The sequence below is a fragment of the Oncorhynchus keta genome, chromosome 5 (assembly GCF_023373465.1).
Source record: "Oncorhynchus keta strain PuntledgeMale-10-30-2019 chromosome 5, Oket_V2, whole genome shotgun sequence".
In the NCBI taxonomy this organism is placed as follows: domain Eukaryota; kingdom Metazoa; phylum Chordata; class Actinopteri; order Salmoniformes; family Salmonidae; genus Oncorhynchus; species Oncorhynchus keta.
The window spans coordinates 8,549,969-8,694,147 of record NC_068425.1 but is presented as its reverse complement, the minus strand read 5'-3'; the positions used below and the strand labels follow the sequence as shown (position 1 = coordinate 8,694,147).

The following is a 144,179-nucleotide window of genomic DNA, read 5'->3' as shown; positions in this document are numbered from 1 at the left end:
ACACACACACACACACACACACACACACACACACACACACACACACACACACACACACACACACACACACACACACACACACACACACACACACACACACACACACACACACACACGGGGGTTAGGGGAATGCGTCGTGGTGACATCACCAGCCTTGGTGGCAGGGTGCTTTGTTTGGCCTGTAACTGCTACAATGGGGCGGGAGGACGGGCCCCGCCTCCGCGACGCGCACCGCGATGCCGAACAACAACAAGGACGGGGGACCCTGCGTTGAATATACAGGACTGTCAAAGATGGGCCATTAATAATACATGTATGTGCTACTGCATGTTAGTGGAGTTGGCAGGTATCGAGGGGGACACAGAATAGACTCACTCTCTGGTGGTGCATATGAAGGCCAAACGGGCCGACAACAATACAACCAAAACAGAGCCTTTCACTTCAACTCTGCCCACACAAGTAGACAGGGCCGGACACAAAAGAGGGAGGGGAATCCATATGCAACACATTCATCAGGCACAGGAGAGGAAGAACGGGGGCTTGGGGTAGATAGTGAGGGTATAAGGGAAAGTATGGGGTGAGGGGGAAGTGGTTTGTGGGTTAGGGGAAAGAGAGTTGTGAGGGGTAAGAGGTTTGAGGGGAATAGGGAAGAGAGGGGGTGAAAAATGGGTCTTAGGGAAGAAAACATGATTGACAGTTAGGGAGAGAATAGAATTACAGCATGATACCTTCGTAACAACCAGCAGTAGAAGAAGGTCTGCATGAAATAGAGAGAAAATAACGTGGAAATGGGTTTGTGAGAAAATGTTGGCCAGCTTCGTTGATTGTGTGGGAGGTGTCGTGGAGCCATTTCGTAAAGCCGTGGAAAATGCACAAAACATCAATGGCAAAAAGAATTATTTTCTTTTTCAAATGAGCCCCGGTTACATAAGAAACATGGCTGAGATACCCCCTGGGCCAGAACACAAGCAGCAGTTTAGAACTGTCAATCCAAAACCTCACATGGCAGTTGCCTCCATGAACAACATGCGATAAAATGAGTCGCTCGTCAACTGCATTAAAAAGCATGAGACAGAGCCTGTTATTGGACAGCATAGGTGTGGAAAGAGACAGCATTGTAATGTAAATGCTGAGCGCCTTCATTCCAAATGTACTGAATACATTACGCCACTTATAACGTGGTTATTAAAGCAGGGGATGAGCAGTACAAACTATAGGCTTACATCCTTAATGAATGAATACCCGAAACGGAGTCCAGTATCTGCAATACAAGATTCTGTGTGACTCATAATATGGCTGGGTGTTAGAGAAAGAATCTCTTTGATTCTACCAGCGGCCGACTTGTCTATTTCTGACTGTATGCACATAAATATTCACAAGGAGGATGATTGGTGGTCTGTGTTGGGGAAGCAACTCTGAAAATATAGTTTACCAAGCTACTAATGACTTCACACTGGAAGAAGTTAAGTTACACTAAAACTTCCCTTAATTAAGAAAAATATGCTTTTAGTATTTAGGATTTATCAGGAGCCTATTAAAAACAAAAACTGTTTCAAGTAAAACTGTGTCAGGTCTGATGCCCGAAAATGAAAGGAAATTCTTGCCTACTTCACACATATTTTATTATATGTTTGCAAAATAAGTAGTGTGTAGTTCCAGTAGTTAGCTACACTGGTACATGCTAAAAAAAGTAATTAACTACTGAAAACACTAACAAGGTTAGAATTTAGTTCAACTACCACCAAGCCTCTGGAAAATGTAGTTAAATTACTAGTTGAGCTACATGTAGTTTACCACTCCCCAACACTGATGATGGTGAAAATATAGTGTGGAGAGTAATGAGAGTCTGGAACGATGAGATGAGTCTGAAACAATAAACATTCAATATCTTTCTCTTCTCTCTAATTTACCTCCTGTATATTTGTGCCCAAAGGGATGAGTGTGTCGAAAGCAAAGTTCACTAAACAAAAGAAGCAAACCACCACTTTTTTTGGAGGAAAACACATCCTATTAGCTTTGCTTGTCCTCCAACACCTGAAATCTGATGGAATGTGGCCCAAATAGACCTATTAGTTATGGTAAACTAACCAATAAAAATTATTTTGGACATAATTTCTCTACAAACCCGAACTAACCTTCAAAGAAAGAATGGTTGAATTTTTAACTGTAGGCTTAACGCTGAAACTCTCAGCTAAAATATACATATTATGCCATGGATCAGGATCAAAGTAAACCTCCACAGCGGTCTAGGGAGTTTGAATTAGTTAAGCTTTTAGCCCCCTGGCTGTGCAATATTCCATTTTTTTTTACCTCATTCAAACACAATTATTGATGTACAAACTTGAGTACCCCTAGGCTTCCCTCAGCTCCTCTCTCCCCGCACTCCTCTTACACCAGATCAGTATGCCTCCCAACTCTCAGCTTTCATTTGAAAATCCTTCATAGGGTCTGGTTCCTCTCAATGTTTCTTCCACAAGTGTTTCATTCCAATGCCAAATGTCACCTTCAGTATGTTTACGCCTGGTTTTTGTAATAGATGGCTGTCAAATGACCGTGGAAAGCGCTACAAAAACATTTAAATGGATGCATTATTCTCATCCATGCTTGTATGAAGAGTCATCCCGCATTGGTAAGAGAGTAGATGATAATGCCACTGTGGCTATTTCCAATGTGTACTCTGCATGTCTAAATTCCATAGATGTCATGACAGAAACGTTGCAAATTGCTACGACATGGCAGAAAGTGAGATTCTCTATTGGAAATGTCTGCAAAAGATTGGCATAGAGACGGACAGAGGTGCCCTGGTAAAGAGATGTCCTGGTGTCCTATACAACGTAGCTAACCAAACCAGGGATAGTTAAATATACAAACACAGCATGCCTTGTCCTCTTATTCAGGTGTGAATCAATTGTGTTCACCTCTTCCTTGAAATGCAAACCATATTTTCCACTCGGAAGAATCAAAATCGACCACTGTTAATGTCTCTTGCCCTCAAGCTGTCACTCATCTCTGTAGCTCTACAGCAAGAAGTCTTTCAGTCTCAGTGCTGGCCCCAGCCATTATAAATGGGCCATTTTTAACATCCATTAATGGCCCCATTATAATTCAACAGTGAAATGCAACTAATTAAATTGTCATGTGATGGCTGGACTCAAAAAGTCATTTTAACTAGTCAACTGAAAAGAAAAAATTGTGTCATTGAGTATTAGTTTGTAGATGGGTAGTCCCGTGTGGCTCAGTTGGTAGAGCATGATGCTCTACCACCCAAGGTTGTGGGTTTGATCCCCATGGGGGACAAGTATGACAACGTAGGCACTCAATATTGTAAGTTGCTCTGGATCAGTGTCTGCTAAATGACTAAAATCATTTGTGAATGATTCAAATGTTTAATCAAATTTATTTATAAAAGCCCTTCTTATATCAGCTGATATCTCAAAGTGCTGTACAGAAACCCAGCCTAAAACCCCAAACAGCAAGCAATGTCTCACATAATAGGCCTATGTGAGAGATGCAGTTAGTTAGAAGGCTTGGCACAATGTTGCCATCCAGTGGTAGCTGTTCAATAACTTTAATCAACCACATGACAATCATCTTTTTCCTAGATTCTGTTTAATGTTCCTCAGTCTAAACAAAACTTGCTCCACAATCAAGAAAATGTGTATATATATATTCAAACATCTATGAAACAAACAGGCCCACAGTGTTGGCAGGTCTAGTCAAATGAAACATGTCAAACCAATTTATCCTTAAGGCAAAGAAAATAAAACATTTAAAACGTTCTTATCAGCCATTTCTAAATAAAAAAACTTTGAATTACAACTCAATTCAGTTTATACTGATACAGGAGGGTAAAAAAAAAAAAAAGCTCATTTAAAGTTGCATCAATAACTTGCCCTTTTTGGGCAGACTCACTATAACAGTGTGCAGCCACCAGCACCAACTGAATTACTTTCACAATCATATCTATGTATGTATAACATGCATGTATGTTAGGTTTATTTGGCTGCTTTTAGACAGACAGCCCATTCTGACCCCCCACACTAACTGGTCTTTTGACCAATCAGATCTGAAAAATATCAGATTGTGGAAAACATTCAGAATTTGACTGCCTGGCGAAAGCCTAAGTTAACAGAATTTTCTTGAGGGAAAATCATTTGGGATCAGCAGTACGTTCTGCAAACAGACAAATCATATCCATTTTAGTGGTAGAGTGGCCTCACCAGTCTCTCCACTTTCACAAAAGGACTCAAGAGGGGGAAAAAATGGAAACGGAAAACTTCCAAACAACCATTTCATTTCAAAAGCAAGAGTTACGCCTCGTTTAAAAAAAAAAAAAATTTGTATCCATTCATAACCATGTATTTGATAACAAGGTGGTAGTATTTCTGCTTATTTAAACCACAGGCTTTAATATACATTTATCTATATACACACATACATTAGAAAGCAGTAGCACTGTCAAGTACATCAGTTTCAGGCCAGGTTAAATGGTTCTCTGGTAATACAGTATTACGTAAATAACTAAAAGAAACTGGGCAATGTGGAAGGTATAAAGAGAACTCGAAAATAAGTTGTTGAAATTGTAGGGTACTAGCTATAAGTAAGCACCATCTGTATATAGCTTTTCATCTTTATCTAAAGAGTGTGCGTTCACAAGACTCGAAACCATAAAATAAAAACTAAGACCTACGATGCTGTTGCGAGATGAAAATGGGACACTACGTATTTATTTGGACAGTGAAGCAACATCCCCCCCCCATTCGGCTCTATACTGCAGCATCTTTATTTGAGATTTAAATGTTTTATACGGTGACGAAAGAATGTCACCATTAATTGGAAAGTACTTCCATACAAATCTGTTATGTGTCAAAATTAAAGCACTTTATGCATCTGGACAAATTCACTTTGTATTAAAGTAGTCAAGTGTAGTACTTGGTCCCATATTCATTGCACGTAATGACATCAAGCTTGTTAAACTACAAACTTGGATGCATTCGCAGATTGTTTTGGTTGTGTTTCAGATTATGTTGTGCCCAATAGAAATTAATGGTAAATAAAGTATTGTCATTTTGGGAGTCGCGCATTGTAAATAAAAGTAGAATGTTTTAGAACATTAATAAGGATGTCTCCATGACTACGGATAATCACAAATAAATCGTAAATAATTACGAGCAAGAAAGTTAAGAGGCATACATATAACCACCCAAAAAAATACTAACCACTTATCGGCAATGGTGAGAGGTTAGCGAGATCTTTGTGGCTCAAACTCTCACCCATCATTATTCAAGATTCATTCATGAGTATCTGTAATCAAGGTAGTATCCACATTAATGTAGAGGTGTTCAGAAACTTGACTACTTTAACACACAAGTGAATTTATCCAAATATTTATGACATCTTCAAAATGTTTGGCGTTCATTTCTAAAAAAAATAAATAAAAAAAAGAAGCTCAAATTAAAATAAAAATAAAAAAAGACATTCTGTACCGTCGCCTCGTATGAAACGTTTGACCTCAAATCCAAAATGCTGGAGTAGAGGGACATTCAAAGTTTTGCTCCACTGTTCAAATAAATACGTAGGGGAGTGTAAATGTTAGCTAGAAAATGAGCAGGATTGTGGTGGGTGGGACAAACAGCTCTAGCTAACCCATATAAAAATGACCAACTATCCCAGTTAGATTCTCTCCATAATACTCACATGACACATTTAAGCCAGTCCTAAACATTTGTTCGAGCTTAAAAACACATTTTTTGCATGAATATTCCTACAGTTGAACGACAGATTGTTAGAAAGGAACAAATATCTACGAATGTCATTGGTGTCGGGTGTCACGTAATGTTTACAGAGGAGTTGAGGGCTTTCATTAACAGTTTTATATGGTTACGTTTTATAGGGTTTTTAAGACCTCACTCCCCTTAGAGGCAAAACACTGGTAGGTGAACCAAAACAACAACCCTTCAGTATTGTGGGCAACCAACCAATGTGGCACCTGAACACAAGGCGGATAACATCCCAGATAACATAAAAATACTAATAAACTAATCCGCTCCACATGTGGTGCTGGTCCTCGATTGCAGACTCCGTCTCCATGTCTATCGCTCTCTTCCAACTGGCGTAGCAATTTGGAACGCCGTGCTAGGATCTGACCTCCTGACTGGCCTTCCCACTCCGGTCCTGGAGAAAAGGGAAAAATCGCAGAAATGGGACAAATCAGCACAACTGTTCTGTCGCGCGAGCTTTGGCTTAGGCTGGAAGGAGGAGAAAAGAATGCATGGTTCAGCAATACAATTGAGCTCACTTCAGGAAACAGCAGAGGGAGCAGCCCCCCGATCCACATCGATGGGACCGCAGAGGAGAAGGTGGAAAGCTTCAAGTTCATCAAGGAGGCTAAATAAATTTAGCTTTACACCTAAAACTTTTACAGATGCACAATTGAGAGCATCTGTCAGGCTGTATCACCGCCTGGTACAGCAACTGCACTGCCCATTACCGCAAAGCGCTCCAGAGGGTGGTGCAGTCTGCCCAATGCATTACCGGGGGCAAACTTCCCACCCTCCTAGACATCTACAGCACCCGATGCCACAGGAAGACCAAAAAGATCATCAAGGACATCAACCACCCGAGCCACTGCCTGTTCACTCAGCTATCATCCAGAAGGCGAGGTCAGTACAGGTGCATCAACGCTGGGACCGAGAAACTGAAAAATAGCTTATTTCACTAGGCCATCAGAGGCGGCTGCCTACAGACAGATTAGGAATCACTGGCCACTTTAATAATGTTTCCATACCTAGCATTACTAATCACCCATCTCATACGTATATAATGTATTCTATACCACTATCTTAGTCCAATGTAGGTGTATATGTTGTGAAACTTAAATATTACTTGTTGAATGTCACTGCACTGTCGGAGCTAGAAGCACAAGCCTTTCACCTTTAGTAACATCTGCTAAACACATATGTGACCAATACATTTGATTTGAAATGTCTTGAGACAGTCATGCAGCTAGGTGTTGGGCATTCATTTGTTTGAAGGTTACCTGCACCAAAGCATTTCTCTGGTGGGATTTTGAATCGCGTCTTTTTAGAGAGAGTGTGTGTGTGTGTGTGTGTGTGTGTGTGTGTGTGTGTGTGTGTGTGTGTGTGTGTGTGCCCACTCACATCTCAAAAAGAGACATCAGTTTGAAGACAGTATTATTGCCTGGGGGCTTTTAGGAGGAGCTCTAGGGGATAAGAGGAGCTCGTCTGTCAGAACGAACTGGAGAGCAGAGATCTGAAACACACATTCAGCTGCTTTACTCCGACTCAGAGCCACTGGTCTTACTTCACATGTGTCCAAGGCAAAAAAAAAAACACTGTTTGATTTAGACACGGTGCCTACTTTTGAACGAGAGCTCAAAAAACAAAATGAGGGAAGCAAGCACTTTTATGGCAACGTTATGACTTGACCTACAGCAACAGTCTCTGGGATAGGCCTATTCTGTCATCCTCCCCCATCCAACTCTTCAAAACACATTTTCAACATGATCAAAATATTTTAAAAACATAACCTTCTCTTTCGTCCTACTCTCACATCGACTCATTCAGTCAGGACTGAGGCAGGTCGATGTCTTGGCGTTTTGATTGGGTGAGTGGGTGAGAGAGGGAAGACCTACCGGTTGTTGGGTCGCTGGGGGTTTGGGGCTCACTCCGGGCCGTACCCTACCTCTGGTGGGGGAGGTTTGACGGTGACGGGCTGGGAGGAGCGCCGGGGAGGCGAGGGTTTGGGCTGGGCTTGCTGCTGCATTGGATCGTAGTACGTCACCCCACCGTACACCTGCGACTGGGCCTGAGGGGAGAGGAGGTTACACGGTTTATGCATGTGTGTAAAAACACATTCCTAAATGTTAAGGGTGGAGTCGAATAACTTTGAAATACGTATTGAATTGCAGAGCTGTCAGCATATTGCAACAGTAATGTGTTGCATTGGGTACAATATATAGCAACATTTGACATGCTGATGTGGTAGCTATGGTGTCTTGAGGGCAGAGGTCTCACCGGCGGGTTGTACATGGGGGGCAGGGTGGCTCCTGCCGGGTAGGGGTAGTTGGTGTTCCCAAAGGTCATGACACCTGGCGGAGGGTAGAAGGGCGGGGCCAGCAGCTGCTGTGGAGGGGGCTGCCCAGGGGACATGGAGACGGGGGGAGGAGCGTAGAGAGCTGGGTTGGGCATGGGGCCACTCGACTGGTGGGGGTGTAGACCTGAGGGGGAGACGGGAGGGGTTCGTGGGTGTGACCAGACAGACTGAGGCCCATAAAGTAGCCAACACCATACCAGCATTTCTGGTCAGGAGTGGGGCCGTTTAAAAGGAGAAAAAACAACAACCCTAAACCGAAAAACTTGTGTTACCCCACACACACAATTAAAATCACAGTGCAGTTAGTTATCACAAAATGAAGGTCCCGATCATCATCAAACGGAAAAATAAACATACCTAAAATAAACATACCTAACGCAACAATGCTGTAACGTTAGGAGACATTATTTTCAAAGAATATAAAGCACTTTGCACGTCTTCCTTGTTAACAGTTGGAAAAATGGCAGAGAGAGACAGGGAAGCGACAGTCCTGTATGGCAATACTTCAAGAGGTTAAATTAGGTAATGAAATGCAAACTTTGCAAAGTGGAATTGAGCTACAGTGGCAGTACAGGTGCAATGCTAAAAGGGAGGCACCGTGAGACCCGAAACATTGCTGGCAGCAGCTCAGGACCCTAAACAAGAGACACGGGATCTTCACAAGAAAGAAGTGCGATAAGGGATGGATAAAATAACAGCCCCGATTACAGAAACTGCAGTTAATATGCAGCCATTGCAATGGTAGAGGATATCAGCTTCAATGCCCTGATGCTACATCTAGAACCAAACTACAAGAAAAAAGAACCGTGATGGCCCGGAAGGAGAAATTATACAATGACTGCTCTGCAAGTACAAAGTGTGAGCTTTATCTGCATTGTGAATTCACATGTCATTTTATGATTTCTTTTCTTGTCGTTTAAAAAAAGACAAATTGCAGTTGAGGCACTTGAGAAAACTTTTAATGATGTGAAACACTCATTGAAAAGCACAAAGTTATTAACTAAAGGGGTAAGAATAACAATTCATTTGAGTTCAATAAGAGAGCATTTAAGCAATACTATTCCTGAGTTGATTGAACATGTCTTCATGTGCATGGTGATTATACAGAGGTAAGTGAGGTTCAAGAAAGCTTGTCATTGACTTTCCTTTTTGTTGCCAGAGAAGACACAGGCAGAGTTCATATCTATCATCTTAGTTGAGGGTAACTGCTGCCCTCACCACGTTTTCCCTGGGTCCCCTGGCAGCAAGGTGACACTAACCTGGGTGTCCTGGATGGCCTGGGTGGGGGAGGTGCATCTCAGGCTGGACCAGCATACCCTGGGGTGGGAGGGGGGCGGGGCTGTCGCCATGGGCATAGATTGGTCCTTGGTAAGACACTGCAGGAGGAGACAATATAGCATTTAGACTCATGTAAGCGCTCCACAGTCAGATATATCATTCTACAACTAAACCAAACACACTACATGGCTTGCTCGTCAAACATTTCTAAAGTTGCCGCCCCCCCTTGCTGCTATGCCTCCACTCTCCTGGGTAGGCTTTTCACTAGAGGTTGGAACACCGGGGACTTGGTTCCATTCATCCACAAGAGCATTAGTGAGGTCAGGCACAGATGTTGGGCGATTAGGCCTGGCTTGCAGTCGGGGTTGAGGTCAGGGCTTTGTGCAGGCAAGTCAAGTTCTTCCACCATGGTCTCGACAAACCATTTCTGTACAGACCTCGCTTTGTGCACAGGGGCACTGTCATGCTGAAACAGGAAAGGGCCTTCCCCTAACTGTTGCCGCAAAGTTGGAAACACAGAATTGTCTAGATAGCGTTAAGATTCCCCTTCACCCGAACCATGAAAAACAGCCCCAGACCATTATTCCTCCTCCACCAAACTTCACAGTCGGCACTATGCATTGGGGCAGCTAACGTTGTCCTGGCATCCGCCAAACCAAGATTTGTCCATCAGACAGCACTTCAGGAAATACGATTCCACTTCTCCAGAGTCCAATGGCGGCGAGCTTTACGCCACTCCAGGTGACGCTTGGCACGACGCATTATGTTAGATCTTTTATGAAGCTCCCGGCAACAGTTATTGTGCTGACGTTGCTTCCAGAGGCAGTTTGGAACTCAGTAGTGAGTGATGCAACTGAGGACCGACGATTTATTACACACTTTCAGCACTCGGCGGTCCCGTTCTTGTGTGGCCTACCGCTCACGGCTGAGCCATTGTTGCTCCTAGACGCTTTCACGTCACAATAACAACACTTACTGTTGACTGGGGAAGCTCTAGCAGGGCAGGAATTTGACAAACTGACTTGTTGGAAAGGTGGCATCCTATGACGGTGCCACGTTGAAAGTCCCTGAGCTCCTCATTACGGGACATTCTACTGTCAATGTTTGTCTATGGAGATCGCAAAGCTGTGTGCTCAATTTCATACACCTGTCAGCAACGGGAGTGGCTGAAAAAGCCAAATCCACCAATTTTAAGGAGTGTCCACATACGTTTGTATATATAGTGTATCTGATGTGGCAATCATGTGTTAAACTATAACAAAATAAGCTACATGGTTTATCACAGATACCCGTGTACCCTAACATTTTTAAGACAGCATTCTAACGCAGCTACAACATGTTGTAGTTTAGTACAGATTCTACCAGAGCCTGGCTCTGAGCCTATGGACAAAGAGATACCAGCTAGTGTTGCGTTTTCAGTTGTGCCCTGCCTTCTGGTGGTAGTGTGTGGCACGGACTCACTGGGCTCGTAGTAGTGGCCCTCCATGACCCCTATGTGCATAGGAGGAGCGGGCTCCGGGCTTGGCCTCTGGCGCTGGGACGAGTACCGCTTTGCCCGGTTACCAGCTCCCTGAGATGGAGAGAAAGAGGGTGAGAGCTGACCGAACCACTCAAAATGTCAGGTAAAAAACGCCACACTTCTCCTTGAAGGCAACATAAAACGACAGAAACCCATCTGTTCATAAGTCACCACAAGTTGGCCTACTCACCAGCTCTTCTATGTTACTGTATTGTGGAGGTGCTCCACCCATGTGCATAGAGTTAGGGATGCCTGCAAAGAGACAAAAAAAGGGTTGACAATACGCAAGAAAAACATATCCAACTACCTGATCCACTGCTGCGGTTTAGATACATCTTATAAGCTTCATGTCAAACCAGCTACCAACGTGTATTTCTGACTCAGGTTTCTGTCCTGACAAAATGTGTACTTGAGGCACTTTAAACCTTGGGTGCAAAAAGGACATTTTATTTCCAATGTATTGCATGATAAAAACCTCCCAGGCTCCAGACAGCATGCAAGGACGCACCACCACCTGCACTGAGTGGATTAGCTGGCTTAAAAGAGCTACTTGCATTCGCACACTGCCACCCCCCCCATTGCTCCACACTGACTAATGGCCTCATTATGTCAATCAGCCTCACTGAATGGTCACTGACCTACTGACTGACTCAGTGCTGTACCAGGGAGCTGCTGCTTAGCTTCACCAGGGCTGCTGGTGCAGTGGTGACTGAGCTGCTTGTAACAGTGCTGCTGGAACTATGAGAGGATGTGTGTCACTCCATATTACTCAAATAATAATAATAATAATAATAATAATAATAACAAATAAAAAAAGAGGGGTAGAGCAAGAGAGGTAGAATGGGGTAGAGAGAGGGCGAAAGAGAGAAGGCTCACCCCTCATCTCAGCGCGTAGAAACGAAGTTGGGTTCTGGGCCCAGTTCTGTCCAGCCAGGCTTAGTCTGGCCAGGTCCTGGTCCAGCCCTGTGAGTACCGTCGCCTGGCTACTGTCTCCAGCATCCCCCTGGCTCTGACTGGGGCCCTGCCACGGCTCACTCGCCAGTGCCGAGGAAGACACGGTGGGGGCAGGCTCCTCAAGAGAGGCCTGCTTGTCCAGCTCAGTGGCCCGGGTGCGAGTCCTCCTGGCTAGGGAGTACGACTTCTTCTCCACGGGCCGCTCCGGAGCCGGGGAGGCATCGCGGGTAACCGGGTTGTCTGCCGGAGGAGCAGATCCCCCTCGCTGCTGCTCCTGTCGCCGTGGCGCAGAGTCCCTTTCTCGATCTCCCTTGCCACTGTAGTGGCGATTGTGGTAGACGGACTGAGACGGAGACGTTGTCACTGTCGTGTTGCGCTCGTTATCCTCCTCGCTGCAGATCTCTTCCACCACTACCGAAGAGCTGCGCTCCGTATGGGCCCCTCTGTTCCCCCGGCCCCTGGGGCTTCGTTCCCCGTCCATGGGCGGTAGGCTCCCGGGTCTGGGGGGGCTCGGCCTTGGGGCCTGGCCGTTGAGACTCCTGGTTTCTGTCATTCCTGTACTGGGCCTGGGGGGGGCGGTTGCCCTGGAAGCCCCGGGGTGGGGGGTGGGAGGAGGGCCTGGGGGGGTTGTTGTTGCGCTGGGTGTTGGGGGCTGCTGAGGGGGGAGGACCAGACTGCTGCAGGGCCACGGCTAGGGGAGTGCTACGGCTGTTGGGGTTCCCTCCCTGCTGCCAGGAGGTATGGATGGGCCTCTCCCCGTCTCCGTCCCGCCAGCGCTTGTCCCGGACTGGAGAGGTGCTGTGTCTGCAGGGGGAGGAGAGGAGGCTAGTGTGAGAACAAGCTGCTAGTCGACCAGCGGTTGGTAAATGATGGTACACGGGCCAGATTATGTTTTGATTCTTTTATCTTTATAAACACTCCAGGCGACTTTTGAACATCTAAAACGAGGTAGAAAGTATACAGAAACTAGTGGACCTATATATTTTCAAATTATTTATCCTTTTCAGACACGCAAATAGCTTTTGACTAACAAATCGGCCCAGGAAAACCTGCACGACTTTATTTATCTCAAAGTGACCATCAAGCCAAAAATGATTCCCCACTCCTGTAGTCGACTATTGCTGTTATTTGTGAGATGACATTGTAAGGGGATAAATTGTGTCTGTTAATATAAATTGGCACGATAGACGATAATGGTGGTTAGTGTTACAGGCTTTCAGAGACATGGGAATTTCAACATTGGGTTAGTAGAGTTGAGGGACAGCAGAGTTGAGGGACAATAGAGTTGAGGGACAGCAGAGTTGAGGGACAGCAGAGTTGAGGGACAGCAGAGTTGAGGGACAGCAGAGTTGAGGGACAGCAGAGTTGAGGGACAGTAGTACCTGGGCTTGCGCTGTCTATAGGACCGCTCATTGGAGACACCTCCGTTACGGATGTCATAGCCGTAGATTGCAACCAGCTCCTCACGTGACTTGGGCGCCTGCTCCTCCTCCCTGAACCTATCGTGTTCCCAGCGACCCTCATCCTTCCACAGCTTCCTGTTACGACCCTTCGGCCTGGAGGACAGGAAAGAAGCAGCAAATATACCAATAAACAGGTTTACCAATGAAACGCCATCCGTCTATTACTAGGAGTCATCCATCCTTTGTGTGGTTGTTGGTCACGTTTAGATTAGTTTCAGGTGAACGACAAACATTCAATGAATAAAAATGATAAACTTTACGTCCCCCCTTACCGTTCCTCCTCCTGTGCGTTTCCTCTGACGTCATGCTCAAAGAACATTCCCTTACGGGGGATATAGGCTGGGTTATTACGATCCTGGTCATCATCCAGCTTCTGGCCTGGTTTAGCACCTTTATTCTCAGAGTCTTCTGTGCTTTCCTGGTTACACGGAGTAGAATTACTCAAAATGATTGACCAAGAGGCCCATATTTGTATGCACTTGTGTGTGTGTATGTATGTATGTATGTATGTATGTATGTATGTATGTATGTATGTATGTATGTATGTATGTATGTATGTATGTATGTATGCATTTTCTTGTCAATTAACCATTTTACCTGTCCATCCCCGCTTTGCCTCTCCCCTGCCAGGTTGCCTTTATCTTCACACTTCACTTCTTTACTCAAACCTTTCTCACCCTCCTCTACCTTCCCCCCTCCTTCCTGCAGCTCCCCCTCTGCAGCAGGGGTGTCGGCAGTAGGACTGGGTTTGGGCCCAGCAGCCGTTGGAGGGACCTCCTCCTCCTCCTCTTCCTCCTCACCTCCCTGAGAGAGACAATACAAGACTTGAGTTAGTTTGCTTCGTGTGTATCATTATCAAGATGCTGTCAGAGAGATCAATGCAAATATCCTTAGAGTCCTACTTATTCCAGTCAAAAACGGCTGTGCATATTGGACAAATTAAACTTCTCATCAGAACCACAGTTGAGACCTCATTAAGAGGATTCCAGTACCATCATGGACATTGCAATGCATGAGTACATCAATTGAAAATGTTTTATTTGTTTGTATCTTGCATCTAGGGGTTGCTACAGTGCAGAAGGTCTGTGTTCTGAAATACCGGTACCTGTATCAATGGTTGAAACCTGCTCATCTCTTCAGTCCATCCAGGATTTCAATGCAGCAATTCCGACATTTCACATGGCAACATGTGAGGATTTTGTCCAATTTGTTACATAAATTCACCGACGAGGGAAAGGTCTGTTGATGTGTGCTTAACTGGACCATATTATGCAGTACATTTGCAGTGATTGGTTGAAATTGTAAGCTCTCTTTTTTTTTGTGGTGATCGGTATGCAATAATTTGACTGTTTTATGAGGTAATAGTGCAGGATTGGTCAAATTTGCAAGACCTTACACAATATACTGGGAATTGTTGATTTAGCAACAAAAACAAAATGGGTTGCAGAACAGCTACATCCTGGAGGGACTCTTGTTTCATGGTTGATTTAATTTTTTTGTCTCAAATACTTTGGAAGTTAGATACATCATGATCTTTCCAAACCACTAGTTGGGCTATTCTGTTGGGAGGAGGAGGAACCTTGGGGTAGCCTCATGAAGCCTGCATTACTGAAATTCTCAAATAAAATCTGGTTCATCAAATACTATGTTGCCCAAGTGTCCATGCAAATAAAACACATAAAATGACATTAACATTTTACCCTACAGCATAACTCTGTTCAGCAGTGGCAACTCACCTCTGAATGTGAGGCATTATCCTCAGGATCTGCACTTTCATAGTCAGAAAGGACAGCTGCAAAAACAAACATTCAAATGTGTCTGAAACAAGTACATCAACTGTTTAACAGTGGTGTGATCCAAATGGGAAATGCTTCAGATATGTGCGTCATTCTAGATAGGCCATTGGATTGCGTCACCAAACACTGACTCACCTTCTCCTACGCCATCTTCACTTTCCTGTTAAGAAAGGATAACACTAGTCAAACAATGTGAATGAATTGACAACAAATAGCAACAGTATGTAGCCTACACACCGTCACGCAAACACGATACCAACCCGTACGTCAAGTATTTTGTAACGGGGGGGAATGTATCCTCAATTCATTAGCATACTGGTATTCGGATGACTGACATGCCCAGAGTAAACTGCCTGTTACTCAGGCCCAGAAGCTAGGATATGCATATACTTGGTAGCATTAGATATAAAAGTTCATAGATATAACAATTTGTAAGTCGCTCTGGATAAGAGCGTCTGCTAAATGACTTAAATATAAATGTAAATGTTAAAATGTCAGTGAGTATAACAGAAGGAAAATCCATCCTGAATTTTATTTTTTTTACAGGACAGGCCATTTCAGTGCTTGCCTATGGGAAATACAAATAGATAGGACCCAGATTGCAGTTCCTTTGGCTTCCAATAGATGTCAGTCTTTAGAAAGGGTTTCAGGCTTGTTTTTTGAAAAATGAATAAGTAGTTGGAAGAATTGTTGTTATCATTAGAAAAGTTTTGTTGATACGTGAATTAAATATAGTTTATTTAGATATTAGAGTCCCTGAGGATTAATTAGAAACATCCTTTGACTTGTTTGGACGGACTTTAGCGGTAACATTTTGGATTCGTTTGTATGCCTGTTGAAAGAGTGGATTACTGAGATCATTGGCTCCAACTAAACTGACCTTTTTGGATATAAAAGGACTTTATCGAACAAAACGACCATTCATTGTGTAGCTGGGACCCTTGGGATTGCAAACAGAGGAAAATCTTCAAAAAAGGTAAGCGATTTATTTAATCGATATGTGAGATTGTGACGCCTGTGCTGGTTGAAAAAGTATTTTGGTGTGTGGCCCTGTCCTCAGATAATCACATGGTATGCTTTCCCCGTAAAGCCTTTTTGAAATCTGACCATGCAGTTGGATTAACAATAAATTAAGCTTTTAAATTATGCATGAAAATACAAGTGTCATACATGTTTTTAAATGACCAAGCCATTCAGAGTGAATTAAATCAGTGAGGGAATTAACTGGAATTATCTTGTCCAATACAGATGTGAAAGCTGACAGTCAAGTTTTTCTATTCACAATCCAGACAACAATAAATGACTTCCTAAACAAAAATCAAATCCAAACCTGGGAAAAAGAGCTCTCTTCCTTAGCTAAATGGAGAAATCTAGAAACTGATGAAAGAACGAGATCATGCTCTAAAAACAGCCCCGAAGTCCAAATTAGCCCTCACCCTCCAATCCAACAGGTCCCAGACGTGCTCAATGGGATTGAGATCCGGGCTCTTCACTGGCCATGGCAGAACACTGACATTCCTGTCTTGCAGGAAATCACAGAACGAGCAGTATAGCTGGTGGCATTGTCATGCTGGAGAGTGGCCTAAGTTTATAACTCTGACCCTAATTGCCTACCGTCTAAGCTGTTAGTGTCTTAACGACCATTCCACCGGTGCATGTTCACTAATAGTTTATGATTCATTGAACAAGCATGGGAAACAGTGTTTATATCCTTTACAATGAAGATCTGTTAAGTTATTTGGATTTTTACAAATTATCTTTGAAAGACGGGGTCCTGAAAAGGGGACGTTTCTCTTTTAGCTGAGTTTAGGTTAACCCCGTTGAGAAATAAAGTGATGAAAGAAATCACAGGCCAAGGCAAACTTTTTTATAAAAATAACTGGAGAAACAAAGGGAAATTCTAAATTCATCTGGGCGAATCTAAAAAAAAAATTGCAGGGAAAAACCATAGCAACGCTGCAAAAAGACTAGAAATCAATGTGAATGAGTCTAACACGGGATGGAGTAGAAATAGCAACAGCCTTCAATTCCTACTTTGTTGACTATGTCAAGGTACTGACACAGAGCCCCTCCACCGGTTTCTTAAGGGGTCAGCGCTAATGAATGACACTGAACCGGTCTTCAGAGGTGTCAGAGGCGAACAAGGTGATTAGCTCACTAAAGAACTAAAGCAAAATATGTGTTTGGGCTGGACTCTACCTTTCTTAAACTACACAGTCACTCATTAGTCCCATTACTAAGGTCACAAACATCTATTGGTCAGGGGGTGTTTCCAAGGGCCTGAAAGTTGGCTATGATAACAGCCATCTAAATCAGGTGACCATGTTGACATGAGTAACTACAGGCCTATTCGTATACTACCTGTGGTGTTTATGGTTGCTGAAAAGTGTGTAGCAGAGAAACTGATTGCCCACAACAACAGTCCCATCACATTACACTCCATGCAGTTTGGCTTCAGAGCAAAACACTCCACAAAAACAGCCAACTGCTTTCTTCTGGAAAATGTGAAGTCCAAGATGGACAAAGGGGTGTTGTTGGGGGCTGTATTTCTTGACCTAAGGAAAGCTTTTGATATGGTTAACCATGAGGTTCTCACCACAAAACTGTCCAAGTTCAACTTTCCCCCCCGATGACTCGAGATGGATGAAATCATACCGTGAAGGCAGAACTCAGCGTGTCAGAGTGAACAATGGGCTGTCGCCCACTCTCAGCTATGATGTGGGGGTGCCCCAAGGGTCAATACTGGGGCCCCTCCTGTTCAACCTGTACATGAATGATCTGCCTGTACTGGGTCATAAATTCAAATGTATGCAGATGATACAGTGATATATGTGCATGCAACGAGCAAACAAGCTGCACAAGAACTCACTAGTGTAATGGTCCAGGTTACAAAGCGTCTCAGCGACTCATGTTTGCATTTCAATTCTAAGAAGAAAAAAAAGTCTGCATGTTCTTCACAATGAGGGCAACAGATGTTACTGTGTCAGGGGAGAAGCTCCAGGTGGTATCTGATTTTAAGTACTTTGGGCTTCATACTTGATTCTGAAGCAGGTGAAAAGGTAACTCAAATAACCAAATTCAACCTAGCTAATATCCATTCATACAAAATTGTTTGACTGCAGAGGTAGCAAAACGGTACCTTCAAATCTCTGATACTCACACACTTAATATACTGCTTGACTAGTTGGGCCCAAGCTTGCTGTATTAAAACCAATTCAGACTGTCTACAAACAGGCTCTCAAAGTGCTTGATAGAAAGCCCAATAGCCATCATCACTGTTACATCCTCAGAAAGCATGAGCTCCTGAGTTGGAAAAAATATTGTGTAATACACTGACATATGTCTTCTATTCAAGATCCTAAATGGCCTTGCCCCCCCCCCACACTTAGTACTTTTGTTAGACAGAAAACCCAAACCCATGGCAGCAGATCCACAAGGTCTAACATGAGGTGACTGTATGGTTCCCTTAAGGAAAACCAGCTTTAGTCAATTGGCTTTCTCCATGAGAGCATCCCATGTCTGGAGCACACTGCTATCAAAACACACAACTGCCTCATCTAATCACACCTTTAACAAACAAAAAAACATGAAGACATGGCTAAAGGCCAATCAGACTTGTGAACATAATCCCAAACTGTGTATTGCCACTTTCCATGTTGTCTGTTGCTTGTGAGGTGTGGAAACACTGTTGCTTTAATGCATTTGGTTCTGTTGCTTTTTGTGCTATTGCTCTGTCTGCGTGCTATGTGTTGCCTTTCCTATGTTGCTCTGCATGTGCTCACTGCTCATTGATTGTATTGTTATTGTAATTGTTCTTAATAACCTGCCCAGGACTTGCTGTTGAAAATTAGCCGGCTGGCTACAACCGGCACGGTTACCTAAAAGTTGATTAATGTACACAGTCCCTGTAACAAATTAACTAAAACCACCATCTATTGTGCCAAACATGGATTCCTCACATCACTATGGATTTAGATAAATATCAACAAGCTTTGTGGTAGTGGCCATTCAAAACCAGAGGGTGAAGTCAAGATTATTACTGGTCAAGAAAAATTACTAGATGAGGCGTGACTGGAGGCACATATTGTAACGTTATGTAGCTAACGACGTCAATTTGCACATTTTAACGGTCAGATGAAATAGCCCAACAACATCGAAGCTCCCTGTGGCTTTAGTTAACATTAGCAAGTTACTGACATAACGTTAGCTAGCTTATACATTTAACTGAAACACTGATAGTACAGTAACTAGCTAAATTAAAATAGTTTCCTCTTGCTAACCATTAGCCAACGCGTTACCATCGCGGTAAACGTGCTAGCTAGCGTTACCAAACAAAGTAAGCTAGCGCAAACGAGCTGGCTTGTCTAGTTAGTTCACGGTTTGGCCCTTCACACGTTTTCCGGCCAAACATGAGAGAGTTGGTTGATTTATGAGCAACATTAGCTGAACGCAGCAAACGCCAAACATGGGGTTGCGGTTTGGCCTAACCACTGGACAACAATCCGCGCGGTACTGTTCCATTACCATAGCCGGCTAACTTGTTGACCCAGCCATTAATTATAGTAGTGAGCAGGCTAACGTTAGCTAGCCAACTAATCAAGTACTATTACATTGATCGGCTTTGCGTCTCGAGAACAAGACACTCACACACTCGGATTCAGCATCGTTTTTCGGCACCACACGAACAGCTGGTGCCTCAACTGGCTCAGGATCCCGTACTCGGAGCTTTGTCGTTGGCGAAAGGGACTTTCCACTTTCCGATCCCGAACCAGATTCATCGTCCTCCTCGCTATCCTGGGACGCGCGCCGCCGTCGCCGGTCCGCCATCTTAGAAATCATATAAAGGAAACCGGAAGAATGCCAGGAATTATGGGTGAATGTTAGTTACGCAATTCCGCCTTAGCCTCCTCGAGCTTTTTTTAATCAAGGCATTTCAATCTCTCTGGCAAGTTATCGTTTAAATTAGAAAGTGTCGTTAATTGGTTGTTGAAGCATTTTTGAACGATTAAGTCAGTATGACGACACCTATGAACAAAATTATAAATCCCCTAAAATCTGCTCAGAGTTGAATTAATATTAATTATTATCCAGAGACATATTGATATTCACGTTCACTCATACCTAATTCCCATTATGGTCCAGTGCTTTTAAATGAATTGTATCTCCTACATTTATAAAATCAGGCACAGACACCATCCAAAAGAAACAGTCATGTTCATGGGCATAAAACATTTTTTTAATTACATCTTGTTTGAAACACAAACCATAAGTGCTGCTGAGGTGCTTTCAACACATCTCACTCCTTATGACCAATGTTTTTTTCCTTTTATCTCCAACAGGTCTCCTTTCTATAGGATGCAACAGCAATCACATACAGATGGGAGACAGAGTCATTCTGCTCTGTTCAAATATGAGGCATATCAATGTGAATGACAACGTCAAGTTTGTAGAACTTTAGCTTCTTTTCTTGGGAAATGTTGTGGGTGAAGTTGCAGAGGAAAACTGTCCTCAAATGAACCCAGTGGGACTCTAGAGGAGACAAAATCTCTGCTCTTCCTGGATAGTTCACACCAGCCTCAGTCTTCTTCCAAACCAGTCCTACTATGAACAAACAATAGGATCCGCTCTGCCATCCAGCAACCATGACCAAACTGTGGCACAGTGCATCTTTTGATTTTAGGGGATTGTGGCATGCAATTCCCCCACCCCGTCTGTAGTACTCTCCCAAATAACAAGGCAGACGTTCTCTTAGAGGGGTGCTGCCTGGCACCAATCCAGCCGGTGTCTCCTCTCTTGAACTCAGCTGGAAAGGACAGATTTATTTATTTATTTTCGGCAGGTCCGGTGGGGGGTCTGCTTTTTGGGCACCTCTACTCGACAGCGGCTTCGCTCATCCAGCCAGGGCAGGTCAAAGATCCTTCAAGGGTGAATAGAGATACACAGGGGTTTAGTTTAGGAAGCAAGCACTCAGATTGTATTCAAGTGATGTTTGGCTCTGTGTTATTTAAGAACCAGTGCGTATGACTCAACTCACCGTCTTGACAGCTTTGGCAGAGGTCGGCCAAACACCACCACTGGAAGGTGGGGAGTGATCATGAGGGACTCCACTGAGGAGAGAGAAAGAACACCTTCATAAGTGATGAGTCCAAGACCCTGCTCAGTATTTCAACTGACTACATTTAATCTCAACAGACATTACTAATGGGATAGTTGCTTGTTGGCCAGATCTAAAAAATACAATGTTATTGGTCACATACACATATTTAGCAGATGTTATTGCGGGTGTAACGAAATGCTTGTGTTCCTAGCTCCAACAGTGCAGTTGTATCTAAAAATTCAGTGTATAGGTGGGCTTACCATCCTCGGCTTCTGGGTAGAAGGAGAACACTTCTGGCTCACTCTCTTGGATACCCTTCCTCTTGTTCATGCGCTGCTGCAGTCGCTGGAACATCCGCTGCTCACGGATCCGCTGGATGTCCCATCTACGGGAGGTGAATGAAGGAGAGTGAAGAACACGGCAACAGAAGTTCAAAATAAGGGACACAAAAATAAGAAGAAAGGCAGAAGAGGTATGCCAGAGAAACAGACTCAGAGCAAGAGTTGGTCATACAAGTAAACAGAGCATAGTGAAAACTCTAGCCCTCCCTTACCTCTTCCTTCTCTTCTCATCCAGTTCATGCTTCGAGTGGCGCTTCAGGAAGACATTGTCATCCAGATTCTGTAAGAGAAAACATTTGGTCTTTAGACCTCCTGACCAGGGGTCTAATCTGGACTTCCACCAGCATAGGGTTTCAAACAGAGCAAGACAAGTACCCACCTCAGGGATATCAGATGCCTCCTCCTCCTCTCCCAGGGGCTCCATAAGGTTTTCCTTCCACAAGGGAACTGTGTACAAGAGGGAGAAGGTCATTCCACCACATATGCAATTTTACAAATCCTGTTTTGCACACATTTTACAAAAGATAAAGCAACAAAAAGCAATAATGTGGCCTATTCCCAAAATACTTAGGCCCAAGTCTCAGCCTTCTTATGTGCTGTTCATACTTATTTTGCCCGTTTCCCTATTTTTTGGGGATCCAATACAACCACTTCATGAACGTTTGTAACACTCACTGGCCACAGGCTCCTCCTTCTTGGGTGAGGGCTCCCGCGAAGTTGGTGACAGGGGAGGCACATGCCAGCGACACAGGTACATGTCTGTGGTGGACAGGTAGTCTAGTTCCTCAGTGGCGGCCGAGCAGGTCCCAGGAGACCCATCCGAAAACTCTTCCCCGTCCAGAGGCTCCTCTTTGGGAAGAAGCGCCTCGTTGTGTGGGGACTGGGAGGCCTTGGCTTGGGCACGTCGTTTGGCTGCCCTGGGGTCCTGGAAGAGGAAACGCCTATTGGCAAGAACAAAACAAACTTTAGTGGAATTGCATGAGGGACAATAAGGGGCTTTGCATGAATCTACAGTACATAGATATATCTATCCATGTATGGATCTAGGACAAGCCTGGGCCCGCGACCTGATTCAACCTGATTCAATACAGCCCGCGGAATCATGCTCAGATCAAAGAATTTGCGATAGTAAAGTTTTGAAAAACGTATTTGTTATTCAAATTAAAAGCCCAATGAATATTTATTTTGAAGGCACGTATAAATAACTGCACAAGGACTTACATTGACTGACAGGCTGACACACACACCACAGTCACAAAGAGTAGCTAGCTAGAAATTGCGCAAAAATTAGTACGATTTAAAAGAAAGGTAGACAATGAATGTAGGATGTTCTAGCAAGAGTGGACATCAAAATATAGTCATGGCCAAATATACATTTTCACAAAGTCTGCATATACTCCAGAATGTTATGAAGAGTGATCAGATGAACTGCAATTAATAGCAAAGTCCCTCTTGGCCATGCAAATGAACTGAATCTCCCCCCCAAAATTCCACTGCATTTCAGCCCTGCCACAAAAGGACCAGCTGACATGTCAGTGATTCTCTCATTAACACAGGTGTGAGTGTTGACGAGGACAAGGCTGGAGATCACTCTGTCATGCTGAATGAGTTCGAATAACAGACTGGAAGCTTCAAAAAGAGGGTGGTGCTTGAAATCATTGTTCTTCCTCTGTCAAGCATGGTTACCGGCAAGGAAACACATGCAGTCATCATTGATTTGCACAAAAAGGGCTTCACAGGCAAGGATATTGCTGCCAGTAAGATTGCACCTAAATCAACCAATTATCGGATCATCAAGAACTTCAAGGAGAGCGGTTCAATTGTCGTGAAGAAGGCTTCAGGGCACCCAAGAAAGTCAAGCAAGGACCGTCTAAAGTTAATTCAGCTGCGGGATCACCAGTACAGAGCTTGCTCAGGAATGGCAGCAGGCAGGTGTGAGTGCATCTACACACACAGTGAGGCAAAGACTTTTGTAGGATGGCCTGGTGTCATGAAGGGCAGCAAAGAAGACACTTCTCTCCAGGAAAAACATCAGAGAGACTGATATTCTGCAAAAGGTACAGGGATGGAACTGCTGAGGACTGGGGTAAAGTAATTTTCTCTGATGAATCCCCTTTCCGATTGTTTGGGTCATCCAGAAAAAAATATTGTTCGGAGAAGGTGAGCGCTACCATCAGTCCTGTGTCATGCCAACAGTAAAGCATCCTGAGACCATTCATGTGTGGGGTTGCTTCTCAGCCAAGGGAGTGGGCTCACTCATAATTATGCTTAAGAACACAGCCATGAATAAAGAATGGTACCAACACATCCTCCAAGAGCAACTTCTCCCAACCATCCAGGAACAGTTTGGTGATGAACAATGCCCTTTCCAGCATGATGGAGCACCTTGCCATAAGGCAAAAGTGATAACTAAGTGGCTCGGGGAAGAAAACATTGATATTTTGGGTCCATGGCCAGGAAACTCCCCAGACCTTAATCCCATTGAGAACTTGTGGTCAATCCTCAAGAGGCGGGTGGACAAACAAAACCCCACAAATTCTGACAAACTCCAAGCATTGATTATGCAAGAATGGGCTGCCATCAGTCAGGATGTGGCCTAGAAGTTAATTGACAGCATGCCAGGGTCAGATTGCAGAGGTCTTGAAAAAGAAGGGTCAACACTGCAAATATTGACTCTTTGCATCAACTTCATGTAATTGTCAAAAACCTGACACTTGTGAACTGCTTGTAATTATACTTCAGTATTCCATAGTAACATCTGACAAAAATATCTAGACACTGAAGCAGCAAACTTTGTGGACATTAATGTGTCATTCTCAACTTTTGACCATGACTGCACTTCTTTGAGGTAAAGGGAAAGCTGTGTGCTTAGTGTGCAAAGAGAGCATCGCTGTCTTGAAAGACTACAATTTGTCCCAACACTTCCAGACAAAGCATGCAGAGAAATATACCAATGTCTTCTGAGCAGAGGGCAGGTGCATCAAAAGAGTTGCTTTCTCAGTTGCAAAAGCAGTAAGGACTTTTCACAAAACTGCATTCAGCAAACGCTGGAATTGCAAGAGCTAGCTATGCACTGTCCCACAAAATTGCTAAACATACCAAGTCATTCACCGAGGGCGAATTCATTAAAGAATGTTTAAATCGACAAGAAAGAGCTGTTTGAAAATGTTTCCCCGTCAAGACGTCCTCAACACGCAGTGTCACTGTTCATCGCAGAGAATATGGAACAACAGTTGAAAGACAAGGATTTCAACCAATTTTTCCTTGGCCCTGGATGAGAGCAGTGATTCTCGTGACACGGCGCAGTTGTTGATATTCTAACCAGTCATAACCCCAGACTTTGAAATTACAGAGGAGCTTCAGTGCAGTCAACGAAGAGCACCACCACATGGAAAGATTTATTGGAGGAGGTTAATAAGTGTGTGGCAAAGCTGGGACTGAGTTTTGAAAAGTTATCCAGTGTGACCACTGATGCTTGCTCAAACTTGACAGGAACAAATGTTGGCCTTTTCAAAAGGATACAAGATCAAGTAGCTAAGTTGAACCCAGATCAGAATGTTTTTTCCTGCATTGCATTATCCATCAGGAGGTGCTCTGTAAATGTATTCTGAAAATGAGCAATGTTGTGGATAGTCATTAAAGTGGTAAACTTCATATGCGCAAAATCTTTAAACCACAGGCAGTTTGCCTCACTGTTGGAAGACAGAGTCAGGTCATGCAAATCTCTCCTACCACACAAATGTGAGACGGCCAAGTTTGTGGAAGGAGCTTGTAATATGATTCTGGCCCGCAATGGCAGAAATATATTCTAATGTGGCCGGCCATCCATGGAAAATAATTGCCCAGGCCTGATCTAGGAAGTATATAATATCATGAAGTAAAAAATATATATATATTTTTTTAAACTGAATGTGGAGCCCTACCGTTTGTGGCCCTTGCCTCCTCTGCCAAAATTCAGCATTCGGGGTGTATGGCTGCTGTGGCACTCAGACAGCCCCTGCCCCTCTGGTGTCCCTGGCATTGCCGCCTGGTCTTCCTGCAGGCTAGGGATGTGGTTGGGGCACTGGTCACACCCATCTTTCTTACCTAGCTGCAGACGGCGAGCCATGCGCTCGATCCGCCCCATGAGCTGCAGTAGTGAAAAAACGTGTCACATCAGTGGGGCTAAATTGAGGTTTATACCCCCGTACGATTTGCCATTTAAATAGTTTGTCTTGAAGGGTAGCCTATTCTCTTCAACACTTGAGATTTACAGTCCATAAGAGTACATCAAAAATATATTGAGGTCAATTTAGTTGACTTCAATAACCTTACACTTCATAGAAACAATGATGTCATAATAGTGCTGCACTGCTATTACATCACAATACCACTGGTGGCATTGTGGAGCTGGCCTTGGTTGGAGGTGAAATACCTACTGCTGGTTATTTTGGAAAATTCAATTTTTCACAAAATATGCTGACCAGGATCGACAATTGAAATGTTATGCATTGTGTTTGCTAGCATACCATTTCCTTCTCAGCTTTGAGGTCATCTATCTCCTTGCTCTTGGACTGGAGCTGCTGTTGCTGTTGTTCAATGAGTTCCAGTTGGAGGAGGAGGATCTGGCGTATGCAGCTGGTCTGTGTAGGGGAGTGACCAGGTCCTTTCCTAATATTCCCTCTTTTGCCATCTGGGCTGTGTTCTGATGACTGTGCCCCCATGATTGATGCAGTAGTTGCCCCTCTGACCTCCCTGCCACACACTGCATCGTCCCAGGGCTGTTTGATAGTGTTGAGCACTGCGAGGTCTGTCTTGCCCATATTGCTGTTTGTCTGTCCTAGTAGTGTCTTGCTCTTGACTGGTGTGGTGCCATCACCCCCCATTGGTTTGCCCTGGGGAGTTTGGGCTCCAAAGATCACCCAGTTCTCCTCTTGCCCTGACCCAATCCCAGGGTTCTGTCCAGATCCAGGCCTGCAGGTAATCGGTGCCTGTCCTGGCACCACCTTAGTTTTCCCGTGGAGCTGCTGGCCGCTGCTGTTGTGGATACTGCCCAGCACGTTTGGGACGCCGATGACGTATTCACTTGGCTCCCTCCTCAGGCCAATGAAGGAATCTGGTGTTCCTCCAGCTGGAGCTTTGACCAAATCAATCTTCCCTACTGTGTCTAGCTTATATCCTCCACTTGTGAACACAGTGGATGTCATTGTCGTGGCAACCCCACCACCAGAACCCTTGCCAACCAACGCCCACCTGACAGGGGCGTTGGTGGCACAAAGAGCTTGATCTCACACCGTGGATGCTGTTTCTCCTCAGCAGTGGGCTGTCTAGATGTCCATGCAAGCCTGAAATACAAGGGAGGGATGTCAGATGGGCACACAGTTAATTCAACATAGACAAGGTTATCAGGCATAAACTAACTAAAAATCAAATGTTGAAACAGACAGGAATCAGCCACAATGCCCTCTCTTACATCAGATATAGCCCAACTAAGGAAGCCACTTTGCTAATAACGTTAGCGTTCTCAATCTCTGGTTGCTACTAACTACAATTTCCCTCCTCGCGCATTTATATACGCCCATGAATAATCTGTACGATATTGACACATGAACCAACAAACTGACACAATAACAACAATCGAGCAACCCGGAGATAAACTGACTTGCATCGCAACAATACAGGCATGCCTAGCAGACGAGGTAGTTAACGTTAGCAAGCTTATACAATCATTAAAGAGTTGAGTTTCGTCGGCTACCCAATGATGTGTATAATTGACCTAGCTGGTGTTTGAAGAAAACATTATGCAGGGACTGGCAATTGCATGGTTACAAGGGAAACAGTTCTAGAATAACAAACGTTACAGCAGAGCTGCAGTCGCTTAGTTGGCCAGCTAACTGGTTAGCAAAGTCCTCCATTTTAGGTCCGCAGCAAAGAGCAAAACAATGACAGCCACTTTGCCTTCAACCAACCCGGTCTCATTTGACGCCATTTTAACTTTAAACGCTTTACAAAGTTAAGTTTTTCTCTTGAACGTTATAACACATTGTGCTTTACACTTCTCACTAAAGGCCACCTACCTATTTGATATTCTCTGTACTCATTCGAACTCACCTATCGCCTTGATGCCCCTCTTCTCAGGTCGTTTTAAAATAATGATAATGCGCATGCGTTCCTTGTATGCTCGCCTCTGATTGGTCAATTAGCGACCGGTTGCGCTGAGCTCAAAAGATTTCCCAATAATAAAAATGCCAAGACAAATGCATATTCCTACCTAATTTTTATGATTGTTACAATTTGTTATAGCTAATATATCTTGTACAATCATGCAACCATGATGAAATTGTTATGGTCGACAGAGTTCTTGTCATATTTTCTCTATTCACACTGGGATTAGGTGCAACCAATTTGCAACTGGCTCAGTCACCACCAATGATTTATTTTTTATTTTTTATATTGTGGGACGAGTACAGCTATGGCATTTCATCTGCTTACTTGATATTAGTTTGGGCTCTTCTCTATTTGGGAAGAGGACAATTCTGGGCTCCCTAATTCCCTATATTGTTAGGGAGTTATGTTTATTGAAGATTAGTTGGAGATAAACCATTACATGTTACCATTTTTCTTGTAAATGAGTTAATATCTCAACATATTCTACAGTAGAGACCACAGGCTGTCACATTGGTGTTAGTCACTGTGGATCAATGCTGCTCTTTAACCACAAGAGGGCATACTGAAACGGGTGTCAGTCCCACCCATCACTGTAAAGTAGCATTCAGGTGCAACACCTGTTTTTAGTAAACTGTTTTTCATAAGCATGCATGGATAGGCCAACTTCAACAGCCAAAAAGTAATAGCCTACTATAATATTTTAACAATAACCTATTAATTATGTGGCGCTTCTTCCCTCACATGTCTCTCTACCTCTCCTCTGATAAGTGTTTACATTGATGTAGCCTATGACTGGGTGATGCTAAAGTGGGTGATCTAAAGTGGTATTTTCTCCACGAAAATAGCAGAGGATCGGCTCCCACTCAAGTATGCCTGATCGTAACAGCGCCCCTGTCACGTGGACAAGCCCGGTGACCATGCATATCCGCTGCAGTGTTTATTAGTGTTGACACTCCTCTCACGCTCTCGGGCTGGCAGACCCGTCTGTTTGAAAGTCTGTGCCATCTTACACCCAGAACACCGTCCACTGTGCCACAGCGCTCACATGAAGCACCGGGACCCTGCGACAAAATATGCACCTAAGGATTATATATATACGTTTTACATAATGCTATAATAAAACCGCGGGGTAGTTAAATATTCTACGTTATTTTATTTATGGAATTCTTCTCAATAATGGTAATGAGGTTTTCATGTTTTCTTCTGCATGTCACACGGATGCTGATCCAATGGAGGATAGTGTGAGAGGTTTCCTCTATTTATGTTATTTATTTATGTAAGGCACGTCAGTTAAGAAAGACATCTTATTTACAATGACGGCCTACCAAAAGACAAAAGGCCTGCGGGAACTGGGCTGTGATTAAAAATAAATATATATAAATATAGAACAAAACACACATCACAACAAGAGAGACAACACAACACTACACAAAGACAGACCTAAGACAACAACATAGCAAGGGTGCAACATATGACAACACAGCATGGTAGCAACACAACATGACAACAACATGGTAGCGACACCCAGGGATGTGTGTGCTTTGCTATGGACTGTGCATTATGGCAGAGCTTACAATGTTGTTATTTTATTGGAATTAATTAATTATATTCTTTTCTTAAGGATATTGTGAATTTTAAAACAAACTTGATGTCCAAACACACTGTGCCTATACAACATGACCCTATTATTTTTGGGGAAAAAATAAGGACATTGGATACGATCATAAAGCACTACTAGCTGGACTAATTACTTAGTATTTTGAATATGAGACATGCTTGATTATAAACTGGGTATTTCGAGCCCTGAATGCTGATTGGCTGACAGCCCTGGTATAAAAACTGCCCATAGCCGTGGTATATTGGCCATGTACCACAACCCCTTGCGCCTTATTGCTTAATTACATACCAGAGAAGAGAGGTATAACATTTGCACCATTTGACTATAGTCAAAAATGGTACCTCTCTTCTCTGTTGTCCAACGTCTGCAGTATGGTTGAGCCCACCCATTTACTGCCGATGAGTCACACGAACAGTAGGTTGGGAGGCGGCAAGCCTCGCTATGTGACCTACTTTTACTTCAGTCACGTCTTCACTGAGATGCTCCAGATACTCAACTAGTCTAAATAAGGCCAGTTTTATTGCTTCTTTATTTAGAACAACAGTTTTCAGCTGTGCTAACATAATTGCAACAGGGTTTTCTACTGATCAATTAGCCTTTTAAAATTATAAACTTGGATTAGCTAACACAACGTGCCATTGGAACACAGGAGTGATGGTTGCTGATAATGGGCCTCTGTACGCCTATGTAGATATGCCATTAAAAATCAGCCATTTCCAGCTACAATAGTCATTTATAACATTAACAATGTCTACACTGTATTTCTGATCAATTTTAGGTTATTTTAATGGACAGAAAAAATGCTTTTCTTTCAAAAACACTTAGAAATGTCCTTGTTTTTGAAAGAAAAGCTATTTTTTTGTCCATTAAAATAACATCAAATTGATATATATATATATATATATATATATATATATATATATATATATATATATATATATATATATATATATATATATATATATATATATATACTACAGTTGGCCAACTCATTTTTCTCATAGCCTATGTAAAATAATAAGAAGCCTAATCTAGTTTTCAATTGTCTAAACGTTCCATCATCAAAACCGCCACTTATATATTGTTAAACTCGAATCCCTTAAAAGTCTCAGTGAAGACATAACTGAAGTAAAAGTAGGTCACATAGCGAGGCTTGCCGTCTCCAAATCTACTGTTCGCGTGACTCACCGACAGTAAATGGGTGGGCTCAACCATACTGCAGACATTGGGCAACAGTGTAGTCAAATGGTGCAATGCAAATGTTATACCTCTCTTCTCTGGTAAATAATTCAGCAATAAGGCACGAGGGGTTGTAGTATATGGCCAATGTACCACGGCTATGGGCTGTTCTTACACACTGGTGGAGTGCCTGGACACAGCCCTTAGCCGTGGTATATTGGCCATAAACCACAAACCCTAGAGGTTTCCTTATTGCTCATTTAAATGGGTTACCAAAGTAATTACAGCTGTAAAAATACATGTTTTGTCATACCCCTGGATTACTGTCTGATATACCAAGGCTGTCAGCCAATCAGCATTCAGGGCTCGAACCACCCAGTTTTAAATTTTATTTTGGTAGCCCGTCATTGTAAATAAGATGTATTTCTTAACTGATGTGCCTAGTTAAATAACATAAATAGAGGAAACCTTTCACACTATCCTCAATTGGATCAGCATCCATATGACATGCAGAAGAAAACATTAAAACCTCATCACCATTCTTGACAAGAATATCTAATGGTCAATTAGCCTTTTAAGATGATAAACTTGAATTAGCTAACACAACGTGCCATTGGAACACAGGAGTGATGGTTGCTGTGATGATTCCATTAAAAATCAGCCATTTCCAGCTACAATAATCATTTATAACATTAACAATGTCTACACTGTATTTCTGATCAATTTGATGTTATTTTAATGGGCAAAAAATTTGCTTTTCTTTAAAAAACAAGGACATTTCTATGTGCCCGCAAACATATATATATATATATATATATATATATATATATATATAGTACCAGTCAAAAGTTTGGACACACCTACTCATTCAAGGGTTTTTCTTTATTTGTACTATTTTCTACATTGTAAAATAATAGTGAAGAACGTGTCAGGACCCGGTTACGAACCCAGGTCTCCGGAGTGAGAAACAGTCACTTAACCAACTGAGCCACGAATAGTTGGCAGAACCCAGAAGATGAGGCAGACACAGCAGTACTTGAGACGGTGTATTTAATGAAGTAAAAAGTGAAGTTCTTCAGGAAAACATGTAACTCCACAACCTCAAAAGGAATTCCACAAGAACAAAGGTAATCCTCCAAGACAAAAGGTAAATCCACAAGGTGGAAGGTATAGCACAAAAAGCCTAACAAAAATACTCAAAAACAAACAAACAAGAACAAAAACAGAATTCCACAAGAGAGACCACCGGGATCAACAAGAGTTCACAGAGTACTAGGGCTGGGTGCTAACATACAAACACAGAGCAAAGGACTGAGGAAAACAAAGGGTTTAAATACAATCAGGGGAAACGAGGCACAGGTGCAAATAATAATGGGGATCAAGGGAAAACAAAAGGTCAAAAGGCACAATGGGGGCATCTAGTGACCAAAAACCGGAACAACCCTGGCCAAATCCTGACAGAACGATGAAATAATACATATGGAATCATGTAGTAACCAAAAAAGTGTTCAACTAAAATATTTTGTAGTTGAGCTTCTTTAAAGTAGACACCGTTTGCCCTGATGACAGTTTTGCACACTCTTGGCATTCTCTCAACCAGCTTCATGAGGAATGTTTTTCCAGAAGTCTTGAAGGAGTTCTCACATATGCTAAGAACTTATTGGCTGCTTTTCCTTCACTCTGCGGTCCAACTCATCCCAAACCATCTCAATTGGTTTGAAGTCGGGTGATTGTGGAGGCCAGGTCATCTGATGCAGCACTCCATCACTCTACTTCTTGGTCAAATAGTCCTATAGTGTGCTGTGTCATTGTCCTGTTGGAAAACAAATGATAGTCCCACTAAGCACAAACCAGATGGGATGGCCTATCGCTGCAGAATGCTGTGGTAGCCATGCTGGTTAAGTGTGCTTTGAATTCTACATAAATCCTGACAGAGTCCCCAGCAAAGCACCCTCACACCATGTCACCTCCTCCTCCATGCTTCATGGTGGGAACCACACATGCGGAGATCATCCATTCACCTACTCTGCGTCTCACAAAGGCACGGACTCATCAGACCAAAGGACAGATTTCCACCGGTCTAATGTATTTTGCTTGTGTTTCTTGGCCCAAGCAAGTCTCTTCTTATTATTAGTGTCCTTTACTAGTGGTTTCTTTGCAGCATTTCGACCATGAAGGCCTGATTCACACAGTCTCCTCTGAACAGTTGATGTTGAGATCTGTCTGTTACTTGACCTCTGTGAAGCATTTATTTGGGCTGCAATTTCTGAGGATGGTAACTCGAAAGGAACTTATCCTCAGCAAAAGAGGTAACTCTGGGTCTTCGTTTCCTGTGGCGGTCCTCATGAGAGCCAGTTTCATCACAGCGCTTGATGGTTTTGCGACTGCACTTGAAGAAACTAAAAGTTATTGACATTTTCTGGCTTGACTGACCTTCATGTCTTATAGTAATGATGGCTGTTGTTTCTCTTTGCTTACTTGAGCTGTTCTAGCCATAATATGTACTTGGTCTTTTACCAAATAGAACTATCTTCTGTGATCACCCGTACCTTGTCACAACACAACTGATTGGCTCAAACGCATTAAGAAGGAAAGAAATTCCACAAATGTACTTTTCACAAGGCACACATGTTAATTGAAATGCATTCCAGGTGACTACCTCTTGAAGCTGGTTGAGAGAATGCCAAGAGCATGCAAAGCTGTCATTAAGGCAAAGGGTGGCTACTTTGAAGAATCTCAAATCTCAAATATATTTTGATTTATTTCACACTTTTTTGGTTACTACATGATTCCACATGTCTAATTTAATAATTTTGATGTCTTCACTATTATTCTAATCAAAATAAATAGTCAAAATAAAGAAAAACCCTTGAATGAGTAGGTGTGTCCAAACTTTTGACTGGTACTGTATATAGCTACTCATGCGCAAACATTCATCTCTCATAAGTAGGTGTGGTTAGTTACAAGATATGGGCATATTGGCCCTCCTCATTCACAAGGTGTAGGCTGTATGCCAAGTCTCTCTCTCTAAAAACCTACTGGAAGGTAGCTCTCCAGGAAGAGTGTTGGAACCATTCTATACATACGTAAACCGACAGATAGACAAGACAGAGACAGGCAGACACAGTTTATGCATCAAATTAAGAAATAGTCCATGCACCTGACCATGCATAAGATATAACAACTTTTTTTGTATAACTTGACCACTGACATATTTAGCATGGGAGGTCGATGTTAGGTCACTGTTACATTTTGTAGCTCTGCAACACAGCAACATAACACTACACTACAAAAAACAACAGCAATTGAATGGGCTACCGAAACAGTGGTTAGGTGTGTGACCTGAGAATTGAAAAGGTAAATTGGTAGCATGTTGAAAAGTATAGCCTGAATTATTAAAATAAAAATTACATTTAAAAATTAAGGTAGGCTGAATTCTCAACCTCATCAAGCTAAAAATTGGCATTTTGAATGTGCAATTCCCAATACAGTGTCTAAATTAAGGCTGTCCAAAGTCATCATTTGAAGTGCCTCATAAAAGCCTGTATGGCAAGGTTCTCAAAGGAATCAAATCGTGAAGAAAACTTTTTCATTTATTGTCTCAAAAGTCGCCATGTACTGACAGTGTTTTTTTTCTCAAATGTCATTAATTCAAGGCGAGTCGGTGATCAACAGAGACGGAAACACTGAACTGCTGCAGCATGCATGCGCGTGCATGGCACACAAGAATTTCTTCACAAGGATGGACACTGGCACCGCTGGTGGCACATCTGATAACCAGAGCAACAAACAACTCTTGATTACTAAAGGCACGAGATATGATACGCTCTTTATTCGTTTGACCCTTAAGGTGATGCTCTGCCCTAGAATCAAAACAGATATGGCAACATCAATCATCAATCAAATTGATTTATAAAGCCCTTCTTACATCAGCTGATGTCACAAAGTGCTGTATAGAAACCCAGCCTAAAACCCCAAACGGCAAGCAATTCAGGTGTAGAAGCACGGTGGCTATGAAAAACTCCTTAGAAAGGCCAGAACCTAGGACGAAACCTAGAGAGGAACCAGGCTATGAGGGGTACCCAGTCCTCTTCTGACTGTGCCAGGTGGAGATTATAACAGAACATGGCCAAGATGTTCAAAATGTTCATAGATGACCAGCAGGGTCAAATAATAATAATCACAGTGGTTGTCGAGGCTACAACAGGTCAATTCCTCAGGAGTAAATGTCAGTTGGCTTTTCATAGCCGATCATTCAGAGTATCTCTACCCCTCCTTCTGTCTCTAGAGAGTTGAAAACAGCAGTATGCTGAACAAATAGAACACATAGCCAGTTAAAGCCTATAAACCAATCCGTGTGATACTTGTGTGCCTTATAAAGGGAATAATAACCTATTAGTAGCTTATGATTCTTCAAATTATTTCACTTATAGCAATAGAACTTGAAGCACAAAACGTGCATCTCCAGATCATGGAGCTATTGGCTATAGTACAGACCTTTACTGAACACCAAACTTTCCTACCCCAATAGATGAGATAGGCTTTTCAGGTCTGTCTGGGAAACTAGCTGATGGGGACATTGGCTCTCCAGGCCAAGGTCACCACTGCCCAAATAGGCAGACAGTGACAGGTAGTAAGAGATGGCTTAGATGATAAGGAGGTCACAATTAAAGAGACAGATAGCATTACGAATATAGGCCACCTATCTCCCTGTGCTTATTTATGGTCACACAAGTACTCATTGTGCAGACGTAAAAGACATGACTGACATTCCTGTTTAGGTCTATTTTTGATCATGTGTGTTCTCTTATGTTAATCAATTTAGTCAATACATAACTAATGTTGGTTTGGGGTATTTATGGTGGATTGTGGTTTTTAAGCAAGCCTTTTGTATTTGATTTCCAGTTGTTACACTTCAAATGTTATACATTTATTTAAGTGATAATGCCAGAGAAACTGGTGTTTGCAGGATATATTTCTGCTTCGAGGGCATTATCACATTATACAACGGGTTACCAACATATTCAAATGATGATTATTTTGATGAATTTATTCATACTATTTCATCCTTCCACAATATGTAATCTTGACACAAATCTGGGGTTACTAAACAAACCGGCTGGTCACGAGTCGTTCAGTCTTTTTGATTTGTGTCTATGGACGCGACCCAGTCGTTCGTTCTAAATGTTCCAATTGCCATACTTGCTGGCAACATTCTTATTATCCCTTGCTTGCTAGCTAACCAGATATGGCTAACTTACAGTCACGTCACAAAGTGCAGCAAGAATAACAGCAAAGTAGCTACATTTGCATTTGTTTAAGCTGTTTTCTAGTGACACTTATTTGGGTAGGTCCATAGCAATTAGCTAATGAATCGCGATTTCGCCTGGCATAGAAAATGTGGTCACTCATCAGGACACTGTTGTTCAGAGGAGCTAGCTAACACAATCACTTCAAACTGAAGCTGGAAAAACTACAGTAGCTGCGATTCGTTTAGTTTTAAAATGTTTCGATTGACATTTCTTTGTATATATCCAGAAAAATTGTGCCACCTGATTTAGACTGGCTGAGAATTTTTAATTTAATTTTACCTTTATTTAACCAGGCAAGTCAGTTAAGAACATATTCTTATTTTCAATGACGGCCTGGGAACAGTGGGTTAACTGCCTGTTCAGGGGCAGAACGACAGATTTGTACCTTGTCAGCTCGGGGGTTTGAACTCGCAAACCTTCCGGTTACTAGTCCAACGCTCTAACCACTAGGCTAAGCTGCCTGCCTCTCTGTCTCTTCCCAACTCGTTCATTACTATGGGACAGCTGGAGGTCGAATTTGAACATTGAAACAATGTTGCAAATGTCAGAAAGATAAATATCTTCTGTTGAAAACTAAATGTTAGTCTAAAAGTAATGTGAGCTAATGTCTTGATGCTTTTTATAGTGGAAATCAAGTTTATAAAATGCCTGGCTGGGCTGATGAGACAGTGGATTGCGCAGTCAGATGGAACAGAGTAAATAAACATTTTAACTTCATATATTTAGCTGGTGGTAATTTGTGGAATAGACACCGGCTGGAATGCGGTTTAAACAAATCAGCATTCAGGATTAGACCCACCCTGTTGTATAATGAATCATAATGCACTGTCAAGACTTCTGTAGGGCTTAATCGTGGGTCTGATATACAGTCTCCAAAGGGATCATCATCAATGTATAGAAAATAATTAATTTAAGGCCAATTATTTAGGCCTACCCTAATTTACAGAGTTGTGGTCTCGAGTTACATGATATGAACTCAAGTCACAAATTTGATGACTTGAGAGTGGACTTGATAGAAAATAAAATAACTTGAGACTTGACTTGGAGACTCAAGATTCGGGAATCGACATTGACTTCAAACTGATGGCTTGAAATTATTTGGCCAGGTTTTGTAACATTTTGTCACTCATTTTGTCTCCATGGATTACTCTCCACGCAGCATCATCCTTGTCCATCAACACATGACAGGTGAGCTTGCGAACAGATTGATGATTTGTAAAGCCATAGGATCCGGTGCAGCACCAACGTCAAATTGTAGGGAGAGAGGATTGCCATAATAACTCACCATAGGCGCGTCTCTCCAAACTCCTGCCAGTGGAGAGAGAGCGTTATGCTTGTTTAAAGGTTTGTGGTTGCTTTCACAAGTAAAATAAATTCATATGTGGTAAATCTATATTCCATCTAATCCTACAATAATTGTTAGCGTTTCATCATTCCATCCCGGTAACTTTTATTTCAACACGTTTCATGTTTGATTCCATACTTGTTCATTTAGCCTACTGTTACTTACCCTCTGAGTGGGCGCGATGTTTATTGTGCACGTGAACATTAGCAAGACCCACGAGGTAGAAGTTAAGTTTATTTCAATTCAATGTATGGTTTCCTTTGTTCATATTTCACGGGCTATGTCAGAATTCCGTGTGTCTGTGTCCTACCTCTGTCATTCTGGTTGTGCGTAATAGGAGTATGTGGGCATAGAAATAGGCTACGTGAGCTGCACGCCATGCTTTGGAGTCAGTACGTTGAATAAGATAAAATGATTGTTCCATGCATGAATGGTGATGAAATATCATTAGTAATCATAATTATAATGTAACAATGGATGTGGAATATGCGTTTTACATTTTTCACATTTTGTTACGTTACAGACTTCTTTAAAAAAATCCCCTCATCAATCTACACACAATACCTCATAATAACAAAGTAAAAACAGGCTATTAGACGTTATTGCAAATGTATAAAAAAAATCAACTGAAATATCAAATTTACATAGGTATTCAGAACCTTTACTCAGTACTTTGTTGAAGCACCCTTGGCAGCAATTACAGCCTCGGGTTTTCTTGGGTATGAAACTACAAGCTTGGCACACCAGTGTTTGGGGAATTTCTCCCATTCTTCACCGCATATCCTCTCAAGCTCTTTCAAGTTAGATGGGGGGTGTCGAGGCACAGCTATTTTCAGGTCTCTCCAGAGATGTTTGAACAGGTTCAAGGACAGGCTCTGGCTGTGCCACTCAAGAACATTCAGAGACTTGTCCTGAAGCCACTCCTGCATTGTCTTAGTTGTGTGCTTTGGGTCATTGTCCTGTTGGAAGGTGAACCTTCGCCCCTAGGCTCTAGGAAGAGTCTTGGTGGTTTGAAACGTATTCCATTTAAGAATGATGGACTCCACTGTGTTCTTGGGGACCTTCAATGCTGCAGAAATGTTTTGGTACCCTTCCCCAGATCTGTGCTTCGACACAATCCTGTCTCAGAGCTCTACGGACTATTCCTTCGACCTCATGGCTTGGTTTTTGCTCTGACATGCACTGCCAACTGTGGAACTTTTATATAGACAGGTGTGTGTGCCTTTCCAAATCATGTCCAATCAATTGAATTTACCACAGGTGGACTCCAATCAAGTTGTAGAAACATCTCAAGGATGACCAATGGAAACAGGACTCACCTGAGCTCAATTTTTGAGTCTCATAGCAAATGGTCTGAATCTGTGCTGTGCAGTCTTGCCCTCTACCTGTGTCTACCTGTGTCCCTGTTTTGCCTGGAACAGAGGTTATTTATTTTGGGCTATTGCCAGTGTATATTTATTACGATATGGTACTTTCAACATGGGATCACCAAGACCTGTAAATACATCTACACTCTTAGCACTTCAACCTGCATTGTCTTCTGCTGATGTAATTCTCTTAGGACTGCTACAAAGTCCATATTTTACAATTACATCATCGAAATGTGTTGTAGCCAAAATAATGAAAAGGGCTGCCTGGTAGCCTAAAAAAACAGACAAGTCGTTGCATAAATACATACAAAAAATATTTGACTTGAGACTTAGAATGCACGACTTCGATTTGATTCGAGACTCGACCCGTTTTACTTGGGACTCGACTGAGACTAAGACCTTGTGACTCGAGACTTGCTTGTGACTCAAATAATAGGCTGGCCGACCATTAAACACAGTTACGCGTAAAGACACTAATATAGCGTATATCGAGTGATGGTTCTAATTGTCTGCACGGTACACAGTGAGCAAAGAAAGTTCCAACAATATTGTTCCACATTTCCGTTTTGAATGCTTCAATAAGCCAGACCAAGTATTAATAGCCTAATGATGGTCCCACGCACACTATTGGATACAGCTATTGTATCTTATGGAACAGTCTGAAATGGTCGGCTGTATATTGTAAACACATACAGCAAATAACAGGATAGAAACGGTTCTGTTTATTTATTCAACAGCTCTTTCCTCTCTAACAGAAGTTCGCAGTGATCTGTGTCTTCTAACTGCACATTTGATCTCCATATCTTCCTTCAAAGACTCAATCACGGACACTCTTTACTGACAGTTATTGCTGTTTTGCGTGATGTATTGTTGTCTCTACCTTCTTGCCCTTTGTGCTGTTGTCTGTGCCCAATAATGTTTGCACCATGTTTTGTGCTGCTACCTTGTTGGGCTTCTACCATGTTGTGTTGCTACCATGTTGTTGTCATGTTGTGTTGCTACCATGCTGTGTTGACATGTGTTGCTGCCATGTTATGTTGTTGTCTTAGGTCTCTCTTTATGCAAAGTTGTCTCTCCCGTCATGATGTGTGTTTTGTCCTATATATATATATATATATATATATATTGTTTTATCCCAGCCCCCCGTCTCCGCGTTCTTAACTCACTTGCCTAATCAAATAATGGTTAAATTAATACAACATATATATATATATATATGTGTATATATGTATTTTTTATTTATTTATACATCGGTGGAAACTGTCAAGCCTGTAGGCCTAATTGACTCGTGCGCGCTCCCTGCTGTCTCGTGGTGGCTGGCCAGACAAGTAACGTGATGAGTAAATGTGACAAACTTAACACAATTATCTAATCCCCCGTCTATCCGTTAGCCTTGATTTACCCCTGTCTACCAGAGTTGCAGAATTAATTACATCCGCTCATTAACTTGTCACAGCATACCCATCACTGTAGAGAAACCTCCCTAATGTACTCATGGGTCTCAAGAGCCATGGCAATAAATAGCCTACTGGATCTGTTTTTCTGCATACAGTAAAACAGTTCCTAAGAATTCCAAACCAACACCCATGAAGTCTTTCCATATAACAAGTAAGACAGCAATTAGTCACCGGTGGAGCCACGTGCGCTTGGTATGCATCATTGGCCATATGCAGTATATACAGACCAGATGCAAACGGATAATAAACTCACGTTTGTGTGATTAATGAACTTCCACAATAATCACTGATATGATACATGAAGTAGAATGACTCACTTGGTTATATTGATGTTAAGGCTATGTCTCATGCCTCCACAGATGCCAAATGAACAGACATTTACATTTGACAATAAGTGACTGCTTTGTAAGTACGCCTACGCCTTAACAATTTACAGTTAGAAGTGCGCTCGACAGGTTTGCACGCACACATAATCAAGTTATTCCTCCCCTTGCTTGGTAATGCCTATTTCAAATCACATTTCTCTCGGACACGTGTACAGCGAAGTTAAAGATGGAATCCTTATATAGTTGCTACATACATTTTTGGACTTATAAATTAATTATATATACCCATTATTTCTTGAAGAATTTAACTTATAAATGCATCATGAGCTTAGTTCAACTATCGTACCCAAAATACAAGCTTGTTTTAAATGTCAACAAAACAAGGTTAAATACAGGTTAAATAAACAACATGGTTTCATCTATAGGCTTGATTTTGGTATGTCCTTGCATCCATAGCTCTGTCTATGAATTTGAGAGAGGTTACATTTGTTCAGGCCCACGGCTAAGCTTTCTACCAAAACACATAGCTATTGTTTCAATTAAGGATTCTGGCTTTGAAAATGAATGATAGTCTACTGAACTTGAATAACCGCTTTCGGCTTATTTTCTCTCCTGCGCTATATGCAGCAGCAGCACAGCGGGTATTTTTATCACGGGGAGTGCATACTCCTGCGCATTTACTAGCGCAGTTAGCGGGTAGCCTAACTGCAGGTGGCAACAGCCTGAGCAGTGCCCTTGATCAAGATTCCAGAACAGTCCCCAGCTAGTACATAACGTTCTGAGAACCATGTGTTTTGTTTTTTTGAGCTTGGTGAGAGCTGGTTGTCCCATGGTTATTTTGCATACTACCTTCCCACAACTTTTGGGGAATGGTGCAAGACAGTTACTTAGCTTTAGCACATTCTCAGCCCATTTAAGGAACCTGATTTTTTACATTTGTATTTCATAATATTAACAGAGCATGGCTTGACATTGGAAATGCTCTCAAATAGTTCAGACAACATTAAGAAACAACATTCTTCTGTGGAAATGTCAGTACTTCAGCATAACGTTTTCTACAGGTATTCTTGTGGTTCTATTTAAAGTCAAATATATTTCCATGTGTCCTATCTGTGCTTGGAGTACAACATTTTTTGACCCCAAATAAGCTAGATGTGTTATAAATAGCTTAATGAAATATTGCATGAATTTAACTATTTAAACCCCAATAGAATTCTAGAACGCTGCTGTAGATTACTGAGAATTTTCAAGATAAATAAACATTTCTCACACATTTCAAACAAACAGATAGCTCAAAAACAAAGAACAAATGACAACTACAACTTAACTTACTTTTAAAGAGCACAACCTCTTCCTTAATATGACACCACATTCATGTCGATAGGAATAACACTCATTTTGTCTTCCATTGTGTAAAGACACTCTCTATCAAAAAAACAATTAACACTCAACACAACAAAGAACTAGAGTATCCAATTTGTAATACATTTGACCTAATTACTCACTCAAAATGTAGACGCAACATGTAAAGTGTTGGTCTCATGTTTCATGAGCTGAAATAAAATATCCAATAAATTTTCCATATGCACATGAAGCTTATTTCTCTCAAAATTGTTTGCATTCCAGTTAGTGAGCATTTCTCCTTTGCCAAGATAATCCATCCACCTGACAGGTGTGGCATATCAAGAAGCTGATTAAACTGCATGATCATTACACAGGTGCTCCTTGTGCTGGGGACAATAAATGCGGTTTTGTCAGGCAACACAATGCCACAGATGTCTCAAATTTTGAGGGAGTGTGCTATTGGCATGCAGGAATGTCCACCAGAGCTGTTTCCAGATCATTTAATGTTAATTTATCTACCATAAGCCACCTCCAGAGTTGTTTTAGAGAATTTGGCAGTACATCCAACCTGCCTCACAACCGCAGACCACATGTAAATCAAATCAAATCCAATTTGATTTGTGACATACACATGGTTAGCAGATGTTAATACGAGTGTAGCGAAATGCTTGTGCTTCTAGTTCCGACAATGCAGTAATAACCAACGAGTATTCTAACCTAACAATTTCACAACAGCTACCTTATACACACAAGTGTAAAGGGATGAAGAATATGTACATAAAGATATGTGAATGAGTGATGGTACAGAACAGCATAGGCAAGATGCAGTAGATGGTATCGAGTACAGTATATACATATGAGATGAGTAATGTAGGGTATGTAAACATTATATTAAGTGGCATTGTTTAAAGGCTAGTGACTAGTGGCTAGTGATACATTTTTTACATGTATGGCAGCTGTCACGCCCTGGTCGAAGTATTTTGTGTTTATCTTCATGTATTGAGTCAGGCCAGGGTGTGGCATGGGGTTTTTGTATTGTGGTGTGTCTTGTCTTGGGGTTTTGGTGTTGGTATTGGGATTGTAGCTTAGTGGGGTATCTAGCAAAGTCTATGGCTGTCTGGAGTGGTTCTCAATCAGAGGCAGGTGTTTATCGTTGTCTCTGATTGGGAACCATATTTAGGCAGCCATATTCTTTGAGTTTGTCGTGGGTGATTGTCCTTAGTGTCTTTGTTCCTGTCGCTGTGTTAGTTGACACAAGTATAGGCTGTTTCGGTTTTCGTTTCGTTATTTACGTTCTTTGTTTTGTAGTGTTTGTGTTAATTCGTGTTTACGGTGTTCATTAAACATGGATCGCAATCTACACGCTGCATTTTGGTCCGACTCTCCTTCACACCTAGAAAACCGTTACAGCAGCAGCCACTCAATGTTAGTGGTGGCTGTTTAACAGTCTGGTGGCCTTGAGATAGAAGCTGTTTTTCAGTCTCTCTCGGTCCCTGCTTTGATGAACCTGTACTGACCTCGCCTTCTGGATGATAGTGGGGTGAACAGGCAGTGGCTCGGGTGGTTGTTGTCCTTGATGATCTTTATGGCCTTCCTGTGACATCGGGTGGTGTAGGTGTCCTGGAGGGCAGGTAGTTTGCACCCGGTGATGCGTTGTGCAGACCTCACTACCCTCTGGAAAGCCTTATGGTTGTGGGCGGAGCAGTTGCCGTACCAGGTGGTGATACAGCCCGACAGGATGTATAGTAACCACGCCAGCCCAGGACCTCTACACCCTGCTTCTTTACCTGTGGGATTGTCTGAGGAGGGGGTACTGATTAGTATTTCTGTCTATAATCAAGCCCTTTTGTGGGAGAAAAAAAACTCATTCCGATTGGCTGGACCTGGATACCCAGTGCGCCCCTGCCCAGTCATGTTAAATCCATAGATTAGGTCCTGATTTATTTATTTCAGTTGACTGATTTCCTTCTATGAACTGTAACTAAGTCAAATCTTTGAAATTGTTGCATGCTGTGTTTATATTTTTGTTCAGTATATACTTAAATATTATTTACATATAAATACAAAAATATCCTAAATGTGACCAGAGGACAAAATTCAGAAAGTATTTCAAAACCCACACAAAGTATCCGCCAAACTCAGATTCGTCCATCAGACTTCCAGGTGGTGAAGTGTGATGGCCAGAGAACGAGTTTCCACTGCTCCGGAGTCCAATGGTGGCGAGCTTTACACCACACCAGCCGAGGCTTGGCATTACGCATGGGGATCTTAGGCTTGTGTGCGCGGTTGCTCAGCCATGGAAACCCATTTCATGAAGTGCCTGATTAAAAAAAGTCACTGTGCTGATGTTGCTTCCAGAAGCAGCTTGCAACTCAGTAATGAGTGTTGCACCCGAGGACAGGCGATTTTTACGTGCTACGTGCTTCAGCACTCGGCGGTTCCATTCTGTGAGCTTGTGTGACCTACCATTTTTTGGCTGAGCCGTTGTTGCTCCTAGACGTTTCCACTTCACAATAACAGCACTTACGGTTGACCGGGGCAGCTCTAGCAGTGCAGAAATTATACAAATTGACTTGTTGGAAAGGTGGCATCCTATGAGTCACTGAGCTCTTCAGTAAGGGCATTCTACTGCCAATGTTTGATTGCATGGCTGTGTGCTCGATTTTATACATCTGTCAGCAAAAGGTGCGGCTGAAATAGCCGAAACTACCAATTTCAAGGGGTGTTCGCATACTTTTGTATATATAGTGTATTATTGTTAGAAAAACAAGGGCATTCGTGTCCGTTATAGTAATTTAAAGAAAGGCAGTTGACGGCTGCTATGGGTTCTAAAGAGTTTTAAGGAAGTTATTTAAAAAACTCTAAATAACCAATCATTTCCATTCTCAGACGTTAATAAAACCTCCCAGACAAACTTTCAAGAAGCCAGAGCAAAACGTTCTCAGAACCTCCCTGCAACCTAAAAATAAGTTCACAGAATATGTACTGAACATTCAATTTTACCAGGCAGGAAACGTATCGGTTCGTTCACAGAAACAATTGGAAACCACAAACATACGTTCTCACAACTTCCAATGAACCAAATGTGCTACTGTAGCTGCGTGTAATGGGAAATAAATTAGATTTTCAGGGGAATTCGCAGAATTGGGCTAGGTGATCTTTACATGTACCCACAGCAGCACAATGTGGGGGCATGAGGACAATGTACACAGAGTAGAATAGAGTGGGGCGCTGTAAACAGTCTGGCAGAAATGGTGCGCATTATATGCAGGCATATCATGTTCCTTTTGATCCTGCAGAGTTTTCCTATTACAAAAACACTGGTTATAAAATGGTAATAAGTCAAGTGTTATGATACTGTCTGCAATTATTTTTGGACAGTTTTATTTTTGTATTCTATACCACCATCACCCCATTCCCATCGCGTGCAATGCTGCCAGAAAAGCTGAATAAAAGCTCATCGTTGTTATTGATCATATTACGATGTTTGAAATGCAATGTTCATCGCTTCACAAAAGGTTGCATTATTATTTTCATTGTATCAAATTAATGTCTGTGGTCACGTCCACATTCCCACCAGACATGAAAAGGGGCGCCCTTTGTGAGCCAGTATATAAAGACACGTCCAATTAGATCCAAATTAGACGCTATTTGAATGATAGATGGAACTTGTGCCATGGCTTTGCGCATTTGGTTATATTAAATATTGTGCATATGTCTGTCATATCCCCTATAGTTAAAAATGGTAGCGTTAAAATATTATTTCCCCACATTTTTCGTAGCCATTTTAGTAGGAGTTACCATCTCCATGTGCGCAGGGGGTTTAAAAGAAAAGCTGATATGTTCGGAGAAAAAGTGTGTCACTGGGACACGAGGCACTCCCCGGGGGTCACATGGTCCCGTTTTCAGCCCCGTGAGAGCAGGCATGCAGTGCGTCCTCGTTCCTTTCCTAAGGACGAGGGAAACAGAAAAAACAGACCAGTTTGGGAACTGCGGTCAGACCTACACGGATAGAGCCAGTGACAGCATAGACGCTTTTCGTAATTGTTTTCGCTGGCGGTGCTCACAGAGAAGTGTTTCACATTACGCGGGAACTTGCTCGATAGCAGCTGCATCCTTTGGTAGTTTATTAACCTTGGTTCTTAAGTATTGTAATGGGTATTCGAACTCAAATAGAGCTTTTATTATAAAGAGGAACATAATGACATCGGTATAACAGAGAAGAGGACCTTATTTTTGCCAAGAACCTAGCCAGAAGGGAATTGATCCTTTCCTAAACTGTTTTCTATTTTCACCGATATCTATATGAATGTTTTGGAGCCCAGGATGGCAACAACAGCAATGGACACAAATAACAACAATACAGGTAAATCATTCAGGATTATCATGTTATGCGTGTGTAATGGGGTTATGTGTTTTACGCATATTGTTTTGGCTACCTGGCTTGTTGGCAGTCTGTTGAAGCTCTTTACATTTAGTTGTTTATCAGTCCGTAATGCTTAAATCAATGATGAGTTGTATTGTATTGATGTACACCTGTCGATTAAGTAGAGACACTTGTGTATATGGAACTTACGTGGCTGATGGAATCGTCCTTGTGATTCAACACTAGATGGGGGAAAGTTCAATGGGTCTCTGTACAGTTCTCCTCATGCCAAACCTCAGTCCATGGCTGATGAGGCTTGAAGTAGGCCTATTCCTCATAGTGTTTATTTTGAATTCACTGATGATTGTGTGTTATCATTATTGTAGCCTATATATTTTTACCCCAACCGTTCTTCATAATTGTCATTGTCAAGGTCGAATTACTGGCCACAGTAAAAGCAAAATTAAGAAATGTTGTATCGTGGAGTTTGTAATAGCCTATAAGTTATCTAAATATTTAAAGTACTATACATTGTTTGATGGTGTACGTGTGGTAGGTAGAACATCATGGTTTGAGACAGTGCTCTAAAATAGTTCGGGGGAAGTAGGTCATGTAAGGTGGACGGACATCCCTTTGATGCAGACATCCGCGCATGTTTTTTTCCCAATTCACATGGCCCGCCAAGCGAGCCATGTGCGTTTTGTTTTCATTCACCGTTCTCCACCAATCTCCATCCGTATAGAGAGCAAGCTCATTGCATAATTTCTCGTCAGAGTCCCATGGGTGAAGCGGTCTTGGATGCCATGTGTGCACTGCTATTGGATAGCTGGCGGGTGTAATTATTGCGATTCGATCAGGACATCATTCAGTCACGTGTTAGATTGAAACGTGGGACACGAACATTTATGTAAGGCATCAACTTGTATTGTTGCTGACATAATTACACAGGCATAAACAAATACTTGCAGGGTGATTGGGACATTCCCTTTCGATATCTAAGATGTCCAAAATAACGAGCTTACCTTTATTATATTATTATTAGGGCAAGGCGATAGTAGGTCTAATAAAGCATTTATAGGTTCATTCATTTGAATATAGGTTCAGAGAAAATACATTTTCAATACATACAATTATATTGTACAGCTACAACATAGCAAAGTGAAAACATAGATAGATGCCAAGCTTTTCAGCTATATTCAGCAAGTATGTTGTAAATTACATTAGATTATCTAAGGAGTATATTGTGGCAATTGACTGTCTATTAGGTACCATGGATAGCGCCAGGCGGGAGGGAACGTGAGGCTGTCCTAGAAACAGTTGGCGTGTTCCATGGGGGTGTATTGCCCAGCCAGTCAGTTTGCCAGCCTCGTTGAATAACCTGCTGTTGGAGGAGCGCACGTTGAGTAAGGGCGTGACTAGAATGTATTCCAGCCAGCCTACACTAGTGCTGCTCCTCAAGCAACGCAAGTCTGCAGTCCAACCCATTTTCATTCCATGGCTCTCCCATGCATAGCTTTCGATGAACTATTACATTTCTTTCAAATACCTCACTCTGAATGTATGTTTACTCACTAAGACTAGTTCAATATTCAGAGCTATATCTATTGATGTGTTTTCTTCATTTCACGTTGACTTTACAAGTGGTTTAACATGGCAAGTTATTGATTTTGATACGAAAGCAATCTTATCTTCCACTCACTGATTGGTTATTGTGGATAATACATTATTTGGGGATAGAAAGTCAGGAGGTGGAAGACAGAGCAACGGGAGTGAAAACATGCAGTGGAGAGAGAGGGAGGAGCATTAATACTATAGCACCAGGCAGGACAAGGAAGTGCACGTGTTGTGGTGACACCTGACCCAGTGACCCTATAAGACCTTATGTTCCATTCCACAGTGAATTATGTTTTTCCTCCAGGGCTGCCTGGCTGGCTGGATTCAGAGATTGGAATGTCTCAAAAGGAACAGAACAGACAAACATTCTCTCACTGTTTGTTCAATCAGGAAATTGGAATTCATCCAGTTTTAAATGTCAGGCTCGCAGAACAGAAGTATAGAGTTTGGTTTTGTTAAGCACAAAACAATGATCCCATCCTTCAATAGGCCCCACCCAAACATACAGTAGGTGGGCAGCTTGTCATCAATGCGGGGAAATTAAATCATAAAGACGGTTTAAGGGCATCATCAATTAAAGCCTCAACAACACAATAAAATGTCCTGCAAATGACTCCTTAAAACAACACATTATCTCCTCACAAAAACATATAATCTCCTAACAACAACACATTATCCCCTAACAACAACACAATACAGTTGATCTGGTATTAGAGCACAGGTTAATTGGAGTCAACAGGAAGTGCAGAAAGTCTTGGGCACATGCTTTGTAGGTTCGTGTTTCGGCAGGGATGCTGTGTGTGGAAAAGGGCGGGGCACACCATTTGGCATTTTAAAAGCGATTAGCCATTCCTGGTAGCCATGTGCATGGCACCCCCCGGCGACCGGGCACGAGTTGGTGTGTGGGTGGCCAGCTGTGGTGAAACGTGATCCTTGAACGGAACTTGTGAGAATTAGCCTTCACAGCGGGAGAAACTGAGACCGCTGGATTAGAACAAGCAGGAGGGAGAAAGAGAATGAAAGTGAGAGAGGGAGAAGGAGAAGAGAAACAGAGTATGAGCAAAAAAGAGGGCAGAGGGCAGGGGGTGTGGAGAGAGAATAACAGAGTTTCAAGGAGAGTGTAAAGGGAGAGTTGGAGAGAAAGGGAAGTAGGGCAAGTAAAAGTTGTCAGGACAGTTCCAACAAAGAGAGAGAGAGAGAGAGCAAGAGTATCTAAATCCACTCGTGTGGGTGGCTATGTCTGGCCAATGAGACTGCACAACAGCAATAGCACTATCTGTGCCATTGGGCAGGATCCAAAAAGAACGTGATCATTCTCCATGCTGCAATGGCTTCTTCCGTAATGTCAAGAATGTTCTGTAGGTGATGCTTGCTCACGTGGTACAACCCACACAGGACAATCTTGCCCTTATGGCTTCCTATAAAATGTACTCTGTGGTCACGGCCTCTGTTTTGGAAAGAGTGGTGACCACCTCTGAACTAGAAAAATAAACGGAAAGCCAGTCAGGGCAGCATTTCCTGCCAACATTTCCTGGAAAGCAGTGTTTTCTTCCCAGCCACTTGTCCTATTGGACTCTCCGCAGTCACTCTGTTGCTATGGTTATCATAACATTGCCACGGTTTCCTTCCATAATTGTCCTGGGTAGCTACGGGAACATTTGGAATGTATAGAATTATACAAAGTTGCAGCCGCTCCCACGTTTCTTTGTCAATGAACATGAATGGCCGCAATATCAATCCTAACCAGTGGGCATCCTCTCTCCAACCCTCTTCCTCTTTACCTCCTCTGTTTTAGTTTCCATCGGTCCTCACTGGCAGTTGACTGATGTCCAATGGTTAGAGTGTCAAAGAACAGAGCACTAAATGTGACCAATTAAATTATCTCACTGTTTTTAAACCACGCATCCATTCTAACAAGCAGTCCTCTCGCTCTTTCTTTTGTCACCAGGGGGCGTAATCTCCTACATCGGCTCGAGTGGCTGCTCACCGAACCGCACCAGCCCAGTGTCTATGTACAGCGAGAACTCCTTTCTATCCCCTCCCTCCCCCAACGGCTCCCAGGGCTTCTCCAATGCCTACTCCAGCAGTGGCAGCTCCAGCTCCTCCAATGGTGATGATGGCAACTCCTCTTCCGGCTCCGGAGGGTCCCCAAGGCTTAGGGGTCGTAATGACAGCAGCATTTCTCGCTGCTCCCCCAGCAAGTCCGTGGCAAGCCTTACCAGTGAGTAGACCCCCATACCAGAACCCCAATACTTTTTATGAATCCAGATTGTGCACCCCTATCTGTCATTCCTGGAACTACAGCTTTAAGTCCTCTTTATGTTTGTAACAGAACTGAATGGGATGGTGCTGCTGTGTAAAGTGTGTGGAGACGTCGCCTCAGGCTTCCACTATGGGGTCCATGCCTGTGAGGGCTGCAAGGGATTCTTCCGACGCAGTATCCAGCAGAACATCCAGTACAAAAAGTGCCTGAAGAACGAGACCTGCACCATCATGAGGATTAACCGCAACCGCTGCCAGCAGTGCCGCTTCAAAAAGTGTCTGTCCGTGGGCATGTCCCGCGATGGTAAGTACAGCTTCATATGCTAAAACATGACACATGCAGCCACAAAAAAGGTTTAATAGTTCTACTACACTCTCATCCCTGTTACTGCTGTTGACTCAACATGTCTCTTTCTCTCTCCCCAGCTGTTCGCTTTGGCAGAATACCCAAGCGTGAGAAGCAGCGCATGCTGGCAGAGATGCAGAGCACCATGAACAGCATGAACAACATGCAAAACGAGTTCCAGCTGGCCAGCCTGACTCACAACTCTCCCCCTTCTCCCACTTCCTCTTCTCCCTGCCCGGGTCTGACTGTGGCACTCCAGCCCCAGGCCCTGCCTTTTGCCCCTTCCCCCTCTCCTTCAGTACAAGCCCCTGCTTCCCCTCTGCCCCCACCATCCAACCAAAGCCCGCCACTGTTGGCCAGCTCTCCACCCCTGTGCCCCAGCCCTGGGGTGGACTGCACCATAACGGCCATTGCCCGGGCGCACCGTGAGACCTTTGTTTACGCCCACGACAAGCTGGCCGATTCTGCGAGATTGCATAACGGAGAGGTGGACAACTGGGGCTCAAACTACTGTCCTGCTGGCTACCACCAGAACAGCATCAACACAATCTACCACCACAACAACAACGTGGCCCTCCAGAACCATGGCTTCCTGGCCATGTCTGACAGACATCACCAGAACAACGGCAAGCAGTTCCACAACAGCAACCTGTTTGGGAGCCACCAAAGCATTGAGACTAGCAGCGTCCCCCAGGGCCAGAACTTCCCATGGAAAAACCACAAGGACATTGTGCTGGTGAGTCACTGAACAGAACAGCAACATAGAAAAGATCTTGATGTCAAAGATTGTCAATAATAGTGGCAAGTAGTCATAGCATATAGGAAAATGCTGATTACGGTTCTCCTCGGTCCTCCAGGCATGTCCAATGAACATGTTCCCCCAAGCCGAACCAAACAAGACCCCCCAGGAGATCTGGGAGGACTTCTCGCTCAGCTTCACGCCGGCTGTGCGTGAGGTGGTGGAGTTCGCAAAGCACATTCCAGGGTTCAGTGCACTCTCCGAGAACGACCAAGTCACCCTGCTCAAGGCCGGCACCTTTGAGGTAGGCATCCGTGAAATGTGTGCAAACAGATATGCAAAGAAACTTCATACAGTGATAAACAAAAATACTCACAGCTGTACTGTATTGAGAAGATACAATGACTCAACACCCACTCACTTTTCCCTTGCTTCTGTTACAGGTCTTGATGGTGCGCTTTGCCTCCCTCTTCAACGTGAAGGAGCAGACTGTCACCTTCATCTCGGGTACCACCTACAGCCTGGAGGCACTGAAGGGAATGGGCATGGGAGGCCTGCTAGACACCATGTTTGAATTCAGCGAGAAGCTCAACTCCCTAGAGCTCACGGCCGAGGAGCTAGGTCTCTTCACCGCTGTAGTGCTAGTGTCTGCAGGTAAGAACAATGAGAAGCCTTATTATTTACTTTAACAACCTATTTAATCAGTTAGAGCTCAAGTACTGTACTTGCCAGTAAATCACCATGACCAATGTTCCCACGGGACTGCCGCGCAGAAGAAATAACAGCCCGCGCAAAGAAGCGTGAGATTGAACTTCACTCAACTTTCTAGAGTTTCCCCCTTAGTTAACACCATCAACGTTTCCATTTACTGTGGGAATTGTGATGGAATCAAATAAATATTAGCCATTATAAATGCAACATACCGAAACTAAACAAACTATGCAAGACTTAGTATGCAAAATTTACTATGCAAGAGATTTTGTTGTAGGCAGAACGCATCGGAGTAGGATTCTATTGCATTGACATGCACAACTCAGCCCATACTTTACACAGACCGATGTGGCATAACCAATCAGAAATGCAGTAGGCCTATATGCAAATAGACCATTGCCATATATGGATCTGTGCCATTCACTTTGAACTGGACTGTGTTAACAGCATGAGCAGTCAAGAGTAGATGCGCTTGTTTTGAGGACAAAGCAAGAGCTGCATGCAGCCACGTGTGTACATTTGTTCATATCCTTTGATAGTTAAGGAGTTATTAGTCCAGTTATAGATCATATGTATTCAACAATGGGGGAGTGAATGCTTCCTACAAGAGCACAAACCATGTACATTTCTAGACATCTTTAAAGAGGGAGTTGGATAAATAACTTTTTTTTGTCTTAAAGGAGCAGTGTTGTATTTTGAGAGAGTCTTAAATAAGCTAAGTAGCCTATAGGCAGTAGCATCATTTGTCTGATTCTCTGTAATATTTTGGAAAGTGGTTTCATCAAACAACACCACAACATTTTCAGTCAAGCAATGCAAGTTGGCCTACATTGAACACCACACATAGGCTGCTACTTTAGGCTGAATGATAGAACAGCCATTTCCATTTTAAAATGTTATGGAATGCATTTTTTCCGTTGTTTTTGATGGGAGGCCATTCTCGTAGGCCTACATTATGATCAAATAGCCACAGTAGCCTACTTGACCACTGTCTGACACTGTTACTTAAAGTGGATACAGCCTCAGTGTTCCCAGTAAATGCGAGCTGGAAGTTGCACAGAATTTTCACAATGTTGAAGTTTGCGCTCAGCAGACCTGAAATTTGCTCAGCGCCGAAAAAATTGATGGGGAACATTGAATCTTCAAAAATCACTCACTGTTATGGCATAGTAATGGTCTGTACTAAAGTGTTAAGTAGTCTAACGGTGCTCTTTCTTCTCTGTCCTCTTTCAGATCGCTCAGGCATCGAGAACCTCAACTCCGTGGGGCTGCTTCAGGAGTCTCTGATCAGAGTGCTGCGTGCCCTGGTCAGCAAGAGCAACCCCTGCGACGCCTCTCGCTTCACCAAGCTGCTACTCAAGATGCCCGACCTGCGCACACTCAACAACATGCACTCAGAGAAGCTGCTCTCCTTCCGCATCAACGTATAAATAAGACTGTCACCACTGATGACAAGAAAACCCGTCTGGACTCGTCGCCCATCTCCACCTCATATGTGCAGTGTTGTAAACTTAATCATATTCCAAACGGAGTATGTACAAATTTGTATATATCTAGCTACAAACGTCAATAAGCTTACTTGAAATGTTTGAAAAATGTGTATAATATATATATTTTTTTGTTAAGATGAAATTCTCTAATGCTCATAGTTATAAATGTGTGGGTACAAATGTGTAAAATACAAATTGAGTGTATGCATACAAAAAATTATATCCAGAACTGTATTTCAAAAATGTTTTATGTAATGAAGGCATTATACAAAAAAAATACTTATTTGAATTCCTTTGTGTGATCTTTTTCTGTAGTACCGATTTTGTTATTCTATATCTGTCTGTGACTGGGTTGGAGAGACCTAGCTCGCCTATCTTTTAGAGGGCTGTGCTATGTAATCAGTAAGCCACAGGTCACCCACATCACAACAGTCACTGAGGATGCTGACACAACACTAATGTGGGAATAATAGTTCGTACTGACCAATGACCAAGGCTGTACATTTGCTTGGATTAGGTCTTAATTATAGAATACATTTCAAATTTGAGTAACCCAGTGCACTTTGACCTTGTGATGAATTTATTTGAAAGGACATGCTGACAGTCATTTTTTTATTTCACCTTTATATAACCAGGTAGGCCAGTTGAGAACAAGTTCTCATTTACAACTGCTACCTGGCCAAGATAAAGCAGTAGCCCCATCAATAGTAACAGATTATTGCTGTACCTCAAGGTCTTGTCTATAATTATTTCACAGAACACACTACAAGCAGGTGTAAATCTTCCACTCAAAACAGTTCACATGTTCCTGTTTTGTTTCCGCATCCCGTCATGACCACAAAGTAGTGTTCTGCATTGTAGCCAATATTCAAATATACTGTAGCTAACCAAAATGCAGAATTGTTGAGCGCCATCTGCCCGGTAATTGTTACCAAGTAAAGGTATGACACTAGTGCTCGGAAGAAAAACATACTGAATGTAAAGACAATAATTTGGTTAGCAAAAGTCAATGAGCTACAGTCCTGCAGACAAATCGTAGGTTAGAAGCTGGATTATGTAATAATTATGTATGGGTAAGAACATTTCCATGGACACAAGGTTCTCATTAATGAGAGCAATTTGCAATATACTGTACATACAGCGCATTTGGAAAGTATTCAGACCCCTTGACTTTTTCCACATTTTTTGTTACAGCCTTAATCGAAATCTACACACAATACCACAATGACAAAGCAAAAGCAGGTTGAGATTTTTAGCATTTTTAAACATTTATTTGTCAATTTATCTGGAAATATCACATTTACATAAGAATGCAGACCCTTTACGCAGTACTTTCTTGAAGCACCTTTGGCAGCAATTACAGTCTCTTTGGTATGTTGCTACAAGCTAAGCACACCTGTATTTGGGGAGATTCTCCCATTCTTCTCTGAAGATCCTATCAAGCTCTGTCATGTTGGATGGGGAGCATCGCTGCACAGCTATTTTCAGGTCTCTCCAGAGATGTTAGATCAGGTTCAAGTCCGGGCTTTGACTGGGTCTCAAGGACATTGGGACTTGTTCCGAAGCCACTCCTGTGTTGTCTTGGCTGTGTGCTTACGTCGTTGTCCTGTTGGGAAGTGAACATTCGCCCTCGTCTGAGGTCCTGAGCGCTCTGGAGCAGGTTTTCATTCAAGGATCTCTGTACTTTGCTCAGTTCATCTTTACCTCGATCCTGACAAGTGTCCCAGACCCTGCAGCTGAAAAAGATCCCCACAGCATGATGCTGCCACCACCATGCTTCACCATAGGGATGGTGGCACGTTTCCTCCAGACATGACGCTTGGCATTCAGGCCAAAGAGTTCAATCTTGGTTTCATCACACCAGATAATCTTTTTTCCAAGGTCAGAGCCCTTTGGGTGCCTTTAGGCAAACTCCAAGTTGGCTGTCGTGTGCCTTGTATTGAGGATTGGCTTCCGTCTGGCCACGCTACCATAAAGGCCTTATTGGTGGAGTGCTGCAGAAATGGTTGTCCTTCTGGAAGGTTCTCCCATCTCCACAGAGGAACTCCGGAGCCCTGTCAGAGTGACCATCGGGTTCTTGGACACCTCCCTGTCCAAGCCCCTTCCCCCCCGATTGCTCAGTTTGGCCGGGCGGCCAGCTCTAGGAAGAGTCTTTGTGGTTCCAAATTTCTTCCATTTAAGAATGATGTAGGCCACTGTGTTCTTTGGGACCTTCAATGCTGCAGACATTTTTAGGTTTTTCCTCTGACATGCACTGTCAACTGTGGGACCTTATATAGACAAGCATGTGCCTTTCCAAATCATGTCAAATCAACTGAATATACCAATGGTGAACTCCAATCAAGTTGTAGAAACATCAAGGATGATCAATGGAAACAGTATGCACCTGAGCTCAATTTTGAGTCTCATTGCAAAGGGTCTGAATACTAATGTAAGTAAGGTATCGTTTTTTATTTATTTTTAATACATTTGCAAAAATGGCTAAAGACCTGTTTTTGCTTTGTCATTAAGGGGTATTGTGTAGATTTATTAAGAACATGTTTGTTTATCCATTTTAGAATAAGGCTGTAACGTAACAATTTGGAAAAAGTCAAGAGGTCTGAATACTATCCGAATGCACTATAACTGTTAAACACCTCTATAACATAAACAAGTAATTGTCTGTTTAAAAATGCTCTAGGGAAAGCTCGGGAGCTCCCAGTGACTAGACACGGGTATTACTGAGGACAAAAACAAAGTACGACTGATGCTGATTGGTGAGACTACTGTATCACATTGAAGACAGAAAAACAAGATCCCTTTCACTTGCGTCCACAGTGGAGTGGAATCTGATCTATGAAGAGGATTATCAAACCACCCAACCCCAAAGTGAGGAGAATGTAACCTAATAACTGCAGAAGCTGCTGCACACTTGGATCAGAAGTGGGTCAAACCATTCACATAACCAACTTTTCACAGCTCTGACATTGGCCCCGCCTGCTGCATCCCAGGGAGCCAATTGATAGTCAGCAGGTGAGGAATGAGGAGCGAAGCATGAAGCAGGGAGGTTAACTGTGACAGTGTGAAAAACGAGGGAGAGCAGGCTCTCAAGTTGAAGTGCCAAGTAGCTCAGACAAACCACCAAAGGGCATTTCTTTTCAAGAATACGAGAGCAGGTTGTCAACAGCTTGTACGTTAAGTTACAAAGTCAGGTGGAAAGAAATATAACATTACTTGTGGAAGCCATTGAAGACCCATCTCAGATCATTTCTCTTCAGGCTTTTGACAGCTTTCAGGGTTGACTTTATCCAGAGCCGTAGGCTCTGTCTGTCAACCCAAAGATTATCTAACCACATGCTGTCAGCCTACGGGGAGCAAAATAATGTACACAGTGTACATAGTTACTACTCTAGTAGTTATAGGGGTGCTGATGACTAGAAGAGCATAAACTTTGATAAAGAAATAAAAGTTGCACTCTTCATTCGTCACAAAGGGATTTATTTTTCACCTTTTCTTTAAGTCTAAATATGAAGAAAACCAAAAACATTTTCACCAAAATGGTATGTTATTTACATGTGAGTCGTAATATTGTTACAACAATACATAGACAAGACAACAGATACAGCTAGAAGACAAAACAGAGCAACATTAGATAGAGTCATGAGATATTTACTAGGGATGTGCAGCTCTCCCTTCATGAATGATTCGATGCGCATCTAAAAAGCTACATGGGCTATGATATGATACAGGAACGATATGTTTAAGTCTTAAATGATTCGGTTTGATTAGGGGAATGAATTGATGCGATTAGTTTCTATTTAGTATTTTTTGTCTTTGTATGAACACATTAATTTTCGATTTTAAAATAATATCTGCTAATGATTAGAGCTCAGCCTATCTGAGCTGGATCTGTCTGAGATTACTTCTATAAGCTGAGAGTTCCTCTGTTAGTGATTGTGTGTCAATATCAATGATATAGGCACATGAGCTGAGCCATAGGGCAGACTGAGCATCTACCACCCCACTATCATCAGATTAGGGCAATTTATGCTTTTTGTCCCCCCAGTTTTTAAAAACAAATCTGCAATTACCATCACCCACCCATTAACTTGCCATTTTTGCAGATAAAACATGTTGAGCTTGTACTACGTCAATATTTATCTTCACAAATTAGCATGGCATTTAATATAATGTAGCATTGGATTTTAACAGTTTCAAAAGCAAATGGTTTAGACCGTTATTCTGCTCTGACCAATGTGTGTGACCATGCGCAGCTCTCAAAAATGATTGAGGGCCTTTATGAAATTACCCCATTCATGTAGAAATGACCAAATGCACTGACTTAAAAAAAAAAAAACTACACAAACTATTTATTATGGTGACATGAACAATCTAAAAATCTGAATGATTGAAAACTCCAATCAGCAGTTCGATGCGAGGTGTGTCCAATCCGGTAGACTACACAACTCCAGTAAAAAAAAACTATTATACATAGCATTTGGTAACAATGTCCCAGCAAATTACATTGGTTGTCACTCAACTAATAAACCCTATGATGACATTGTGAAAGCCATTTTCAAAGCATCTGAATGCTGAAGGTGCCGCGCTGATGTACGAACAGCCTATTGGAACAGGGATAGGCCTACCTCCAGTTGGCGCATGCAGCTGTCTCTACCTGCACTGTGCTCACAATTATCCGACAGTCATACGCAGTTACATACATAAAAGTTCAATAGCCTACTGAACTAAAGGAGGACGCATTAACTCAGTGATAACACATAAGAGGTATTTTTGGAATAAAACAATGAATGAAAAACACCAGTGAACTGACGATTGTAACATTTGAATCAGTTTTCTGACCGACGCACACTTCATTTGGATTGGTTTGGGCTCCTGCACTAGTATCTTAAAACATTTGAACCAGGACCGATGCATCAGTAAATTGTTACATTCCTAATATTTACATATTACAGAGGCAAGAGCGCCATTTAGTGATCATGGAGAGAAACAGCCACTTCCTCTGTGTAGACTAGAGAGAGGATGGTCAGACGTTCGGACTGGAGGAGAGGAACTCCAGCCACTCTGTCAGAGTGAGGGTCTTCTGGGGAGGCTGCAAATTCAAACAACATGTCTCACATTGTAACAGAATGGCATGTAAAAATCAATATCACTTACGTGGTTGTTTGTAGCTGTGGATTTCCAATTTTAAGGGGATCTCCAAAAAAATACTGACCCCAGAGGGTAAATAATAACGTCAAGAACAAAATAATTCATGTTTAAGGGTAGATAACTAGAAGGGCAAGGACAGTGCTCCATCTTTGCTAAAAAGGTGTTTGCTAATACCATTTCAATGGGACTCAATACATCAATGAACAGGTAATGGCGATGGACGTTTTACCTGTAGGACAGCATTGTCGACCAGTTCTCCGTCCCTGCGTACAGAGATGAGTGTAGCTGTGCCTCTGGAGGGGTAGCCCTCCTCCACCCTCAGGTTACACACACTAGAGGCAGTCTTCAGGAACACGAGCAGTCTCTGGCCTGGACGCCAGTCTATGGCAAACCTACACACAGGAGAAATACTCACCATGTCAAACACAGGTGTTAAAGAATGAAATCGTCATCATGTGTCATTGTGTTTGGAATATGAAAATGTCCACAGATACGAATAAGCTCTCACAGACTAATTCTTGCTTAGAAGTGTTGGAGTATAAGCAATATTATGAACATAAAGTGTTCTAGTGTGATTGAGAATGCATTGGAAAAGGTACTCAATATTGGCTGGCAACTTCGACTCACCTTCAGTAGAACTGAGTAGCTCAGAATACTGAAGATATTCTGTCAGGGGTCATTAAAAACAATCTTTGTTGGGTTCGTAGCTGAGTAAGTTATGGTTGTTGAGTGCTACTCCACGTTTTAGTTTGCAGAAATTGCTCAGTTTGAGTGTGTTGATCTGATCGACTGTATGCATTGGTTTTTGTAAGTGTGTGTGTCTTAACGATCCCTCTCCAAGAGAGGCAGTGGGATATAGTCTAACGGCTGCTTTTAATGCTTCAGATAATGTGGTAATACCATTCAAACAGAAACAGGATTCGATCTCAGAAAGAAACACCATTCCACTTTATCATTGAACATCAAGGGTCTCGCTTCTATCATCACTGACTGATCTTTGTAGGCACCGTGTGTGTACCTGGAATGCAGGGCCTGAATCTCAGCCAGCATCTCTCCCTGGCTGGTGTAGCACTGCATGACCTCCAGCAAGGCAGCACTGAGATGAGAAAGGCAACCCTTCATTGACACCTCTAACAGCCCTGCAGTACCCTGATACACCTAGGAGGGAGAGAGGGACAAAGTGGGGGTTGTGACTAATGGTGGCAAAAAATGTTATTTTCTCAATAGGTGGCAAAAACAGAGAAATAATGTAGACAGATATCTTACATGGCTAAATCTAACAATGATTCCTATCTAGAACACAAGGAATACAAAGGGGCTCAGGGGGAGCTAAGGAGGAGAGGTGTAGGAACTAGGATGGAACCGGACCAGGAGCTATGGAAAATATGTGCAAGGACCAGAAACCAAACCAGGAGTGTATTAATTTGACGCGTAGCAAAATGTTTTGCAACGGAAACCGATTACTCGAAACTGAAAACTTTAAGCAACTAAAATAAGAGTTTGTATTGGACAAATTCAAGAAGGTCCCTATACATTTTGTTTGGTTCCTAATGAATACCACCCAGGTCGGAGGTCAGCTGTATTGTTTACCTGGAGGTGGAAGTGGTCATCAGGGCTCCAAGTGACAGTCAGTCTGAGGGGCTCCAGCTGGACAGAGGTGGACCCACAGGAGCAGGGCCTCAGTTCCACACACAGCTCTGAGGACCTCACCGACAGCAGCCTACACTGCATCACCCCCTGTGTCTCCTCCACATAGCCCTGCAGGCTGGTTGACAGGAGACAGAGTTGAGTATGGACTGGAGCAGTGCAGTCAGGTGCCCACCCTCGTTTGGAATTACCAAGGGACTAGGTTAGGGGTTCTGGTTTGATTTTAGACTGGGGAAAATCTAAATGTTTGTCTTTCTCACATTCATTATGAAATGGGACATTGAATGAGAGTTCTAATACCGGAGTGAACAATATGGAAGTGTGGTAGCTCAAGACTAAAGTCAAAGCAAATTAGTGGAGGTGGGAGAGTAGAAATAGGACGTCTCTGCAAGGATGTATGATTGGTGGATAGCGCTGCTTGTCACTCACGCGTCTCTCAGGTGCTGCCAGTCAGCCGAGCGGTCCAGTGTGGCGTCGGTCTCCGCCCTCAGCTGGGCCAGCTGCCCCTCACACACACGCAAGGCATTGTAGGCTGTCTGGAGAGACTCTCCCATCTGCAGGCTGAGATCTTTCTATGGGAGAGATGTGGAAAGACATCACATATCCAAAAAATGGCAAAGGACTGATACAAAGTAACCAAACAAAAGACCATGTCCGCTGAAAGTCTGCAAATTGTGATAGGACCGTTGCTTTCTTTAAAAATATTGGAAAGTCACCGTACAGACTAAAGGGTGTGTGTGTCCCCGTGAGAACGCATCATTAGTGCACGTATACCTTATTTTCTAGTGCTGTGACCAGGTTTGTCAGTCGGTCCCGTTTGTGGTGCAGTTTGTCCATCATGTCCCGTAAGGTGCTAATGAGTGCCTCCACCTCCTGGACACCCTCTTTATATTCACTCTTCAGGACCTTCCAGCAGCTGTGAGCCTCATTGCCTGTACACAGAAGACCAGTCATTTCCAAAAGTACTACAAAAGGGGGATCTCCCCGACCCCTCGGAGTACTATTAAGTGGTAATAAGAGGCCATGGAAGTAGGGATATCTTGAGTGGCATTATTGCTGATTATTTGTTGGGTGTGTATCTGTGTGTTACCGGGGTTTGGGGGGCATGGTTCATTAAACAGCTGGTCAGTTGTCTCCAGTCTCTCCAGAAGCTGCATCATGTCATCAAGCACAAACAACTGTCTGCCCAAAATCTTCTGTTTACTACGACTCTCCTGAACAACACAGATAGTACTTATAAATGTAATTAACGCAAATGCATATATTTTTCTTTGACCAACTCCCAACATTTTTGACGAGTTGTTTGGCCAAGCATTTCAAAGTGTCTAAAGTAGGTGAGGTGTTAACCGACTCACAGATAGGTAGGGCACCATCAACTCCGCTTCCCCACCCTCCTGATGCTCTGCCCCATCGTACAAATCCAAATGTACATGGTCGCATCTTTCAAGCAACCTGAAAACGATGGTTCAGAGTCAAACTAAGAAAAGCTAGCTAACGTTAGCAGCTAGCTTGCTTGTCTAGATACTCACATATTGACAGATATTTTTAGCGATTTACAATGAACTAGGCTATTATAACAAGCCTTACCGCGATTCATAATTTGACGAAAGACACTATATTACGGAATAGGGTTGAAATATACATCGCATACGATTATTCAATTTGATAAAAATGCTTAAGGAACTTACGCTTGAACAGCCTCAGTAGCCATTCTGGTTTTCAAAATTCAGCGACAGCTATTCAACGTGGAATGTGATTGGATAGATTATTGTCCAATTAAGTTGAAAGTAGGTCTTGCGTCATGAAAAGGGGAGCGGCTTCTTTCATAGCCATAAAAGGCAACATCTATAAGAAAATCTATGTAAAATCATAGAAATGGTCTGCTTTTTCCATTTTCCTAGATTTTTTCAAATGTATTTATTAGCAGTACAGGCTCCTGACTACCGAACTCAACAGTACTTTAGACATAAATACACGCCACAGTGCTGGTCTTAAACAGGTATGATTAGTGACATTTCAATCAGGACACTACCAAGCTAGCACATTTGGTTCCTTGGAAGTTGTGGGAATGGAAGTGTTTGGTTTCACATTGGTTCTGGGAACGAATTCATACGTTTCCTGACCGGTAAAACTGAAAGGTTTTAAACGTTCTGAGAACAGAAGTGAACATTTAGCTTGTTCTGAAAACGTTCATTTTTAGGTTGCAGGCAGGTTCTGACAATGTTTTTGAATGGTTTCTGAAAGTTTTCCTGGGAAGATATACTAACGTTCTGAGGCTGGAAATTATAGGTTATTTGGAGGTTTTAGAATAACTTAACTTTCACTTGATATTTTAATAACACTTTTAATAACACTGCTAGCTCAGTTTGGGTTAACTGTTTTGAACTCCAAGCACAGATAGGTCACATGGAAATTATTTTGCTCAGGCATCAACCATGCAAAAACATATATATTTTTAAATTGTGGCATGGAGTCAGTGATGCTCAAACCTATGATTTTCTGTTCTCTATCCCTGGAATTAGTCCACAGCGCCACCAGGATGGAGCTAGCATGGTGTGTGTATTTTAAGAGACCCCATTTTAAAAGGAAACAAGCACTCATTAAGATCAGGTGTTGCCAATTAGTGTGATCGGCTAACGCACTGAAACACACTTAATACGACAGAGGATAGAGAGTTTTGTTGGAGCTGAGAACAGAATGTACATGTTCTTAGAACGTTACCAATCTTTTCTTTTTTTATGAAAAATGTTCTTAATGTTCTGAGAACATTAACTTTAAATAGGACTATGAGTAAACATGCAGAAAAAGTTATGCTGAAGTACTGAAATTCTCACTTAAGAAACTTATGGTTCTCAGAATGTTATGTGGGTATCTTGTGCTCAGAAAATTGTGGGAAGGTTGTATGCAAAATAACCATAGAACAACCATGCTCTCACCAAGCTCTAAGAAACATGGTTCTCACAACGTTATGTGTTAGTTATTCTTTTTAATAAGAGGGGGGTACTGCTAAATTCATAGACTGTAAAAAATAAATTATAGGACCTTGACCTAGCCAAGTGTGTACCCATGATATAATTATTCTATGTGTCAGAGGAACACATTGCCTCAGAAAGTAAAGCATTTTGGTAAACTCTGCTGAGAGTATATAGGCCTAAATAAGTATTTGTTAATACCAGTGTTTTAGGTTGCTTCTAAGTTATTCCATGAAAGTTCAATAGCCAAAGGGTTCCTAGACTCTTCATCAATATCTTTGATTGGAATTTCAAACTCTAGATCGAGACATTTGATGTGACATGATACATAGTGCTCCACCAATGCTCCTTACAGGACACATCACGACACTCTATACTCCTCTGTAAACTGGTAATCTCTGTATACCCGTCGCAAGACCCACTGGTTGATGATTATTTATTAAACCCTCTTCGGCCTCACTTCCCCCTATCTGAGATACAGTTGAAGTCAGAAGTATACATACACCTTAGCCAAATACATTTAAACTCAGTTTTTCACAATTCCTGACATTTAATCCTAGTAAAAATTCCCTGTCTTAGGTCAGTAAGGAACAGCCCTTTATTTAAAAATTGTGAAATGTCAGAATAATAGGAGAATGATTTATTTCAGCTTTTATTTCTTTCATCACATTCCCAGTGGGTCAGAAGTTTACATACACTCAATTAGTATTTGGTAGCATTGCCTTTAAATTGTTTAACTTGGGTAAAACGTTTCAGGTAGCCTTCCACAATAAGTTGGGTGAATTTTGGCTCATTCCTCCTGACAGAGCTGGTGTAACTGAATCAGGTTTGTATGCCTCCTTGCGCACACACTTTTTCAGTTCTGCCCACAAATATTGAGGTCAGGGCTTTGTGATGGCCACTCCAATACCTTGACTTTGTTGTCCTCAAGACATTTTAGCACAACTTTGGAAGTATGCTTGGAGTCATTGTCCATTTGGAAGACCCATTTGCAACCAAGCTTTAACTTCTTGATTGATGTCTTGATGTTGCTTCAATATATCCACATAATTTTCCTGCCTCATGATGCCATCTATTTTGTGAAGTGCACCAGTCTCTCCTGCAGCAAAGCACCCCCACAACATGATGCTGCCACCGGTTGAGATGGTGTTCTTCGGCTTGCAAGACTCCCCCTTTTTCCTTCAAACATAACGATGGTCATTATGGCCAAACAGTTCTATTTTTGTTTCATCAGACCAGAGGGTATTTTCTCCAAAAAGTACAATCTTTGTCCCCATGTGCAGTTGCAAACCGTAGTCTGGCTTTTTTTATGGGGGTTTTGGTGCAGTGGCTTCTTCCTTGCTGAGCGACCTTTCAGGTTATGTCGATATAGGACTCTTTTTACTATGGATATAGATACTTTTGTACTGGTTTCCTTCAGCATCTTCACAAGGTCCTTTGCTGTTGTTCTGGGATTGACTTGAACTTTTCACACCAAAGTACGTTCATCTCTAGGAGACGAAAGGCATCTCCTTCCTGAGCGGTATGAGAGCTGCGTGGTCCCATTCAGGCATTTGGAAATTGCTCCCAAGGATGAACCAGACTTGTGGAGGTCTACAATTTTTTGAAGGTCTTGGCTCATTTCTTTTGATTTTCCAATGATGTCAAACAAAGAGGCACTGAGTTTGAAGGTAGGCCTTGAAATACATTCGGTACACCTCCAATTGACTCAAATTATGTCAATTAGCCTATCACAAGCTTCTAAAGCCATGACTTCATTTTCTGGAATTTTCCAAGCTGTTTAAAGGCACAGTCAACTTAGTGTATGTAAACTTATAACCTACTGGAATTGTGATACAGTGAATTATAAGTGCATTCATCTGTCTGTAAACAATTGTTGGAAAAATTACTTGTGTCATGCACAAAGTAGATGTCCTAACTGACTTGCTAAAACTATAGATTGTTAACAAGAAATTTGTGGAGTGGTTGAAAAACAAGTTTTAATGACTCCAACCTAAGTGTATGTAAACTTCCGACTTCAGCTGTATCTACTGCAGCCCTCATCCTCCACATACAACACCTGTTCTGCAAGTCACATTCTGGTAAAGGTCCCCAAAGCACACACATCCCTGGGTCGCTCCTATTTTCAGTTTGCTGCAGCTAGCGACTGGAACGAGCTGTAACAAACACTCAAACTGGACAGTTTTATCTCAATCTCTTCATTCAAAGACTCAATCATGGACAATCTTACTGACAGTTGTGTCTGCTTTGTGTGATGTATTGTTGTCTCTACCTTTTTGCTCTTTGTGCTGTTGTCTGTGCCCAGTAATACTTGTACCATGTTTTGTACTGCTATCATGTTGTGGTGCTACCATGTTGTTATGTTGTGTTGCTACCATGCTGTGTTGTCATGTGTTGCTGCCTTACTATGTTGCCTTACTATGTTGTTGTCTTAGGTCTCTCTTTATGTAGTGTTGTGTTGGCCTGGGTTTAAAAATAAAACAAATACAATATAAATATAGGACAAAACACAAATCACAACAAGAGACAACACAACACATGATTTGTGTTTGTGTTTTGTCCTATATTTATATTGTATTTATTTTTTATTTTTAAACCCAGGCCCCGTCCCTGCAGGAGGCTTTTTGGTAGGCCGTCATTGTAAATGAGAATTTGTTCTAAACTGACTCGCCTAGTTAAATAAAGGTGAAATAAAAAATAAAAAAACAGTGTTCCACTCATAAAAATATAATGAGTTATTCTAGTTCTGTGGTTAAATTGTCATTTTTCTGTAAAGACCACAGTGGGGGAAGAAGGCAGTGGTGGAGGTACTGTATAGAGGGGAAAAAGACAACACAGCAAACACACAAGACAGAAGCGGGTTCCGGTTTTCTCATCTTTTAATAACACATTCATATCTATGCTCTGTTTTGTTTACAAGGAGTTTAAAACAAGTCTTGATGAGAACTAAAGAAATCAGGCGGGCAGAAGTTGCAAGGCCAAGGCCCCAGAGGTGGAGGAGGGCTGGCAGGAGAGCAGAGCCCGATGGATGGGCCTCTCTCTCTCCATGTCCTCCTCCTCCAGCTACTCTGGAGACTGACCAGCTAAACAGGTCCTTTCTTTTCAAATTAATCATTCAAAATAAAAAATCTAAATCGTTTAGACATCATGCTGCTCTGAAAAGGTTTTACTGAGTGTTATTATGTTGCAGTTCACAGAGAGAGAATCCTAATGCATCCAAACACAAGAAATACAATCCTATGTCATTTGAAAGAGCAATCAGAAAATAAATCAAACAAAAAAAGAGAAAGAATGTTGAGGCTAAAACGTACATGTAATGAAGAACAAAAATGCAATTGGATAATTAAATCTTGTTTATCTTGTTTTTTTGAGAAAAACAAATACTTAAGTTCAATTTTAAGTTCAACTTTCAAAACAGCTTCTAACAACAGAGAAAACAAAATCATCTTTGGAAGAAGTAAAAGTTTTTATTTTCCTTTAATAGACTACGAACTACAGTATATGGAGATGCAGCTACCCAGTTATTTATTCATTTACTTAATTTTTATTTGAGCATTTTCAAATGTTAAACTTTTTCGTGTCCTTTTTTAATTTGACCTTTTACCAATTTTTTTCCTAAGAGGTAGATCAACAAAGAATTTACATGGTTACAGGTATCGTTCCCCTTGATTGAGGAAGTCAAAACAAAGGGAGAGATGGAAGAGGGGCAGAGCTGGAGGAGGAGGGTGGGACACTGGGCCTCAGGACCCCAAGGTGAGGGCCTATGGGGGAGCTGGTTATCTGAAGGGGTCAAGGAGAAATGTGGAACAGGCACAGAGTGTGGTGAATCTAATGAGGGATAGAAGCAATTTCAGGGCCCTTGGGTTCTCATTCAAGAGAGACCGAACAACCCTGCTCCACCAAAAGAGGGTTTAGTTTCCCATGTATTCACTGTTCCAATCCTCAGTGCCCCCTTATAACTCAAACCAACATGTCCCAAGCCTACTAGAGGATGCCCATAATACACCCAGTCACTCCCCACACATAGTCCTCTCCTGCTCTGCTCCTGCACCCCACTTCACTCTCTGTATCTATTGTTATTTTTACAGTCCCAACTCAAAGCTGTAGAGGTACAAATTAAAATTAAAAAATAAATTAAAGTGAATGAAAGAAAATACTGTAACATGCACTGTTTGCTCTTGTCTGGTTGATAAAAACAATCTTATGGCTAAGTCTTGAGGTAGCGTTCCCAGTTATGTGTGAGGTTTGTCTCATCTTTGTAGCACACATCTATGATGTTTCGTTTAAGTGAAGACCAGAGTCTACCAATGAGGAAAAAAACATTGTGGTGTGCATCTTTGTTTCAATAATCATAGCCGTCATTACGAAAGCTTGAATCTGTCGTCAATATGCTAAGCTACAAGCTGTGACGGGTAGTTTCAAAATAGTTTTGTCATATTGTTGTGGGTTTGTTTTATAAGTGGATAATCAACAGTCCACATGCCAAATGTTGACCATGAATATAGCTTGTCGACATATCACTCAAATTGCATAAAAAAGGACTTCAGTTTAGAGATTTAGAACATTTTGTTTGTGGACACAATAGTGAGCCATTCGCTTTGCCACAGACAACGAGCATGGATTTCATGTTATAGTGATTCAAAGTGTGAGGGCTGAAGACTAAGCCACTCAGTGAACAGACCAGGCGTCATCCATTACAGATAAAACCAAATTCTTATTCTTTCTCTTTTTGAGTACTAAAACTTGTTTGGCACAGTTATTACTTACATCATGTAATGCGTTACATGTTAGTATTTTGTCTTTATTTAGTAGCTGTTTATGAGATCTGTGCATTAAAAACATGATCAGAAGAAAAAAAGGTAGTCAACTATTTTTCCAAACTAAAGCAACGGAAACAAATTGAAAAAAGTATATGTAATAAAACTAGAAACATCTGAACAGAAGTGAGAAAACGAACACAATCGAGGCCAGCGTAAGAGAGGGTGGAGGACTCCGTAGTTCCCCTCAACTCCCAAAAATGAAATTATTTTTAAAAAAAAAGGCCCTCCTAGTCCTGTGGAGTACAGAAAAGTACAAATAAAATCCTGGTAGTAAGAGAGTGTGAGTAGAAGGATCTTAAACCAGGGTGGTGAGATTAGTGAAAGAAGACTAGAGGGGAGGAGGTTACGTGTGTGACGTTAAGTCCACTTTGACTGGACTATATGGTGTATAGTTGCATTTCCAGTGACCTAACATAAATAGGCAATTCTTGTACATCAAACAAGGGTACGCTATTTGTCTGTCAGTCTCTGACATAGTAGATAATAGTCCCTCCCCCGCTTTCCACAAAAGATTGGCCCATCTCCCGTCACTCTTCTACACCTCCCTTACTAAATTGCATCAAGTTTAAAAAGTCCTGGAGGTTCTCGGTCATTTCAATATTTAGTTGTTTACATTATTCAATTAGTGTAACAGTATTTAACCAGATGTCATGTCCAAATAAAGCTTGCTTGTATACAAAAAATAAAATAAAATAAAAATGGCTGCAGTCTGAATAATCCAAAATAGTGTGTCTTGGTGTTTGTGAACAGAGCTCTATGGGTCGGAAAGAGACGGAAACTTCTGAGGAGCATTTACCCCACATGATGATGGAGTCATATGCTCCTTTCATATGCTCATTGCCAAGGAGACCCCTAAACATGTCAAGTCAGCTCTTGCCATGGCGAAACAAGAAGTTGCCGTCTCTTGAAAAAAAATGGAAGCATAAACAGTAGAATAGACTTTCACCTGTCGATGGTGAGAAAGTATGTTTCAAAGCCGCTGGCTGTGGAAATGATACTATCTGGCAGTGTCAATCAGTGACCTGGCACGTTTTACTCTTCGACTTTTCCATCATTTCTCATCACCCCCCCTAACCCTAACCCTAACCCCCCATAGTTATTTCAAAAATACAAAAGTCTGGTGATCGGTTTCCTTTTACATCTAATGAACAGGTTGAATCTATTTATTTGATGCATTTTTTTCAACTTCCTTGCTTTCTGCTCCCATTTTTAAAGGGTTTTTGAACACCCCTCTGTCTGTTGAAAGACAAACCGAGTCCATAGGTTCTCTTTCTACTTTTTTCTGCTTTTTTTTACACCCCACCACTTCCCCCGCAAAAAAAATGTAATACTTAAAACCAAGAAACAAAAAAATCACTAACACACCCAAACCCACACGCGATCACACTCACAGATCTGTGAGTGTGGGGAGGGCTGAGGCTTATTGGTCAGTGCACAGAGCTAATAAATATTCACATTCAGTGTTTTTAGAGCAAGGGGACAGATTTAATGCCCTTCAGTCTTCCATCAACATTTATCTGGCACAGCACTAAAGATGGACTGCAACATGTAAGTAAACATTCTGCGCATTAAGATGATGTCATCATGAAACAGACAAGAGGGCCTCGGATACACCGTGGTCAAAGTCATATCATGGGAATTCTGCCTCAAAAACCTATCCTGTCATGCTGTCAGTATTCTAGTTCAGCAGTATAACAAATTATAGCTTGTATGACAAACATATATAATCATAAATAACCTTTTGACCATGTCAAAAACATAATTACCGGGACCTGATCATAACCCACACCCATGGTGTGGCATGGACCAAAATGTGCCCAGAGACCCTCTTGACTAACAGCGCCATTCCCCATTGGCCAATACTCTGATTTTAAAGACCGAATGCTCCAATCATACTTCAGAAGAGCCAGAGGCTGCCCCCAAAGCAGGCATGACAACACATGACATGGTCCTCTATCACCTAGCCAATGTTGGCTAATTTCACTTTCTCTTCTGGGGCATCACCTCTGGGTCATTCTGATTTTCAAAATAAAGGTCACACAAAAAAAAACAGAAAAAAATAACCAAAGCAACAAGACAAAACCTAAAAAATGTATTTATTTTTTCTTAAAAAAATAAAAAATATTCAGGACTATCAGCTTTATATAAAACACCAGCAAGCAAAAAAAAAGTTAGGAATACTGAGGTAACAATACCCTGAGGTAGGTTTTTATTTTTAATTTCATTTTATCTAATCTTTTCTAGTAACGGTGAGAGCGCCCCATGCTTCTACCCCTCCTTCATTAGGTGGGGTCTGGAAGCGTCACCAGCAGGCCTTCAGCGGAGGGGGGAGAGAGAGAGAGAGAGGAAGCCATCCCCACTAACTGTTATTACCTTTCCATCTAAAGGCAAGGACTGTGGATCAACTCACCTGACCCAAGCAGTCGTGGTCCTCAAAGACTGCTGTGTGTACTGTTTTTGATTCCATCTAGTCTCCTAACTCGTTTGTGACCTCAGTACGTATGGGCCCAATCCTGCTTGGTATCAAATTAAACAATATATTTAGTTTTTGACGTTTTCGTAGATCCAATAAAACGAAATCCAGAACACACAGGGGTTTCCAAAGAACCGGTTTGGGTCTAAATTGGGTCAGCATGAAAAAGGCAACGAGCTAAATCAAATAAGACCTCTTGCCTGTCAGTCATTGCAGGACTGCTACACAGTATTTCTCCTTGCCCTCAATTCATTCTCCCGAGGGACTTGGGTTAACTCACATATCATATATATATAATATATATAAAATATGCCGTTTAGGCGTGGGCCGCTCGCCAGCGAGCATGGCTAGCTAGTTTACGGTCGTTCTCGTTCCGCGTCTCGGAGCTAAGCCTCTGCAATAGAACTGCAGGACTAGCCGCGGCCTCCACGCTCTTACTGATCTCTCACTGCTGCGACCACCAGACGCCTATCGGGACCTCAGGAACAAACAGTGTCTTGGAAACGAGGCAGACCTGAGTCTCGAGGTGACCCCAAAAGGCAAGGCGATTGAGCGCAGCATTTCATTACATTTCATGAAGATTCTATTTACAACCTCATATTTTATTTTTTTTCTTCTTAGATTTCTATGAAGGAGTCAAAGAGCAGTGTTAACAACTGCGGCCCCTCTGCTGAACTTTCATTGGCTGACGAAGGGTCACTTAATCCATGACCCCGCCCCCACTGCAATGGCTTCCCCGCCCCCTCTCCCGGCTCCCGATCCACTGCATTCTATTAATAATACCTCTGAATAAACATTTCTATACATATATCTTTATCTTTAAAAAAACCACCCTTAAAATATAGGACTGGCTGGAGATGGTTAAGAGCTCAGTATGGGTTTAGTATCAAGTAGGCTGGCCTATCCAAGTGTGATCAGGGAAAGTAGTCACTCTCCATATGAGGAGAACCAAATGACCCCCATTGGTGTGTGAGAGAGAGAGACCCTCTCTGAAACACACAAGGACGCCTCTACCTACCACCTCCTCCATACAACTCACCATTCCCAGTCAGTCGCTCTGGCCTGGCATCTGGTCTCTGTTTTCTCTAAGTTGACTTTGCCTCTCTTTTTTTCCTCTCTAAACTTTGTCCTCTCTCAGGTGTTTCCTCTCTCTGACTCAGTTTGACTCGCATCTCTCCTGTCTATCGCTGGGTCCGTGTGTCGCTCTCTTTTATACGTCCATTCATCTATCCTCCGTTCGTTTTTCTGTCTGTCTGTCCGGTAAGGTCCCTCTGCCCCGTCACTTTCTCTGGGGCCGGGGCTCCTGTGCCAGTCCCTGGGAGGGCCCCATCTCAGACAAGACCTGTGGGTGTGGCCCCTGGCGCTCCCCCTGGCGCTCCCCCATGCCTCCCTTCTGCTGCTGCCTGACCTGCGTAAGAATGTCCCTGATCTTCCTTTGGGCCAACTGCAGGAGACAACAACATATGAGTGAGCATGTGAGAAGACTGAAGAGTACTGGAGAAACTGTTGACGGAAATGATGAGGAGAGGTTGGGGCCTCTTCAAATCTTGGTAGGTTCTATATAGCCAACTCCTATAGGCAGCTTATGAAAGAGAATGAGGACTAGGAGATCCTCACCTGGCTTGCGTAGAAGTGGCCGATGATCTTGACAATAACCTGGTCATTCTCGTCTGGGGTCTGTTCGCGAGGGACCACCACCTCAGCTGCAGTGAGGTTCTGTAGCTCATTCACCTGAGGAATAAAGAAGGTTATGTTAGTGATTTGCACTTAGATAAAAACTAACATGACTGTTTATCGTGATTAGTGGTCCTATGCTCGGTTATTCTAGCTCAGGAGAGGATGGCCACAAAGGACATAGAGGAAAATAATTGATTGTAACACAGGGTACAAAAAGAGAAAGGGATGCAAAGGACCTAGAGAAGACCCTTTACACTCACCGTCTTTCCGCCTTTTCCGATGACTCGGCCGGCAGCGGCAGCAGCTACCTTGATGTGCGTCTCCAGCTTCACTTCCTCCTTCGGCCCAAAGAAGTTTTCCTCCTTCAGTTTGCCATAAATCCTGCCCTGAGCCTGAGGTGGCAACAAAGAGAGTTTGACATCAAAAAGTAACTATGCCCATGGCTTGACGTGTGACTTCAACAGGGATTTGGAGGGAAAAAAAGAGAGCATGAAGGAGAGGAAGAGTGTAAGGCTAAAAGTAGGGAAACACAGGTTGGAGGAGAGGAAACGGATGAAGGATGAGAAGGCAGGACAGGCAAGCAGAGACCACACACACAACAAAAGATGCAAACACCAAGAAGAGGGCTCCCAGTTCTGAACACGATGAAAAACAGAAGCTGAAAAAGAGATTGTCTTATCATGCTCCCATTCTACTGTACCTTGAACTGGGCCTCAGGTGGGCCGGTTACAATGACCATTCGCATCTTGGAGTCTGGAGCCTCAGCTGGGGCAATCTGGCAGGGGAAAAGATATGAAGGTCAACTTAAACCACATAGATAGAGGTCTGTAGCACATGGGAACATGCAAAACGGACTCCTCAGCCTGAAGTCTCCCCACTTGTGCCAGCGAATAGCGAGCTTTTCGCATGGCGCCGACTGGCAAGATGCTTCAAGAGGGCGGTCACGTGTGCTAGCAAGGCAGAGGTCCTGAGTTTGAGCCGAATCAGAAGGAAGTGTTACCCGCTAAACAAGCAGTGTAACGTCCTTTATAGAGACATGATAAGTACAAGTATCGGTGTCTCAAAAAGTCATTGTTTTTTCAAATCAGTTTCAGAGCGGTGATGAAATGCACTATTTACATTAGCTTGGTGTATTATCTTTCCTCATTGACCAATTGACATTCACTCCTTGTGTGAGCAAATGTTTTATTTTTAATTTTTATATTACCTTTATTTAACCAGGCAAGTCAGTTAAGAACAAAGTCTTATTTTCAATGACGGCCTAGGAACAGTGGGTTAACTGCCTGTTCAGGGGCAGAACGACCTTGTCAGCTCGGAGGTTTGAACTCGCAACCTTTCGGTTAACGCTCTAACCACTAGGCTACCCTGCCGCCTGTGTATCCTAGTAAATTTCTCACCTTGATTGATGCTCCAGCGAAACGGCTCAGCTGTTTTATATGCTGTCCCTTCTTGCCAATAATAGCTCCTACTGCCTGGGCCGGGATGTACACATGGACTGTCTCCTGCTCAGGGGCCTGTAGGGTGACATGAAATTTACAACTGTATCACAACATGACCACAGCCCAACCAATATCTGACCCCGCTGATCTAGAGGTTATTACCACACCACAACCCAACCCTGAGGCAGACCGAGGTAATGTTTGTGAGAGCTAGCATCAGCGTTTGAAAACACAGCAAACTGAGCTAAAGCTCAATGACTGGAACCCAACAAGCTTAGATAGAAGCCTGTGAACTTACCCCAAAGGAGCCGTAGGGGGATGCAGAGTTGCCTGGTGGGGGAGGGGGCATGGAACCGGAAGGGGGGAAAAGTCCAAGCGCTCCAAGGTTCAATCCGGGAATCAGATGAGTCTGTTGCTGGAGACAAGAAGCAGGTAAGTGCCAAAGGAACTGAACTGAGAGTGCATGATAGTTTGAGTGCATGTGACAATGACTGTATGTGCATTTCTCGCTATTAAAGTCAACAAATACAGGGGGAAACCTAAAGTGCCAGGGCCAGGGGAAAGATCTATGTGAGAGACCATTGTGTTTTGAAGAGAATTGGAGGCCAGTAACTTTATTGAGCATTGACTCACATTCATGGCGGCCATGTCATTGTCATAGGCCTCACGCACTTTCTTCATGATCTCTGTCTCGGCCAGACAACAGGCCTCGATGGGTCCCTTCACTGTAATGGTCCTCTCTGGGTTGTACACGGTCAGGTCCTGGAGTCTGCAGACAGGTGCGGAGGGAAGGAAGAGAGGGTGGGAGAAGTGAAAGAGGAGGAGAAGAGGAAAGAGGGAGAGGTCAGGTGGAAAAGGAGGAAGATAAGAAACAGGAAGAGTGGGTAGAATAAGAAAGAAGAAGGGGAGAGGAGCAGAGGGAGAAAAATAACAAGGAACGCTGTTAATCAACCATAGGTGATCATTGGAGACTACACTAATGAAGAAACCACTCAGTACATATAGTTCTACATATAGTTCTATTTTTTACCCCTTTTATTCTCCTCAATTGGTAGTTACAGTCTAGTCCCATCACTGTAACTCCCATACAGACTCTGGGAGAGGCAACGGTCGAGAGCCATGCATCCTCCAACACACAACCCCACCAAGCTATTTTTGACACACTGCTCACTTAACTCGGGAAGCCAGCCGCAACAGTGTGTTGGAAGAAACACTGTACACCTGGCGACCGTGTCAGCGCCCGGCACGCCACAGGAGTCACTAGAGCGTGATGGGACAAGGACATCCCTGCCAGCCAAACCCTCCCCTACCCCGGACGAGGCTGGGCCAATTGTGCACCGCTTCATGGGTCTCCCGGTCACGGCCGGCTGCAACACAGCCCGGGATTAAACCCGGATTTGTAGTGATACAGCTAGCACTGTGGAGCAGTGCCTTAGACCGCTGTGCCACTCGGGAGGCCCGTACAACTGTACAATTATTCAGTCTCAGTCATTAGATATAGTCATAGGTTTCAATTACATGGTGCATGATCTTTCCTAATTGACCGTGGCAGCTCTGCGTAAACATAACCAGGGACCTGTGTGTTTCATGATGTGTGTAGATGTGTGTGTATGTTTTTAGATGTGTGTGACTAACGGGGAGATGGTAATCTTGGTGTCGGTGTCTTGCTCCACTTTTTTCAGGTTGCGCCCCTCCTTGCCGATCAGTCGGCCTACAAAGTTATTGTGAGCCAGGATCTTCAGGGGTACTTCTTCAGCACTGAGAGGATGAGGAGAACACAGTATGAGATTAAACACAGGAGAAAATCAAAATATACCATTTCCTAACTGTATGCATAAACGTCCACCCCTAGCACAATTGGAGATACCGTTTTTTAATAGGAAAAGTTACAAAATAGCTGGAGGGTCACATTAAAGTTTTCACACTGTGCAGGGTTGACAGCTGCTTAATGGACACTGCACTCACGTCTTGGTGTCCTTAGCCTCCTGTTGCATGATGTCCAGGATCATACGGCAGGCAGAGGAGCAGCCCTCAGGGGTGGAGTGGATGCTGATTGGTTTCTCAGCTGCGCCGGCATTCTCTTTGCGATGGACGTCAATTCTAGCAGGGACGGAAAACGCAGGAAAGTCAGTTTGGCCATACAGTATGGTGTCCACAAACAGGTGGGCTGGGCACTTTTGGTTTGTTTAAATTCATTTGAAAGCCCTTTGGGTTGTGCAATGCTCCCAGTACCTTTTCATACTCACTTTCAAAACATTAACAAAGATGGGATGTAAAGCCTCATATCAGTAATGACTTTGCTCGGTCTATTCTAGCAACATGTTCTCTTTTAGAGGCCATACCGGTGACTTGCACTTACTTGATCTGGTTCTCTGGTACTCATCTGTTATTTACAGTATATTGGTCAAGTCATATTGGTACTCACTTGCTCTGGGTTTGTTTGGTGATGTTGCGGATGGTGGCACCCTCCTTGCCGATGATGGCCCCCACGTATTGGGTGGGCACCAGGAGTCGGAGGGGGATATCAGCGTGCTGGTGTTTCGAAGGCATGCCTGAGCCCGGGGAACCTCCACGGGGGCCGCGGGACCCGTAACCGGGGCGACGACTGTTGTCCTGGCCGCGTTGGGAGTCGACATCGGACGTCTCATCTGGGATGTAGGAGACGCGCAAGGAATTGTTCTCAAACTCGTAGCCGTTCAGTTTCTGGATAGCCCTGGGAGAAAGAGGTGGATGTTACATTTCACATTTAATCACACATCGACAATATCAACAAAACTAGAAATGGTCGTTTATAAGGATGACGAAAGAGAAACAAATAACTCCTGTGGTTTGTGTCATTTATCCATGAGGTTTTCTGAAAACACTTTTATAATGAGTTTTATGTGTGTAGTTCATCTTTAATATCTTTGATCATTTTTGTTGCAGCGCAGCGCAATCCCCAACTGCAGTCCTACTATCATGCCACTAGAGGTCAAGCGAGTGATATATATATATATATATACACTAAATATACAAAAGTATGTGGATACCCATTCAAATTAGTGGATTTCAGACACACCCGTTGCTGACAGGTGTATAAAATTGAGCACACAGCCATACAATCTCCATAGACAAACATTGCCAGTAGAATGGCCTTACTGAAGAGCTCAGTGACTTTTAACGTGGTACCATCATAGGATGCCACCTTTCCAACAAGTCAGTTGATTAAATTTCTTCCATGCTAGAGCGGCCTCAGTCAACTGTAATTTTTATTTTTTAAACGGGTAAGTTGACTGAAAACACATTCTTTACTTATCTATTGTTCACCTAATACCTATTTTTTTTACTTAGAAATTGCACTGTTGGTTAGGGCCTGTAAGTAAGCATTTCACTGCTGTGTTCGGCACACGTGACAAATAAACTTCGATTTGATTTGAGTGCTCAAATATTGAAAAAACATTTGGACATAATTTAACCCTATACGCTTTGTTCGTACGGTCCTCTGTAGGTAGAATTGGTAGAGCAAGTTGGTAGAGCATGGTGCTTGCAATGCCATGATAGTGTGTTTGAGTCCTGGGATGTCAAATGTATGCACTCATGACTGTAAGTCCCTTTGGATAAATGCGTCTGCTCAATGGCCTATATTATATGGACACAAAAACATTCAGATGAGCAAGGTGTGAAAGGATATGGAGTGGGTACATTTGTAAGTAGAGATATAGAAAATATTATGTACTATGGGAGACTTACTGTCTGGCATGTTCCCGAGTTCCATATGTGACGTTGACCACCGCAGTCTCACTGTCTGTGTTCACTAAGAAAAGCAGCCAGAGTGAGAGGAGAGGGGACGAGAGAGAGACGCAAGGAGAGAGAGAGAGGAGAGAGAGGAGGGGAGATTGCATAAGTCAGAGGCTATAAACCCACCTCCTTTCCATTTCCTGAACAGTTGTGCACTGAGAGTTATTGATATTGATTGACCTATGACAGAGCATGGGATATCCCATTGATCAAACCTGATTCGCTGACAGAGAAGGACTGAGAAGCAGTGATTTACCACTGACATAAAGACTTCCCTCTCGCAGTGTTTCCGGTAGACTCAAGCTATTTCTTAATGAGCTGTATTCACGAAGAGAGGTGCTTGGACGACAGAAGGAATGTCAAGCGCCTCAGAGTAGGAGTGCCTCTTAGATCTTAATGACTAAAATTACCTGGACAGGTAGGACCTGATCCTAGATCAGCACTCCTATTCTGAGACGCTTTATGAATATGCTTTTGTTTTGTAGCTCAGATGGATATGTAAGCAGATCCGGTCAGGTCTCAGGGATAGAAAACAGTGAGTGACATTTTTGCGGTGCAAAAGCATTGAGCAAAGTGCAAAGAGTTACTGTGAATCTCATTATAATCTCGCCCTGTGAGTGTGTAAAGGAAGCCTTATCATTGGATTTGCAGGTGAGATGTTCAGAGCGGAGTCTGACTGGTTATGACAAGGACAGAATAACTCTATTTTTCCCAGAGGTAACTTCAGTATCTTACCTTGTTCGCAGTTCTCAACGGTTCCATATTGGGCCAGCAGACCATCCAGCACCTAGGGAGGGGAGAACACGATTACATTATAGTTGTGTTACAACATTTGCACCTAAACTGTGTTTCTCCAATGTTCTCTTATTTGTCTCACTTGCTACATCAGTGCAAAGCATTTCCAGTCCTCAAGGGTCAAAGTGTCTGCATCATTTCAACCTGCCACTTAACTAATTAGTGTTACTGACTGGAGAGAGATGCTTCCCTGGTCTAAATCAGACACTGATGTCCTGTGTGTGGCTCTGTTGGTAGAGCATGGTGCTTGCAATGCCAGGATAATGGGTTTGATTTCCCGGACCACCCATACGTATAATTGTGGCACCCACTACTGTATGTCGCTTGGATGAATGGCATATGTGGCCGTCCAGAAGCTTGGTTTGACTTCCCTGCTGTTTCTACCTCTGACATTGGGCCTCTTTTTTTTTTACTGTGGCTCACGTGCAGGGCTATAACATGAGTGGAGAAACGTTACCCTCGTGTGGCCAGCTAGGGAAGTTACACGCTGCGCTGCACGAGAGCGCCCGTCAGGACGGAGAGTCGAAAGAAAGAGAGGGAGGGAGAGAGAGAGAGAGAGAGAGAGAAAGCAAAAGAACCCCGCCTTAGCAGAGACATGTGGCCTGTCTTCGTCCAGCTGTCAGCGGCAGCGTGCGCCGCTCGAAGCCCACGCCAGCACACACTCACACAGACACACACAATAAAGACACAAATGCACATACGAACACACACTCTCATGCCCGCAGCCATAGTTAATCTAAATGCCTTTTACCCCCTTAACTCACTCACATCCCAGACGGCTACACAGAACATTCTGTTCGGAACATGTTTTTTCTGATTACTTACCTTTGTTGTCGCAGGGACTAATCTATGCTTTTCCATCTCCAAGTAACACTAACTGGTCGAGAGACACTAACGGACCATTGATACATTTTGATATGGTGAAACTATGTCCTGGTCAAACCAGGGGCACTCACCTCCCACTGCAGGTGTGGAGGAATGTTTCTGATCTGGAGTTTCCTGGTCCTAGGAGAGAGTGAAAGAGAGAAAGAGAGAGTGAAAGAGAGAAAGAGAGAGAAAGAAAGAGAGAGAAATACTATTCGAAAATATTCAACTCAAACAATCCTGTAAAACATTTACATATTTTATGCAGTCAAATGGATTTGGTTAAACTATTACCTGTTGTGTGGTTATACTATATTATACAATGGGTGGTTCTAATCCTGAATGCTGATTGGATGAAACCTCATTCCAGCCGGTGTCTATTCCACAAGTTACCACCGGCTAAATCTATGACATTAAAATGCCTATTTACTCTGTTCCATCTGACTGCGTAATCCACTGTCTCATCTCCCCAGCCAGGCAATTTATATACTTGATCTCCACTATAAAAAGCATCTAGACATTATCTTAGATTTCTTTTAGACTAACATTTAGTTTTCAACAGCGGAGATTTGTATGAACCTCGCTGTCTCTCCAACATTTGCAACATTTTTCAATATTGAAATTCGATCTCCAGCTGTCCCATAATAATGAACGTGTCGGGAGTCGGGACAAGACAGACAAGCAGGCTGCGTTTCTCAGCCAGTCTAAATCATGAATCAGCTGGCATAATTTTTTATAGATATAACCAACTGTCAATTGACAAAATGTAAAATGAAACAAAGTGCAGCTAGTTTGCAGTCTTTCCAGCTTCCAGTTTGAAGTTATTTTGTTGTTGTCTAGTTCCTCTGAACAACAGCGTCCTGATGAGTGACCACTTTTTTTATGCCAGGCAAAATCGTGCCTCATTAGCTCATTGTTATGGATGTATCCAAATAACTGTCACTAGAATGCAAATGCAGTTACTTTGCTGTTATTCTGGCTGCATTTCTTGACATGACTGTAAGTTAGCCGTAGTTGGCTAGCTAGCAAGCAAGGGATAAGAACGTTGCCAGCCAGTATGGCAATAGAACATTTAGAACTAATGACTGGGTTGTGTTCTAAATATATCCTCCATACACCAGTTTCTCGGGCATTATTACTCAATTAACCATCCAATTCGGAATATTTTTTATTGTAAACCTACATGGAAATTTAGCAAACTGGTAAAACGTCATTCTTTATTTCATTGAATCAGCAGCATGATTGTGTTCTCTGGTTCGCAGTTCAGCATCATAAAATACCAGTGTATCACAGTTTGCCTGCAGCAACTGTGAGAGGAAAGAGCATCGGTGTCACTACTCCATATATTTTATATATGTACAACTCCAATACTTTGAGCCTCTCAACTGAGAAGTCTGTGACCATAAAAAAAAACGATGAGCTCCATTGTACTTTTTGCCAATGCTCCATTGAAAGTTATGACAAGCTGTCAAGAAAGAAAGACAGACACACACGGTTGGCAGTCTTGTGTTTCAGGCTTAAACATCCTGGTTCAGTACACATGAGCAACGCTGAAAGTGTGCGTGTGTGTGTGTGTGTGTGTGTGTGTGTGTGTGTGTGTGTGTGTGTGTGTGTGTGTGTGTGTGTGTGTGTGTGTGTGTGTGTGTGTGTGTGTGTGTGTGTGTGTGTGTGTGTGTGTGTGTCTCAGCTCATCAGCATCTGCCAGCTTGCATATCCCGCTGCCTGTTGCTGGCCTGGACTCAGAGAGAGAGAGAGAGAGAGAGAGAGAGAGAGAGAGAGAGAGAGAGAGAGAGAGAGAGAGAGAGAGAGAGAGTCAAACTATTAAACAGAGTATATTAGAGGGAGAGAGTGTGTGAGGTTGGCATTAAGCGAGAGAGAGTTGACTGCGGGGGAACGCATGCGAGAAAGGGACAGAGTGTCACAAGGCACAAATAGGAGTGAGAGAGAAAGAACTGGAGCAGGGGGAGGACAACTGCCATAACAACATCAAGGTTCCCCAAAATACAAGAATAAACAAACAAGCTGAATAACTTATATATTGAACCACTCAGTACCAAAGTAGTACTCACAGATGTATTCAAAGATTTGGCCACAGAGAAGGCAAAGTGGAGGAGATCAGGGGAATATAGAGAGGAGAGAAAAGAGGACAGGGAGGGGTAGCAGGTAGGTATTAGTAGCCTATCAAATTTTCCTGATTTAACCCCTTAGGATCTCTGTCTGGGAGTAGGATGACGTCACTCCTAGATGTAAGGTTGCATCTACCACCAGATTTTAGAGGGTAAGCTGATGCTAGATCTGTGTGCCTAAGGGCAACTGAAACACAGAGCTGGGAATTGGTTGCCAGCGTCCTGATTGAAACTCTAGAGGGAGCTCTAATGATCTATGTGAGAGGTTGTGTGTGTGTGTTTGGTGTGTGTGTAGAGGAGAGAACGGGCACCAGGGGTCATACGGGAGGGGCAGCTCACTGCTCTGCTGGTTTGTAAAGGGTTAATATGTGGCAATCCCCTGGTGACCTCTGAACCCTAGTTTCCACACCCAGGAGAGACACAACCCAATAAAAATTCCCTGCCTCGCCTCTCGGGCTCTGCACGACAAAACACATGGAAGGGCAAATCTAAGCTCATGGGCCTCAGGTAAATGACATTCTACACATATATTACCATAAAGCCACCCAATACAAACACGGCACAGGTTGTTTTCAAGAGCAGCAACATTCCGAAAGGTTTCAGGGCATTGTGGTGATGATGTTCCTGTTTCTTGTGCAACACGGTTGGATGGTAGTTCAGCAATGGGTTGAATGTGCTGTAACCATTAAGGCACTAACGACTCTTTAGCCACATAGAATGGTTCAGTTACTCGAAGGCCACCACAAAGTCTTGAAAACAAATAGTTTTGGCCATTTTGGGTAAACTTGTGAAAGCCACCAAATCAACAGCCAAGATCATGGCCGAGCTTCAGGCTTCACCACCCACGGTAGGCTATTTGTGAGGGGGGATGGGTGAGCCTTTGAATTGAGATTTAGGCCTGGTGTGATGGGGGCGGGCTGGTCTGGGGGGTTAGGGGAGAATGTGGGATGGTGCAGTGAGCAGAACTACCAAGGCCACCAAGCTCCTGGTACTTTTCCTCCTCGGCGAAAACCCTTTTTCATCCATCAAAGTCCCTGTCCCGCAAATCAATACATCAATAGACGTAACCATCCACCCAACCCCCACATCTACATACTCCCCCACCCAACACTTAACTCACATTTGCCCCTTCAACCCCCCTCAACTATCGGCCCCACACCCACACCAACTGTTAAATTAAATGAACCTAGACAACACTGACCGCCAACTCCCAAGCACCTCATTGGCTGACGCCATGACGACAGGGGAGGGGAAGATGGGTGAGTGGCGAGGAGACAATATGGTTGCACCCATTCATCTGTTGTTATTCTTCCCTTCAGGGGTGGTCTTCCCTCCACATGCTCCAGACCTCACATAGCAAATACTCCAAAAGGAACAAACATTTGAAATTCTTGAAAAACAAAGCTCAGCTGAAGCTTAAGGAATGTTTATGTCTGTGTTACTGACTTTTTCCTTGAGGTAGCATCTAACATATATAGCTTGTGCTTGTGGTGGTACCAACAGGACAATGGGAGAAAGACGAGGGGCCTGGGCGCTTAGAAGCCTCAAGCCCACAGCTTTGCGCTTGTGGGGTCAAATGGGAAGGGCCTTTAAGACTGATCAGGAGACTCTATTGGTCTGAAGGTGTGTGTGTGGGGGGGGTGAGACCATAGCATTGTCTCATAGGAGGGGCAAGGAAGAGTTAGTTTACCATGTGAAAGAATAGAATGGTCAGGGAATATAGGGTGGGGTGGGAGAAGCACAGCAGGTGAGAGAGAGAGAGAGAGAGAGAGAGAGAGAGAGAGAGAGAGAGAGAGAGAGAGAGAGAGAGAGAGAGAGAGAGAGAGAGAGAGAGAGAGAGAGAGAGAGAGAGAGAGAGAGAGAGAGAGAGAGAGAGAGAGAGAGAGAGAGAGAGAGAGAGAGAGAGAGAGAGAGAGAGAGAGAGAGAGAGAGAGAGAGAGAGAGAGAGAGAGAGAGAGAGAGAGAGAGAGAGAGAGAGAGAGCTCTATAGAGGACAGACATCCCAAACATTGACAATGAGGAAGAGTGAAAGTGCCAGGGAGCACGTTTGCTACAGACCTGTGACAAAGAGAGAAGGTGTGTTTGAATGTACGCAAGTGTGTACATGTTGTACAGACACTGATTGTGGGTAAATTGACTTGCGGGAGGTTTCGAAAGGTCCTAACTGAATAACTCTCTGTCCTCCATTATACTCATGTCATCAATTTTGGTTCCTGTATATCTCTCCTTTGAAGATCTCTCCCGCAACATTTCATTCAAGGATAGGCCTCCACGGCAGGGGTCCCCAATTACATTCAGCCGTGGGCTGATTTCTCCTTGGTCGGGGTGCCGGGACATAGCTCTAAATAATTTATACACTGCAAATTGACCACAAGAATCCTTAACAGATACGGTATTTTACAAAAACACAATCATTTCATGCCTTGGTAACATCGGGGTATGATCACATATCCCTCTATTTACACATTGGTATACTTGGGAACAGATTAAAAAAATTATAATCACTTGGAGCTCACTACTGTAAGTAATTTCGGATAAGAGAGTGTGCTAAATTACTCAAATGTAAATGTACTTTCAATATAATTTCCTGGCATTTTATGTCCAATAACGAAAATTACATAGATGTTGGAACATTGCTGTGGGGACTTTATTCCATTCAGCCACAAGAGCATTAGTGAGGTCGGGCTCTGATGTTGGGTGATTAGGTCTGGCTCGCAGTCAGCATTCCAATTCATCCCAAAGGTGTTTGATGGGGTTGACTGTGCAGGCCAGGGGCCGAGCCTTAACTATGAAAAACAGCCTCAGACCATTATTCTTTACAGTTGGCACTATGCATTGGGGTAGGTAGCATTCTCCTGGAATCCGCCAAACCCAGATTAGTCCGTTGGACTGGCAGATTGTGAAGCGTGATTCATCAGTCCAGAGAAGGCATTTCCACTGCTCCAGAGTCCCATGGTGGCGTGCTGTACACCACTCCAGCCTACGCTTGGCATTGCGCATGGTAATCTTAAGCTTGTGTGCGGCTGCTCGGCCATGGAAACCCATTTCATGAAGCTGAGGGTTGCAACTGAGGAAAGCTGATTTTTATTTTCAGCACTCGGTGGTCCCATTCTGTGAGCTTGTGTGGCCTGCTACTTCACGGCTGAGCCTTTATTGATCCTAGATGTTTCCACTTCACAATAACAGCACTTACAGTTGACCGGGGAAGCTCGACAAGGGCAGAAAGTTGACAAACTGACTTGTTGGAAAGGTGGCATCCTATGACAGTGCCACGTTGAAAGTCACTAACCTCTTCAGTAAGGCCATTCTACTGTCAATGTTTGTCTATGGAGATTGCATGGCTGTGTGCTTGATTTTATATACCTGTCAGCAACGGGTGTGGCTGAAATAGCCGAATCCACTCATTTGAAGGGGTGTCCACATACTTTTGTATATATATTTTTTCCAACAGTCTTGAATGAGTTCCAACATATGCCGAGCACTTGTCGGCGGCTTTTCCTTCACTCTGTGGTCCAACTCATCCCAAACCATCATAATTGGGTTGAGCTTGGGTGATTGTGGAGGCTCGATCTTCTGATGCAGCATTCCATCACTCTCCTTCTTAGTCAAATAGCCCTTACACAGCCTGGAGGTGTGTTGGGTCATTGTCCTGTTGAAAAACAAATGATAGTCCCACGAAGCGCAAACCAGATGGGATGGCATATCGCTGCAGAATTCTGGTTAAGTATGCCTTGAATTCTAAATAAATCACTGACAGTGTCACCAGCAAAGCACCCCACACCTCCTCCTCCATGCTTCACGGTAGGAACCCCACATGCGGAGATCATCCGTTCACCTACTCTGCGTCTACACAACGGTTGGAACCAAAAATCTGAAATTTGGACTCATCAGACCAAAAAAGCGCTTGATGGTTTTTGCGACTGCACTTCAAGAAACTTTCAAAGTTCTATACTTTTTCTGGATTGGCTGACCTTCATGTCTTAAAGTAATTATGGTCTGTAGTTTCTCTTTGCTTATTTGAGCTGTTCTTGCCATAATATGGACTTGGTCTTTTACCAAATCTTCTATATACCACCCCTATCTTGTCACAACACAAATGATTGGCAAAAAAAAGCATTAAGAAGGAAAGAAATGACTTCCAGAGATGGCCGCCTCGCTTCGCGTTCCTAGGAAACTATGCAGTTTTTTGTTTTTTGGTTATTACTGCATTGTCGGAACTAGAAGCACAAGCATTTCGCTACACTCGCATTAACATCTGCTAACCATGTGTATGTGACAAATACATTTGATGTGATTTGATTCGAAATTCTACAAATTCACTTTTAACAAAGCACACCTGTTAATTGAAATGTATTCCAGGTGACTACCTCATGAAGCTGGTTGAGAGAATGCCAAGAGTGTGCAAAGCCCCCATCAAGGCAAAGGGTGGCTACTATGGAGAATCTCAAATCTCAAATATATTTTGATTTGTTTAACACTTTCTTGGTGACTACATGATTCCATATGTGTTATTTCATAGTTTTGATGTCTTCAGTATTATTATACAATGTAAAAAGTAGTAAAAATAAAGAAAATCCCAGGTGCTTTTACACCTGCATTGTTTGCTGTTTGGGGTTTTAGGCTGGGTTTCTGTACAGCACTTTGAGATATCAGCTGATGTACGAAGGGCTATATAAATAAATTTGATTTGATTTGATTTGATTTGATTTGAATGAGTATAGTGTGTTCATACTTTTTACTGGTAGTGTATATTTATTTATTCTCTTTTTTATTTTGCTCAGAAACCTTGGGGGCAAAAGAAAAATCACCGGCAGGCCGCCTATTGGAGAACTCTGCTCTACAGTATCACCTCACCATTTAATAAACAAACACAACTACAATATTCAAAACTTTACTTTCATACTGTAGACTTTACAAATAAGGAACTACAAATGTAGAAGAAAAAAAACTTCCCGTGCCAAGTCCGGGCTCAATTGCATAAAACCCACAACCTCAGATAATTTTACATAGGGGTAAAATCTACACAACCATACACACATGCATACACAGAGGAGGTGCGATTTTCACAGAGAGCTGTTACACAGGCATGCATGTCGCCTTGGCAGGCTCGCCTCCCATTCCCATCAGGCCGTCTGTTTAGCATTGGAAAGGTCCCTAGAGCGCCCCCCCCCCCCACCGGTGGCTCACCGATGCATGATGGGACAATCTCAGCAGGGCTGGAGGACCCGGCCGTCCTCCCGGTGGAAGGAAAAAACAGTGAGGAGCATTCCATAGCCCATAATCATAAACACACGCCCAGACGCCCACACATAACACACCAAGTCACACACCCACCAAGCATATTAAAAACAAACACACCCACTCGTCCGCACATGTGCATATTTGCACATACATCAGAATTTGTATTGTAAAAAAGTTTGTTTTTTTTATGTAAAAAAAAAAAAAACACACCCGCACAGTCACTTAGGCACACACACACACACACACACACACACACACACACACACACACACACACACACACACACACACACACACACACACACACACACACACACACACACACACACACACACACTATGTGTACTGAAAACACAAACACACCCACACCACAAGCATCAAGTGCATACAGACTTTGTAGATGCCCCTTGATTTACAAGATACAGTCAAAAACCAACAAAGGCACGCCATAAATGTAGGTCTGAACACACTTGCTAAAATAAAAGGGCACATAGATAAAATACTCACAACTATACTAACATACTGTAAACACCTACCAACACAAATACACACATACAAACTGTGATTATGTGATTCACTTTTAAACTTAAGTCAGTGGGTGGTTGGCCTAAGTAACCCTTACTGTCCTTTTCATCTAAGAGTATAACTACAACAGACCATGGAGTTTTGAAAATGGAGGCCAAAATTTGTTTTAGGGAAGATGGCGTAGCCGAAGAATAGCGACAATTACACAACAACAATACATATACAGTCTACCAAGCAAAGGGGCCCACGACAACTCAACCAACTCAGCGGAATGAAAGAAGTACACACACATGCTAACACACACACGTGCACCAGGGTAGCTGCAGACCTCCAAATCCCACCAAATTAACTATGTGGGGCCCATGGGCAAGGTGAAAGGTCAAGCAGGAAATGGAGCACACAGGAAGTCTCAGTCATGTAGCACCGCTTTGCCTTTTCTTTTTATCCAGAGCTACTTCCTGCCTAATTTCACCCTCTCGGTAGCTTGGCCAATCAGCAACCAAGCTCAGAGGATGATGGGGGAGTAGGGAATGAAATGCAGAGAGGGAGGGAGATAGAGAGAGCGAGCGAGAGAAAGAGAGAGCGAGCGAGAGAAAGAGAGAGAGAAGAAAAAAACAATAGGCTTCAAAGACAGCAGCTTGCATTCTCTCCCTCTCTCTCCGAGCACTGCGCCCCTCCCCCACGTGCACACACCCCCACTCCCAGCTAACTTCCTCTCAATGCATGTGGTGGAGAGCAGAGGAGAGGGCGAGAGATGGAGGAAGGGAAAGGGGTGGGGCCCTCAGAAAGGTGCCTCTTAAAAAATCAAATAAAACAGGGCTACTGATTAACGGCTCCTATGTACACTATTTCTGGCTCCGGGCAGAACTCTTTTGGGTTCAATGTAGAACCCTCTGGGGAAAGGGTTCTACCTGGAACCAAAAAGGGTTCTTCAAAGGGTTCTCCTATCGGGACAGCCGGAGAACCCTTTTAGGTTCTAGATAGGACCTTTTTTGTCTAAGAGTCTATAGAGCAGTAGGGTAATGAGATTAAGCAGCGAACTGCCAAAGCCGTGATATATGTTGGCTCTGTACTACTGCTATAAAGCCCAGTCAAAATGCTCACGTCTTCTTCCTATAGCTGTGATTGACCTTATGCGTGACCTTATGCGTATAGACGACATAATGTGTAGATTTGATCTGGTATTTACAACTTGATGCTTATTTCATTGCAACTATCCGGTGAATTTGACAATAAAACCTTATTGTTATTTTATTATTTTTTTTATGAATTCATGTTTTGATTTCACATTAAAAAAGACCAGTCTGTCAACATTGACGTTGAGAAATAATTTCAACACGCAATTTTTAGGGCTACATCCACAACCGGCGTGTTCGAACTTTGTATTCCACAAACGGTGCATTCAGAATGCCTAAAGTTGCAACGTTCGTAGCAAACGCTAAAATCAACACTGTTTTTGTTTTGAGCGATAATTCAATATTTCAGCTTAGCTGAATACACCTCACATCCCTACCAGCCCTTCTCTGCTGCCTACTCCCTTCAAAAGAGGTAGAAGTTTTTCTCAGGGACGCAATGGAACTCGAGCCTGAATCTCCACCATAAATGAAACCAAATCCACTCTCACCATACAAAGCTCAAAGGCTCCAGATAATAACTGTTACAACAAGGCCATACAATAGCAAGGGATGTAGCTTAGCAGCACCATAGCTTCTGCTCAGAGAGAACGATGGCGCTAAATGTGAATTGTAATCACTTAATTGAAAAGCTCATTCCAATAATTGGCTCATAAGTGTCTTGTTAGGTTGCCATACAACGTACATCCTAAAGCTCCTCCTTCAATTGTCCCAAACGATGGTTGGGAGACACTGTTGTTGCGCCTTGATTTTATGATATGTTGTTAATAATAATATATATAATAATATATGCCATTTAGCTGACGCTTTTATCCAAAGCAACTTACAGTCATGTGTGCATACATTCTACGTATGGGTGGTCCCGGGAATCGAACCCACTACCCTGGCGTTACAAGCGCCATGCTCTACCAACTGAGCCACAGAAGGACCATTAATAGTAATGAAATAGTAAGACAGATGCAGATATTGCTTACCATTCAATCATACCTTGAGATTTGGTAGTATTGATAGTGTCACAAACAAATATCTATTTTTAAAAATACTTAAAATCCTTCATCTCTAATTTTAGCAATATTAAACAAAGTTCAACATGTTAAAGGAATGTTTTTGGTTTCAAGCGGTTTCTCCAGGGCATAGTAAGTTCTCCTGCAATGCAGGACATTTTCAATTTGGAGTGCATTTGAGGTTATAAAAGTCTTCTGAAGTTTGTCATTTCCACTTTGAAATGTCAGCGTTGATTTTCCATTCAGAAAAATGTATCAACCCCCAACAAAAATGTCCATTAATTATAATCCACATAATTATTCACATTTCCTGTTGTGCAGGATCATTTTTCCTGCTGTAGCAAACTTACAACAAAAAAAATGAAGATCCTGTATGACCTATACTGTAATGTGTGGGTCAACAGCCTATACATCCGGGGAATGGTGGTCAAGAAAGCTGACTGTGTGTGTGTGCTGTCTTTATGGGGTGGGGTGGGCTGGGAACCTGCAGGATAGCAGGCCCATGGTTGCAGTTCTAAGCTGATTATGCCGTGAGAGTGAGAGTGAGAGTGAGAGTGAGAGAGAGAGAGAGAGAGAGAGAGAGAGAGAGAGAGAGAGAGAGAGAGAGAGAGAGAGAGAGAGAGAGAGAGAGAGAGAGAGAGAGAGAGAGAGAGAGAGAGAGAGAGAGAGAGAGAGAGAGAGAGAGAGAGAGAGAGAGAGAGAGAGAGAGAGAGAGAGAGAGAGAGAACATGTCGGCTACTGAAGTAAATTAAAACCACCAGGAATTGGATCATTGTCCACCTTGGTGTTGGTGAAGATGGGGAAAAGAAGAGCAACACTACAAAAACAGCCACCTTTTCACACGCACACACACGCAAACAGTGGGATAGGGCAGTGTGTGCAGTGCAATGGCGATTGCGACCTCCGTGGATCTAGGTTTTGTCCTTTCTAGGGAGTTTTTCCTAGCCACCGTGCTTCTACACCTGCATTGCTTGCTGTTTGGGGTTTTAGGCTGGGTTTCTGTTCAGCACTTTGAGATATCAGCTGATGTACGAAGGGCTATATAAATACATTTGATTTGATTTGATTTGAGTTCATGCTACATACGGCTCATGTCTGAGCCGTTGAATTGTGACTCCCCTTTGTCCCTGTACTGTCGTTTTACCTTTTTGATTGCCTCACGGAGGTCGTGGATGGTCTGTTTGTGCAAGTCCATGTTCCCAGTCACCTTTCCATGGTTAACTGCGATGGTTCGCACTTTCAGTTTTGCGGGAATGCTGTCACCTGTCCATTGTTTTTGGCTTGGATAAGTTCTAATTTTCACATTGGGAACGAGATCCTCTATGCACTTCCTGATGAACCCAGTCACCGTGTCAGTGTATACGTTGATACCATTCTCAGAGGTGACCCGGAACATTTCCCAGTCTGCGTGATCAAAACAATCTTGAAGCATAGATTCCGATTGGTCAGACCAATGTTGATCAGTCCTTTTCATGGCAGCTTCCTATTTAAGTTTCTGCCTATAGGTGGGGAGGAGCAGAATGGAGGTGTGTTCTAAATTGCTGAAGGTGTCAAGCAAGGCTGTGGGTAACTGGTGAAAGGAGTCAGGCGCAGGAGAGCTGAGATGTTATATTATTATATATTATATTATATTATTATTATTATTATATTATTATTATTATTATTATTATTATTATATTACTGAGATGCGTGGACAAGGTATTTAATACAAGAAAATACCAGTATAAATACTATACTATGGAGCTGGAAAAATACCGGTACCACGAAATAAACGGCGTAAATAACATAACCCGGCAACAATATACCAGCCGTCAGATACACCCTTACAATAAAACAAACACGCACACAAACATGGGGGAAACCAGAGGGTTAAACAATGAACATGTAATGGGGAAATTGAAACCAGGTGTGTAGAAAACAAAAGACAAAACAAATGGAAAATGAAAACAAAAATGAACAAGGAGAGGCATCAACTTCGGCCGAAAGTCGTGACAGAAGTAAGGTCGGGGGAGGGCATTGACTTCCCGGAAGGGAGAGTAGCAAAGCGCCAGGGTCCATGTTCAGCGTGTAACACTTGTTGATAGAATTTCGGTGGCGTTTTCCTCAGATGTCCATTATATGCGGTTTCCAGTTGGCATATAATCCAGTGTAGTTCCTTGAGAGCCGTCACGGTGTAGGCTTGGGGGGAATATACATGGCAGTGATGATGACTGAAGAAAATTATCTCGGGAGGTGATGCGGTCTGCATTTAATTGTGAATGATTCCAGATCGAGAGAACAAAAGGACTTGAGTTCCTGTACATTACCACAATCACACCATGCGTTACAAGATACAATATACTTTATTGCCATACAACCAATGCGAAGGGAGTTCAACGTTCTGACTGCTGCGGGGGAAACCCTTTTTGTAAACACCTTCCAGAGGGTAGGGGCTGAAAGAGTTCATTGGCTGGAGGGATGGGGTTGTTGATGATTTATTTCCGCACATTTGAATGTGCGCTTGGTGTGCAGAGAGCTCACAGAGGGAAGGTCAAAGCCAGTGATCTTGAAGGCATTTGACACAACCCTCTGTAGTATCTTCTCAATGTGACTGTCCATGTTCCCATACCTAAATATAATGGATGATATGATAGTGCACTGTATGATGGCTGTGTAAAACTGAACCAGCAGCTGACCCTGTATGTTTTCAGTTGTCTTAGAAGGTAAAGCCTCTGCTGGCCCTTCTTGATGATGTGGTTGGAGTTGGCAAAGCAATTTGAAAGAATCTATCAAGGTTATTGGTTGGTCAGTGATTATGAACTAGAGGTTCTTTCTTATCCTGTAGTCTATGCTATCTCTGTGTTTTTTGAGGCATTGAGCATGAGGTCGTAGTCCTTACACTACGTCACCGCCTGAGCCACTTTTTATTTAACCTTTATTTAACTAGGCAAGTCAGTGTTGTCTGTGATGAAGCTGACTATTGTGCCGTTGTCAGCATATTTAAAGACCTCAACTGTGGTCTCATGGGATGTAAACTGGTTCGTGAAGAGGGAGAAGAGCAGAGCGGACAGCACGCAACCTTGTGGTGCACCAGTACTGAGGGTCAGAGGTCGAGATGTCAGATTGTTTACCTTGACAGTCTGGCTTCTGTTCCTCAGGAAGTCCAGTATCCAGTGGCACATAGCTGGGTTGATGTTCATGTCCTTCAGCTTAGTGAATAGTTTGTGGGGAGTGATGGTTTTGAAGGCCGAGCCAAAAGTCTATGAACAAGAGGCGTAAGTAGTTGTTAGGTGTCTGCAGGTGTTGCAATCTGTGGTGGAATACCAGGTCAACAGCGTCTTCAATGGCCCTATTAGCTCTCTAGGCAAACTGGAGTGGACCCATCAATGGGGATGTGCATGATGTTAAGCAGGCTGGGACATGGCATTGAAACGCTTTTATGGCCACTGAAGTCAGGGCGATGGGGCTCAGATGTTTGAGGCAGGGTGTTTTGGGTGATTTGGGGAGAGTGATGATGGTGGATACTGTGGTACTTACTGTACAATGGCATAAGGAAAATGTTACAAACGTCAGTGAACACTGGAGCCAGTTGTTCCACACAGTGGTGGAGCACAGATGGGGCAAGTTGATCCGGCCCTTCGGCTTTCCTTATGTTCTGATTTTTGAAAACCGATCTCACCTCATCCTCCGGTATGGTGAATGGTGTCGGGAGGGGGGGTACGTGAAGTGGGGGGTTAAGTGTCTATGCACTTGTTTCCTCAAAGCGCGCAGAAAACACATTGAGCTTGTCTGGGGAGGTCAGGGTCCTCGTTTGAAGTGGGGATGATCGTTTTTTGTAATTTGTCATCTCTTGTAAACGTTTCCTGACTGATCTGGAGTCATTGGCAGTTAATTGTGCTTTCAGGTGTTTTTTGTGGGTTGTTTTGGCCTTCCTTATTGCAGAGCAAAGTTCATATTTGGCTAGTTTGTATTTTGTTAATCATGAAACAAACCCCAACGCCTTTCTTTTTCCAGTAGAGTTTTTTCCTCTTGTCCGCAAGATAGACGGAGAACCCCACTGGTTGAATGGACGGGGACAATATATCTGGAGAGAGCCATGATTCTATAAAACACAGTATGTTACAGTCCCTGATGTCTCTCTGGAAGGAGATCCTTGCCCTGAGCTCATCCACTTTATTGTCCAAGGACTGAACGTTAGCGAGTAATATAAGCGGTGGATGGTATGCAAACAAATTTCTGCTAGAATTTCTGGTGAGTGACCACCGATCTAATGTCCAAAAGTTATTTCTGGCTGAAGGTAATAATACAAGAAAAGTTCTGAGAAAATAATGTAAGAAATAACATGAAAAAAAAATGTACACAGCAAAGCTAGCAACAGGGAGACCGTGTCTGTTGGCGCCATCTTGACGGAGATTCCATGCAGTCCATACCAGGATGTTGGTGCCCATGACTCCAGGAAGGCATTTCACAAGACAGGACAAATGAGAACCAAGGAGCTACCTACTCAGAAACAAGTAGTGGATGTATGTTTATCACAATTCTTTGTGAAATAGCCTTACTACCACCCAAGAAGCTCTCAACAAAACATGGAGGCTTAAATGACTTCATCAACATACAGTGTAAGCAAGGAGCACTGACATGAGACAAGATATAGGGAAGAGTGTGGTAATCTGAGCCATTTTTTACATTCAGCATCACTCCGTCAAGCGAAATATAGTATTCTTTCTATCTACATATATTTCAGTATGGTGGGTATCCCTGGAAATTATCCGAATTAATGTAATCCTTACAGTTCTTAAAACATAGCTTGTCCAAAAAAGTGGTCTCTTTGCACAACTTACGGATATGGCGTAAATTGATCCGCAGGACAGAGTAAGTTAAGCCGCCTACACATTTCTGTACTGAATGAAATATTATCACTACCTTTTTAAAACCATAACAATCTTTATTTCCCAAACATAATTCAACACACCTTTTTGTCTTTCAATCATTTTAGGCATATTTTAACACAGGCTTAACTCCTAACAAACATTTTGTACTTTATTTAACACTTTTAACATAGGCCAGGGCCTGTTGTTACCTCATATCCCAGCGATAATTCCTTGCATTACGCCTGGGAAGAAAACACTACAATTTGGTCAACTTGCCATTGGCTCAACCATTGGCTCAACCAATGGCTCAACTTACCCCATGGTCATTGGCTCAACTTACCCCAAGGAAAACATGTTGACTATATTAGCCCACACATCTACAAGGATGCACTTTCATGCTAGGCTTAGGACCTCATATTGAAGCGTATAGAGATCCCAACTGAACAATCTTAAAATGATCTACGTTGGTTTAGATGCAAGCATCATGAAACCTCTAACACAATACATTCATTTGACTTGGTAAAAATCTATTTTTTGGATCTAACTTGCTTACCACTTTTTCCATGTGGTTCCTTGCTTCATAGACTCCATGAAATCATGACCTCTTCCTAAATACTTGGGTGGCTCAACTTACCCCTTTGGCTCAACCTACCACACTCTCCCCTACACTGTATATTTACTACCCTTCCCCCTCCCTCTTCCCCCACTTGACCCCCTCCCACTTAGAATACCTGATAGCCGCCCCCACCTTCCCTTTACCCCCCCCTCTCTCCGCTCCACGCCCTGCCCTACAACGGGTGAAAGGTCACTCCACTAGCCAGGCAATCAGGAGGCACCGATGCAACATTAACCCTAAACACGCCATGGACACACACACAAAGAGTTGGGCCTTTCTGCTGCTATAGCAGGCTGTCTATGTCACTGCCTATAGGGAGTAGAATCATATGGAAATGCCCAAAACAAGACATGCTAGCAAAAACAAACACAGGGAGATCTTGCATAGGGAGAGTCTAAATAGGTAGAGTCTGTTGCATGAAGAGAGAACAGAGAGCTGGTGGAAAGACTGCCACTGTCTATACGATTACAATCTTCACCTGGTTCATTACACTTCAAAAACAGAGGTCAGAAAAAGAGGCTCCAAATTTGCCCGTGTGGAGAGAATTGCTGAACAACAAAAGGGTTGAGAAATAGCATGCATGAGCCTTATTTTCTCAGGGTGCTCTGAAGGTACATATATAGAACTCACTGAAAAACACTACAGAGTGGAAAGACTTGGGGAAATGGTTATCATCCCAAATGCTACAACTGTGAACTGTAGTAGGCCTATATGAATAAAAGAGACAGTTCCCACTCGGCACAAATTGGTTGAATCAACGTTGTTTCAGTGTAATTTGTCAACGTATTGTGATGTGGAATCTACGTGGAAAATACATTGGATTTGCAAAAAGTAATCAAAAACTGTTGTTTTGCGTGTGAAATTTCAACCACAGAACGATGTCATGATGGTAACCGATTTTCAACCGAGACAAACCTTTTATAAAATATGTTGAATTTCTATCGTTGAAACAACATCAGATCTTCAACGTTATATCCACTAGAAGAAAAAAACAACAAGTTGGGCAGCACCTCCATTTGGTCTCCCATCTTTAACCAAGCCATGCTTAACTTTGATTTTCATCACTAACTACTAACAATGTGCTATCATGAGAATGAATTATTGAGAGATCTCTTAATAACTAAATCATTCCAAAGGGAAGGTTTAACAGAGCAAATATAACACATAACAACCATACTCTCTATAAGTCATACATCATCAACATTATACTACTTAGGCCTATATATACTGAACCAAAATATAAATGCAACATGTAACAATTTCCAAGATTTCACTGAGTTACAGTTCCTATAAGGAAATCAGTCAATTACGCCCTAATCTATGTATTTCACATGACTGGAAATACAGATATGCATTTGTTGGTCACAAATACCTTTTTAAAAGGTAGGGGTGTGGATCAGAAAACCAGTAAGTATCTGGTCTGACCACCATTTCTCCAGATCTCCTTCGCATAGAGTTGATCAGGCTGTTGATTGTGGCCTGTGGAGTGTTGTCCCACTCCTTTTCAATGGCTGTGCGAAGTTGCTGGATATTGGTGGCAACTGGAACACGCTGTCGTACATGTCGATCCAGAGCATCCTGAACATGCTCAATGGGTGACATGTCTGGTGAGTATGCAGGCCATGGGAAAACTGGGACATTTTCAGCTTCCAGGAATTGTGTACAGATGCTTGTGACATGGGACCGTGCATTATCAGGCTGAAACATGAGGTGATGGCGGCGGATGAATGGCACGACAATGGGCCTCAGGATCTCATCATGGTATCTCTGTGCATTCAAATTGCCATAGATAAAATTCAATTGTGTTTGTTGTCCGTAGCTTATGCCTGCCCATACCATAACCCGCCTGTCACAACGTTGACATCAGTAAACCGCTCGCCCACACAATGCCATACACGTGGTCTGCGGTTGTGAGGCCGGTTGGACATACTGTCAAATGCTCTAAAACAACGTTGGAGGTGGCTTATGATAGGGAAATTACAATTAAATTATCTGGCAACAGCTCTGGTGTACATTCCTACAGTCAGCATGCCAATTGCACGCTCCCTCAAAACTTGAGACATCTGTGGCATTGTGTTGTGTGACAAAACGGCACATTTTAAAGTTGCCTTTTATTGTTCCCAGCACAAGGTACACATGTGTAATGATCATGCTGTTTAATCAGCTTCTTGATACGCCACACCTGTCAGGTGGATGGATTATCTTGGCAAAGGAGAAATGCTCACTAACAGAGATGTAAACACATTTGTGCACAACATCTTAGAGAAATGCGCTTTTTGTGGGTATGGAAAATGTCTGGGATCTTTTATTCCAACACATAAAACATGGGACCAACACTACATGTTGCATTTATATTTTTGTTCAGTGTTGCATTTGCAAAGTCATCAACAGCTATTGTTTTAATTCAACCCAGGTTTCAACTAAAAATAGACAATACATAAAGTTTGATTTGATTTAGTCCTAGTCTTTAACTTTGACTTTTGGTTGAGATTGGGGACATGAATCCAACATATCAATTATTTCATTTGTAGACAAACTAGAATTAAAGTCAGACTACGTCAGTGGCACAAAATATATATCTTCTTCAAATGTAAATATTTGGTTGCGTTTAAAACCAAACACATTTAAATATCAGTTTTGCTATACAGTAAATAGCCTATTAACTAGTAAATAGCCTATTAATTTATGTTCAAGTCTCCAACTAAACCAAAAATAATGTTAAAGAATAGGATTAAGCCAGTGGCTCAAATGGAACTATCCAAGCATTACATAAATCTCATTTAAATGTTGAAATGTTGTTGCGTTGTCAACCTAACACAATTCAATATGCCTTTTGTAAAACAGTAAAGTTAAGGCTATCTTTCAAACTAATTTGGCAGTTTTTATTCAACCTTAAATGAGTAACTCATCCATGGTCACATTTTAAGGTTACCGTAACTATAAAAGTATTTATGTAATCACAGAAATTGTGCATGTTCAAGACAGTATGCAAAGGTGGTGGTCCTTCTGTGGCTCAGTTGGTAGAGCATGGCGCTTGTAACGCCAAGGTAGTGGGTTCGATTCCCGGGACCACCCATACGTAGGATGTATGCACACATGACTGTAAGTCGCTTTGGATAAAAGCGTCAGCTAAATGGCATATATTATTATTATTATAAGGTCGCAGGATCTGTGGCGATCTTCACAATTGAAATATATGTGTAGAATCTCAAACAGCATTGATCACTTGCACTATGTACTTTTAATGTAATCTCAACTACAATCCAGGTCAATTGGTTGTGCTATTAGATGAAGCACAGTGATAACATATTAAGTTGTTATATAAAAATGTCTGACAGTGTATTCCTATTTCAATTTTGTTGTGCTTTTAAATGGATCAAAGTGCCATTAGATGACAACCAAAATCAGATACAGTTTTTTTATTGGAATTTAGTTGTGCTTTTATATGGTTGAGAGCATAGTTATAACATACTGGGAATTTAGCAAACTCTTGCTGTCTTTTTGAGTGGGGGAATAAAGGTTGAAATATCATTGATTAATGTCTCAAACAAAAATGTTTCACATTTCCCCGTTGACATGACATGGTGTGCCCAGTGGGTTTTGTCAGTTCAAAATCCCATTCTTTTCACACTATGCCCAAAATGAAGGATATGGACACTTTCCAGGTACGAATCGAAGAAAATGTGGAGCCAAATGAAAAGTCGGAAGCAAAACTGGGAAACCCGAAAAATCCTCCATCATGTCTAGGCACTCAAACACAATAAATGGTTGGCTTTTGTTGAAATCTGCACGTCCTCACCAGTCAGTTTCTATCTACAAGCCATCAGACTGCTGAACAGTCAAACTGGACTGACCACCTGCTCTGATTCTTCGCACCATAGTACACATGCGCTCACTCATGCACACACCCACACAGACATACACACACATACAGTACATATACATTCATGCTGCACACACACATCACAACTGCTACTAGCATACTCTTTTTATACTGTGAAATGTATACACATGCCCCCCTTCCCCAATACACGTGTAAATATTGGACTATCAATTGTGCCTTCCTGTATTATACTTATGCTAAAATGTTAATTATATTCTACTGTCATTGACTTTATGTTCCTATTCTTATCTTTTATTATTTCTTATTGTTGTTGCATTGTCGAGAAGGAACCTGTAAGTAAGCATTTCATTGGACGATTTATACCGTGCGCTTCTTTACACAAAACTTGAAACTGAAACAGACTACTCGAAAGTCCTATTGAGGATGTAATCTCAAATTCAAACAATGTACAAAGCAAAACAATGACTAAGAGATGATTGGAGCTCTGTGCTCATCAGTGACAGATAGGCGACATGAATGTCAGACGAGCTGACAACTGTTTTGATAAATGATTGATAGAAACGCGTCACATTAATGCAATGCAGAATTATTTGCATGACAAACAAGGGATTGTACACACGCTAGATCACACTTCCAGCATGGCAGCTGCCTGACGGTTGTTAACCGACTAAAAACTCCACTTGCATGGATTGGTCATGCTCGTTGAAAGGTTTCAATGTGCAAATCTTCACAATGCGCCATAAAAGCTCACCAAGATGTTCACTCACATTTTTCAAAGAGCAGAGAACAGAGTGAGGGAGAGGACAGGAAACAAAAAAGCAGCTTTGCAAGTTGACATATTGATCCAAACGAAAGACCCACACTGCTATAGGAGCAGCTATTACGTAGGAGAGAGAAGTAGATAAGTAAATATTTTATGGGGACTATCTAGCGAGCATAAAATCAGAGATGAATATTTAATTGTTAATGGGAAGGTGCAAAGGCAACCAAATATCACAACACTGTACGATCTAGCTGCTAGAGCCTGAAGTGCCAATACTCCTCAGTGTGTCAATCAAAGACAGACATGAACCCTTCTGTGGATGTAATACTGTACTTCATGCTTTAAATAGCTAGAGTGTTGCAAGAGAGGGAGGGGGGTGGAGAAGAGCGCAAAGAAAGAGTGGTAGGGGAGAGGAAGTAGGAGGCACAAGCACTTAATGTGATTTCTTGAAGTCAACTGGCAGTATGCAGTCAACTGGCAGCATGTAGTCTACTGGCAGTATGTAGTCAACTGGCAGCATGCAGTCAACTGGCAGCATGCAGTCAACTGGCAGCATGCATGACATGTTCTTTACACAGGCTGAGCTTCAGTGTGCTTGGGTATACCACTGCTTAGAATGAAATAGATGCCAGTACTCATTTGAGGTACTGGAGTCAGATTTTAGAGTCAATATTCTATAGAGTTTGAATCTAAATTCAAGGTCCTGGTACTCACTACATGTGTGCACCTACCCAGCTCAAGTGGACATGTATTACGTAATGAAAAGACAAATAATTTTTTACCTTACAAAGACTACAGTACCAAGAATAGCCGGGATAGTTCAAAGACTCGGACAACTTCATTGGCCGAGAAAACCTGCTGAGAGGGAGGAATCTCTTCCAATCAAAAATGTATTGATATGTCACAATACATTTCCTCTGTGGTTGTACAGTACCGGTGGATGGAGGTGGTCAACGGGTTTGGGAGAGAGAGGGGCTTGCAGGGCTACCGTGAGGAGCAGTGGTTGAAAGTAGAGGAGTGATTCCCCTGGCACTGACCTGGTCCTGCTCCCTTCGCAATTAGTATTTTATGGTTCATGATTAAAGACAGACGAAGAACAAACAAGACAATGTACTAATAACTAACGCCATGTACAGTGCCTTGCAAAAGTATTTAGACCCCTTGGATTTCTTCACAGTTTTGTGGTGTTAAAAAGTGGGATTAAAAATGGATTCAATTGTCTTTTTTTTGTTGTCAACAATCTACACAAAATACTCTGTCATGTCAAATTGGAAGAAATATTATTTTAAAATGTTTTATTAGTCATAACTAAGATAGTCTTTGCATAAGTATTCAGCCCCTTTGTTTAGGCAAGCCTAAATTAGTTCAGGAGTAAACATTTTGCTCAACAAATCACATAATAAGTTACATGTTCTTACTCTGTGGGAAATAAAAGGGGTTGACATTATTTTTTTGAATGACAAACCCTTCCTCTGTCCCCTATACAGAAAACATCTGTAAGGTCCCTCAGTCAAGTATTGTGTTTCAAACACAGATTCAACTACAAAGATAAGGGATATTTTCGACAGCCTCAAAGAAGGGCAGTGATTGGTAGATGGGCAACAATAACAAATCAGACACTGAACATCTCTTTAAGCATGGTCAAGTTAATAATTATGCTGTGGATTATATATTAAACAAGGCACTAAGGTAATACTGCAAAAAAACAACAGCAAAGTAATACACATTTTGGTCTGAATGCAAAGCCGTATGTTTGGGGCAAATCTATCACAACACATCACTGAGTAACTGCCTACTTATTTTCAAGCATGTTGTTGCTGCATCATGGTTTGGGTATGCTTGACATCAACAAATACTGGGGAGGTTTTCAAGATAAAAAGTGTGATGTAGCTAAGCACAGGCAAAATCCTAGAGGAAAATCTGCTTTACACCAGAGACTGGGAAGGGAATTCACCTTTCAGCAGGACAATAACCTACAACAGAAGGCCACATCTACACGGGAGTTGCTTACTAAGAAGACAGTGAATGCTCCTGAGGGGCCAAGTTACAGTTTTGACTAAAATCTGCTTGAAAATCTATGGCAAGACTTGAAAATGCTTTCTAACCATGATCCCCAACATTTTGACAGAGCTTGAAGAATTGTGGAAAGAATAATGGGCAAATATTGCACAATCCAGGTGTGCAAAGTTCTTAGAGACTTACCCAAGAAGACTCACAGCGGTAACCGATGCCAAAGGTGTTTCAGGGAGCTGAATACTTATGCTACTACTATATTTTACTTATTTAATTTCTATTAATCTTTAAAAAAACGTTCACATTTTTTCTTCCACTTTGACATTAGGCTACAGAGTATTTTGTGTAGATTGTTGACAAAATAAGGACAATTACATACGTTTTATTCCCACTTTGTAACAAAATAAAATGTAAAGAAATCCAAGGGTTCGGAATACTTTTGCAAGGCACTGTAGCTTGCTCTTCTCTGGAGAACCCAAATATGTCATGACATCATAAGATTTGTTTCTCATCCCAATTTTATCTAAACAAACCTCAATCAATTACAGAAAAATGACCAAATCATAACTCAGGTAAAGGATGGTATTTTCTTTGCAATCAAGTGTCCCTGTCATTCTAGTTTTTTATTTATTTTTTAAACGCGTTGATTTGAATTTGTCGATTTGCTCCGGTACAATACACGACTTTCAATCGAATCAGTAACTTTGTCTTCGAGTCCCATATATTTCAGAATCATAAAAGCTCCTCATCTTTGAAAAGGCATCCATATTAATCAAATATACGACCATATTTTTTTGACAAAGCCATAAAAAAAAATGAATGGACTAATAAAGCATTCATAACACATTCATAAGCACTAAAGGAACACGAGAGTTACAGGGTTACATTATAAACATATTATTACACAGATACAGCATGAATACACTATTAGGTATTAATAGCCTAACACTTCATGACAAGGAAAATTATTAATGACCAATGGTAGGTTTAGAAGTTTGCCTATACACTTTTACAATATGACATTACTGTTGACGTAATGTATGTAATTGTTCACTTAACCATTATGTAATATGCCTACTTAAATTAAACCGCAGCTGTTTCTTATAATATGTATTTACTGCTTATGAGTCAACTATGGATGTTTTCTAAAATAGTGTCATGGTAAGGTGTTATTGACTATTATGCTGCTTTAAACTCTGCCGATGAGCATGTGAAACAAAAACACCTGGCCATCAAGGTGTGTGTATATCTCTGTGGTGTGTGTGTGTGTGTGTGTGTGCGCGCGCACGCGCAGTTTGAGGCCCCTGGGAGCCTCTGTGTTTATGGTGCCATCTCTCTCATGCATCACAGTGCTGCACCACACACGCACACAAACACCGATTGACTGAGGGGAAAAAATGCTCAGCTGAGGAATGTGGGGCTTCTGCCATGGCAACCAGCAGAGGAGGAAACACAGGTCCTCTCGTACATTATCACGTTACGAGCTCCCCCTTCTTCCCTCCTCCTTTCCTCCCTCTATCCCTCCTCTCACTCACTCACTCCGCCCTCTTCCAGGCTCCGAATTCCACAGTTCCCGAGCCTAAAACAAATCTGGTGAGGTTTTCGATCCTAGCTCATTCCATCGCAGCAATGGCGGATTGACCCGAACCATACACCACAACCCTTGACCCCGGAGTGATTATGAAATGCTGTAGTTTAAGAGTTTAGAAAGGGCCAGAGGGCGTAGCACTAGCAGCAAACAATTTAACTGTTCAAAGGGGCCGCAGCTTCAGCTGAGGTGCAGCCGCCATAACGGGGGATGGGCTTCCCCTGACTTAAAATGGGCTGTGCAGGGTATGTGGACTACTGCTCATTTTTCACAGAGCTTCCTCTGGCACTCCTATTACATGACATCATACATGCCGATAGGCTACATAGTGATATCATATGTGAGATTTTACGTAATTGCTTGAATCTAAATGCTACACAAAAACCGACACGTCAACCTACAACCGCCCGAAAGCGGGAGATTGATAGCATCTGATATGCAGGCGTTTTGTTGCATTTTCAGAGCAGTTGAGTACAAAAAATATGTCGATTATTATAATCCTCATAATAATTAACATTTCCTGTTGCTGCTCAAATTAAGATCCCACATCCGTAAATACACTGTGCACATGAATGAATGATGCGAATCGCAGCCAAGGACCCTCTCCTTCACTGTTGAAATGAGTCTACTCCACAGGTCTGACCTACACAGTAGAGAGCGCATTCGCGCCATTGCCTGGAAGAGGTGGGGTGGTCGTTGCGGTGGCTGGTATAGTGAGACGAAGCTGAACCTGTGAGAACAACTCTGGAGTTCATTTAGCAGTGGAGAAGGAGAGATGTGCCTTTAGTCTGGCTCAAAGTTAATGCTTATCTCCACAATGACCCGTTCGTCATGAGAAGATGGCCTAACAGTACGTTGTAGGTGAGATATTGATCTCCATCGAGTATATTTAGCCATTGTCACTTTATTGACACATAACTTAATATTTATATTTTTTGTTATACATTCTGATTCCTGAAAAACACATATATAGCCTATATTTCCATTCTGATAAGAGCAAGGTTTCGAGAATCTACCTATAAGCCTACGCATGCAGGGCTATGAGTGCATTTATTTGTTTCTAACATACGAAATGGAATAATAAAGACATATTTATGCATGACAGTTGTTAATGCACGTTTTCTTTACACTGTAGATGTGCTACTGGAGTCTGGTCACTTTATGCCATGTGAATATGGTCAGTCCCTTAGCCTTGCTATAGGTTGATGCTACCAGCGCCTCGTTGTCTTCCTCGAGCGTCATTTTGTGCGCAACAATGGCCTACAATTTATACACTGCATGGGTTCGAGAGAAATATATGTCCACTTTACAGCATATAAAGTAAATTAATAACTTTGATTGACATTATTCCATATATTTATAAGAGCTCAAGAATAGTCTACAGGCTACTCGTTTAATTACCTACAGTTTGATGTCGCTCAGAGTTGTCGCTCAGATTTGGGTTGAAGTTACTGAGAAGAGGAGGGTCAAATGTAATAATTTTGGTAAGAGCAGTCTATCTAGGTGGATGATCTTGCATGTATTTCTCTTCCAAAACGATGATATTTCGATCGTTCCCTTTCTCGGTAACCCACCCAATTTGACAGGCTCTGCCATATCACCCGAGGCCCTATGCCCACATAGACCTATTGATTTGATATTTGTATGCAATATTAATGCCCAAATGATTGCCAATTAATGTATATTGCTCTAAAAATCAACAATTAACACTGCTATACAGGTTTAAAAGTACTATTCTTTCACAGTTTATCCAATCAACTGGTGGTTAAAAGACAAAAGTCTGTAGAAACCTGTATCCAGTTTTTGCATAATACTTATCGCCGTAAATCTCCCAAAAGGCAATAAAAGAGAAATGTAGGCTACTTGACTGAGACCATAGGCCTAAACATTCCTCATACATTAGGCTATATGGTCTATAACCTCATAATCATAACCGAAGGCTATTTTCCTTACTTGTCTCTCTGTCCATATTCCATATTTGCCATGCAGAACCCAGCGGGTAAACATCTGACTCAGACAGATAAGAAAGCTATTCTTCAAATTAGAAGTAGTCCGGATTAGGATGAATGTGAATGGTCTGTTGGTTAATGAGAATGCATATGTTCAGAATATAAACAAAAACAAAACACCGCATATAACTTGCTATGGTTGCAGTTTGAACACTTACAGGGCTTGTAGACACACACGTCTGTAAAGCCGTATTTTCTAGTTCACTGCGAATGACACCGCCCTAGATAAGTCTGAACCATGTGAGCCAGCAAGTAGGTAGCCATCTTTATTGGACAACGCCCAATTACTACAATGAAATACAGTCGCATGTGGCAGCGCAGAATATACCAGAACATTTAGGAACATCACTGAGAGCACTATTCATCTGGGCGTCACCTATTGAATAAATTGATATGGATGAGTGTCACAGACAGTCACCACGTTGAGAATTCGTGGCTAGGTTCCTGTATGGGTAAAACAAACGCTTATAAAGATAATATACTATTAATAACTTACACACAAAAAAAAAACAGCTGCCATTTTATCACTATTGTTTAAAGGTTAAACAATCGGCGTTTTATAGGCTATGCAACCATTGTCGAAGACATGCACAATATTGTAAATCTACATATTATGAATGCACGTCTGGCTATATTTCGTTGGAAAGGAAAGACTGTTCATAGCATCCTATTGAGAAAGCAAACACTCTCGCTTCTCTCTGTCTGTCAGTGCGATGGCTACACACCTCCCCCATCGCTCAGCTGCTAGCGCTCGCTCTACAGCCTAGCGCTGCTGTTTGGAGGAAAACCTGCCTTCATTCATAAAGTCTGTAAACTACTCGAGAGTACTACAGCATCGTGGAAGAGGCGGTTCTCCTAGTAGCTGCACCGCCCACCTAGAGAAGCGAAAGGGAGGGGAGGGGGAGAAGATAGAAGCAGTCATTGGATAGAAGAAAGGAGGGAGCGTGTGGCTACAATGTATGCCAGAGAGCATGCCTGACGCATACAGGGGGTATAGCAAGGGTTTGGTTATGCTGGTGATATCGAGCAGTGACACATTTCTGATACATACGCACTGTTTTCGAAGAGTGCCTTCCTTACTTCAGATTAATCATTGCTGCGGTTGACGTGGACGATTTGCTTCCCGTCGCTGCTCTGTCCAGGATAAGTCATAGAACCACGTAGGCTACTTGCTATAACGTTTAACATGACTCATGGAGCAGAAACATAACCCCACATCCTTACATTCGCTTTTCATGTGATGTCGACATGTCTACTGGTTCTAATGAGACCGAGAATAAGGGAGTGTTTAAACGGTTAGCCGACATTGTATATGCATTATAGCCTATACATGAATTATCAAAGCCTCATGCGTCCTCATAAACGTGCAAAATGTATTTCTTAATTGCCCATAATACGTCCGAGAAAGCAAAGACAAAACCATTCGATCACACAACGTGTGTCAGTTTTCATCAAAGCATGGGAGGAGATAAACCACTGTTTATTCCAAATAGGCAAGAAGTGAGAGGCATGACAAAACCCAACTAAACGTTCTACTTGAAATGGATGTACTAACCGAGTTATTTGTGTTGATAGCGAGAAAAGACACATACCAATTTAAGGTTTAACACCCAACTACACTCTAGAGTGTAATGGCTATTAAAATATCATTATCAATCAATGAGAAACATCTTATTACGTTTCTTCGAAATCACAATGTAGCATAAAGATGACAACACTATGTTCCATCTGAATCCGTACTTTAGATCTATGTTGTCAAACGTTAGGGGAATCTCACTCATTCTGCATGCAAGCATCATGCCAATGATTGCAAACAAATTATTAAAACACTACGGGAGAATGCCTACTAGTTGAACGAATTATATTTAATGTAAGTATTATATAAACTCAAATAAAATGTACAATTCTCAAGTTTATCCACATTGTTTTGCCAGAGTAACAACTTTAGTGTCGTCAACTCATTGCTGTCTAATGTACACTATGAACAGAACTTCGAAATCTTCCAATTCTAAAATGAGAAATGTACATTTTTCCAAACTACATTCTTTAAGATAAATAATTCTTCCCCACAAATAATATATAAAGTATTACGCCAAAGAAACAATAAACAATTACATGAAACACACACTGGTGAACATTTGTGTATTTGCATATTTGCTCATTATCTTATTGCTAGCTCTACGCTCACTCTACCTAGTTGTATATAATATATATAATGTATGTAAACTTTGTATAAACTCTGCTTTCTGTATTCTGTTTCTAAATGCTGTCTATCACTAACAGCACCATATCACCAAGTAACATTCCGAGTATGCTAAATGTACTTGGCGAATTAAGGAGATTCTGATTCTGAGAGAACTGATATAGGCCTCGATCTACTGCTATAAATCTGATATCAATCACTGATAATTGTTTGAATTTAAAATGTTAAAAAAATACTTTGAAAACTGAATAACATTAAAGTTGGTGTAATGTGAAATGGTTATTTTTTGTTGCTTTATTATATATCGAGATACATTACATTATAACTCCGATGTAAAACAACTATCAGAGTACCTTTAGGATGCACAGTGAATATACGCGAGAATAGAGAGTGAGGGGAGACAAATAACTCCTCCTAAATTAGAAAAACATGAACATCATATTAAGATAGTTGTCTTAAATCTGATAGTGTTAAAGAATTGTGCCTACAGCTTAATGAAATCACAACGTTACCACTGCAAAGTTCTCAATTCAATACAACTAGTCTAACAAGTCAATTAAGCGCAGAAACCTTTACAATTAATTAACATAACATACTCAAAAAAGTGAACATATCTTTACACATAAATTAAAATAATTGAATAACAAATTAATTTTAATAGAGTAATAACAGAAATTGTATTGTATTATACTCAATTATACAGTACTATTTCCAGTCTAACTTATAGGACCCTCTCCAAATGGTCAGCATTGGGGTAAAGCCTGTCTTTTCCCCGATTTTAATATACAAAAAAACACAACTGTGGAAAGAACGTCATTTTCTATCAAGTACAATTTGTGTTAAGTGACATTCAATTGCTCAGAGTTTGGTTTTCCAGCACTACAACATATACTGTTTTCTATTTTCAAAAAACATTATTTTTGTTTCTAAATTCTTCAACCACAAAGTTCTATGCCATTAACACCACCATCTTTAGTTAACTAAAAACGTGGTCCAACCAGAAGCCTTCTGTGAGATCCACTTCAGAAGAATAGAGAAGTTATTCTCCCCATTTACATTCAAAAGGGTAAATAAGTATTTTGACTAAATAAGATGTTCCTACTTTTGAGAATTTAGAGTCCTTGAACAAATCGGAACACTTGAAAAGTAACAAAGTGTGAGGTAATCATTCACTACAATGCTCATGTATAGATAGATCTCTGTTTCCCCCAGTCACATAAACAGATTAACAAAAATAAACGCTCAAAACCTTCCTCTAAAAACATCTACCAAAATATCCATATGAATCAATATGACCACAAACAGTTTTCAAAACCTTGCTAAAAGTAACAAGCATCTCCAACTTCAAAGTTCACTTTGAAAGAGAAAGAGCGAGAGAGAAAGAGAACCACAATGTACTTGTGTTTCAAAAACAAGAGGGTGGTTTCTTCCTCGGAGAGTGTGACGTCAGCTCTGACTTTGTTTTGAATCAATGAACCCCAAGGACCTATACAACGTCCAGAATGTGGGGGGCCAGTCCACTCTATATGCAACTGACTCCTAGGAACAGCCATGGCATCCCTCCCTTCCTCTGTTTTGTTCCCTTCTCATGTGTAACTTCCAACACACAGCACAACGCCATGGCTGCTGCCCCAAACATTGATTGAGGAACGTCGGGTAATGATCCTTGCTGATCAACATGGCCAAGATATTTGGGCTCTATATTCTAATAAAAAACTGTTTCAAGACACACTAGAGCGCAACTCTGTTCACCATGTGTTATGTTTGGTACAGTCCACATAGCCTTAGAGAGACATAACAAGAGCAAAAACTAATGCAACTAAATTAGTTCTAAACTAGATGACAAATAACAGTTCTGTCAAGCATTTTGCTCAATACTTGAACCTTGAAGCAAGGACCCACTTCATCATAATTCCATTGCATGGTTTCAGGTAGATTGCAATATTTTGTTTTCACATTTACTTGAGGTATCAGAAGTTATTCTAAGAAATTAGCAAACTGCAGGGGTTCTCTGTACATGTGTGTTTTATGAACATTCAACAAACCTATCAAATTCTCAGACTCAAAATATTAATATTCACACATTTTAGTCATTCAGCAGATGCTCTTATCCAGAATGACTTACATTTAGTGCCCTCATCTTAAGATAGCTAGGTGAGACAACCACATATCACAGTCTAGTAAGTACATTTTCCCTCAATAAAGTAACTATTAGCAAAGTTGTAACAGAAGTACTACTCGAGGTGAAGAGGAATTGAAACACATTTAAACTCACTATGCAGAGATCAATCAACACCTTGCTTAACAAACAGGTAACTGCCAAAATAAAGGAAACACCAACATAAAGTGTCTTAATAGGGTGTTGGGCCACCACAACCCAGAACTAGCTTCAATGCTCCTTGGCATAGATTCTACAAGTGTCTGGAACTCTATTGGAGGGATGCAACACCATTCTTCCACAAGAAATTCCATCATTTGGTGTTTTGTTGATTGTGGTGGAAAACGCTGTCTCAGTTGCCGCTCCAGAATCTCCCGTAAGTGTTCAATTGGGTTGAGATTTGGAGACTAAGACGGCTATGGCATATGGTTTACATCGTTTTCATGCTTATCAAGCCATTCAGTGACCACTCGTGCCTTGTGGATGGGGGCATTGTCATCCTGGAAGAGGCCACTTCCATCAGGATAGAAGTGCTTCACCATAGGTTGAAGGTGATCACTCAGAATGGCTGTGTATTTAATTGGGGTTTACCTTTCCCTCTAAGGGGATGAGAGGACCTAAACCATGCCAGGAAAATGCACCCCACACCATAACAGAGCCGACAGAACCCTCATTTACTCATGTGTTTCCATTATTTTGGCAGTTATCTGTATATGGATAATGAAGACAAGGATAACATTTTGACCCAATGGCATCCCAACATGCCAGTCATTTTAATTAGACCTGAAACTTAACTAAAAACCACACAAAAACAAGTTTTATTCATTACATCGGTCCTTTTCGTATGAGACTGAAATGACACCTGCAACCACAACTGGGGAGGCAAAATACAGCTGTGCATTATCAAATAACAAAGCAACCATGCACGTTTGCTTTTGTATGTTTGCCGGACAAAAATAATATCAACACAAAACATATTTCAATAGATTTAGATCTCATCGCTCCTCGATCTATGTGCGCAGCAACTCAGCAAATGATCTTAATCCAGAAATCCAACACTCACACTCACATCCATGTGAGCATGTGTCCTGGTGTGACATGGCACACACTCCCAGTGTGATGAAGTGACTAGTATGAGGGGGAGAGGTATGAGGTGGGGGAAGGGGGTTTGAGTAAGGGTGTAGGTTTGTAAGCCGCCCTCGTTCCCTCTGCCTTGTAGTGTGTGTGTGTGTGTGTGTGTGTGTGTGTGTGTGTGTGTGTGTGTGTGTGTGTGAAAGGGGATAGCATGGCCATACCAGCACATGCCTGTTTGGCAGACATGTGACCTGGAGGCTCCATTTTAACTGATTCAGAGTCAGAGCTGTGAGACTGAGGGAAAGAGCGAGAAAGCGAAAGAGCGAGAAGGAGCGATAGAGGGTAGAAAAATGGAGGAGGGGAGAAAATGGGTCTTTACTTTGCTTTGTCAGGCCTCATAAGAGAACAATAATAATAAAATACTTACATATCATTTGACACACCCCCTTCTTACCACCTTATATCAAGATGTGAATTGCAGCAGAGACGTCAACACTTATCTTCCTACATCTAAAGTAATCATGCTCAATGATATTAGATGATTTCTATCTTTTTCCATTGATGTTGCCCTCTAATTCTACACATTTTAAAGCTTGAGATGAATACATATATAAAAAATGTGCCTGAGTATTTCCTTAATACTGCCGTGGGCTAAATCAGGGTCACACAGAGTGTTTCTTGGTAGTCTTAAACAAATCTACTTGGTAGTCTTAAACAAATCTACAAATCTACAAAAGTATACACCTCACACAAATGGTTATGGGCTTCAAAAATGGAAGACAACACCTACCTGTACAATTTCAGATATACAGTCTTGAAATGCATAACATTTTGAGTTTGCATCCCACTATTACACTTTATATACATCACAGAAGACTGAAATATAACTAAACCGTTTTACATAGAAACACCAGATTTTCTGAGGTTTCAAAAATTTTTTTATGTTTATACATTCTGAAGTTATGAAAAACATGAATAACATTCCACCCATGAGGCAACTAGGTCGTTTGACTTTAGGAAAGGTTGGGAAACAAACCTCAAACTGTCACCGAGCTCAATGTTAAGGGAAACCCCATTAACACATGACTGTTGACAAGTATTAAGTCATCCTTTCATGTGCCTCAGATACAACACAACCTTATTAACTGTATGGGAAGGTTTACATGAAGTAGTCCTTCAGTAACTATTTAGGAAAATGGTGATGACTTCTGGCCACTGTATAGAGCAATGGCACTACCAAGAGTGTTGACCCGTGAAGGACCGAGCTATTTGGTCACTAAGACATACTTTAAAAAAACAGATAAATGACCTGTAAACCTACACTCTGTTCAGTCACAATTATTTTCATTGTCTCAACAATCAATTGGTCATTTTGGATGTCTAGAATAACACTGCTTTCTCACCTGTGATGCAACAAAAATATAATTTGTTTATAAACCATAGTTTATTAAGGTTCAGTAACACTTTTATGCGTGATGTCATATTACATACTTTAAAGACATGTTTTCTTTTCCAATTCAATACTATGAAAAATGTCATTCAGATTTAATTCGGTCATTTGAAGTTTTCAAAAAGTCTTAAGTTGTCCTTTGAGGCTGAACATGTTAATAGCATTAGATCATTGTTTATATGAAAACAATATTTCATAAATCAATAGTTATTCATTACAAAAAGGTAAACAGTCTGATTAGCATTCAAGAACCCCATTGTAAGTTAATATAAGAACATAATACAATTATGAATCTTTGGCCCACACAACTCCACAATCCTTAGATCATGCTGCTACTGCGACTACCACATGCGACTATCACATTCCCACTTCAAACTGTCTTTTCAGACAGAAACACTGCAGACAGTCTTTCAATAACTTCATTGAGCTATTTGAAATGTATTATGAAAATGGAACTAATGCTCAACAGTCCATTAACTTAGAAAAAAAACCCATAGAAAGCAACTTGCCAAAGAGCATTCTGTCTACAACAGTTTTATCTTTCTCAGAGCTTTAATGACCTTGTACAGTACATACAATATGTGCACTAGAATTGCATCTACGCTTTCCACAACTGGGATCTGCACTCACATCTGAGTTACCACTCGTGAAACAGGATTTGGATGTCGAAGACATGCAAACTATGATTCTCTTCTTTTTTTTTTTGAAAATGTATAGAAATTGGCAGACAATTTAGAGCTCCGCTACTTTGGAAACCCTGGACTAAATTACTGAGAAGTGGGCCAAGGATTTCTGAAGACGAGCAAGAAATATCCTCTCTCCCCATCGAGACCTTCCACATTCCGGCACTTTTGGGTGCCAAGCCCCACTGTGACACCCACAGAAAGGAGGTGGGAGCACAGTTGGAAAATCCACACGAGACACAACACCTCTTAAAGCAGAGCAGAACAGCAAAGGGGACTGACTGGGGAAGCTCCGCCCACTAGGCTCTCTGCTCATTGGCGTCCAAGTGTACAGGGAGCACTCTGAAACAAAATGGCTGCCCTGGGTGATCAAACAGGTGGATGATGAAGCACATTCATGACAAACAACATTTGGGTTCTTGATGAGAAGAGGTGATTAAATGCAACAGAGCTGGTGAAAAGTGACTTTTTTACTGCTGTGAACTAAATCTAAAGAGAGAAAGACTTGTCACTACACAAAATGTCAACATCGTTGACTATGAAATGAGTAATCAACATCTTGGCATTTAATATATATCCATTCAAAATGTGCAAACACATTCAAACGTATTTGTGAACTAATGAATGTATATCCCACAAATAGTCAATATGAGAATAGCCCAGTCACTTTGAAAGGAAAAATCAACATCTTGGCATACATCACCTATCCATTCAAATTGTGAAGTAATGCATGTTCAATTTCAACTGTTTAATAGATGAAGAGCAAAGTTTTGAGAAAAGAAATGCGGTGGTTTCATTTAAACTTCCAAGAGAAACAAGCGTTTCGGTCTACAACATGGGTCATGTGAACTTAATGTGAATTACAGTGAAAAACATTCAGCAATCTTTTGATGATGCCTAAATGTATCTACATTAAAACTCTGCAGCACTATATATTATAGCACATAAAGTTAACAATAACATGGCAATAACAGTATTTTAAGATGTTAGTTCCTCCCAATGAAAACATTACTTCAATATCCTTTGATTTAATAAATATACAACAGAAATAAAGATAAACCAGTCACACCTTTATAAAAATTGATCCCTTGGAATTTTCACACGGGGAAATAAAACAAGACATTTAGCAGTGGGACATGGCGTATGATTGTCTATCACTCGTTTGTTCTAACACCCTTCAATTTTCAATGAATCGATATGGAGGGGATAGCAGTTGAAACCAGTCATTTACTGTGACATTCTGGTCTTGCCTACTGACCCACTGTGGATTGACTGTGGCTAAAGGTGCTGAGAGATGCAACGTACTGTATGCCATCTAGAGCTGCAGCCCAGAGGCTTATCTTAGCTTCTTTTGGGTTTGCAGATGCAGAATACAGAGGCTCTGCCCTGTTCCCTCTGGCCTTGCTTTTCCATATCAACTCGGAAGGATACAAAGGAACAGGCGTGATAGACACAGCACTGATAGACAATTTCATAACAAGCCATAACAAGGCAACGAGACAAGCTTGTCTGCATTGAGTACGGAAATCCAACAGAGTCAAGGAGAAATCCAATAAGGACGTTTGACCTCTTGACGGATTCAATTTGATGAGTCAAACTCGCAAAAAATGAAGAAGATCACAAGATGCACACCTATGATGTTATTCATCTTTTAACTTTCTCCGACATTTAGAGGGAAGATGATGTTCAGTGCAAAAGGAGACTTTCTCCTTGAATATTTTTTTCCAGTTCAGCCATTTAGCAGACACTCTTATCCAGAGTGACTTACAGTCAGTGCATTCAACTAGGTAAGACAACCACATATGCGTCTTTCCACAGACCACAGCAAACGTACTGATAGTGTAATACATTTTAATACAAAGGTACTAAATACGAGGATGTCAGTCGGATCTAGCTATTACTGTGTCAGGTTAACTTATTTACAAAAAGCCGCATCATATTGGAGCAGAATCTATATGTGACAACTTAAAGAGGGAACATATCCCAGCCTCAATAGTTTATGTAATAGAAAGACTATTTCAGAAAAACATGCCTTTGACATAATACCCATGGTACACATAGTTCCTGTGGAAAGCAGTCAACTTCAGGTTTGTAAAGGTCCACGTGAATAGCAAGAGAGGGACTTAATTACACAGAATAACTCTGCCACAAGAACCACTGGCATACAAACACTATAGCTCCTTGATCTTAAATTTCTCTCATTGCAAAATATATGTTTAAGTATTTAGTTCTAAGAGGCATTGCCCCTTCATGCACACACACCCCTCCCATCCTCCGGTTTTCCCCAGGGGGAAACTTTGGGGGTGTTTACTGTGTTCCTCACCCAACCTAGCATCCAGAGAGGATGGTTCACAAGGCACACAAAGAGAGGTCAGGGGTGAGGGGGCGGGAAGCCCCTAACACAGGGAAGTACTTTTGGGGGGGGTGAAGACGTTCTGCTAGACTGAGCGAGGCTGAAGACTTTGTATTCCAGGAACAGTGAGGTAAGTAAGTAAACATCAGCTGACTGTGTGACCCAGAGTAAATAAAAGTGATAAATAAAAACAAATCAACAAACTCCCAGACATGCCAGACATCACAAAAGGGCCACATACCTTCAGTTCTACTCCATTCATAAATGTTCTAAATGGCATTTATTTAACCCTACGTTGATGTTTTTATTCAAACCAAATTGAACAGTCTGTAAAATGTCATAAAGGAGAGAAAAGGACCGGATTTAACTTAACAAAGTACTTTAAAGTGTATGGGCACAACCTAAAGCATGAATCAGACTGCCGAAATAATTGTATCACTGTAGGAACCCGTTCCTTCTCTTGCTAGGACAAAACTGGTACCTGCTTCGTGCCGACCCGGTAGCAACAAACCGGACGTTTCTACTTGTAGAATCGCAGTGCTCATCAGTGGCCAATAACTTGACTTTGAGCCAATCAGAGAGAACAAACCCCCACGTGAGGAAGCCAACAGAAGTGACAACAAAAAGGGAAAAAAGAGGGGAATTTACATCCATGGTTAAATGTCATGAGCAAGTCACACTTCATATGCAATGTAGGCTATGGGATGGTAACTAGCGAATTGCACAGATGCAATTCACACAAAACAAAATAATTCCTCTAAGCTAGATAACTAATATTGACACTATAAGTAAATCACAATAAATTTGTTTACAAATCCTGCCTGTGTTAGGGCAGACTCCTTACCGAGCTAGCTAGCTATGCTGTGCTAGCTAGAGAATATGCTGACGTTAGCTAGCTAAATATTTGGCTATGAGCTGGCACTGGCAGTAGGGGATTATGGAGAGTTAATTAAATAATTTCTTATTCTTCATGTTAGGTAGTTATCTAGCTGTGGCCATCTGGCCAGTATCAACTATGGCTTTCTACAAAATAGCAACATCAGCGCAGCTTGCTATATAGCTAGCTAACATTGGAATCTAGACCATAAAATAAGCTCCACACATGGACCTATATTGCCAACCAACGCTACTGTCACCTTCTGGTTTGGAGTATTTTAACAAGGCTGAGTGGCTGATGACTTCAAGGTCTTTGCTGGGTAAACACAAAAGTGACAATGTTCAGAGGTACTAAGTACTGTCGGAAGGCAAATATTTGACAAGCCTACCACAATGTCTGAGCTATAAGAAAGTGTTTCTCACACTTCAACTGTTCTTAGGAAACTATATTTAACTTTCATAATGAAGCTAGAGAAAGTTCGATAAAAAAGTATATCTAAGATCATTTTTAAACATTGTACCTTTCACATTTTACAATGCAAACGAATTCCACATTGGTTCATTATCATCTTATTGTTTAGATGGGACGGTGAGGCGAGCCTCTGTCTGTCCACACAGGGACAGCTCAACTCTACCCCGGGGCCTCGCTGCTGTGTGTGTGTGTCCTCAAATGTTTCAAGATGGCCACCATTGTTCCTGTACCCAAGAATTCAAAGACAACTGAACTAAATGACTTTTGTCATCATGAAGTGCTTTGAGAGACTAGTCAAGGGTCATATCACCTCCACCTTACCGGCCACCCTAGGCCCACTTCAGTTTGCATACCGCCCCAACAGGTCTACAAACGATGCAATCGCCATCACACTGCGCACTGCCCTATCCCATCTGGACAAGAGGAATACCTATGTAAGAATGCTGTTCATTGACTACAGCTCAGCATTCAACACCATAATACCCTCAAAGCAATTGGGTCCTGGACTTTCTGATGGGCCGCCCCAGGTGGTGAAGTTAGAAAACAACATCTCCACTTAGCTGACCCTCAACACTGGGGCCCCACAAGGGTGCGTGCTCAGCCCCCTCCTGTACTCCCTCTTCACCCATGACTGCGTGGTCATTCACACATCCAACTCAATCATCACGTTTGCAGATGACACAACAGTAGTGGGCTTGATTACCAACATCGACGAGACGGCCTACAGGAAGGAGGTGTTAGGAAAGCAACCTCTCACTCAACGTCAACAAAACCAAGGAGATGATTGTGGACTTCAGGAAACAGCAGAGGGAGCATCCCACTATCCACATCGAAGGGACAGCAGTGGAGAAGGTGGAAAGTTTTAAGTTTCTCGGCATACACATCACAGACAAACTGAAATGGTCCACCCACACATACAGTGTGGTGAAGATGGCGCAAGAGCGCCTCTTCAACCTCAGGAGGCTGAAGAAATGTGGCTTGTCAGTCAAAACCCTGACAAACTTTTACAGATGCACAATTGAAAGCATCCCGTTGGGCTGTATCACAGCCTGGTACGGTAACTGCACCCCCTCAACCGCAAGGCTCTCCAGAGGGTGGTGTGGTCTGCACAATGCATCACCGGGGGCAAACTACCTGCCCTCCAGGACACCTACAACACCCGATGTCACAGAAAAGCCAAAAATATCATCAAGGACAACAACCACCTGAGCCACTGCCTGTTCACACCGCTACCATCCAGAAGGAGAGGTCAGTACAGGTGCATCAAATCTGGGACTGAGAGACTGAAAAACAGCTTCTATCTCAAGGTCATCAGACTGCTCAACAGCCATCACTAACTCAGAGAGGCTGCTGCCTACATTGAGACCCAATCAGTGGCCACTTTAATAAATGGATCACTAGTCACTTTAAACAATCACACTTTAAATAATGCTACTTTAATAATGTTTACATATCTTACATTACTCATATCATATGTATATAGTGCATTTTATACCATCTATTGCACCTTGCCTATGCTGCTCAGCCATCACTCATCCATATATTTATATGTACATATTCTCAGTCACCCCTTTAGATTTGTGTGTATTAGGTAGTTGTTGGGGAATTGTTAGATTACTTGTTAGATATTACTGCACTGTCGGAACTAGAAGCACAAGCATTTTGCTGCACTCGCATTAACATCTGCTAACCATGTGTATGTGAACAATACATTTTGATTTGATTTGTGTAGGTGGGAAGGTTTGGTTTCCCTTGCATTTCAGTTGCAGCTCGGAAAATCCCGACTCTCGCACATATGGAGACAAATCCATTTGGCTGCACATTGATCCCACCCGAGTGGATCGCTCTTTTCCCTGCTCCACCGCCATATAGGCTCTCCCATTCAACACAAAACCCAAAGATCTCCTCTTTTATTCTGTCTTTTCCCCCTGCCTTTCTTTCTTTTCACCCTTGGCTTCTTCCAGGTCAACAGTTCACATTTTTACCTAAATTTATGAGACACGTTGCCAATCCCCCTGCGTTTTTCCCACAGCAGCCATGGCTGGTTGATGTGTATGTGTTGGGAGGGGGACAGGGTTGGGGTGGATTTAGAGGTTAGTGGTGTCCATGGCAAGTCCAAAGCTGTGAGAAGATCTGAAGGGAGTGGGACTCAGCCCCTTTAAAAACAGGACAGATGGTCCAAACCAGAGAGGGGGAAGAAGGCACATTAGCAAGGGGTTGGCAGTTTCTTAAAGAGACGGTGCACATTTCCCCCCAGCTAGCCCCCTCCAACAGATTCCCTTCCCTCTCTCCAATCCATACACACAGAAATGGACACGTCTCTCTCGCCATCTCCACAACCCACACAACCCCCCACTAGATTTTCTTTCCTTCTGAAAGCCCATAAGGAAGTCCTTCCATGCAGCGCCCCTGCCTCTCCTCCCTCCACTATATTCCGCAACTGAAGCCCCGGAAAGAGAGCGAGCAGCTAATCATATGACCCTGTAGAGGAGTGTGCGTGCATGTATGCGACAGCTCTCTTTCTTTCTCTCTTTTGGTCTCACTTTCTCTCATTCACTCACTAACTCAGCCGCTCGTACTCACACTCTTTCTCTCATTCTGCCTGGCTGGCAAAAAGTTATGTATCAGGAATGTAATAGAGCGCAGAACATGCCTTTCTGCTGTGGGTGTGTGAGAGGTCGGGTGTGTGTGCCAGCTGTGAGTGGATGTGTGTGTGTGAGAAAGAGCGAGAGAGAAGGAGAGGGAGGGAGCAAGGGACTGCCTTTTTGTGTGCTGCAGCTTCAACGGCCTCTCGGCGCTGCACACAGGTGTTCCAGCCAGCTGATTGGTCGCACCCCCTCTCTTACAACGCCCCCTCCCTCGCATTGCCTTTGGTAGTACAACAATCATGAGAGGAAGAAACTGAGTTTGCTGGCTGCTAGCTTGAGACAGGCAATGGGAGCAATACTACAGCACTACTACGTGCTTGATTGATGCAGATCAAGGATTTTTCATATGTGCCACATATTTCAAGGAAGTTTGTTAGCAACGCGGGAAAGAAAAAAAACCAATAGGACCTGTTTTGCATACACATTTTGACTCATTCTTTCGATGTACATTTCAAAGTAATTTCAAGCATTCTCAATGAAACTTTGTGAAACATTATTTGAATAATCATATACTGGGCTTTTCCCTCATAATAAAATCATACCTGTAAACTTTCTTCCCTCATTTAACCCAACATTTTTTTTTAAAGAGCACCAACATACTTTAAAACAGTAAATATGCAAATATGTTTATTGCAATCAATAAGAGGACAAACAAACTAATACAATCAGTTCAAATTCCATAAAACCCTGAGGACAACATATTTTCTGCACATAAGCGCAACAGTAACAGAAAGTCATAATGGATGGATAGGAGACAAATGGGAGGATAATTACAAAACAGTTCATATATATTTACAGTAATGAATGCAATCAGGAGTACCGAGGGCATGTTTTCTTTTCACTAAGCACTCATGCAACTACCCTGCCCCCCAAATACAGATGTGCCCAAAGCATTCAATAGCCAATCCCTGCATCCCACTGGGCATAGACAAGTGGCCTGGAAGCCTGCAAACACTGGTCATGATGTCACAATAGGAAGCGAACCTTTCTTTTTTCATTTCAGGTTCTCTCAGGGTGGTGTTGGGTGATACTAGAGGAGGGGGGCGGTGGGTGATGTGGGGGTAGTAGTTGGCTATTGGAGTTTTTTTTTTTACCAGCACCTGGCATTTAGGAGGGGGTCTGGAACTTCCCTTTGTTTCAACATCTCTCAGAAGTGTAGGCACATCAAAATAGGCCCAACACGGCGTTGCAAACGGCCATGCTCGAGCTAACGTAGCATTCCTCATTAAGCTTAAATCAGTGAAGCAGGGCCATGGGTTTGTGTGCAAGCGTGAGTGGAAGAGGTGTGGTACACACAAAAGCTGAACATACCCACACCAACACACATATATTAAAAGAGTAGTTCACTATTTTACAACTTGATGTTAGATGGTTCCTCACCCTGAAAGTAGGCTATGGGCCAAGAGAAACTGCAATCCAGGGTTCAGTTTTCTTTAAACAGCCACCCCAAACTTCAGCTACCCTTAGCCACCCGGGAACCGACCCTACTATCTTGGCATAGCAAAGAACAATGCTCTACCAACTGAGCTACAGAGGACCATGTGAGTATGTTTTTAAAAAAAGGATTTCCAAATCACCTGAAATCAGTTCAAATCAACTCAATTTTTGGTTTGATGTTCCTTAAATGTGATTTGGCCATTTAGAAAATGCTCACATGCTCCCATCCCTTCCATTGATTATTAGCTTGTGGTGGCTAAAGTTAGCTGAAGTTTGTAGTGGCTGCTTAATAAAGAGAACCGAACCATGGATTACAGTTTCTCCTGGCCCACAGACTAATTTCAGGCCCTGGAAGCATCTGACATCAAGTTGTAAAAATAGTGAACTACTCTTTTAAATCTGAAAATTCACACAAAAAAAAACATAATGTTCCAAAATGACTTTTTAGAGTTGTGGCAAGCCATGCCAAAAATATATAACACTTATCGTTTTGTGTGACCTCACCAAATTCCCATAGAAATGTGAGTAACAGATTTTTCATTCTCATTGGAAGCAAGTCTAAGGAGTGGTAGATCTGTTCTATGTGCATTATTTCTATGCTTCCCGTTCTTAAGTTGAATTTTTGGGTCTTTTACTTTTGGTTTTGTACACCATCTTCAAACAGCTGAAAATACAATATTTTTGGTTTAAACATATATTTCATGGCGGTTTAGATGTTACAATGATTCTCTACACTTGCTTGTTTTGTCACATAAACTGAAATCAGGCTAACTATTAGAATTTTAGCAACCAGAAAATGGTGGGGCAATTTCTACATATTGCACCTTTAACTTTCTCATCTCAAACAAAGTCTCCCATTTTTTCTCAAGACTTCAGACACAAACTAGGAGTTGTCACAACAGCTTAATTCTAATAGTAAGTAAGCGTTTCACTATTAGTCTACACCTGATGTTTACGAAGCATGTGACAAATAACATTTTATTTGATTTTGTAGTACATTTCAATGCCCAGGGCCACATCAACAGATTACTTGCAGGGGAGGGGGTTCCCTCTCTGCATACATTTCTAATTTATAGTGTATGCACTTATGTCAGGAGGGACAGAGTTATGTCTGAAGATCCTTCCTCTATCACCCCTCCCCCTCTCACCTTTCTCTCTCTCTGACACACAACCACAACTCTACATCGCACACTAGGTTCTACTTCACTCACAGGCTTAAGTCCACCTCAATACTTAGGACGCTGCAGAAAGGACATGGCTTGTGAAGATATGTATTTGTGTTAATCAACAAGACTGGCAACATAAGCCAATACAAAGAAACAATTATAAAAATACACAATATAGTTTGAATATTGGAGAGTTGCCTAATTTAAGCACTAGTGTGCAGAAAACAAACTAGATCAAGATAATATGCTGAAGTGATTTTAAATAGCCTATAGTGAGTGGCACGTAGAATAGATATTTGTCAAAATGAGTTATTTTACAGTGGGCGAAATAAAATGGAACAATGGGCTGGTGTTGCACTCCAGTCACATGGTTTCTCAAGGAGAGGCATGAGCCAAAGGAGCAGAGTTTGAACCATTGTCTAATACCCCATAAAATGACCACTTTCTTCAAATGAACATTTTTTTCATTAAAGCCCCTATGTCTGGGCTTCTCATCAAAATCAAATGAGCCATTGCGAAGCATGTTTCATTGGAAATTTAAAACAACACAACTCAGCACAGGCTCCTGTGGTAGCGTTTGCAGAATTCCCAAATAATTGATAGGACTACAATTTATATGTGCAGGTGACAATGACATAACTATAAAAATGTATTCACGTGAATTTAAATTCCTAACGCTGGTTTTAAAGGAATTTGGCCACCGCTTGTTGAGTTGTTGCGGCCATTTTGAGTGTCAGCAAGATATTTAGGCCTAGTCGAAACATACATTTATAGCCTATGTTTAACTTCATGGTAAAGGCTATAAAGGCCTAAGATCAACAGAAAACAAAACTTAAACAGCTTTGCTACATTAATAGAGAGGAGTGCGTGCTTTGCAGCAGTGAATGACGGAAAGAAAGAACACCCTTTGCCATTCATGATGAGGATCGCCATTTTTCCCACTCAAGTGACGTTGGATGACTTCTCTCAGTGGGGGCGACCACGTGTTGTATATCACCAAAGGTAGGCCTCTCCAGTTCAAATCAAATCAAATCAAATTTTAATGGTCACATGCACATGGTTAGCAGATGATATTGGAAGTGTAGCGAAATGCTTATGATTCTAGATCCAACCGTGCAGCAGTAACTAACAGGTAATATCTAACAGTTGTGACATAAAGGCTATTCCATGGGCGAAAACCTAAACACAGCTATATTCTAACAGTTGCACTGAAATGTAGGCTATTGCATGGGCGAAAACATAAACTATATTTCTCTATGCCATTGAAGGGTGAACATACAGCCTCGTTCAAATTACCCATAGGCCTATGCATATCCGTTAATTTGTTATACAGACAAAGGTTGTAAAAAGCCTATATGCATCAATTTAATGTTATAATTGTTGGTCCCATACAGGCATAGAATCCACCAATGAATGGCACTTGAATGGTAGGCTATAACACATATTTCTATTATTATTGCAATACAGCCACGACTTTTCCTTGTCAGGGCTACGGTCTATTACAGACTTGAATGTAGTCTATACGTTTACATCAGCCTCCATACATACCGCTTTTACATATGTTTGAACATATTAGTAAGTCAAAATAAATTGCCTTTGATTAAACGTTTTCTTGAAAAAAAGGCTGGTAAAAAAAGGTGTGCCTACACCTGAATTAAAAACTCTTAGCCTAACCCCAAACTGTTACACCCTAATCTCAAACCCGTACTTTCGTAGACGAATAATTTCAAATAACCTACATGTGTTAAAAGCCTGTAATGAATATTTGTTTGAAATTATTTTTAACTACGCTGAAATTTAGTAATATTTTTAACTGGGTCAACTGTAATGGAGGGAGGGCTCAATTATCCCCATTTTGATATAGCATGTATAGACAGGATAAGTAACCTAGGCTACTCAAATTATTTTTGACGAAATGTCCATTGACTTGATGTGAGTATTGCATTACATTTCAGCACAATATGTGTTTACTGACATACACGTCTATTTAATGACAAAATATTAATTAGACCAGAGCAAGAATAGGCATAGCCTATGCATGCACATATTTTATACAGGCCTACCTCATGATTAATAACCAGAAATAGTATTTTTCACATTTCTAACCCAGAGACCAAATTTATTGGAGATTCAACATTATAAAACAACGCCCAGACAACAACAAAACAACGTTCGTGTGCAATTAAAGCAATTAAAGCAAAAACGCAATTAAAAGGCTTCGCTCTTCATAACGAATAATCGCAATGCAACAAATTACTGAAGTTTCAGTAGTTGTCGTAACGTGATTTAAACCAATTTCAATCCCACATATTGACATAGCAACTCAATTGTCACTAGGCTGTGCATGACAATATAGTGCCAACATACACAACGTAACCACGTACCTAATGCCACTAAAGTAGCTGTGAAAAGTAGCTATGGCCTACACATTTTTTATAAATAAATAATTCTGCACACAGGAAGGCCTAGGCCTATGACAAGGCCTTCCGGAGGTGAAAATGAACATGAGGTATTTAAGTGATGACGTTGCAACCGATATTACCTTCACAGTGTCAAATAAGTGTCCCAGTAATTAATGGACAGCCTTCATTTTCGTTTTAAGAGTAGCCTTTAGTGCATACGTAGACAAGACTCGCGACACCACATACTCCACACATGAGTAGGCCACACCGTTTACAGCAATGTAATTAAAGAGTAGCCTAAATACAAAAACTTCATAAAAATACTAGATTTGCGAGTCTTACTACTACATCCACACACCAGGCATATAACTCGACATCTAATGCGTGCATTAACTTAAATAGCAACATGTCCCTTCTCCAGCTAAATCCATACATAAACAGATGCAACAACTGAAGTGTTATTGGGGGAGGGTGCTAAATACCTTTGCTTCTTAGGGACAGAGTGTTCGACCTCAATATGTTTCCCATGGAGCTCCACTTTACCTGTAAAATAAATGTTTATGTTGAAAAAAATGAGGCCATGTCCTCCATTCAGAGTGTAGACAGTGTATTGCATGTATTTGCCATATATAAATCATATTTACCATGTGACTGAGTTGTGTGTTGCTTAATTGTGTCTTATGTTGTCTAATATGCACTAATGCATGTTCAAAATAAGTAGTTAGTGCCCAATAACGCAATAGGCCTGTCATTGAAATATGATGGGCAAGAAGTTACCCTCCTGGCTCAAATGGAAAGCCATTCAATAATTGCGTTGTGAATGAACTCATCAACTACTATTTCACTTCCACACATTGTTGATCTTTTACAACTCATTCTTCCCAGTCCCTCATGTCATATAGAGTACAACAGAACACTTATAGTCCATTTGAAAAGGACATTGTCAAACATTTATTAAAAGCTGAAGATGCACATTTGCGTGCCCTAGAGTTCTTAGTGATCTATTTCAGGCATAACACACGAGCAGCATGGCGACCTTCGTGCTATATAGAACACATGACATGCTTCATATGTAGGAGATCATGGAGATACATGTAAGGAGATCATGGAGATACATGTAAGGAGATCATGGAGATACATGTAAGGAAATCAAGCCTGTTCGTGACTTGTGAGAAGAATGGGAAAGTAATTTGGCAATGTAATGGTCAAGGCAATCAAAGCCATTAATCTATGAAAGAATAGTGTCGATATATGCTTTTAAACTACACATATAACGCATTTTTATCTTAGCTATAGTGGCCTTTTCGCCAAAAGGGGGAGGTGTAAGATTTGATTCTACAGCTCTACGGAGTACACAGAACCTAGTCATACAAGGCACCAGAGAGCAAGGCTTCGGTAAGTACAATAAAAACGTGTGGCCAAAAGGCTGAAATATAGACATTTGGCTATCATATCCAGGACAAAACTGCGCTTTAGTGTATGTAAATAGACCTAAAATAGAATACGATTCGAGAAATCTGGATATCCTGATGTTCTCATTCAAATAGGTAGGCCTATGTGATGGGCCCCCTCTCCCTGTAAAAGTTGAGTATCTTGTTGTTCGGCTAAGCACTTCATAAACCTCTTCTCGATTATTATAGGCCTATGCAACATATTTGCTACGAAGTGTCTCTTAATTCTATCATGTCTTCTACTGGACAATTAGGATTGGGACGCGTGAGGGGAGTGGGCAAACCCTTATATATTTGAGCCTAGGTGGTTTCCCCATTGAATTAAATTACATAAAGGTACGACGCTATTGATGTGATCATTTACGTTCAATTACTTACCGGAAAATGCTTCAATGGCTTTCATAGCCCATTGGTCGTCCGGACAATCAACAAACGCGTAGCCAGTTTTCATAAGAAACTGCCCAGAGTATGGAATCTTGTTGTCATCAAAGGTTTTAACCAAGTCCTCTGCAGTCACGTTTTCATTGAGATTTCCAATGTATAGCTTGTTCATGTTGAAAAATAGAGGTCCTCCAATTGAAATGAAAAAATCTGAGCAACAAAACTTTTTTTCTTTGAAAACGCAACGAGATAGATCTACCCAGGATGATCACAGGTTGAAAACACTTGCAAATGTCCACAAGCAGTAAAAGAAAACGAAATACATTTATTTTCAAAGTAAAACTAAAAGAAAAAGGAAAAAAAGTTTAAAGTAATGGTAATGTTGTAGTCTGATTAAGTCCAATATTGAAGTGGAGAAACCTTGACTGCAGCAACCCAAGCGAATGAATCGCACAATGTAGAATGGATCAATTTGAATTAATTTGATGGTGGTTATGGTGGAATAGTGGTAGAAGTATGGCGGGATCGGGAGAAATGTTTTCCTCTCTCTGCCCCTCAACCTCGAGTTGTACCCTGCACTGTCACAGATCCTTCTGCCTGGCGATGGCACCGCCTCTAAACCGACTCGAATTCACAATTTTTTTTGTTTGCGAAGAGGAAACCACGTGGTATTGGAGTAGCTAGAGAAAGGGCCAGCCTCCTGGCGGCGTAGCTCACCAGATGAGTTTACGAAGCGAGCCTTCATGCTATGCCACCGTGCTGTCTGCGTATAGGCTTTATGCATACGTAGCTCACACATGCGCGAGTGTGCTGGGCATGTCTGATGTCTGCTGAATATCAGTCACCGGGAGGGGATACTTCCTTCAAGATGCGGATGTGTGTTTTGTCCTTTAAAAATATATAAATCATTCGCAGATTTTGGATAGGAACATAATGGATGACTATTGTGTCGGACGTCTGCGAGTTGTGGTCTACTTAGTTTAATATCAGCTCTTAGCTCATATACCATTTGGTCAAGACATTCACTCTTCAGCCCAGCTTTTGAAGTCATCCCGCCTCTCCAATGAAAATGCATTGTGATAAAGAATTTGGGCGCCAGGAGGATGTTACATGAATGTAAAATCATGAACTTCAAGTAATTTTCGAAAGTCTATAACAAAGGTTGTGAACATGGGCAAGGAGGCCAACATCAGTCAAGCAAGATACATTGTAACAAACTGCCGAGCGTGGAATGAAATTGTTACATTGTATCATTGTTTAGGTTCATTGTTTCACTCGTAACATTGTTGCATTCGCCTGAAACTAGAAGGCCTCGCTGGAGCAACGATTCATTGGTTTAAGGTTATTCTTCGGCCATATAGCCAGCCTTACAAGTTTTCCGTTTTCATCATATTTCTGTATAGGGCTTTTAGGAAACTGACAGCTCGCTGCACATGGTGTACACTACTCTACCAGGCAAAATACGCCCAATCCCCTGATTTAATTTTCAAAATGGAGGATCCAGTGGTGCAGGCCCCAAAAGCGCAAAGGGCAGCTTTTCATTGGAAGGGGAAATGGCAGAGCTTCTGCTGCAGTCAGTGTGCACAGTGTGCTCCACCGAAAGTCGTGTACTTCATAATGAACAGTCACGAACTTCGTGAGTTAAGTGTGTTTAATATAATAATTTAATTATCTCTGCAGACAGAACATAACTTTGAATAATTTTAACGATAATGAATCTGCATTGAGAGTGCAGCATATACTGTATTCAACGTGGCATATAGGCATACTGTATCGCTTTGTTGTAAAATGCCTTGCCTACAGACATTGGAGGGTTAAAAACTCAAAATCTTCCAACAATTTCATTATGCATAACACATGGCAACAGCTCACGTTATAACACAGGTGTTATGGAACGCTTGATTTGTGATGTATTAATTCAAATTAAAATGACAATAATATCACAATAATTAATGCTATACGAAGACTTGGGCTTGAGAACCAATCGCAAAATTATTTTTAGGCTAATGAAATGTTGTTAAAAAAATGAATTACACATTTTGACTAAACCTTACAGTAGGCTAAGTTTCGCTTAGATGCATCTACTCTATAACCTATTTAATATTAATAGCAGAATCTTTAGCCTATACATCTTCAGCGTCACACAGTAAGTGCAGATAGAACAATGGCCGAATTGTACTGAAAGGAAACTGACAAAATTCTGTTTCAAATTAGCCACTAGTAAGCCTAAAGAATAGGTACTGTGTACTTACATAGTTATTATACCAAGAACTTGAAATTCCATGTAACCACATGATATACAGTACCAGTCAAACGTTTGGACACACCTACTCATTCAAGGGTTTTCTTTATTTTGACTATTGTCTACATTGTAGAATAATAGCGAAGGCATCAAAACTATGAAAGAGCACACATGGAATCATGTAGTAACCAAAAAAGTGTTAAACAAATCAAAATATATTTCTTCAAAGTAGCTACCCTTTGCCTTGATGACAGCTTTGCATGCTCTCAATCAGCTTCATGAGGTAGTCACCTGGAATACAGGTGTGCCTTGTTAAAATGTGATTTGTGGAATTTCTTTCCTTTTTAATGTGTTTGAACCAATCGGGTGTGTTTGGAAAAGGTGGGGTTGGTATACAGAAGATAGCCTTATTTGGTAAAATACCAAGTCCATATTATGGCAAGAACAGCTCAAATAAGCAAAGTCAAACTACAGTCCATCATTACTTTAAATCAAATCAAATGTATTTATATAGCCCTTCTTACATCAGCTGATATATCAAAGTGCTGTACAGAAACCCAGCCTAAAACCCCAAACAGCAGGCAATGCAGGTGTAGAAGCACGGTGACTAGGAAAAACTCCCTAGAAAGGCCAAAACCTAGGAAGACACCTAGAGAGGAACCAGGCTATGAGGGGTGGCCAGTCCTCTTCTGGCTGTGCCGGGTGGAGATTATAAAAGAACATGGCCAAGATGTTAAAATGTTCATAAATGACCAGCATGGTCAAATAATAGTAATCACAGTGAACAGGTCAGGGTTCCATAGCCGCAGGCAGAACAGTTGAAACTGGAGCAGCAGCACGGCCAGGTGGACTGGGGACAACAAGGAGTCATCATGCCAGGTAGTCCCCTGAGGCATGGTCCTAGGGCTCAGGTCCTCTGAGAGAGAGAAAGAAAGAAAGAGAATTAAAGAGAGCATACTTACATTCACACAGGACACCGGATAAGACAGGAGAAATACTCCAGATATAACAGACTGACCCCCGACACAAACTACTGCAGCATAAATACTGGAGGCTGAGACGGGAGGGGTCAGGAGACACTGTGGCCCCATCCACTTTAAGACATGATGGTCAGTCAATCCAGAAAATGTAAAGAACTTTCTTCACATGCAGTCGCGAAAACCATCAAGCGTGGAAATACCCAGAGTTTCCTCTGCTGCAAAGGATAAGTTAAGTGTTACCAGCTTCAGATATTGCAGCCCAAATAAATGTACACAGACACATCTCAGCATCAACTGTTCAGAGGAGACTGTGTGAATCAGGCCTTCATGGTTGAATTGCTGCAAAGAAACCACTACTAAAGAACACCAATAAGAAGAAGATACTTGCTTGGGCCAAGAAACACAAGCAATGGACATTAAACTGGTGGAAATCCTTTGGTCTGATGAATCCAAATTGTAGATTTTTTGTTCCAATCGCCATGTCTTTGTGAGACGCAGAGTAGGTGAACGGATGATTTCTGCATGTGTGGTTCCCACCGTGAAGCATGAAGGAGGAGGTGTGATGGTGTGAGGGTGCTTTAATGGTGACACTGTCAGTGATTTATTTAGAATTCAAGGCACACTTAACCATCATGGCTACCACAGCATTCTGCAGCGATACGGCATCCCATCTGGTTTGCGCTTAGTGGGACTATCCTTTGTTTTTCAACAGGACAATGACCCAACACACCTCCAGGCTGTGTAAAGGCAATTTGACCAAGAAGGAGAGTGATGGAGTGGTGCATCAGATGACCTGGCCTCCACAATTACCCGACCTCAACCCAAATGAGATGGTTTAGGATGAGTTGGACCACATAGTGAAGGAAAAGCAGCCACCAAGTTCTCAGAATATGTGGGAACTCCTTCAAGACTGTTGGAAAAGCATTCCAGTTGAAGCTGGTTGAGAGAATGCCAAGAGTGTGCAAAGCTGTCATCAAGGCAAAGGGTGGCTACTTTGAAGAATCTAAAATCAAAAATATATTTCAATTTGTTTACCACTTTTTTGGTTACTACATGATTCCATGTGTGTTTCAACGTAAAAATAAAGAAAAACCCTTGAATGAGTAGGTTTCCAAACTTTGACTGGTACTGTATCTTCACTATTTCTTTTAAAAATTGTTTTACAAACACACAAATGCACATAATGAAAGTCAGTTTAAGATACAAAACTGTAAAAGACAAAAGGAACATATATTTTGAAAGTGCATATGGCCAAAACATACCATAACATTAGAAAAACAACATAGGCAAACACTTACAATACATACAATAATACACAAAACAATAGAATAATGAACACATAGGGATAATTCAGTTGATAATGAGGACTTGTACTTCACACTAGATTAAAAAAGATTCACAAAGACTAATGTATGGAGGAACTGCCACAGCCTAGTACATGCACTGTTTATGTTGAAAGCTATGAACAATGGCACCAGTCACTCAACAAAAACAAATGGTTGATGTCACTAAATATTGAGTCAACCCATATGTTTGGTGTTGTATCATTGCTGTAATTTGTATGGTGCAAAAATAATTTAAATTCTAGAACAAACTGCCTGGTCAAAGCTTAATTGGTTCAGTGGTTCCTATACTCTTATAAAATCAGCAAAAAAGAAACATCCTTTTTTCAGGACCCTTTCTTTCAAAGATTATTCGTAAAAATCCAAATAACTTCACAGATCTTCATTGTAAAGGGTTTAAACACTGTTTCCCATGCTTGTTCAACGAACCATAAACAATTAATGAACATGCACCTGTGGAACGGTCGTTAAGACACTAACAGCTTACAGATTGTAGGCAATTAAGGTTATGAAAACTTAGGACACTAAGAGGCCTTTCTACTGTAACAACACCTGCTCAGGATCGGTACATCCTGCTCAGGATCGGTACATCCGAACATCAAACCTGCGGGACAGGTACAGGATGCAACAACAACTTCCCGAGTTACACCAGGAACGCACAATCCCTCCATCAGTGCTCAGACTGTCCAGCATAGGCTGAGAGAGGCTGGACTGAGGGCTTGTAGGCCTGTTGTAAAGGCAAGTCCTCACCAGACATCACTGGCAACAATGTCGCCTATGGGAACAAACCCACCGCCGCTGGACCAGACAGGACTGGCAAAAAGTGCTCTTCACTGACGAGTCGCGGTTTTGTCTCACCAGAGCTGATTGTCAGATTTGCGTTTATCGTCAAAGGAATGATCGTTATACCGAGGCCTGTACTCTGGATCAGGATCGATTTGGAGGTGGAGGGTCCGTCATGGTCTGGGGCGGTGTGTCACAGCATCATCGGACTGAGCTTGTTGTCATTGCAGGCAATCTCAATGCTGTATGTTACAGGGAAGACATCCTCCTCCCTCATGTGGTACCCTTCCTGCCGGCTCATCCTGACATGACCCTCCAGCATGACAATGCCACCAGCCATACTGCTCGTTCTGTGCGTGATTTCCTGCAAGACAGGAATGTCAGTGTTCTGCCATGGCCAGCAAAGAGCCCGGATCTCAATCCCATTGAGCACGCCTGGGACTTGTTGGATCGGAGGGTGAGGGCTAGGGCCATTCCCACCAGAATCGTCCGGGAACTTGCAGGTGCCTTGGTGGAAGAGTGGGGTAACATCTCACAGCAAGAACTGGCAAATCTGGTGCAGTCCATGAGGAGATGCACTGCAGTACTTAATGCAGCTGGTGGCCACACCAGATACTGACTGTTACTTTTGATTTTGACCCCACCACCTTTGTTCAGGGACACATTATTCCATTTCTGTTAGTCACATGTCTGTGGAACTTGTTCAGTTTCTGTCTCAGTTGTTGAATCTTGCCATGTTCATACAAATGTTTAATGTTAAGTTTGCTGAAAATAAATGCAGTTGACTGTGAGAGGACGTGTCTTTTTTTTTACTGAGTTAACTTAATGTTAACGGGTTATTCAGTCTGGTACAATGTGGAAGTCTTAGTCACTAGGGAATTGAAGTTGTAACCCAGGAGGTTGCTACATTAGGTCAAATCACAAGATATTTAACATAAATTGCAGAAAATACCCAGAGGACAACTAAATAAATAACTCAAACTACTTTTAATGGTCTAAATGGAAAGGTTGCAAAGTCATGTTTTTTTGCTTATGTCTTGTGCACTCACTAAAACGATAAATGCAGGTATTATGGAGACCCACACACAACTGTGCATGATAGGGAACTGGTATTTACAGATGTATGATCTTAATTTGATCAATCTGTTGCAGGAAAACTTTCCTGCAATGCAGGCAATTTAAAACGTGTAGTGTATTTGACGTTAAAAACGGCTTCTGAAATCTGTAATTTCCTCTGAAATTTCAGACTTGAATTATCCCTTAAGAAAAATGTATTAAACTCTATAAAAATGTCCATTGATTATAAATCAACATAATAATTCACATTTCCTGTTGCTGCAGTATCATTTTTCTGATGGCTCTAATTAAGATGTATGGGATCACTGGTATGTAAAACACACACTGGTAATGGAATACATTGAACCCAGCTAAAAAGTTTGATAACTTAATGAAACAAATGAGGTTCTGATAACTTCATCATCAAATCAAATGTTATTTTTCACGTGTGCCAACAGGTGTAGACATTACAGTGAAATGCTTACCTACGAGCGCTTTCCCAATGACGCAGAGTTAAAAAGTAATTAAAAAAGAAAAAGTTGCAAACAATAAAATAACGAGGCTATATACAAGGAGTACCGGCACCGAGTCAATTTGCAAGGGTTGGAGGTAGTTGAGGTAATTGAGGTAATATGTAGGGTAGACGTGGGATAACTATCCCCCTGGGGTAGATGCCCCCAGCCCTATAATTCTCACAGAAACCACTTTGTTGTCTATTTTTCACTTTCCCTGGCTGCCACTACTGTTGCTTAACTAAAAATATTATCTGTTTCATCCCAAAAATGTAAGCCATTCTAACAAAACGATTCTGAGGAAAATGATTATAATAATTTTTGTTGGGTCTGTTGGAAATTCGGAGGTAATTTGATCTAATATTCATCATTTAGAAAAAAGTTATATATATATATATATATATATATATATATATAGAGAGAGAGATATATATATGTGTATCATCTAATCTATACACTTTATATATATATATATATATATATATATATATATATATATATATATATATATATATATGCATACAATTGGGAAGTTTAAATATAAATAATCCACTTGTTTTGAGATAAAAATTGTAATTAGCTTTTAATAAACCAGTAATATTTAAGGCAAGTGTGTTGGGGCTAACATTGAATTTCCCCCCCTTACATCATAGTGAGGATATTAATAGTGAGGTGTGCAATTGCATTTTGTTTCAATGTTTTGATTTTAGACTTTTAAGAGTTAATTACTAAAAAAATGTCGAATTAAAATGTATAAAATAGAGTTTAACACACTAATATTTGGGGGGGGGGCAATACCTGTTAATTAAATGGAAAACGTTAAATTAAATAACTACAACATTGTAGCCACTTAATTCCCTCCATAACTTGCTTGCCTTAGCGTGACCATAATTCATATACCTCATTTTTTTTTTACCAAACATTGCTTTTTTTGGATGCCAAGCAGTTGCCATTCAAGACCCTCTGGATGGTGCAGCCAACATATTGAAAATCAAGATAATTTTATTGTCCATTGTCCACGAATGTTCAACAAAAAGATGTGATCTACTTTATCCCAACCCCTCCGAAAGACACCCATAGCGTACACACACAGAGGGTGGCGAGGTTAAAGCAGAGGGTCAGCCATAGTACAACACCCCTGGAGTAGTTAAGGGAGTAAGTGCCTTGCTCAAGTGCACAATGGCAGGAGACGGCATCTAGGATACAGGAGTACCAGTGCTTTTGCTGTACAGAATCCCCTCTGTGCTTTTCAACCATCTCTCTGCTGCTATATGAGTGAGGGGGACACTGACGATAACTTTGTTATAGAGGTAACAACAGAGAATGCTGTTCAATCAGTGTTATGCACGGTCAATTACTAACTCTGGCACCCCAATTAAAAGTTTTTCTACATACAAAAACAGTTATGTCAGTTGATGCCTGATGGCACATCATAAGGGCATCCATTGTTGGGTGTTCCAAAGCCTCATTCTTCTTCACTGCTATTTCACTGGTCTACCAGCAACATGACTGTCTGTGTAACAGCAGCAGGTAGCCTAGCAGTTAGAAGGTTGGGCCAGTAACCGAAAGGTAGCTGGTTCGAATACCAAGCTGCACCTATGTAACAATGAAGCATAACTATTTTGTATATATATATATATGGGGTTTAAAGGGTGTTGTGTGGGTTGCTGTTTACATTGTGGGTTAAAAGCTGTGCAGATGGGAGAGTTATGGACGTGCTGTGCAAAACAAAAAACACCCACTTCCTACTTTGACTTTCACCAAATCAGCTCAACTCCCCTTCTTCACTGGTAGTGGTGGTTGTGTGTATGTATGTTTTGGGGGGAGGTGCAAAGAAGGAGGTCAAGAGGTTAGGATAAGCAGAGGTTGAATTGGGCGGGAATGCAGAACTAGAAGAATGGTGTCTCACCACTTCTTGCATGATGGGAAAAACCTAGTAAACACTGGTGATGTAATACCAAACTGCATTTATAAATTGAGCCATTAGTTAGGTTGGCTGCTACCGTCAAAATAACATGGAATGATTAGGTGTACTATCCTAAAAATACCATGGAATGATTAGGTGTACTATCCTAAAAATACCATGGAATGATTAGGTGTACTATCCTAAAAATACCATGGAATGATTAGGTGTACTATCCTAAAAATACCATGGAATGATTAGGTGTACTATTCTAAAAATACCATGGAATGATTAGGTGTACTATCCTAAAAATACCATGGAATGATTAGGTGTACTATCCTAAAAAATAACATGGAATGATTAGGTGTACTATCCTAAAAATACCATGGAATGATTAGGTGTACTATCCTAAAAAATAACATGGAATGATTAGGTGTACTATCCTAAAAATAACATGGAATGATTAGGTGTACTATCCTAAAAAATAACATGGAATGATTAGGTGTACTATCCTAAAAATACCATGGAATGATTAGGTGTACTATCCTAAAAATACCATGGAATGATTAGGTGTACTATCCTAAAAATACCATGGAATGATTAGGTGTACTATCCTAAAAATACCATGGAATGATTAGGTGGAATACCCTCAAAATACCATGGAATGATTAGGTGGAATACCCTCAAAATACCATGGAATGATTAGGTGTACTATCCTAAAAATACCATGGAAATCCCTGTGACACAAACGTAATATTGTTGATTTAAAAAAGGGGCGAGACTCCCATTTCCAAGTGCCTAACACACAACATATTTGTAAGGAGAACTTTGTGGATGGAAAGAACAGCTTGCAAAACATTGATGGACCAAAGGCGATGAAAGAAAGTTCCACTGTATTAATCTAACATGGTGGCTAGTTTCTTTTGAGTTTGAACTAACTGTATCCTTGTCACTCCACCTGTCTTGCAAAGCGATGTCCTCTCAACCACTTTCTATGGACCCTTTTCTGATTTCTCTGTATTCTCCATTTTATATCTGAGATAGACATCTAAGTAGGAAACTAAAACCTAAACTGCATGAAACATACGCAGTGGGTCAGCAACGAGGAAGACTGTATGGAGTTCAGCAATCGTACAAGGTCTTACCGTGTTCCCACTCTTACACTGGTATAATGGCTGCATGGTACATGAGTAAGAATGTTTCTATTCAATTATGTTTCTATTCAATGATTCAATGATGTTGGTGATACTATATTTACCAAGATGTCCTCTCTTTTTCTTGTTACATTTAATGAAAATGTAGCTTCATAAGCTACAGCATAAACCTTTGGGCTCACATAACATAACATCAGTGGTGTAAAGTACTTAAGTAAAAATACTTTAAAGTACTACTTCAGTAGTTTTTTGGGGTATCTGTACTTTACTATTTATATTTTACTTGTACTCGACTACATTCCTAAAGAAAATATGTACTTTATACTCCCATACATATTCCCCGACACCCTAAAGTACTCATTACAAATGCTCTGGCAGGACAGCAATATGGTCCAATTGACAAACCTATCAATATAACATGTCATTCCTACTGCCTATGATCTGGCGGACTTACTAGACATGTATGAGTGTTGGAATGTGTGTCCCTGGCTGTCCGTTAATAGAAAAAAAACAAGAACATTTTACAATTTGGCTGGCTTAATATAAGCATTTACTTTTTACACCTTCTCAAGTACTTTTTCCACCACTGTACTTAAGTACATTTAAAACCAGATTGTTAATACTTTTACTGAAGTACTATTTTACTGGGTGACTTTCACTTTTACTTGAGTCCTTTTCTAGTAAGGTATCTTTACTTTTACTCAAGTAGGACAATTGAGTACTTTTCCCACCACTGCATAGCCTCTGCATAAAACGGTTCAAAGTACAATTTTTAGAGGCATCAAAACACGAGGTGATCTTGGTAGTTAATGAAAATAAATGGAAAGAAGATGTGATGAAGATAGAAGCAATTCCAGTAAAGTAATAGTAGTAATAATAATATCTGTCATGTATTTCCACAAAAAACAGCTGCAGTTGATGAACCGTCTACTGATCATTGATCAAATTAGGTGAGAAAAAAACCACAGCTCAAGAGAATTCAAATGCAATTTTCTCAATGAAGATGAGACTGCATGCCAACAAGGACACGAGGCTCCGCTGCTGCTGCTCTACCTAAGAGGCAGTACCGGACAGCCACCCAAAACGGTTTGTCAGTTTGTCTTTAGGGTGTGTTCTACACTACACTTGTTTTCGTGGCATAATCGTAACAAGAGATTTGATACCTAGAAGAAGAGACATGTAGTAAACACAGTGAAGCGTTATTGTAAATAGCCAAGAGGGACACCATGTTGACACGCAAGACACAATCAAGAGCCGGAAGGGAAGTGACATACTGCAAACATGGTATTACATTTTAGAATGTAAAGTATTGTGTGCGATTTAGGCGGAACACCTGAGGGGAGAACACATTGGTTCAGCATCTATCCAATATTGTCATAGAACACATCATCTTGTATTTATCGTTTCCACCTTTGGAGAAGATACATGAAACATCCAATGAGAATGTGCCATATGTACCATCACAGTGATGGCTCTTTATGATCCCAGTAGAGGTTGACTGACTGGAGATGGAGTGTTTGCGTGCTAGCATAGCCTACACAGCCAAAATATCCTAAGATATAAAGAAAACTTAATTCATACCGTCTTACTGGCATTGTGACCCTGGATATTCATATGCACTGTCATCTACAACAGATACATACTACTATAGTATGTAAGGATTCCAAAGGTAGTTTAGACAATGCTTGACTATACACATCAGGTTTATGTCTGTGTATTGGTTCAATCTGCGTAAGGTAATGATGATGTTTATCATTCTCAGTGGGCGTCAGTCTTTGGCTATGTCCCAAATATTCCCACATAATGCACTATTTTTGACCAGAGCCATATGGGTCCTGGCCAAAAGTAGTGCACTATAAAGGGAATAAGGTGCCATTTGGGATGCATCTGCAGCTATATTACATCATCTGTTTGATTGAGGACCCCCATCCTATTCCAGATTTACTTATCTCAGGGGACAGTAGGACTCGTTAGAGTCCTAAAGTGTGCTACCTTTTCAGAGGCTTGTATAGGATATCAATGGGTCAGGGTGCTGTTTGTTAAGTGTTGTTTCTTGTTTGTGTTTTCCTTCTGGTTGTCAGTCAGTCTTACCTTCTGTGGTACTACACACTTCCTAATGTGAAGGTTGGCTACATGAATGTAATAAGAATACATGGTAGTGTGCTTTCGGGAACATTTTTTGTGCATTTTAAATTTCCATGGTGACTTACGTTTCTACCCATTTAGAGAATTACAGTGTTTTAGTGAGAATGTGGCCAGATTTAGTACATGGCATTTTTTTCTCCAATTTGAATGTCAAATCAAACTGGAAGTGAGGATGCTAGTCTAAAAAGTATTAAAACATCAGCTTTAAAGTCTGGAACCAAACATGTAATGTTACAGAGTAGATATGGCTAAAAGGGTATTACATTCCTGTTCTTCAAAGCCTGAAACAGGCGTGGGTGTATAAACATCATTATTCAAAAGTGTGTCTTACTTGATACAGCATTTGTGGAACTAAAACATAAAAATATATATATTTTGCAAGGCACATATTTAGGAAAATAAGTCCAAGAAGTTCACAGTAAATTCAGACAGAAGTTGAACAACAACAACATTATAAAGGTTATAAAGTTTCATGCTTTAAAAGATTTACAACTAAATATTTGTTAAAAAGTTTAATTCAACCTCAATTTCATGACAGGAAAAACTGCTAAAACTCTATAAACATTTCAGTCAATTTGATCCATGTTTATAACAACGATACAGAAAAACAAAGACTTATTTATGATACTTCATAATTCTGTTCATTACAGAAACAAAGACAACTGTGGCAGATGAACAGTTACTAAACACGTTTTTAGTAACATTAAGGGATGTATTTTGTAATTGAATTGTACTCAAAAGAATCATGTTAGAGACTTATTACTATTCACCAAATATATTCTTACACAATTTATATATATCAAAACATAATTTGAGGTTATTGTATTCCCTATGAGAGATATTAGTCAGTGATCAAAACATTGTTATATGATATTTTAGGTAGAAGGACAAGGTAGAAATTACTAGGTTTGTTCATATTAAGTCAAAGGCTACGAAACCGAAGTAAATAAAAACGTTAAAAAATGTACTTATTGAAAATCTTAGTAATTCTTACCATTGACTTGTTCAGAAATGTCTCATGTGTCGTTCTCTGATAGTTTCTGTTGTTTCAGTCAATGCTCAAAATGGAGCGAGAGAGAGAGAAAGAGCGAGGGAAAGAGAGAGAGAGAGAGAAAGAGGGAGAGCGAGGGAAAGAGAGAGAGAGAAAGAGGGAGAGCGAGGGAAAGAGAGAGAGAGAAAGAGGGAGAGCGAGGGAAAGAGAGAGAGAGAAAGAGGGAGAGCGAGAGAGAAATAGTGAGTGCGAGGGAAAGAGAGAGAGAAAGAGGGAGAGCGAGAGAGAAAGAGTGAGTGAGTGAGAGAGAGAGAGAGAGAGAGAGAGAGAGAGAGAGAGAGAGAGAGAGAGAGAGAGAGAGAGAGAGAGAGAGAGAGAGAGAGAGAGAGAGAGAGAGAGAGGAAAGAGAGAGAGAAAGAGGGAGAGCGAGGGAAAGAGAGAGAGAGAGAGAGAAGAGGGCAAAGTTATTTCCGACGAGAAAAGCGCCAACAGGAAAAAAACGGAGTTATACCCTGAACAAATATGAAAAGAAATAAAACGGTGTTCAGTTATTTTTTTCAATATCCCCAAGTTTTCGGTAGCCTAATTGCAATTGCCACTTTCAATCAATTATGAACTTGCCTTGCTCAAAACACGAATGGCTTAAATATTTCTTTGAAAATCACAAATAGTTTTGATTTTGAATTTTTGTGCATGTGATTTTGTTTGCTACTTCATTAACCCATAATCTATTGCTTGTTTGTCATATTATCTAGCAATATCAGCAAATCTGCCCGATATTCCACTCATTAATCAATTGCTACAGAAGATCTTTAAGAACATAAACAGTTATGTGTTCAGAAGAATGATCGATCAAGAGGTGGTCCTAGACGTGTCACCCACCCAGATTGTTCTGCTCGTAGCTACCCCCACCAAGTGGACACGCTGAGATAACGCATTGCATGTGCACATAAATGAACTAAAATGGTTCAAATGTATAATGTTTTTCCTCAACTCAAAACATAACCCACCATGAACATTATTTTTATGTTGTATTATCCTTCATTAAACAGTAATCCGTTAACAGGCCTGTAAGGGAAATTATTAAATCATCATAGAATACTAAACTTTATTTTCAAATGATGTTTTTTTTAATACTGAATGCAGGCTACTGCAGCGAAGTACACATTTTAAATACAATAGCCTAACAAACAATATAAAATCAAACATATAAAATACATGCACACATAGGCTACATTGTTACATATGCTGGCTAAAGCCAAACTATGATTTCTTCAGCATATCGAAGTAGCTTATCTCTTATCAAACATGACTAGAGGCTGACTGCAATGATGTTAGCTTACTTTCACGGGAATATTTCACAACAAATTTAATAATTAACTGTTGTGGACTATCTGGTTAAATCCCTTTTGTATTTGAAATGTATTCAATTTATTAGAAGCTATCACAGAAAATCTTTTTTTGAGTCATCGTTAATTATTGTATTATAAAATTGTTAACTTATGTTTTGGAACGATAGAACAATTCTTCAAATTTCTCATCAACAGTTCTATTGAAAGCGCAAACGAAAAGCTATCGAAAAGGCATATAATTACAAATCAACGCTCACCTTAAACGAATCAGACCATCACAAGGGAAAACATGACATGAAATAGCTTTCCAGGTGTAAGTGTGAACATGTCATTGAATACACCTTTGTTTTCTTTGAGTTTCTATTGTATAAATTGTGTAGTAATTATAATGATAATAATATAAATAATAGGATACAAATGATATACTACAATAGACATCTGAAATGGTGTCAAGACTGCCTACTAACTTAACAATTCATGTTTGCAGAGTATATTCCGTTTGAAATTCAACACACATGTCATATGAATAATTACAAAACAAAACTCAAGAGACTTGATCAGTTACTACATCGAATAAACAAGGAACAGTATGGCGCGACCTCGAAGTTATGCATTGGAAACCCATCAGCATCATATTGAATCTTGTACAATTTCGAAATGACAAAAACATACTGGATCCCTGTATCAAAATTGACTCAATTCTTTCAATATACTGTATTTCATACCAATTGTCTATGTTGTTGTCGGTTGGGATGCAGCTAGCTACCTGTTGAGTTGAAAGAAAGCGCCTCCCGCCCATCTCAATAATAGGCAGTGTGTGAGGGAGGGTCGATAGAATGAAGGTATTTGGTCCGTCAGATAGAAGGAGGGTTTACGAATCCAACATTATCACGATTGAAGATGAATACTGTATAAAACGTATGTCAAAAAGTCGTTTTAAAAACGTATAAATTAAATAGGCCTATAGAACAATAGCAACATGTTATTCGTGGAGGAGACAACTGGAGAGAATGACTGTCTCACATTAAGCTGTCATCAACTAATGTACTAGTCTATCAATCACAAATGTTTCATCATGAAGTTGTGGCTTTCTATATGGTTTCATCAATAGTTAAGATCAATAGTCTTTTTTTGGGGTCTGAATTCAATGTTTTAATCCTCTTTTAAACTGTTAATATAACTACATTTGAGAAAAGAAAAACATAATTAGAAATAATCAATAAATTCAATCAATAAAATCTGTGAAACTCTAACAGATGAAAGCCTTACTGCCTGTGCCTGACAAGCACACAACATTGCCCAAAGTCTAAGAAAGAAAATAATGCATTCATAAAACGTTCTTTTACGTAGTCCAAAGCAGGCTACCCTCAGAATAGCCAACATTTCAACATTTATCCAGTAGTCCCTTATCTCACATGATGGAATGTTCTCATTTTAGTCAAGTTTCACATGTAGCATAGATTCATGTAATTCCTGTGTATTAATATACAGAGTGAAGTTAAAGAGAGGCACAATTTTGGATTTAGAACTTATTTTACCCAGTCTGATAAACACTCCAAACAGCATACCCGACCGCTTGGAGGTATCTGCATGGTCCTAAAGCACACCGGAGCTCGTTTTGTATCTCATTCCAATCATAAAACTGGGGGGAGACAAAATTATTGGCACCCTTAATAAAGATTAACAAAAAAAGACTGCATAAAATAAATTATACAAATACTGAGCTACTGTATTTTGTATGCCCACATTTGTATTTTATACTAATACAATTGCTCAGAAAGAGATGTTTAACAAGTAATACTTTTTTCTCTCAAAAAGATAGGATCAAAATGATTGTCACCCATGTTTTCAGTACCATTCAATACCTCACCTTGCAAGGATAACGTCACTGAACCTTTAAAAAAAATGGAGAACACATTGGGACCATTCTTCCATACAGAATCGTTCCAGGTCATTGCTTATAGTCCATGTTCAGTTAAAACCACACATTTTCAATGGTGTTCAAGTCCGGAGACTAAGATGGCCATTGCACAATTAAGATTTTGTGGTCAATCAACAATTTCTTTGTGGATTTTGTTGTGTCCTTGGGGTTATTGTGTTGCTGGAAGATCAAGTGTCAGCCTCCTGGCAGAGGCAACCAGGTTTTTAGCTCAAATGTCGTGGTACTGGGTAAAGTTCATGATGCCGTTGACCAAACAAGTGCACCAGGACCAGTGGAGACAAAATAGCCTCAAAACATCAAAGATCCACCACAATATTTTACAGCAGGTATGGGGTTCTTTTCTGCTTATGCATCCTTATTGACGCCAAGCTCGCCACTGGTGTGCTGGCAGAGTGCGAACTATACCGTGACATTCTGGGGGGTCTCAATTTTCTTCAAAGAACCTCCTACATTTGGAGGATACCTAGTCAGTTGCACAACTAAATGCATTCAACCGAAATGTGTCTTCCACATTTAACCCAATCCCTCTGAATCAGAGAGATGTGGGAGGGATTCCTTAATTGACATCCATGTCATCGGCGCCTGGGGAGAAATTATTGTTGGGGGTTAACTGCCTTGTCAAGGGCAAAACGGCAGATTCTTACACCTTGCTGGCTCAGGGATTTGAACCAGCACCTTTTAATTAGGAGTGAACACAACCAATCTTACTGTCAAACAAAAAGTGTAATGACATTCAGCAATTGTCATTGGGTCTTCACTCTTGCACCCTGAATTAATTGATTTGTCTTGCTGACAGAAGGACCTTTTTTGTAAAAAGAAAAGTTGGGACACCTGAAAAGGGGCTGAGATACGGGACTGTCCCGGGTGCAGCCACATGGGGGGGGGTATGGTTTAAACCATGACACAGAGGTGGGGGTGTTCATTTAATTTGGAATAAGCATTTATTTTAATATTTACCACTGTCGCAGTACAAGTTACATTTTAACAAATAGGAGAATGGTTAAATTAGCATTAATTATTTAGAGACCTCCCCAAAGTTTGACTTTGTTGCATTTAGGGGGACTCATGTCTCATTCAGGGGGTCGGAGTTTGCTAAATAGCATTGGCACTTGGATTGGAACCGGTCAGATGAGAGGAAAAAGAAGCTCTTTGACCACCGACACCAGTGGTGGGTTTGGTGACGAAATGCATAAGCAGAAAAGAACCACATACCTACTGTAAAATATGGTGGTGGAGCTTTGATGTTATGGGGCTATTTTGCTTTCACTGGTCCTGGGGCCCTTATGGTCAACTGCATCGTGAACTTTACCCAGTACCAGGACATTTTAGCCAAAAACCTGGTTGCCTCTTGATGGACGACTCAAATTGAATTCTTCCGCTGCTCTGATTGCAAAACGTTTGTGGGAGTGGCTAGGTGTTTGCCCAGACCAATGTGGTTGGGTAGCCAGGCAAGGTTGCTGAAACTTAGCCTCAAGTGGATCTTCCAGCAAAGACAATAACCCCAAGCACACATCAAAATCCACAAAGAAATTGTTAATTGACCACAAAAAGCAACATAATTTCAGAACTGACTACATATGGGGCTTACGGGACTTGTAGTCCTCCTTGGTATTACCAGTGGCTGGGCTGAAGCCCTCAACTGAATGCCTAGAAAATTGTCACTATTAATAATATAAATACTTGCACTGAAACAGAATGCCACAGATCAAAATAGCCATTTGTATATTTTATTCATATTTTTTTTACATATACAATATAATGAAAACAGAAATTAAATCAGATGAAAATATTCTTGCATAAACGTGGCAGTCAAAGTTTTGGGACTAATGCCTTGGCCTGGAACGTTGAGTCAAGGCCTAAAATGGGTCCCACATATTGTCAACTCAAAAATGTAAACCATTCACTTACCATTGACTGAGACAGAATGAATGGCCATTAGAGTGTTGAACGCCCCTGTGGGAATGTACTGTAGAGCAGGATTTCCCAGACTCCGTCCTGGGGGCCACCCCCTGGGGGCCACCCCCTGGGGGGTGCACGTTTAGTTTTTTGCCATAGCAATACACAGCTGATTCAAATAATCAAAGCTTGATGATGAGTTGGTTATTTGAATCAGCTGTGTAGTGCTGGGGCAAAAACCAAAATGTGCACCACAAGGGGGTGTGGGGGCGAGACAGAGTTCGGGGAAACCCTGTCGTAGAGCAGCAGCTCTGTGGCAGCTAGGTTTAGCAGCCCTGTACATTGCTGGTAGCCATCTAAGAAGCAATGTGGTCTACTCTACACCACCCCAAGTCCTAAATTCAATCTTGGGGAAAAGGTGCAGTATTATTATAGTGTCACACTCATCTCATAAGAAATTACATAGATTGAAGGTCGGACATACTATGACATCTAACGCAATGGGACTCAATACAAATGTTACTTATCTCATTGAGATGGCTGACAGATAAGGTATCCCCATTTGTAATTATTATATACTTTTACTATGTGATGGCCAACATTTATTCTAGAAG

General features: G+C 41.6%; 6 protein-coding genes across 10 annotated transcripts in view; 1 reads left to right on the top strand and 5 right to left on the bottom strand.

Moving 5' to 3' along the window:
- Nucleotides 1–3,587: 3,587 nt before the first annotated feature.
- Nucleotides 3,588–20,014, bottom strand: LOC118384441 (protein CASC3-like). The gene is given in 14 exon segments (XM_035770990.2): nt 3,588–6,174; nt 7,655–7,827; nt 8,037–8,239; nt 9,375–9,491; nt 10,855–10,963; nt 11,103–11,164; nt 11,789–12,419; nt 12,421–12,670; nt 13,249–13,422; nt 13,602–13,747; nt 13,927–14,133; nt 15,066–15,121; nt 15,261–15,285; nt 19,773–20,014. Coding segments are annotated over 13 exon segments (2,316 nt in total). The 5' UTR covers nt 19,965–20,014; the 3' UTR covers nt 3,588–6,174; nt 7,655–7,683.
- Nucleotides 20,015–20,339: 325 nt separating this feature from the next.
- LOC118384440 (male-specific lethal 1-like 1) lies at nt 20,340–27,747 on the bottom strand. 2 transcript variants are annotated; one of them, XM_035770989.1, is made up of 9 exons: nt 27,654–27,747; nt 26,072–26,887; nt 25,487–25,692; nt 22,239–22,504; nt 21,943–22,010; nt 21,776–21,843; nt 21,483–21,607; nt 21,160–21,232; nt 20,340–21,042 (listed from the first exon to the last, which is right to left on the bottom strand). In XM_035770989.1, exons 2-9 carry the CDS (start codon nt 26,747–26,749, stop codon nt 20,952–20,954), a joined length of 1,575 nt encoding a protein of 524 aa, XP_035626882.1. In that variant the 5' UTR covers nt 26,750–26,887; nt 27,654–27,747; the 3' UTR covers nt 20,340–20,951. The 2 variants fall into 2 exon arrangements, with proteins under 2 accessions (XP_035626882.1, XP_035626881.1); XM_035770988.2 differs by having other exon boundaries at nt 27,620–27,690.
- A 17,770-nt stretch (nt 27,748–45,517) lies between these two features.
- Nucleotides 45,518–53,472, top strand: LOC118384439 (nuclear receptor subfamily 1 group D member 1-like). The gene is made up of 7 exons (XM_035770987.2): nt 45,518–46,027; nt 49,590–49,862; nt 49,974–50,207; nt 50,330–50,985; nt 51,107–51,292; nt 51,432–51,642; nt 52,933–53,472. Exons 1-7 carry the CDS (start codon nt 45,967–45,969, stop codon nt 53,127–53,129), a joined length of 1,818 nt encoding a protein of 605 aa, XP_035626880.1. The 5' UTR covers nt 45,518–45,966; the 3' UTR covers nt 53,130–53,472.
- A 3,177-nt stretch (nt 53,473–56,649) lies between these two features.
- LOC118384438 (uncharacterized) lies at nt 56,650–61,793 on the bottom strand. Its single transcript, XM_035770984.2, has 9 exons — nt 61,673–61,793; nt 61,340–61,436; nt 61,075–61,198; nt 60,759–60,916; nt 60,414–60,556; nt 59,928–60,102; nt 59,356–59,495; nt 58,567–58,729; nt 56,650–58,278 (listed from the first exon to the last, which is right to left on the bottom strand). The coding sequence occupies exons 1-9, from the start codon at nt 61,693–61,695 to the stop codon at nt 58,213–58,215; spliced, it is 1,089 nt and encodes a 362-aa protein (XP_035626877.1). The 5' UTR covers nt 61,696–61,793; the 3' UTR covers nt 56,650–58,212.
- Nucleotides 61,794–65,817: 4,024 nt separating this feature from the next.
- Nucleotides 65,818–125,978, bottom strand: LOC118384437 (insulin-like growth factor 2 mRNA-binding protein 1). 3 transcript variants are annotated; one of them, XM_035770983.2, is made up of 15 exons: nt 125,264–125,978; nt 123,917–123,977; nt 78,894–78,942; nt 77,878–77,929; nt 77,095–77,149; nt 75,791–76,078; nt 75,331–75,465; nt 75,001–75,123; nt 73,999–74,134; nt 73,664–73,780; nt 73,324–73,440; nt 72,627–72,701; nt 72,187–72,318; nt 71,867–71,980; nt 65,818–71,693 (listed from the first exon to the last, which is right to left on the bottom strand). In XM_035770983.2, exons 1-15 carry the CDS (start codon nt 125,436–125,438, stop codon nt 71,529–71,531), a joined length of 1,794 nt encoding a protein of 597 aa, XP_035626876.1. In that variant the 5' UTR covers nt 125,439–125,978; the 3' UTR covers nt 65,818–71,528. The 3 variants fall into 3 exon arrangements, with proteins under 3 accessions (XP_035626876.1, XP_035626874.1, XP_035626875.1); XM_035770981.2 differs by having other exon boundaries at nt 77,095–77,158; nt 125,264–125,977; XM_035770982.2 differs by having other exon boundaries at nt 73,664–73,774; nt 77,095–77,158; nt 125,264–125,977.
- A 17,404-nt stretch (nt 125,979–143,382) lies between these two features.
- Nucleotides 143,383–144,179, bottom strand: part of LOC118384436 (ubiquitin-conjugating enzyme E2 Z) — an 18,198-nt gene continuing 17,401 nt past the window's right edge. For both annotated transcript variants that reach the window (XM_052518641.1, XM_035770980.2), the window contains exon 7: nt 143,383–144,179. This exon is cut by the window's right edge and continues 2,893 nt beyond it. The gene's annotated coding sequence lies outside the window, so the exon portion shown is untranslated.

What these genes read in the sequence shown, in the direction of transcription:
- LOC118384438 (XM_035770984.2), bottom strand. Translation starts at nt 61,695, where the DNA reads ATGGCTACTGAGGCTGTTCAAGC. An exon ending in ACCATGCCCCCCAAACCCCG is followed by an intron (nt 60,917 to 61,074) that starts GTAACACACAGA and finishes TTCTGTGTACAG; the next exon opens with GCAATGAGGCTCACAGCTGC. An exon ending in TCACAGCACTAGAAAATAAG is followed by an intron (nt 60,557 to 60,758) that starts GTATACGTGCAC and finishes TCTCTCCCATAG; the next exon opens with AAAGATCTCAGCCTGCAGAT.
- LOC118384440 (XM_035770989.1), bottom strand. Translation starts at nt 26,749, where the DNA reads ATGACATCCACTGTGTTCACAAGTGGAGGATATAAGCTAGACACAGTA. An exon ending in GGAGGCAAGGGCCACAAACG is followed by an intron (nt 22,505 to 25,486) that starts GTAGGGCTCCAC and finishes TCTTGCCAATAG; the next exon opens with GCGTTTCCTCTTCCAGGACC. An exon ending in AGGCATCTGATATCCCTGAG is followed by an intron (nt 21,844 to 21,942) that starts GTGGGTACTTGT and finishes TTTCTCTTACAG; the next exon opens with AATCTGGATGACAATGTCTT.
- LOC118384439 (XM_035770987.2), top strand. Translation starts at nt 45,967, where the DNA reads ATGAATGTTTTGGAGCCCAGGATGGCAACAACAGCAATGGACACAAAT. An exon ending in CACAAATAACAACAATACAG is followed by an intron (nt 46,028 to 49,589) that starts GTAAATCATTCA and finishes TTTTGTCACCAG; the next exon opens with GGGGCGTAATCTCCTACATC. An exon ending in TGTAGTGCTAGTGTCTGCAG is followed by an intron (nt 51,643 to 52,932) that starts GTAAGAACAATG and finishes GTCCTCTTTCAG; the next exon opens with ATCGCTCAGGCATCGAGAAC.
- LOC118384437 (XM_035770981.2), bottom strand. Translation starts at nt 125,438, where the DNA reads ATGAACAAGCTATACATTGGAAATCTCAATGAAAACGTGACTGCAGAG. An exon ending in TCGCTGGAGCATCAATCAAG is followed by an intron (nt 72,702 to 73,323) that starts GTGAGAAATTTA and finishes TTCCCCTGCCAG; the next exon opens with ATTGCCCCAGCTGAGGCTCC. An exon ending in CACCTGAGGCCCAGTTCAAG is followed by an intron (nt 72,319 to 72,626) that starts GTACAGTAGAAT and finishes TTGCCACCTCAG; the next exon opens with GCTCAGGGCAGGATTTATGG.